General features: G+C 34.6%; 2 non-coding genes and 2 pseudogenes across 2 annotated transcripts; 2 read left to right on the top strand and 2 right to left on the bottom strand.

The window, feature by feature from the left end:
• Positions 1-57,926: 57,926 nt before the first annotated feature.
• On the bottom strand, positions 57,927-58,033 carry LOC124899766. The gene has a single exon (XR_007057330.1). It is a non-coding gene; the product is annotated as a small nucleolar RNA R71 (small nucleolar RNA).
• Positions 58,034-65,017: 6,984 nt separating this feature from the next.
• On the top strand, positions 65,018-123,178 carry LOC107874209 (annotated as a pseudogene).
• Positions 123,179-125,439: 2,261 nt separating this feature from the next.
• Positions 125,440-125,546, bottom strand: LOC124899774. The gene has a single exon (XR_007057338.1). It is a non-coding gene; the product is annotated as a small nucleolar RNA R71 (small nucleolar RNA).
• Positions 125,547-129,355: 3,809 nt separating this feature from the next.
• On the top strand, positions 129,356-130,233 carry LOC107874208 (annotated as a pseudogene).
• The last annotated feature ends 13,946 nt before the right edge of the window (positions 130,234-144,179 follow it).

Genomic DNA, 144,179 nt, shown 5'->3' with positions numbered 1-144,179 from the left:
AAATTCACATAAGCAACCCATCATATTAGGGATAATCAACCCATAAAAGAAGTACAACAAACACTATATATCACTTATGGATACCCAAATAACAAATCAAATCTTGGGAAAGTTTCTAATAGACTCTACATAAGCCACTAATGAACCACACTCTCAGAACTTAAAATTTCTAACTCAATTTCACAGCTAAATCCTTAATATAACAAAATTCCTTATATGCAAGTTCCTTATCTTTCCTTAAGTCCCTTCCCATTTAGTATTTCTTAACACAAAGATCATAGAATAATAACACATACCCAAGTCAAAACTCATGAGCAAGATCCATTAGGTCTCTTAGCTATAAAATTAACATATGCTACAAACTAGTTTATTTCCATTCAAACTCCTTCTATATCAAAGCAAGAACCCTCCCAGGTGAAATCTTATAAGTCTAATTGAGGAGTGTTTAATAACTAAAAGAGTTTCCATAAAAGCAAAGCTAATCACTAAGGAAGTAATAAATCACAAGGCAAGAATGCCTGAGAATTTTCTATTATCCAACAAAAATCCTTTACTTGCAATATTTCGAATTAGTCACACCACAAGTCTAATCCATTCTACAATCTAAATATACCAAAACTTATAATTGATCCACCACTATTCCACAACATAACCATCAAGAATATCATACCCCCAAATCACACCAAAATCCATAATAATCAAGGGAACTCTAGTCCAGTGATACACTCTAATTGAGTCACAACATAGGATTGGCATGCCCGATCCACCACTAAAGAATTATACATGGGCTTGTAATATCAATTGACCCAGCAAAATATACAGATTATATCATGGCTCAGTTCCAAATAAGTAAACACATAGTAAAAAGTAGAACCACATTCAAACACAACCAATACAAATCAAAAGTATAGTGAATCATACTTGTGGCTACTATACTAGAAGCTCCCACCTCGAGTCCATCTTATGGAACATAATACTGAGACCCGTTATGTCCTCAAGCAACTGATAAGTCATCTAACTATCTAAGATATGGGTAGTCCCTCCTCTAGTGCCTGAGATCTCTACATAAAAAGAAATATAACAAAGTAGGTGCCCTTTGTACTAGGCCTTAAGGACCCAACCTGTCACATTGATCTAACCCTTCATTAGCATAACTATAAGGATCTTAACCTCTGCCATACCAATATCTATCTCCATATAGTCTATAGGGCCTCTGGCTTTTAAGTCTCTTATGTCTCCACTCAAAGTCCTCTAGAAACTCTTGAGCAAACTGATCCCACATGAAGGAGATGACCCAGTTGGTCTATCTCTACCAAAGTCCTCCACTATCTAGATAAACCAAATAACTTAAAGGCAGCAAAATCTACTCTATTAGAATTCACCAAGCCCAACCTATGCAACCTCTTAGGGAAACTAAGGAAGAACATATAAGCATCAAACCTAGGATCTCTATTGAACCAAGGAGAATCTATCCTCATAAACTTTGCATACCTATTATAGCCTTTTATGGACATAAAGGGTAAGGTCACTAGAAATAGAGCAATCCCTGGTAATATCTCATTAATATAGGAGAACCAGTAGTAGCCACATATACATCTTGCATCTGGAGCCTCGAGTAGTATACTAGATCAAAATAAGAGACACCCTCTGAATGAAATCCAACACTCTAACCAAGCAATCCTCAAGTATATATATGGTCACGGGAGGTGTATTTGCATACCTTACCCCATCTAACTCAATAGACCCATCACTAGAAAAACTATAACCTAAAAAAATGATCGTAACCTGACCTCTAAACGGTCGAGATGGTCCAATCTAACCTCTACCTTGACTTCAACCTATGCCCCTCCTACATACAGAAGGCATGGCCTCTGAATCTTTTGTTTAGGAAGAAACGTGTGCTCACCAATTATGAGAAAGTGAATAAGAGATTTTGAATTATACCAAGTTAAGAAAGAATAAATAGAATGAAGAAATTGATTTCTCCTAAAGTCATGTTGCCTATCAAGGATAGATAATAGAATTCTCTGGACCAATCCCCAAGACTTTACTAAACTCGACTTGTAATAATAAGACCAATGAACCTAATGCTTTAATATCAATTTGTCATGAATAAAAATAGAGTATGTAATGGCACCTGTCACACCCTCTGATATAGGTAAGCCTATACCAACCCAAACTCAATGGTTAAATAGATCAAGGGCACAAGAAGAAGAAGAATCCCAAATAAAATTCAAAGATAACATGACATTTTGAAGATATCCCAGGTTTGGTCATCACTAATAAAGGCCTCAAATACAGAATGAAATCATTAAGATAAAGTATCTGAAATGTGATTAAACATAAGATAAATAGAGAAGTCATGTAAGCTTTGAATTCTGTCAGCCACTACCTTGATCTTTGAAACTTAAATACAAAAGGAATGCAATCTATGATCTACTACTCAAATCAATACTTGCATTGGGTACATAAAAATAAGAAAAGAAAAGGCAATGGTAAGTATAAAACACAAGTACCTATCAAGAATAATTGATGATCGATCCTAATTCAAAGTGATGGCAAGAATCACCACCCCAACTACCCAAGGTTTCCCAATACTACAATCATAGTATTATCAATATACAAGGTAGGCATATTAGTCTAGGTCAGTCAACACTAATCATTTTATGATCAATAATTAAAGAAAATTATTTATGAAGAAGACTCACTAACAAGTATAATCAGGCTTCATTATTCATGCTCAATAATATTCTAGGATAAAATAGTGAGAGTTATATAAACGTGTATATCATGCTACCAAAAAGTGTGATACAACAGCTATATCCCAGGTCTCATAATATCTCAACCTCCAGGTCAACAAAAGATGATATAAGATTATGTAATGAGATGAAATAAATGCTTTATACATAATATCACAAACAAAGTTTAATCATCGTAAATATAATACAAAGGTAAATACTCGAACATAATATCAAATCATACCAAGGAATATAATACAATGTAGTGATGATGGTGGACATTTCATATATACCTTCCAAGCCTCAGCACTTCTGACATTATCCATAGGGGGGTCATCTCAACACACTTTACTGGCAAATAACCTTGCCCAAGGTTTTCTAATATATATCAGAATTAACCTAGTTTTCAAGAATATCATTTTCTTTTAAAATCATAATATCTTAGTGGTATCAATATCATAAATACGTATAAATTATATGTGAATATAATGGTCACAATCAATCAGTATGAAGATATAGATAAATTTAACATAGGTATAAATGAGCTCAAAATCAACTCCATATGATAATAATTCATATTATAAGTAAACATAGGGCACCACAATTATAATTGGTCATGTATGACATCAATAATATCATTTTAAATCTCGGGTATATCAGTATAATTAGGTAATTTAATGCACAAATGTCATAGGCCAAGCCCCCACTTGGCAACACAATAATAAATAAGACAATTTAATGCACAATCAAGGTCAACAATATTAATTCAAGCCCCTGCTCGAACATTACAACAATATATTCTCTCAAATCAATAATAATATGCATATAAGCCCACACTGAGCAACACAAGAAAAAGTAATCAATTCAAACAACATTGTAAAACTTACCTAAACCTAGCTTGTTCAAACAACATTGCAAAACTTACCCAAACCTAGCTTGTTCCTTACTCAAACAACATCTTTTTCAAAGATGACATCGTTAGCCTAATTTACAAAGGAAAAGCTACGCTAGACAACAACATGCTCTAATAAGAGATACTAAACCCCAATAATTATAACATTTATTACAAGTCCACTATACTCTTAAGTATTTACTAAACCTCAATCATTCCATAAAGAGGTAAGATTAACATAATTACATCTAGAAGGTCACTAAGTCCGATACAAGCTCTTAAATAGGTACTCACTATTGATTCATCAAAGATCACTAAGTTATCTATATGCAATATACTCTAAGGATATTTACAAGTAGGAAGACTAACTAAGATAAGCAATTAACAAACTCTAATTCATCAAAAAACTTTGATATCCATGGAGATTCTTACCATTTCACCTAAGTGGGATCCTCAATCCTGAGTGATTCACAAAGATACAAACAAACAAGCATACAACACAAAAACACTTCAGAAAAAGTCAAGGTACATCTTGACTTGCCTTTAAAGAAGATTTGTAGGCCCAAAACTCTGCCCAAATCATCAACCAGAAGTTCTACTCCATCAAATCATCATCAAACACATCCAATTTAATCAAATATGACAAGATAAGTCTAAATCTGAAAACCCAAGAATATGTAAAAATCAAACTTGAAATTGAAAAAAATTCATTTTATAATTTTCAAGGTAAAATCCCCCAAAATTGTGTTTAAAACCAAGGATTTAAAGATGGATTTGTAAGAAAAAATGGAAATGATGAGCACAAGATTTAGAAACATACCAACAGAAGAAATTTCAGAAACACCTTTGAAATTGCACAATTCTGAGGTCCTAAGATTCAAAAATGGAGAAAACATATTTTGGGGCTGAAATAAGGATTAAATATGTCCTTATGTGCTTACTCATCACAATCACGGGCCACCAATTGCAATTACAACTGAACCAAACTGACCAAACATAAAGTGCATCGCAATTACGGTACCCACCATCGCAATCATATTGTTGAAGGAGTAATTTATCCTCTGCTAACACAAAGACAAGAATACCATAGCTACATAAATGCGATAGAAGAGTTCAAGATTGTGACACAGGGTACATCCACTGGAAAATAGGAGCATCATCAACTCTAAGTCTAAAAACTCTCTAAATAGACCCTTAGAATTCATTTGAAATCCTACAGAAATAAACCACTAATGCTACTAAGCTAAATTTGATGTTTCAGGCTCATAGAAATCACCAAATTTTGGAAAAAAGGTCGTTTATAATAAATTAGCCCCCAAACCCCCTATTAGACTATTACAACTAGATTCTCATCTAATAGGTCAAAATGCAAAACAAAGACATAAAGCCCGAGCGAACTATGCTACTTACCTAATATCGATATTTTGGATCTAATGAAACTATCAGAATCACCATCCGATGCTCGAATAAAAAATATAGATCAAAGTCAAACTAATCTATTTAAGGATATCCAAAATCACAAACTCATATAAATCACTCCTGAATACATCGAAGACCATGTCAACCTTTTTTGTAACTCAAAAATAAGATAAAGTGATAATGGAGAGTGAAAAAATGATCAAACATAAAAAAATTTAAAATTCACTAAAAGGATTATTACAGTGGCACTCTTTCCATGTCAATTTCTGGTATCGAAAATTAAATTATCTGGTTAAAATAAAATAATAGGGAGATAAAGCCCGAGTTAAATGACTTTATGTATAAACTATATGATAAGTTGTCATCACCCAAAAACCAAAGGTCATGATGGTACTTGTCGCGGTGTACCTTTACAAGTCGCGGTGTACCTTTACAAGTAAGCCTATCATCCAAGCTAATACACAAAGGGAAAAAGACATAAATACCCCTAAAGTAAGGCTTCTAGAATAAAGCCGAGCCACACAAGTATGATAAATGCGAAAGAAATATAATCAACAACACAGCCATAACTCATAAAACCAGGTGTCAACAGTATAAGAACTACTAATACAACTATGAGTCAAATATATCAAAAATACCCACACAGGGTCAACATTTGTCTCTAAATACAAATAAATACATAACTACTATAGAAAGATAGAGGTAAACATCGGACGCATGAATGTCCAACTGCTACCATGAGTAAATCTAAAGGCACTCAAAATCAACCAATCTGAGGTGCATGTAAGCTAGGACTTGTATCAAAAGGGCACAGTAGGTGTGAGCACAGTACACTTGTTCTCAGTAGGTATCAAGACTAACCAAGCAAAGTAGTAAATAAAGCATAAGAAATATACACTAAGGGCACATAACCTATAGTCAGAAAATGTCCTACCACAGTAGCCCACACCACTTGCACTAATAGTTCTACAATATCCACACATAATAATACAATAACATATAAGATAGGGATACAAATACAGACAATATCACATACAAGTATAAAAGAACAGGAGCATGTATAATCAAGATCATCGAGTATAAATAAAGGAAGATAGAACAATTAGACATTAAAAAGTCAAGATATAGAACAAATAGATAGATGATGAGTCAATATGGCAATACAAGCACAACATAAACACAATAAAGCAAGTGAGATGTATATAACGATGATAATGATAAGGAGGAGGAAGAGGGGGAGGATGATAAGGATGCATGAGGTTGGCACACAACATTGAGGTTGGCACACAGCCTTGAGGTTGGCACACAGCCTTGGAGTTGGTATACGGCCTCTGCATTTCCAGTATTTCTAGTGTTTCTAGTATTTCTAGTGTTTTAAGTATTTCAATATTTCTAGTATTTCCAAAGCACATACATAACATAATATACAAATCAAGTACACACATATGACAACAAGTAAATATAAAGCAACAAAAGAAAAAAGTGAAATAATTTCTATGATGACATGAGAATGATGATGCAATGTTCACAATCATACAAAATGAGTATTTTCACAACCAATATATGTGGTATGTTTTCCGCAACCAATTCATATGATGTATATCCACCACCAACCATAATGTTACTATTCCATAACCACGTGATCCAACATCCACTCACTATTTCCACTATCCATGAATTTTCCATGTGATTCATAAGACCACAAAGTATGAATATATATATATATAAATAGATTAATATATATATATATATATATATATCACAATATACAAAATGCACCACAATAGGAATTTATAACAATACAATACAATTGTTCACATGCATTTTAGGCTATCAACATTGCATAAGACGACGCACGATCACACATATCACAGGATACCTAAGATTCAGTAATTACATCACATTCAGGCCCCTACACGGGAACAACATATAGATAGCCACATTTTAATATTAGTTCCCACCCTTAACATATATTTTGTACCAATATTTATTACCGAGTCTAGTCTGAAAGAGTTAAGCCATAATCTATCTTGAATTTTTAAACTGATCTGCTACACTTTGAATCCATGACCTTTCATTCCACGAATGATCTCAAAATAAACTAAAATCAATAAATATAGAATCTACATACCAAAACAAATCCAACGATACCCATATTGACTATTTTTTATTCGGGGTCAAAATGGACCTCCAAAATAAATTTTCAAAAAAGAATGGCAAAATTATAACTTTACTTCTAAAATATGTTTTTCATATTTTTACAAATCTACATCTGAAAACCGAAGTTAAATCGAGTCAAAAATGAGGTTCAAATCAAATAAAAATCACTTTTGAATTTTACTGGATAAAATCTTTGAAATCCGTGTTTAAATACAGAATCAAAATTGTTTTGAAGGTTAAATTGATGAAAAACTAGTAATTATAAGATTAAAAAATTATTCAAGTAAAAGGGAGTGAAATCGGGGTTTAAAATCAAGCCCTAAGATTTTTGGGGTTTTGAGAAATTAATCAAGGAATTAGAGTAAGGATGAAATCTCTCCTTAAATCCATAATAGAATCAAGAAATAGATATTAATCTAGATTTCCAAGATCCCACAAGCTTCACTTTTAAGCTCTTACACTATTTTAGGATTTAACTCTCAAGAGGAACGGTGAAAGAATAGGTAAAATGGGCCAAAAAGAGCTATTTTTATACACTGCACTAGTTGCACCAACTTTTTCTGTAAAAAAAATTCTTATTAAGTCCAATCTAAACTTCTATGGGGTTCTCGGGATTCATTTGGAGTCCGATAAATGCAAACAAACTACTCAACCACACTAAATTCGATGCTCCAAACTCAATGGAGATAAATTTTTGAAAAAAACATCATTTTCATAGAGTTGACCCCCAAAACTTAAAATCACAATTTATCAAATCGAGGGTCGAAATGAGATTTAAAAGCCATAAAACCCAACCAAATAAGTTACTACCCTAAAATCAACATTTCAGATGAGTTGGCAAAGTCGGATTTTTTATCCGAGGTTATTTTGATCAAATGTGGCTCCTATACTCATATTTCTAATTTTTGTAACTTTTTGACCAACAGATCGAAATGAGATTGGGTGCATTGGGACTGAAACCAAAGCTCTACCTAGCCTAAAATTAAAATTTCGGAGTTACTAGTACAATTCATTCAGCGATCCATAACACGGATCATAAGATAACTACATATGTCAATCATAAGGCTCTCGAAGCCATCAAAAGCCATAAGATCACACAATAGTACCAAAATACATCGAGAACCATGCCAATCACCCACACACCCCAAAGTACATAATGAAACTAAAGGGAGGGTAAAATAGTCAAATCACATAAAATAACAAATCACACATATTTCAACAAAAGGTTGGTTATTACATCATCTACCATTAAAAATCTAGTTCGTCCTTAAACTAAGACAGAAATACCTAAATCAACAAAGAGCTAGGGATAAGAACCATGCATATCTGACTCGACCTCCCAGGTAGACTCATCTATAGGTTTACATTGCCATTGAACCTTAATCGTAGGGATAACTCTAGAGCGCAACCGTTTAACATCACTAACCAGAATGGAGACCAGCTCCTTAATAAATGCTAATTGCTCATCTAGCTAAACCGAATCCCAACGAATGACATAATACTCATTGGGAATATAGCGGAAAAGTATGGAAACATGAAAAATTTGATTAACGCCGATAGATCTGGAGGCAAAGCTAACTCATAGGCCACATCACCAATAGTTTAAAGAATCTCAAATGAACCAATATACCTTGGGCTAAACTTACCCATCTTCCCAAACCTCATTACATCCTTCATGAGAGAAACTCAAAGCAAAACATGATCACCAACACTAAATTTTAATCCTGGAAGTCTAAAGTTAGTATAGCACTTCTGCCTACTCTGAGCTACTCTAAGTTTATCCTAAAAGATCAGGACTTTGTCCAAAGACTCATAAAGCTAGTCTGTACCTCGAGGTCTCTCCTTTAAAATATCAAGACAACCCACTGGAGAGCGGCAAGGTCTACTATACAACGCCAAAAAAGGAGCCATATTAATACTGGAATGGTAGCTATTATTATATGTGAACTTTGCTAAAGCCAAATGATATTTCCACTAGCCACCAAATCCATCACACAAGCATGGAGCATATCCTCCAAAAGTGAGATGTGAACACATAACCTTAATGTGAAATAATGCACACCGGCACATCATGTAGATGTACAATCTTATGACTATAGATATGGACTAACCTCTCAGTACTAAATAAGACCTAAACTAGAATAAAATAAGTTGACTTTGTCAGTCAATCCACGATGACCCACATGCTGTCTGAACCATGAGATATATAAGGCAAACCAGTCATAAATTCTATGGTGATTTATTCCCACTTCCACTCAGGGATGGGTAATCTCTGAAGCACTACTAGGTTTTATATGCTCGACCTTTATCTGCTGACATGAAACACCCTGGTTTCTGGATATTAGAAAATTTTCCTTGATTTTTAGTTTCAGGGAAAGATACAACTTAGGGGAATGAGTCATACACTTAGGTATGGGTGGTATGGTACAGTCGTATACTGACCAGTATTGGATAGGGGGATTGATGTAGTTACTGGAATGGGTATGATTTGGGTGGTATGAGTCATATAGTTTGGTACAATTTGTATGGTTACTTTACTTAATCTTAGACTTGGTAATTTAAGTTGGATTCGAGTATAAGTAGTTCACCATGAGCTATAATCTATGGTATGAGTCATACCCAGGACTCGTATGGTAGCCAGTGTACAAATATCCTAGATTTTTTTCTACCAGGGGTACGATTTATGGGTAATAGTTGTACACTTGAATATGACTTGGGTTTAGGTGTATCATACCTTCTATAGTTTTAGGTCTAAGGGGAAAGCCTAAGGTGCGAAATATAGGTACCACTTGTATAGGTTGGGTATGACTTGTAAAGGTCAGTTGTACCTTATGATGGGAATTAAGTGCAGCTTAAGTGAGGGTAATCTCGATATTTCCCCACTTATCCTAATAAGGTCCCATGAATTATATTGCACTTCGGAGGTTAATTTCCCTATTACTCTATTCTAAAATACTGGAAAACACTATTTAATCCTTTCTAGAGTTCTTGGGCAAAGAAAGCTAGGGTTTCATCTTAAGAACTAAATTGGGGCTTGTATTTGTGATTTTTTCCATCATCATCTTATTTTAAGGCATGTCCTCTTCCCTCATTGTTAGTTCCAACTAAAGTCATAATTTTGTACAATGTGTTCATGATTTGAATATTGTATGATTTTGGGTTTTCAAAGATGATTTGGGGGGTTTGTTATAAATGCTTGATTGTGGTTTTTTCATGTTTTAATTATGATTTTATATGCATTAATGGTTCTTTTGATTAATTGTTTTCATGGGAATACTTTTTTGGTAATGGACTTTGGTTTTGGAAATATTATGCCCCCAATGTGTTTGATAAAATGCTTGTAACAATACTTTCACTAGAATATTGGTTTTTTAATGTTACTTATGCATGTTTTAAACTTGGTAATAGAACCCTAAATGTGAATGATGTAAATGGTTTTGAATGGATTGAAAAGGCCTTGGTGGCCATAGTTTTGGTTTAATTGGAAATCATATGGGGTACATGAGAATCCCCTAAGGATTCGCTAAAGATAATACTTTCAAGTTATAGTTGGTATGACAATACCACTACTAATAGCCTTGGTTAATAATAATAGAATAATGGTTTTGTTAGAAAATGGTTGTAATTGAGCTTAAAGGAGAAGGATGTAGCAAAGCCGTGGAAGGTGGAGGTCCCGAGAGGATCAAAACTGGAAACTCATATTTGCCGATGTGAGGTTTGGTCTGAGTAATCACGTGCATGATGTCACACTTTATATTTTGAGGGATGTACTGGTCATCCTAGGTTTTCTTTCCTATTCGTTCATCTTCACGCACAAGTCCCCTTCAGCAAGGGGAACTGAACCCATATAGCCTATGGGTGGTTTAGGAACACAGAGCTACACAGCTTAGGTAAAGGTTTTAAATAGAATGCTAAACTCGATTCCCTTTCCCAAAATTTTTATATATATGTATGTATGGTTTATGTGTATATGGATGGTTTTACTTGGTTTTATAATTGGCATTATTTTATCCTTACCCTGAGTTTATGCTATCATTCACTTGCTAACCCATCTTCAGGTGACTGTATCCCCAAGCGATGCAGGAACCGACCGTTCTACTCCTCCTACTTAGCATTCAAACATTTAGGGGCCAGCTTTAGATTAAAGTTGTGAGCTTTCAACTATTTGGAATGCTCAATTTCATGGATGTCATTTCATACATTATATTATTTATGGATATTAGTTTTGGCTATGGTTGGGGGTATATTCTAATCGGATATTTATATTCTTTGGGTGAAAGGCTTTTGTGGAACTTCTATGGGTTGGAATGAGCGGGATCGGTATTAGTGTCAAGCCTTAGCATTATTATTGGAATTGGGGATGATACCAGTTATGATATTGTCGGTTGTTTCATTCTCTTTTATTTTAGGATTATATATTTAATTATTAATGGAACTTATTTGGTTATAGTTGGATCTGTTTGGTTTGGCTTGGAATAGTTTGACGATTGGTAGGGGACGATCGTACTTGGTTGGGTCGGTCTCAATAATAGACCTATCCTAGAGTCTGTAATTTGGATAGTTATGCTATCTTGTTATATGTTTGAAATTTAGCCAACTCAGGGCAGGCGACTGGAGGTTGGGTTGGGCAACGGGGGTAGTCTCCAGTCTCGATTGGACTTGGGACACCCATTATGATAAGGATCGAGGTTAGGTTATGTCAAGTTTGTATTAGAGATTTAGGTTCATTTTTAATAGGGAGTCCACTAAGCCGTGTCTGGTAGAGTCTCTCTTAAGGGTGTGCAGCATGCCATACTCAAAAGAGAGAGGCTATAGGGCATTTAGGAATATTTCACTTTCTTGGTATTCTATTTTTAAGCTTGGAGTTTAAGTGCTAGAATTCTTCTCTAATCCTTGGTTTTTTACTTTTTAGATCATGCCTCGACTATTTAGAATGCAAGAAATCTCTTCAGTCCCATCTGAGGACAATGTTTATAAGGTAGGTTCACATCTGGAGTTCGTCTTCGATTTCAGGGTCTTATCCCTAATTGTTCTAGAGTCCCTCTGTTTGCTACTAGTCCTCCTCAAAGTGAGGTGACTAATGTGAAATTTTGCTAGTCTATTCATACTACTTCTCAGTAGGTTGCTGCTCAGGCTGAGCAGGATGCATCTGGTGGGTTTTCTATTAAGGCCATAAGGGTTGGACATATAAAGTATAATCCTCATGCTTTTACAAGTGTGAAGGTCGAGGAGGATCCTCAGCTTGGAAGAAATAGAGAAGATATTTAGGATGATGCAGGCCACAAATATGGAAGGTGTAAACTTTACAACTCATCACCTCAAGGATGTTTCGTACCAATGGTACGAAAGTGGGATAAGGATAGAGATGATGTGGAGGAGTTATCCTTATGAGATGCGTTGTTTGGTAATTTTCTAGATCGTTTCTTTACTCAAGAGTTGATGAAAAAAAAAAGGAGGAGTTCATGAATCTTATACAAGGGAGAATGTCTATCAAGGAATATGCCTTAAAATTTAATCAGCTCTTAAGGTATGCTCCTGATTTTATGGTTGGCATGAGCGAGGATGAGAAAGTTTGCTTTTAGTCTATCTTGAGATTTGATCTTAGAAAGCAAGACTGCTTTATTGATTAAGGATATGTATATTTTGAGGTTAGTTGTTCACATACAGCAGGTGGAGGATGAGAAAAGAAAATGGATAGAGTTCGGAGATAGAAAGGGTAAGAGAAGAAGATTTTCTAAACAAGGAGGTGCTCAGTCACAAGGTGGTCAGGATGAAGGTAAATGACCTAAAAAGTAGAGGAGTTATGGTTTCTTCTTTACTACTAGCACTCCTTACTCGAGGTAGTCGGGTGATAGGCATCTATAAGGTAATATTAATTTTTGGGCATAGGGTGACCAATCTCAAGAAGGTGATGGTTAGTCGGCTTTTTCATTACCTTCTTGTTGATTTTATGGTTGTCTTTTTCTAGGATATTGTGAGAAAGGAAGGGATAAGTGTTTTAAAAGTGTCCAGCCAGGCCATATGCTCAAGAATTATCTGATTGTTAATAAAGTTTTGAGAGCAATCAAAGATTTGGTTGCTTCATCTTCTTCACCTGCACACAATGGTGCGTCTTTAGTGTCTGCTCCTGGTTCTGGTACCGGCACAGGTCGAAATAGGTTGTATGCTCTTGCATCTCAAAATGAATTTGAGGCATCATTTGATATCATTACTAGTACATTACAACTCTTTTCTCATGATATGTATTGTCTGCTTGATCTAGGGTCCACTATTTCCTATGTGACTCGATATGTGGTTGTAGGTTTTGGTTTTGATTCAAAGGTTGTTTTGGATCCTTTTTTTATTTGTACCCTGATAGGTGACTCGGTTATTGCTGAGAGAGTCTATAGGAAGGTGTAGTATCTGTTGGTGGTAGACAGACTTTTATGGATTTTCTTGAACTTGATGTGATGGATTTTGATGTTATTCTGGGATGGATTGATTATACTTTTGTTACACGTCCTTAAATTGTTGAACCTGTAAAGTTATCTTTAGGTTTCCTAGTGAATCGATTATAGAGTGGGAAGGTGGTTCCCTAGATCCTAGGGGAAGGTTTATTTCTTATCTTAGAGCGCGAAGGTTAATCTCTAAAGGTTGTCTATATCACTTGGTTTGGGGTAAAGATTCTAACTCGAAAGGTCCTTCTTTATAGTTAGTTTCGGTATTAAATGAGTTCCCTAAGGTCTTTTTGGATGATCTTCCTGGTGTTTCTCCGGATAGAAAAATAAAGTTTGGTATTGATTTGGTTCTAGACACTCTTCCAATATCTATTACTCCTTATAGAATGGCTTTGGCTAAGTTGAGGGAAATCAAGGAGAAACTTAAGGATCTTCTGGATAAGAGGTTTATTCATCCTAGTGTATCCCCGTAGGGTGCATTGGTGTTGTTCGTACGCAAGAAGGATGATTCCCTTCAGATGTGCATTGACTATCGATAATTGAATAAGGTAACAGTCAAGAACAAGCATCCTCTTTGAAGGACAGATGACATATTTGATCAGTTACAAGGTGCCAAATTCTTTTATAAAATAGATCTTCGATCTGGGTATCATCAACTTAAGATTATGGTGGAAAATATCCCTAAAATGGCTTTTCATACACGGTAAGGGCACTTTGAATTCTTGGTGATGTTATTTGATTTGACTAATACCTCAGTGGCATTTATGGACTTAATGAAAAGGGATTTTAGGCAGTTCTTGGATTTCTTTGTTATTGTGTTTATTATTGACATTCTAGTTTATTCTAAAAGTGATGTGGATCATTCTAATCACCACTGTATGGTATTGCGGACCTTGAAGGAATAGTAGTTGTATGCCAATTTCTCCAAGTGTGAGTTTTGGTTGAATACTATGACTTTTCTTGGTCATATTATTTCTAGCGAGGAGATAATGGTGGATCCATAAAATATGGTTGTGGTTAAATGGTGGCCTAGACCCACGACTACAACCGACATTTAGAGCTTCTTGGGTTTAGCTGGGTATTATCGGCGGTTTGTAGAGAGCTCTTCGACGATAGCTGCTTCTTTGACTAAGTTGACTCAGAAAAAGGTGCAGTTTTCTTAGTCAGATGCTTGTAAGGGGAGTTTTGAGAATTTGAAAGATAAGCTAACTTCAGCTCTGATTTTGATATTACTTGAGAAAAGTGAGGGGTTTATGGTTTATTGTGATACATCTAGGGTGGGACTTAGTTGTGTCTTGATGTAGCATGGGAAGGTGATTACCTATGCTTTAAGGCAGTTAAAGGTGCATGAGAGGAATTATACTACTCATGATTTAGAGCTGTTGGCGGTGGTTTTTGCTTTGAAAATCTTGCAGCATTATTTGTATAGAGTGCACGTAGACACCTTTTATGATCATAAGAGTCTACAGTATATGTTCACTCAGAAGAAGCTAAATCTCAAGCAAAAGTGATGGTTGGAGCTTCTCAAAGACTATGAAACGAGTCTTCACTATCACCCAGGAAGTGCTAACTAGTTTGTTGATGCTCTTATCAGGTTATTCATGAGGAGTTTAGCTTATATAAAGAAAAGAAAGCGGGTATTGGTGAAAGATATTATGGATAATCTTAGAGTTTGTTTTTTGGACTTTGAGGATGGTGGGGTGATGGTACAGGAAGTTGTCCAATCGTCTCTTGGTGCAGAGATTAAGGAGAAGCTAGTGCTTGATCCTATCTTGATAAAAATCAAGAGTAACATGTGTATGCATAAGGTAATGGTGTTTGATATTAGTGGTGATGGTACTTTATGGTACCAAGGGAGGTTGTGTGTTCCTGATGTCGACGGGTTAAGACAAAAGATCTTGGATGAGGCACATGAATTGTGCTACATTGTATACCTCAGTTCGATGAAGTTGTATCATAATCTCAAGGAGATATATTGGTGGAATAGGATGAAAAGGGATGTGGCTGATTTTGTGGCCAACTGCTTGGTGTGTCAACAAGTTAAATTTGAGCACATGAGACCTGGTGGGGTATATTAAGAGAAAGTTTTTCCCAAATATAAATAGAAGGTAATCAATATGGGTTTTGTTATCGGTCTTTCTTGGTCTCGAAATTAATATGATTCAATTTGGGTCATCGTGGATTGAATGAAAAAGTCTGCTCACTTGTTGCCAGTGAGGACTACCTTTTTGATAAAAGATTATGTGAAGTTATATCTTTAGGAGATTGTAAAGCTACATAGGGTACCTATTTCGACTATCTCTGATCGTGGTACGTTGTTTTCATCTCATTTCTGGCGATCTTTTAAGAAGAGATTGGGTGCTAAGGTATGTTTGAGTAATGCTTTTCATCCTTAGATGGATGGGCAAGACGAAAGGACTATTCAAACATTAGAGGATATGCTTTGGGCATGTGTGGTTGATTATGGTGGCAGTTGAGTTGAGTTTCTACCTTTGGTAGAGTTTTCTTACAACAATAATTATCATTCTAGTATTGGTATAGACACTTTTGAGGTATTGGATGGTAGGAGGTGTAGATCTCTTATTGGTTGGTTCAAGATATGTGAGTTAAATATGTTCACTCCGAATTTGGTTTAACAGGGCTTAAGGCTGCCCAAAGTTGCCCAAAGTCCTATGCAGATGTAAGGATAGAGGCTTGGAGTTTGAGGTTAGGGATAAGGTGTTCCTTAAGGTATCAACCATGAAGGGATTAATGCGGTTTGGCAAAAGAGGGAAGCTCAGTCTCCGGTATATTGGTCCTTATGTGGATTTTAGGATAGTTGGAAATATTGCTTATGAATTGGAGTTGCCTTCTAGTTTGAATTACATTCATCCAGTATTTCATGTCTCCATGTTGAGAAAGTGTCTTGATAATACTTCTTTGATTATTTCTTTGGAGGGCTAAGGTATCTCAAACTCTCTATCTTATGAAGAGGTCCCAGTTGACATCTTATATAGGAATGTTTGTCGATTGTGAACCAAGGACGTAGCTTCATTTAAGGATCTATGGCGGAACCATAAGGTGGAAGAAGCTACATGAAAAGCAGAGGAGGACATGAAATCCAAGTATCCGCATCTGTTTTTGCCTCCTAGGATTCGTGCGAAAGGTATGAGTCTTTAATACATCTATATTTTCTGAGTTCGTTAAAAGAAAGATTAATGTCTTTGCCTCTTTTTTTCAAACATTATTAAAGATTTTAAATATATCTGATGATGCAAATAACTCATGCGTTTGGTTACCCCTACCATGTTTGTCATTTGGGGACGAATGTTCCTAGTGCGGGGGACTGAAACACCCTAGTTTCTGGACCTTAAATTTGCTTGATTTCTGGTTTTGGGTCAACATACGACTTAGGGGAATGAGTCATACACTTAGGTATAGGTGTTGTGGTCCAGCCATATGATGACCAATGTTAGCTAGTGGGATTAATTTAGTTACGGAAATGGGTACGATTTGGATGGTACGAGTTGTATAGTTGGGCATACATTGTTTGGTTACTTCACTTAATCTTAGACTTAGTAATTTAAGTTGGATTTGAATATGAGTGGCTCACCATGAGCCATAATCCAGGGTATGATTCGTACCCAAGACTCGTATGGTGGTCAGTATTCAAACCTCCTGGATACTCTTCTTCCAGGGGAACGATTTATGGGTACTAGTCGTACACTTGAATACGACTTTGGTTTAGGTGTGTCATACCTTGGACAATGTTGGGTCTAAGGGGGAAATCCTAGGGTATGAGAGGTGGGTGTAACTCATACAGGTTGAGTACGACTCATAAGAATCAGTTCTACCCTATGATGGGAATTAAATGCAGTTTAAGTGAGGGCAATCTAGACATTTCCCCATTTATCCTAATAAGGTCCCTTGACTTGTATTGCACTTGGGAGGTTATTTGCCCTATTATTCTATTCTAAAACACTCTTAAATACTCACTAGAGTTCTTGGGAAAAGAAATCTAGGGTTTTATCTTAAGGAGTAAATTGGGGCTTGTCTTGGTAATTTTTATCCATCATCTTGGTTTAAGGCATGTTCTCTTCCCTCATTGTTAGTTCCAACTAAATGTATGGTTTTATACAATGTTTTCATGATTTGAATGTTGTAGGATTTTGGGTTTTCAAATATGATTTGGGGGTTTTATTATAAATGCTTGGTTATGGTTTTCCCATGTCTTAATTATGGTTTTATATGCATTAATGGTGGTTTTGAGTAATTGGTTGCATGGGCATGGTTCTTTGGCAATGGACTTTGATTTTGGAAATACTATGTCCCCAATGTGTTTGATAAAATGCCTATAATAATGCTTTCACTAAAATATTGCTTTTTCAATGGAACTTATGAATGGTTTAAACTTGGTAATGGAACCCTAAATGATATGAATGGTGTAAATGGTTTTGAATGGATTGAAAATTCCTTGATGGCCATGGTTTTGGCATAATTAGAAATCATGTGGAGTACATGGGAATCCCCTAAGGATTGTCTAAGGAAAATAATTGAAAGTTATAGTTGGTATGACGATACCACTACTATAGTCTTGGTTAATAATAATGGAATAATGGTTTGGTAGGAAAATGGTTTTAATTGGGCTTAAAGGACAGGGTGTGTAGCAAATTCGTGGAAGGTGGAAGTCCCGAGGGGATCAAAACTGGAAACTTATATTTGTCGATGTGAGGTTTGGTCCTAGTAACTATCTGCATGATGTCACACTTTCTATTTTCGGGGTTGTACTAGTCATCCCAGATTTTCTTCCCTTGTTGTACGGCTTCACGCACTAGGGCCCTTTCAGTAGGGGGAGTTAAACTCATATTGCCCATGGGTGGTTTAGGATGGTAGAGCTACATATCCCAAGTAAAGGTTTTAAATGGCATGCTAAACTCGGTCCCCTTTCCTGGCATATATATATGTGTGTGTGTGTGTGTGTGTGTGTATGTATATATATATGTATGGTTTGTGTGTATATGGATGGTTTTACTTGGTTTTATAATTGGCATTATTTTATCTTTATCTTGAGTCCATGCCAGTGTTTACCTGCTAACCCATCTTTGGGTAGATGTATCCTCATGCGATGCAGGAACTAGATGTTCTACTTCTCATGCTTAGCATTCGGACATTCGGGGGTCAGCTTTGGATTAAAGTGGTGAGCTTTCATCTATTCGAAAGACTCCATTTCATGGATGCCATTTCATACTTTGGACTATTTATGGATATTGGATTTGGCTACGGTTGGGGGCATGTCCCAATCAGATATTTTTATTCTTTTGGTTAGAGGCTTTTATGGAACTACTATGGGTTGGAATGGTGGGATCGGTGTTGTTTTCAGCCTTAGCATTGGTATTGGTATTGGGGATGATACCGGTTGACCATATTGTTGGTTGTTCCATCCTTTTTAATTTTGAGATTATATATTTAATTATTAATGAAACTTATTTTGTTATGGTTGGATCTATGGTTTGGTTTTGCTTGGTATGGTTGGACGATTGGTAGGGGACGGTCGGACTCGGTTGGGTGGGTCTTGGTAATATACTTATCCCAGAGTCTGTTATCTGGATAGTTATGCTATCTTGTTATATATTCAACCAACTAAGGGCAGGCGGATGGAGGTTGGGTTGGGTAACGGGGGTAGTCTCCGGTCCTGGTCGGACTTAGGTCGCCTATTAGACAAGGCTCTAAGTTGGGTCAGGTCGTGACAACATAGGCAACGAGCCACAAAATCAGCTATATCTCACATCATACCACCCTAAGAGTAGTGTTATCTCAAATCATGATACATCTTAGTTATACCTGGATGGATGGAATATCCGGAACAATAGGCCTCCACTAAAATCAACCTAATCCATTCACCCACTCTCAGCACACAGAATCGGCCTCCAATCCATAAAACTCTATATGAATCAAGTGAGTTTTCCGCAACCTCCCTACTCAACACCTTATCTCAAATCAACATCAATCCAACATCACCAAACTGATGAGCTCAAATATTCCATCAAAGAAGATCTAGCCTGCACAATTGCCAAAACGCGCTCAGGTGTCGAAATATCAAGTCTAACCATCTGGTTAGCTAAAGACTAAACCACAAAGGCTAAATTCCTCTCCTGGGTCAAAAGATGTTCCAAGCTACCCATGCTAGTTGACTTCTGGCTCAAGGTATCCACAACCATATTAGCCTTGCCCGGATGATAGCGAATAGTCACGTCATAATCTTTAAACAACTCAAACCAACGGAGCTTCCTCATATTAAGATCTTGCTGGGTGAAGAAGTACTGAAGGCTACGATGATCTGAGAAGATCTTACAACGTACTCCATCAAGTAGTGCATCCACAGCTTTAAAAACAAAAGCAACCGTGCACAACTCTAAATCATGGGTATGATAATTCCTCTCATGGGGCTTCAGCTGATGAGACGCATAAGAAATTACCTTGCCCTCTTGTATCAACACAACACCCAATCCAACACCTGAAGCATCACAAAACACTATAAAACCCACACCCTGCTTGTGCAAAGCCAAAATAGGCGCTGAAGTTAACAAATCCTTGAGATTTTGAAAGCTCGACTCACAAGCATCGGACCAAAAGGAAATCTTCTTCTGAGTCAACTTAGTCAAAGGAGCAGCAATAGAAGAGAAACCCTCAAAATGCTAATAATAACCTGCCAAGCCAACTAAACTCCAAATATAGGTGGACGAAGTAGGTCTAGACCAATCACGAACCACTGCAACCTTGGCTAGATCAACCATAATACCCTTCTTAGTCCCCACATGACCCAAGAAAGAAACAAACTCCAACCAAAACAAGTAAATCTCTCAAACTTCTTCTGATTCTCAATAGACATCACTGTGATAGAAACAAAAGAAGGCATGGTGAATCTAGCAAGATGAGATTATGCCTGAGGAGGTAAAATAAGTGAAGGCTAAACTACTATTCTCGATGCAATATACTAAGATATCGACACTAATAGAGAAATAGTACTCTAGGTCTGAGGAGTACTCAAAATAAAAGCAGGTGCAATAGGATGATCCACACTCTAAACTGGAAGAACACCTGGCCTAACCAAAGGAGAACTCTCTAAACGGGTCAACAAATGCACCAACAATCCCTCCAACACTAGGATAGATAAAATATGAAGAGCTGGAGTGGAACCCATGCCTCCAACCTGCTCAATATGAGGCTCAAGGCAGAGTTCACTAGCACTCCACCTAGACGGGGCTGAACCATGGGCCCATTCTCTCTCTCGAGTTTATCCATGATGCGAGGCCTGCCCTCTGGGAGAAGGCTCTGCATCTCTACTCTCATGGGACCTAGTCAACACCATCTACATAAAAAGAGTAAAACATAACTCAAGACACAAGATATTAAAGAACTTCTCACGGTAAAGAATAAAATGACAAAAGTTTCCTAAAGACATACTATAGCCTCTAGGAGATAGATATGGATGTCTATGTACTGATCTATGAGACTCTATTAGACATCCCATTCTTACACAGTTTAGACCAATGAAGCATGTTTTCTCTAATACTAATTTATCATGACCCAAAAAACAAGGGTCATGATGGCATTTGTCAAGGCATACCTTGACTAGTAAGCCTATCACCCAAACTGATATACAAAGAGAAAAAGAAAAAAATACCCTCAAGGTAAGTCTTCTAAATGAAGCCGATCCACACAAGTATGATAAATGCAGAAGGACTATAATTAATAATACAGCCATAACTCCCAAAAGTTGGTATTAATAGTATAAGAACTACTATTACAACTATGAGTCAAATACCTCAAAAATACCCACCTAGGGTCAACATCTGTCTTCGTATATAAATAAAGATATAACTACTATATAAAGATAAATGTGAACTTTGAATGCATAAATGTCCTACTACTACCTTGAGTAAATCTAAATGCGCTCGAAATCAACCAATCTGAGGCGTACTCGAGTTAGGACCTGTATCAAAAGGGCACAGTAGGTGTGAGTATGGTACACTTATTCTCAGCAGGTACCATAGACCGACCAAGCAAAGTAGTAAATAAAGCATACAAAATATACACAAAAGGCACGTCACCTGCAATCATAAAATGTCCTACCATAGTAGCCCAAACCGCTTGCAGTAACAGTTCTATAATATCCATACATAATAATACAACAACACACCAGATAGGGATACAAATACACATAATATCACATACAAGTAGAATAAAAGAGGAGCATGTATAATCAAGAACACCAATTATAAATAAAGGAAAATAGAACAATTAGACATTAACAAGTCAAGATATAGAACAAATAGATAGATGATGAGTCAATATGGAAATACAAGCACAACATAAACATAATAAAGAAAGTACAATATATATTATGATGATAATAATGATGATGATAAGGATTCATAAGGTTGGCACACAGACTTGTGGTTGGCATATAGCCTTGGGTTTGGCACACAGCCTTAGGGTTGGCACACAGCCTTCGTATTTCCAGTATTTCTAGTGTTTCTACTGTTTTTAGTATTTCAATATTTCTAGTATTTTAAAAGCACATGCATAACATAAGACACAAATCAAGTACACATACATGACAATAAGTAAATATAAAGCAATAAAACAAACAAGTGAAATGATGTGTATGATAACATGAGTGCAATGTTCACAACCATACAAAATGAGTATTTCCACAACCAATCTAAATGGTGTATTTTTCATAACCAATTCATATGATGTATTTACACCACCAACCATATTGTTACTATTCCACAACCACATAAGCCAATATCCACTTATTATTTTCACTATCCATGAATTTTTTATATGATTCATATGTACAAAAAGAATGAATATATATATATATCACAATATTCCAAAGGCACCATAATAGGCATTTCTAACAACATAATATAATTATTCACTTGCATTCCATGCTATCAACATCATACAAGACTCTGCACGATCACATATATCACAAGATATCTTAGATTCAGCAATTATATCACATTCAGGCCCCCACACGGGGAAAGATATAGATAGTCATATTTCATGATTAGTTCCCACCCTTAACATGTATTTTTACCAATATTTACTAACTAGCGCAGTCTAAAAGAGTTAAGTCATAACCTACCTCGAATACTAGAACTGGTCCGTTACACTTCTAACGCACAATCTTACTTTACAAGAACAATCTCTAAATCAACTAAAATTAAGAAGTATAGAATCTACACATCAAAATAAAGCCAACGATACTTATATTAACTACTTTTGGCTCAAGGTCAAAATGGACCCTCAAAATGGATTTTCAAAAAAGGACAAAATTAGAAATCTACGTCAAAAATATATTTTTCATATTTTTAGGAATCCACATCTGAAAACCCAAGTCAAATTAGGTCAAAATGAGGTTCAAATTGAAGAAAATATATTTTTGAGTTTTATCAGCTAAAATCTTTGAAATTCAAGTTAAAATCAAGAATCAAAGTTGTTTTGAAGGTTAAATTGGTGAAAAACTAATAATTATGAGATTAAACTATTATTCAAGTGAACCCAACCCATAGTCATATTATGACATTCCCTCTCAAGACTTGTCATGTACTCTACGTTTGAGTTTTGGCTCGACAGAGTTTGTCGATGTGGCGGTTAGTATTGATAATTACTTCATTAATTTTTTATTTTTGTTATTGATTATTTACTTTTTTCTATAATAAATTATTCATCAGTCTTAGGATTTGCTTCGCACATCATCATCCATTTCGGTTTAGACCCTTAACATAGCTTCCCAGATAGTCACAGAGCATCCCGCTGACACACAGGTCAATAATTTGAAAAAATAATTTTTTTACAATTACTCATATTTATAATATGTTAACACATCATCTTTTTTTCTGAATTTTTTTTAGATTCTAGATTTAGCACTTTCTGTTGTTCAGGATGTATCTCGTGGACCAATGGATATTATAGAGGAGACACAGGTAATTATTATAATATATTCACTAAAATTTATAAATTATTTAATATAATTAGCTTAACATTATCTACTTAGGTGTAATTTTTTTTTGTAGGTTCCGACACATAAGAACAATCTTAAAACCAAGTATTGTACTGATCTGATTGTTGCTAAAATAAGGAAGGGCAATAGACATGGAGACAATGATACACATGGGGGGGCTTAGGCTGTGGGAGTTGATACGGTATGGGATTTGTGGAATGTAGTAATGGGACTTCAACGTAAAAATTATTGATTGTTGGCAGGTAAAAATTTCTAACGTTACGATGGCAATTGCATTACTATTTCGTTCTTAGTGGGTCCCACTTTATATGAAAAGACACTTTAAAAGTAAACTTTAATAGGGGCAATTTTGTAAAGTCCATTGATTCTGCCACTGGACTAGTCCTATATTTGTTTGTTGAAAGATATTTTTTTAAAGGTGCATAGCATGATAGGAAAAGTTTTTAGGAAGCCAAAGTGATTATTGTAGGGAATGAGTTGCTTAACATTGAAATGTATTAAATCTAAGAAACAACGTATTTTCCTGGTAAGAACTTTATGGACTGCAGTTGCCCATATTATTTCAGTTGTAATTGGAGCTGGTGTTTTATCTCTAGCCTAGGGCATAGAACAATTAGGATGTATTGCAGGGCTAATCACCATGATTTGTTTTGTAGTTGTTATATACATATATGCATTCCTCTTATGTGAATATTACAGGATAAATGATCCCATAATAGGAAATCCAAATCCGTCTTACAATAATGTTATTAGAGTTTACCCTTGTAGGTTGTTCCATCCCTATAACATAGAATCTCTCATATGAGGATTATACATTTATATTTTGGGATAGGGTATTAGAAGTGTATTTTATGTATATTCATTTATACTCATTCAAGGAAGAAATTGACAGTAACTTTAGTATGCTCATTTGGTCCGGTGTTTAGATAATATAGAGCTACTGCAGAGATGTGGTGCCTAACCTACAAAATATGGTGTATGTAATTCAAGCTGAAAGAGAAATGCTACTGTTATGTTATTTATCCCTCTAATAATTTTCGCAGAGAAATTCAAGGATCAAATTATTACCACAAAAGAGGATAAAAAGCGTATTGCCAGCATCTCACAAAAAGTTGGGGACTTAGTCATTTTTAAGTCCTCATAACTTTGAGAATTTTTAAATTGGTCTTACCAACCCCAAGATGTTGTTTTTTTAGTTGATTCATGTTCAGGGGTGTAATGATCATCCCTCAGAGAAGTTTTGGATTTTTTAAATGAGGATTGGGTCACGTTTGGATCATGAATCCAGGATCTCACAGAGATAGTGTCGCGTTGTAGTGCTATTCCTGATGGCACATTCACCGTATCATGATGAGTTAGATTGGGGGGGAGGAAAGACACAATTACCTTTCAAGCAATTAAATTCATATAAAGTAGGACCCACTAAGAAAGGTAATTGTGTCTTTCCTCCCCCCCCCCACCCCAATCTAACTCATCATATCATGACTTATATCACCAGTCAGGGCATTATTATCCCCTCATATACAATTCTCCTATCAAAGAAACCCTATTCATCTCCCAAGAACATCAATTCAATTACTTTCTCTCCAAAGAAACCACGAATGCAAGTTCCCAAATCCAAGAACCATTAAGAAAGCATCAAGATTGGTGTTTCTCTTTTAAGATTTAGGGTTTAAGGTCTGTGAGAGTTCATCTATGGGTCCCCTTTCACCCATGGAGCCAAAAAAACCTTTTTTGTTTTAAATTATGAGTTTTACATATTTCAGGTTGAAATATCTCTATGAATCTCTTGTTGATTTCAATTACGAGTTATGGTTTCATGTGATTTCAAGTAGAATGAGTCATATCATGTTTGAGTAATGAAATTTACATACTATGTTCAATTGATTTCAGGATAAATCCCCAAGTTATGAATTTAACTATGTTATCCTATTGTTTTTCCATTTTTAAGACATTCCCATGTTCAAGTTCATGATTCCCAAGTGTTTGAGGAAATGTCAATGCTTTTGAGTCTTTGAACCATGGTTCAATCCCAAAGTTTTAAGCTTTAACATTGTATTTTATACTCATTCAGTATTGGTTGGTTATGAACATTGGATACCTATGTGATTTACATAAATTCAACTTTTTAAGTATTCAGATAGTTAATCCATGAATCTTTTCAATATACTCAGATATCCATATTCATGATGAACATTATCAGTTTATGTGTTATTAATTACCCCAGAATTCGTATACATTGTTATTTTTAGAATACCATGACCTGACCTTATCAGTTATTAGTTAACAGTACATGCACCAGTTATTATTCTAGTGTCATTCAGCTAGGAGTAGGATTTAGCATCGAGCGAACCCAAGGATGGGGGCATTCTTGGAAGTTTAGGGTTTGACCCTTAGTTTCAATCCCTAAGTCATAGAACTAGGTAGCTAGCATAGGTTTGAGATATTTTCCTAACATTTTAGGGTTTACACATATTTCATAAGTACTCCTGCCAGTATAGGGTAGCTCTTTAGTCCTTCGGGATGCCAATTTAGTGGATCCACATAGCCAGTGTTAGTACTCGTGGCACGGTACTGACACCTTTCCAACAGAGGTTATAGGTTGGACCTCGATTATCTTAGATTAGGGAATGTCGATTAGATGATACCTCCCATAGTCTCAGTACAGTATTCAGTGTAGTTTCAGTTTAGGCTTGCTGAACCAAAGCATATAGATTTTCAATTATTTAATTATCAGATATTAGTTTTTAAGTTTATAGATTATTTTAGAAATATGATTATGCTTGGTCTTGCATTCTCAGATGTTATAGTTTTCATTCATTCATGCTTAACCATTTTATGTTGTATTCAGTTAATCATGTCAGTTTACTACATATATGTTTCCTTTCATATGCTTATGTATTAACGTTCTACCGTATCCCAGCTTTGGTTCTACTTATTCTACAAAAGTAAAGTTTTAAGAAACTAAGTGTAATGATTCACCAGCTTATCAGATAATGTTAGTTACTTATGATTTAAGCTACTTCAAATTTTAGTTGATTTCAATCTCATGGTGAGTCAACTTGCACTTAGCATGCATGTTCTAAGATTATATACCTCCTCAGTTTTACTTATTATATTCCAAAAGTACTAATCCATATATACGTATGTGTGGCTACATTTTTTTATAATGTAGATACCAGACAGTTGCAGCCCACACACCATGATCAGACAGTTGCAGTTTCCAGCCAGCAGGTGATGAGTTCCCTTATTTTGGGTACTCCAATCAGGTATTGTTCATGTACTTTATTTTTATTATTTATGTGTATTGATTAGTGGTGGTTGTAGGCATGTCCCATCTATCTATAGTCAATATAGTATATGCTTCATAGATATCAGACAAAGTTAGTCATGTAATTTGAGTTCTTTCCTCAGTTTTATCAGATTGTAAACTTTATCAGTATTGTATTTATCTAGATTATGCCATGATTATGTTTCCGCACAATAAACTCAGCTATTTCATACATATTAAATCATTTTCTCAATAGTATGCCAGTTCATGGGTTATCTTGGGATCACTTGTGGTTCTAAGCATTGTGTTATGACTAGGGGGTAGTCTCGGATCATGATAAACTTGGTATCAGATTTCAAGTGTCCAAGGGTATCTATGAAGTCGTGTCTAATAGAGTCTTGTGGAATGGTACAAAGAGAAATCTATACTTTTCTTTGAGAGGCTATAGGGTATTTAAGAAATGTTTTCCTTCTTTCATGTCTCAGATCGTGCAGTAGAAGTGTTCTATAAGGAAATTATGCAGATTCTCATGCTAATCTATTTATGCCAACGTTGCCTTATTCTTGAGTCAACAGAAATAGCCAAGCTTAAACCCTTATAGATAGGGTTTTCTCAGGCAGTCTTTATAGAAAGTTATGGGATTGCACGCAGGCTCAAAAGTATCCCATTAGTGCTTCTAAGTTTTGAAGTTTGAAATATTTTATTCATGTTTATGAGAAATCGTGCATTGAGCCAAAGTTAGATGTGCTTTCAGATACCCTCTCAGAGTCCCATGACAGCATGAGATCTAGAGTTAGAAGCATGAACCCAGAAGTTTAGCAGTAGTAAAGTGGGGATAGTGTTATATTAATTTAGTAGATTATGTATCCATGGGGTTAGTTGTATGATAGGTGAACTAGAAGGCTTAAAATAGTGTATGCAAGAATTTATGTTTATTGATTTAAAATTAAGTATGATTATGTGGCTGTGATTTAGAGATATGATATTAGTAGGCCATGAATGAAGTTAGTGTGATTCATTAAAGGTTTGAGGGTATCCAAATTAAGTGTTAGAATCTAAGTTTGAATCTTTGAAGATTGAGCTAATAGAAAGTAGTGTTGAAATTCTTGATAGTGTGAACTAAGTGTATGGTGATACTCATGAATATTCTAAGTTAGGCAGTGTTTAAAGTTATTGCTTGATGACTATTTGGTCTATAGAAAGTTAAAGAGTTGTATCTCAGAAGGAAGGGTTAGCAGTGGGTTTTGCACTTTCAAGTGTAGTCATTCAGGGTGAATTTGTTATTGATGAGTATTGTTATATTCTGAACTTTAGATTAAAGTGGTTGAAGTTTCGTTTTGAGTTTATCAAAAGGGACCCGCAGACTTAAAGTGATGGCTTAAAGCTAAGTGGGAGATGATAGGATAAGTAACTAAGTCAGGCTCTCAGATTCTAATAGTGATGACAGTATGTTGTAGAACACTAACAGGGGAGGAAGATGACTGACCCATTCTTATTTCAGTATTTGAACTTCAGTTATCATGATATCTACTCATTCCTTACATGTCAGTTCCATGGCCATAGCTCAAATTCATGCACTTTTCGTAGAATCGTATACACTTGTAGTTCCTAATATAAGGAGTTCTATTTTGCTCAGTTGTATGAATCATGTTCCAGGAATTTATGAAATCCAAACTCAGTTCATGCAGCTCATGACTCATGTACTCATGCTTTACAGTATGCTCAATTCCCATAACTCATAGTGCACTCTTAATGACTAGTGAAATTTAGATTATGTCATGTGTGTCCTCAGTTTTGATCTCTTTAATGAATTTATGCTTTTATGGGCATTTATTTAGATGTTCATATGTGGTTATGAAGATAGGCTTGAATACATGTTGGTGTATAAGTGGATGAATACATTGCGCGTTAGTGGATTCCTAGTAAGAGGTTGAATGTAGTTGTTGAAGTGGTACTAAGAATTATTCATGAGATGAAATTTATGAAAATTCATGGGGTATTGAATTCATGGTTCAAACTAGTGTTATGGTGTGATGTATTTCACCTTGTGATTTTGAGTTAAGCTTGATCATGGTGAGAAAATTTAGTTCAGTTCAGGTTATTCGTGCCCATGTGAATATTTTCAGTAGCCTCAAGTGAAGTATGGTATTGAAGTGGAATGTATAGTTGAGGGAGTATCTGAGGAGTATGTCAAAGCTTGTGAGTGTCAGTTGCATTGTCTAAGTTATAGCAATTCCAGTTTATGCTTCATAGGCCTATGTTCCATGTTACGGAGTTATAGCCATATTAAGAGTCCTTACTCATATATCTTATTCAGATCATGCCAAGGTTCTTGGCTCCCTGCTGTTATTATAACTTCTTAGAAAGAGTGTTGAAGAAATACTCCAATTGAGTATAAGCTTTCAGTATAATTCAGTCCGTATGGCTAGCAATTCAGTTTAGCAATCAAACAGACAAGTTCCTATGGTTTTTCCATATTTCGATCTAGTCTTACTATTTGAAGTTTTATGAGTATGGCCATTCCAAGAGGTAATTTGTTCGCATCCATGTAAATTATGAATTTATTTTAGTTCATTCATCATGTTTTAGATTCAGATATTCATTCATGATTCAGTTCATAAGTGCCTAGTGCAACATCTGAGTCTTTTCTTAATATTTCAGCCAAGTCATTATCATTCGGGGGACGAAGTATCCCAGGGGGGAGATATTGTAATACCACGAGTTTTCACGTCCCAAACCTCTCAACTTTTCTTCACGAAACCAGATCTAGCCTGAGGTAATGGTTACTCATAAGTTGACTCTCTCATTTCTATCTCAAACTTATAACCATTGTTATGTCATTGCATGAACTCAAGGAATCAGTTTATGATATTCAGTTCATGTATCATGTTTTAGACTCAGTTATGTAATCATGTTTCCAGTTATGCAAGTTCAGTATGTGATCTCAGTTGCCTTAGTTCAGAACTCTCAGCTTAATCAGTTTCATTCGAGGATGAATATTCTCAAAGAGGAGATATTACAATACCCCATATTATAATTATCTTAGTTCAACTTCTAGTTACATGCATAAGAGGCTTAAATCCTAAAAATTTCACTAAGTGTTAGGGACTTAGTTATTTTTAAGACCTCTTAACTTTGAGGATTTTTAAATTGGTCTTTTCAACCCCAAGATGTTAGCTTTTGAGTTGATTCATGTTCAGGGGTGTAAGGAGCATGTCTCGAAGAAGTTTTGGACTTTTTGGACGAGGATTGGGTGACGTTTGGAACATGAATCTAGCAGCTCACTGTGAAAGTTTTGCGTCGCGGTGCTATTCCTAATGGGACGTTCACCGTGTCGCGGTGAGCATGTAAACCGTAGTCCAGTTATGAATTTAATTGCTTAACGGGCAATTGTGTCTTTTCCCCTAATATAACTTGTTATATCATGAATTATATCACTAATTAGGGCATTATTTGCCCCTCTTCTTCAATTCTACTCTCAAAAAAACCCTATTCATCTCTCAAGAACATCAATTCAATTACTTTCTCTCCAAGAAAAAAAAGAATTCAAGTTCCCAAATCCAAGAACCTTCAAGAAAGCATCAATATTGATGTTTCTCTTTCAAGATAAAGGTTTTAAGGTATGTGGAAGTAAATCCATATGTCCCCTTTCACCCATGGATCCCAAGAACCCTTTTTGATTTTAAACTATGAGTTTAACATGTTTCAATTTGAACTATCTCCATAAATCTCTTGTTGATTTCAATTACGAGTTATGGTTTTATGTGTTTTCAAATAGAATAAGTCATATCATGTTTGAGTAATGAAATTTACATACCATGTTCAATTGATTTCAGGATGAATCCCCAAGTTATGAATTTAGCCATGTTATCCTATTTCTTCCCATGTTTAAGATATTCCCATGGTCAAGCTCATGATTCTTAAGTGTTTGATGAAATGTCTATGCTTTTGAGTCTTTGAACCATGATTCAATCCCAAAGTTTTAAGCTTTTATATTGTATTTTATACTCATTCAGTGCTGGTGGTTTATGAACACCTGATACCTATGTGATTTACGTAAATTCAGTTTTTCAAGTTTTCAGAAAGTTAATCCATGAATCTTATCAGTATACTCAGATATCTATATTCATGATGAGCATTATCAGTTTATGTGTTATTAATTACCCCAGAATCTGTATACATTGTTATTTTCAAACTTCCATGACCTAAGCTCATCAGTTATTAGTTAACAGTGCATACACCAGTTAGTATTCTAGTGTCATACAGTTAGGATTGGGATTTAGCACTGAGCAGACCCAGGGATGGGGGCATTCTTGCCAGTTTAGGGTTTGACACTTAGTAGCAATCCCTGAGTTACAGAACTACGTAGCCAGTGTAGGTTTGAGATATTTTTCTGCCAGTTTAGGGTGGAGATATATCTCATGAGTACTTCTTCCAATAAAGGGTGACTCTTTAGTCCTTTGGGATACCAGTTTAGTAGATCCACATATCAAGTGTTAGTACCTATATCACGGTACTGATACCCTTCCAACAGAGGTTACAGGTTGTACCCTGATTAGCTCAGATTGGGGAATATCGATTAGATAATACCTCTCACAGTCTCAATACAGTATTTAGTGTAGTTTCAGTTTAGGTTTACTTAACCAAAGCATACAGATTCTCAATTATTCAATTATCAAATATTAGTTTTTTAGTTTATAGATTATTTTAGAAATATGATTATTCTTGGTCTTGCATTCCCAAATGTTACAGTTTTCATGCATTTATGCTCAACTATTTCATGTTGTTCAGTCAGTCCTTATCTCATATACACAGTACCCCATAGTTTTAGTCCAGTTGTTATGAGCAAGTATAGTTCAGTTTTGTATAATCAGTATTTAGATGTCAGTCATTCAGTATGAAGTCATTAGCTATTTAGTTTTTAGATATCGATAGGTTGTGTTCTTATATCATATACTCAATATATACGCATTAGTTATCCTTTTTCTTAGATTTTAATCATTTTATAACCCATGCATCAGTTATTCAGTTAATTAGGTCAGCTCAGTATATATATGTTTCATTTCTTATGTTCATGTATTCATGTTCTACCGTATCCAAGCTTCAGTTCTACTTATTCTACAAAAATAAAGTTTTAAGAAACTAAGTGTAATGCGTCACCAGCTTATCATATTATGTTTGTTACTCATGATTTAAGCTACTTCAAATTATAGTTGATTTCAGTCTCTTAGTGAGTCTACTTGCACTTAGCATGCATGTCTTAAGATTATGTACCTTCTCAGTTTTACTTATTGCATTCAACCCCACTTAGTACATTCTAGAAGTACTGATCTACATATACGTTTGTGTGACTACATTGATTCATAATGTAGATACCACTTATAGCCCACACACCATGATTAGACAATTGCAGTTTCCAGCTAGTAGGTGATAAGTTCTCCTAATTTGGGGACTCTATCTAGATGTTGTTCATGTAATTTATTTTTATTATTCATGTGTAATTATTAGTGGTGGTTGGAGGCATGTCCCATCATCTATAGTTAGTATACTAGAGGCTTCATAGACGTCAGTCAGAGTCAGTCATGTAATTTGAGTTCTTTCCTCAGTTTTATCATATTGTAAACTTTATCAGTATTGTATTTATCTATATTATTCCATAATTATGTTTCCTCATAGAAAACTCAGCTATTTTATACATATTAAATTAGTTGTTCAACAGTATGCCAGTTTATGGGTTAGCTTAGGATTACTTGTTGTTCCAAGCATCGTGTTATGACTAAGGGGTAGTTTTGCATTGTGACATAATCCTAGTTTAGCCAACACAATAAAGTACTTTAAATTGGTGTTTAGATCCTAGCAACAAACACGAAGTTGATGTAGTTCCAAAAACTGACGAAAAAGATATGTAATTATTTATATTGTACATTATGTTGCACTGTGATATTATAAGAAATTTAAAATTTTATCTCACAATGAAACACATACACCGTTCATTAACATACAAATACATAATACAATAACATATAAGACATACTATTAAATTTATCTCCTAGAAGTACTAGCACAACTAGAGATATTTTCTGCTTGATTGCATTAGTAGTACGCTCTCTCAATGGGAAATTGCGCTTATCGTGTCCTAATTTTTTGCAAGTGGAGCATTTTCGGAAGAGACTACTTTGTGAAACATCCATTTCATGGGGAATACATGTGATGGACGTGACCTTTACTTTGTGTAAAAAACTTTTATTTGAAATCATGGAAAACAAACTTTCTGGCCAATAGTCCTCGTCACCAAATGGAATCAACTGGCTATAGTAAGCTCTTTTGTACCAGGCTACAAAGAATTCTGATGCAATATAATCCTATGTAGGATTTTCAACAAATTCAAACTCCCAAATGGCATGAGAACATGGATAGTGGTTTGATTGTCATTTACCACGCGTACATGTTCTTTGCATCTCATAACAATTTGCTTATTACCACCTTTTCCATGATGGGAGTTGAATGTCCTGATTTCAAATATGTAATCTGCCACAAGATAATTTTGAATCCTGTGCATCGATAGTTTTTTCCTGTATTCTTCAAATTATTTGAATGGATTTGACATCCATTTTTATTTGTCAGCCAATAGTTATTTTGCATTCTTTGATATTTAAAAAAACCAATCCACAACCATTCTCTAATACATTTTGACCATTACGGTCACTGGTATTCCTCTAGCAGACTTTATCAGTCCATTGAATGACTCGGAGCTATTCATTGTGAGTATGCCCCATCTTCTCCCATCATCCTTGTGCATGGTCCATTTTTCTAAGTCTATCTTCATCAACCACTTGTATGCTGGCAAGTGTGTCTCCATGATCAAATCTATTTGTAATAAGAATTTTTTCTCCTGCGTTGTAGTTGCAACAGCCCATAGTAGGTTATTCAGTCGGATAATTTTGAATGCCCTTTGATAATTGGCCTTCAAGTTCCTTAAGAAATAATGGTGATAGGCAAAAGGAGCTTCCAGTTATGCTCTGTAGAGAGACTTCCAAGTATGTCGTGGTTTCTGTCATAGATCAATGTAATACCTTGAGGACCTCACATGACATGCTGATCAAATTGCTCAAAAACTTGGTCCACGTATCAAGGCCTTCATTCGTTGCAATTGCAAAAGTCAATGGAAAATGGAGCCATTTTCATTTGTACCTACCGCAATTAACCACTTTATATTATACTTACCATATACATGTGTTCCATATATCGATATCACCGGCCGACAATAACAAAAACCATCGACACATGGCTTAAACATCCAAAACACATAGTTGAAAATGCATTCATCAACTCCCTCATGTTGTTCGAATCACCATTCATCGACAAAGACTGGATTAAAATATTTCATAGTAGCGATGAACCTTGGCAATTCATGAAATAAGCCCTCCCAATTTCCATAGACTTATTCAAAGTCATGCTTTCACCCAAGATACACCTTTCGCCTATAAATTATTTTATGGAACTTATTAAAATGGAAATTTGGCCTTTTTGATAGGATACCTTTAAAAAAATTACGCTTAATATTTATAATTGAAAATATATCTACTAATTTATATCGTCAAATGAACTCGGTATGAAATAGTACCTCAGTGTCTTTCCAATATACGGCACAAGAATAGTTGCAACCATGTCTATATCCAAATTAAAGTGACCTCTATGACAATCACTCATATTATAAGTGTGTTCTCCAATGTATTTTCCAATTTTTCACAAGTTATTACTACTATCCTTGGTAGCATAAAGTTTGAAAGAACAACCTTGATCTACATGCTTGCAACAAATTCTCAAGACTTTCTTTCTCGACTTAACAATAAAAAACTTCTTCCCTTATTTAATATGATAGAGTTTAAGTATTCGTTGCAGATTATTTTTTGACTTGAACAACATCAAGCTAGAAAGATAAAAATTATCATTTAGAAAATTAGTCAGTTCATGCCATACACCTATAGGGACAAAATCATTCTCCTACATATCCATAAATACATTGGGTCTTTCCTGAGTATGATCAAGAAATAAAATTTCATTAGAATTAAAATGGGGTCTATTGTTAGATTGTGACATTAGTGTCGGCCTTTGCATTGATGTCTGTGGAATTGTTTCTTGTTGAAGATATGGGATCATGGACATAGATCTTTGTTCAGAATTGAACCTCACACTATCATCACTCGATGATGAGTCATAGGGGCATTTACCTCCATCGGCATTATTAGGCTCACTATCAGTACTTTATGACAATTTACCATAATTTGCTTGATCGCTATTTTTATTATCTTTGGAAATGACATTCTCATCTCGCGGTACATTATCCCTGTATTTTATAAAATTAAATATTTTTAATATATTTTTAAAATATAAATAAATATAATAACGACTACATTTAACCTATTGATAATTGTCGGCAGCACCAAAATTCAATAACAGACGAACATTTGAAGATGTTTCAACATTGTCCACCTATCCAAGCTGTGATGATTGACCATAATTATAATCTTTCCCTAAAAATTCATCATTATTCCTCTCACACAAAGTTAATCCCCTGAAAAATTATAAAAACAATATGACATAATAAATGAACACAAAGCAGTCAAAATAAATACTACCAATAATAAAATAAATTCATGGACATTACCAATCACTTTGATTGAAAGTTTTGTTCGAATCAGGTATTGAAGATTGTGTTGATATATTACCCGATATGAAATATTAAGAAACATTCATGTTGAAAAAACTGTTATAGTGAGTTAACCGGGCATCACCAATACTGGTTGCATTCTCAAATTGTGTATGAATATCCGTCTATGTAGGAGAGTACGCATAGCGACTCGTCCACTCCTTCTTAATATAAATTTGAAGAATATTTAACTTTATTTGATTGGCATAATCATAAGGAGCCCTCAAAAATTCAGTCAATGACTCATCGTCACTACAATCCATTCTTCATTTACTAGTCCTTTTAATGAGAATAAATTTGGATATTGTCCGATTATAAACAAATCATAATCATCACTTTTAATTTTCATGCTTGTAAAAATTGAATCAACAAATTATTGATAAACAATAGAAATTGGATACTTGACATTGCATTTGGGAGAAATACTATAATATATTGTATTACCTTCATGGACAATTTCACCATCCCAAAAAGTGCAACTTTGATACGTTCACTATTCATTCTCTAAGATTCAAATGAATAAAAATTTAGCAAAATCATAAAAAGTTTTGAAGATGTTGAAGTAATGAAGAAGATGTATGCTCTTTATATAGAAATTTTAACGATCTGTTGAAGAAATTGAACATTTGATATAGTGCACATAAAATGTGCAACATATTCAAATTTCATATCAATATGAATGAGATGTGACAGATTAACCTTGACCTGTTAGAATTAGATGTGTCATAATGGATAGTGCACAAAACAAGTGCACTTTGCACTATTCACAAAAACTTAATTCATTGTATGCTTTTTTATGTACTATCCATTTTTTATGAATAGTGCACAAAAAAAAGTGCATAATGAATTATTTTTCTATGAATAGTGCAAAGTGTACTTTTTTAGTACACTATCCATTTTAGTGCACAGTGCACTTTTTTAGTGCACTATTCATTTTTTTATGGATAGTGCAAAAAAAAGTGCACAATGAATTAATTTTATGAGAAAAGTGCAAAGTGCACTGTTTTGTGCACTGTCTATTTTTTATTGGATAGTGCACAATGAATTAAATTTCTGTAAATAGTGCAAAGTGCATTTTTTGGGTGCACTATCCATAAAAATTGGATAGTGCGCAAAAAGAGTGCACTTTGCACTATTCACAGAAAATTAATCCATAGTGTACTACTCATAAAAAAAATAGATAATGCACTATCTAATTTACACGACATTTGTTCCACTCTGTTAAAAAAATAGTATGCACTTATTTTGTGCACAAAACCTATTTATGTAACTTTCCACAATTATGGCATAAATTGCACATCTTTTTAAAAAGTAGGCATATTTTGATTCTGGACTCTCTTGTATCAAAGTTCCTATGGACGACGCTAAATGTTGTAATTAAATGATAAACTGAAATTTAAATATTGCAAGCAAGTGAAAAAAAAAGGTGATATCAATTGCTTGTGTATAATCATAAACTGTAATGGTGATTGACGTAGAAAAGATAATATATAAGAATTATTTCTTTATCTCAAAATCAACTTTAACGAACCTAAAAATGAAGGATATAGATCCTTTCCACATTCAGTATTTATACTTATTTTGCATTGGATTTTAGTAATAAAAAGGTAAAATGGTCTCGTGGACCCTTGAACTTGTTCGAGTTTGTTAAGTGAACACCTGTGCTTAGAATTTTGTCATATGAACCCCTCAACTCAACAAAACTCAACATTTTAAATCCTATTTCGGTGTGTGTAACACAATTATTCCACGTCAACTTTCACGTCATTTTTAAATGTTGCATTAAATTTCACGTCATTTTTAAATGCCACATAAGAAATTAAATATTAAAATAAATTAAATAAATATTTTTTACAAATTGTAGAAAAATTTAAAATAATCATGTTCTTATGTTTATTCACAAATTGAGCATCAAATCCTTCCAAATAATTGAAATTATTCTCCAACTAATTTTCAACTATAAATTCATATATACAAACATAATGAATTTTCAATTTTAAAATTTGAATATCTTTAACAAATCCACAAAAACTTAAACTTTTTTAAGCTTATCCATGAATTTTACTAATTTTTTAATATCCACTATCACTCACTTTCAATTCAAATTTAAATTTTAATCCTAAAAAAATGAAAAGATTGAAGTAAGAGAGGGAATTAAAAAAAAGTAGAGTCTATAGGAGGTGCTTTGGGGGGGATGATGTGAAGAAAGGGGGTTGGGGAGGGCCATAGATGATGCTGGGGAAGGGGCTAGTGCGTTGGGGGTGGGGAGAGAGTTTGAAGGAGGTGTTGGGGAGGGGGCTTGGTGTGAAGGAATGGGGGTTGTAGGTGGTGCTGGGAGGGGGGCTTGGTGCTTTGGGGTGGCCTTTTTTTAAAAAAAATATTTTAATATTAAAATGACCCTCACTCGCACCCACACGCGTGTAGTCACACACTTTATCCAACTCAACCTCCTTCATGCTGTTGGGGTTAAAAGTATATGAAAAAGTGTGAATGAAAAAAATGGAGGAAAAATAATGGAGAACGGAGACACCAATTTAGAAAGTGTACTCCCAAATTGAAAAGTTCACTCTTTCTCCCACATTGATGGAAGAAGAAAACTTGTGAGTGTTTAAAATAAGGAACACTTACTCCACATGGTAAGTGAGTCAAGAAATAAGAGATGTCTCGCACCATCATCGTCGTCGCTCGCTCGGCTCGGCTTTGGATTTGGATTTCTTAAATGATTAATCGATGAAATCTATATTTTTGCACAAAATTTAGTCGACAGAAATTTAATCCAAAGAGAAAGTAAAAATGCAGTAAATTTTTTTGTGTTTTGATCCTCCAACTATATGCATGCATGGCACTGTGTCGAACTGATGCTTCTGGGAGATGCACTATTTTGAACTGATGCTTCAGAAGAATGCAATCTTTCAAAAAAATGACACACTGATTCATGAAATGGTCTGCCTGTTCAGAAAATATACAATCTTTGGACGAACAGACATGATTTTCAGGAAAGGTCACACCTTTTAAGTGAACCATTGCCACTTATTAAAAGAGGCATATGAAGGCTATATAAACCTGCTTTCATCCACAGGTGAAGAGATGAAATTTTTCTAAAATAAAAACTCTCTTCTTATCTTAAAAATATTCTGTGTGATCAATCAAACTGTTGAGCGAGTTCGTAGAATCTGACAATTTGAGGTACCGCTATTGTTCGTATTGTAGGTCATTTTATCCTGGACGAAAGATTCCACAACCTCGGGTACAGTGAGGGGAATTATTCCTTAAGGACACTCCATAAAGTTGGTCGACTTGGCCTTAAATTCTGTTTCATCTATTTTCTAAAATCTAACACACTTCTTGGATAGATTATTTAGTAATCTTATGTTGAAGGTGTTAAAGAACTTCAAAGGTGTTCTTGTTTATACATGAACTATTGTTGAAGTTGGTGTTGCAATTATACAGATTCTTGTACCCGAAACTACATAAAATAACAATCTTAAGGAATAATTTGCAGAATCTGTAGTGCTAGTATTTGGAGATTAAAGCTTTAAGCTTCTACTCCGTTTGAACTTAACTAGTGATTCGAAGACATGAAATCTTCATCATAACTTAAATATCACTCGGTTGATGATTGAAAGTCATAAAAACTTCATCATTAACTATAAACAAGAAGAAGAGTTTAAAGTTTGTTAACTTTATAAGTAGTATTCTGAAAATACTAAATTTTATTGTCTTGTGGTGACAGGAAAAATGACTAACAAAAGTCAAATGCAAGATGCAGCTACAACTGTGGGGGAAACTAGTATTGCCTCAACAAGTAGAGTAAATGCTCTGCAACCAATGGCACCTGCAAAGAAGCTCGGAAAATTTAAGGGCATTGACTTTAAGCGATGGCAGCAGAAGATGTTCTTCTACCTCACAACACTATGTCTTCAAAGGTTCACTAGTAAGGATGCTCCTGAGGTGCCCGGGGGAACCTCAGACAAAGAGTTTTTCATAATTGTAGAGGCTTGGAAACACTCAGACTTCCTTTGCAGGAATTATATCTTGAGTGGTCTCCAAGATGACCTCTATAATGTTTGCAGTAGAACAAAGACATCGAAGGAATTATGGGGGGCACTAGAAAAAAAATACAAGATAGAGGATGCGAGAATTAAGAAATTCTGTATTGCAAGGTTCCTGGACATTAAAATGATAGATAGCAAATCGTTTGTCTCTCAAGTGCAGGAATCGTAAGTAATCATCTATGATCTCCTAGCGGAAGGTATATCTATGAAAAATACCTTAGTTGAAAATTGAAAATGTTCTTAGTACTCACATAAACTATTTTATAGATTTGATTGTGAATGATGCATTTCAAGTAGCAGCGATCATTGAGAAGCTACCACCTATGTGGAAAGACTTCAAAAACTACTTAAAGCACAAATGCAAGGAAATGACTGTCGAAGATCTTATTGTCCGACTGCATTTTAAAGGGGATAATAAGACTACTGAGAGAAGGTCAAAAGGGAATTCTACAATTAATGGAACACATATTATAGAAGATAACATAAACAATTCTAAGAAAAGGAATAAAGTTGAAGAAGGAAGCAATCTACCCAAGAAGAAATTAAAGGGAAAGTTCTTCAACTGTGGAAAAATTATCCATAAGTCCACAAAATATCGTGCCCCTAAGAAAGGCAAGTAAAAGGACCAAGCTAATATGGTTGAGTCCAACAAAAAATGTGACGATCTGTGTGCTATGTTCTTAGAATGTAACTTGGTGGGGAATCCTTGCGAGTGGTGGATGGATTCTGGTGCCACCCGCCATGTTTGTTCCAACAAAGAGTTGTTTTCGCCATTCGCTCTGGCTCAAGTAAAAGAAATGATCTACATGGACAACTCCACTACGGCTAAGCTAGAAGGAACAGGAAAAGTGGGCTAGAAAATGACTTCAGGAAATGTCTTGACACTTAACAATATCTTGTATGTTCCGAAGTTACGTAGGAACTTAATTTCTATTTCACTTCTAGATAAGAACAGATTCAAATGTGTAACCGTTTCTGAAAAATTGTAATTAGCAAAGGAGAAGTGTATGTAGGAAAAGGCTATCTCACCAAGGGCTTTAATAAGATGAATGTAATGAATGTTGAAATTAATAAAAATTTAAATTCTTCTTACTTGGTTGAGTCTTATAATTTGTGACGTGAACATTTAGGCCATGTTAATTACAAAACATTATGAAAATTGATTAACTTAAAGGTTCTACCAAACTTTGAGTGCAATAAATCAAAGTGTCAAACATGTGTGGAATCAAAGTATGCAAAGCATCCTTATAAGTCCATTGAAAGGATTTCCAATCCCTTAGACTTAATACATACTGACATTTGTGATATGAAATCAACACCATCACGTGGTGGGAAAAAGTATTTCATAACTTTTATTGATGATTGCACTAGATACCGTTACATCTACTTGCTAAATAATAAGGATGAAGCAATAGATGCATTTAGGAAATACAAAACTGAAGTAGAAAATTAGTTAGAGAAAAAGATTAAAATGATTAAAAGTGATAAGGGCGAAGAATATGAATCTCCCTTTGCCGAAATATGTGTAGAGAATGAAATTGTCCATCAAACTACTATCCCGTATTCACCTCAATCTAATGGAATTGTAGAAAGGAAAAACCAAAATTTGAAGGAAATGATAAATGTCTTACTTATAAGTTTTGATTTACCGCAAAACTTGTGGGGGGGGAGGGCTATCCTTACATCCAATCATATACTCAATAGAGTTTCCCATAGTAAGACACAATCAATTACTTATGAACAATGGAAAGAAAGGAAACCCAACTTGAAATATTTCAAAGTGTAGGGGTGTCTAGCAAAGGTCCAAGTTCCTATGCCTAAAAGGGTTAAGATAGGACCTAAGATGGTGGACTGTGTGTTCATAGGATATGCTAAAAGTAGTAAAGCATGTCGGTTTTTGGTTCATAAATCTAAACATCTGGATATAAATAAGAATACGATAATTGAATTAGATAATGCTGAATTCTTTAAAAATATTTACCCGTATAAAACTAGACATGAACAATCTAGTGGAGGATCTAAATGACCCCTAGATGAACCAAGTGATAATGTACATAATGAAGAGAATCCAAGACGTAGTACACGTCAAAGAACCTCTATTATGTTTGGATCAGATTTTGTAATATTTCTCTTAGAAAATGAGCCTCTAACGTTTAAAGAAGTAAGTCATCGTCAGACTCATCCTTTTGGAAAGAGGCAGTCAATAGTGAGATTATTTCAATCTTAAGTAACCATACGTGGAAATTGGTTGATCTTCCTCTAGGAAATAAACCTTTAGGTTCTAAATGGATCTTCAAAACGAAAAATGAAAGCAGATGGTACTATTGACAAATACAAGGCAAGATTTGTAGTAAAAGGCTTTAAGCAAAAAGAAGGTCTTGATTACTTTGATGTATACCCGCCAGTAACAAGGATAACATCGATTCGAATGTTAATTGCCTTGGCTGCGATATATGGTCTTGAAATCCATCAAATGGATGTTAAAACGGCATTCTTAAATGGAGAATTGGAGGAAGAAATTTACATGAAACAACCTGAGAGTTTTGTGGTTCCAGGAAAGGAGAATAAGGTGTGTAAACTTATTAAGTCATTGTATAGACTAAAGCAAGCACCTAAACAATGGTATGTGAAGTTTGACCAAACCATGTTATCAAACGGATTCAAAATAAATGAATGTGATAAATGTGTTTATATTAAATACACTCCAAATCACCAAGTCATTGTCTGTTTATATGTCGATGATATGTTGATCATTAGTAGAGACATTTCTGACATAAATTTAATAAAATAAATGCTCGAGAGCAAGTTTGATATGAAAGGCCTTGGAGTTGCGAATATGATCTTAGGTATAAGAATCCATAGAACTTCATAAGGGTTGGCATTATCACAGTATCATTATATCGAAAAGGTACTTAACAAATTCAAGTATATGGAATTTGGTATTTCCAAGACTCCATTGGATGTAAGCTTTGAACTTCGAAAGAATGAAGGTGAAAGTAACTCACAATTGGAGTACGCAAGAGTGTTGGGATGTTTAATATATATAATAAACTGTACACGACCAAATACAGTATGTGCTATTAGTAAATTGAGTCGGTACACGAGTAATCTCAATAAAACTCATTGGATGGCAATGAAAAGAGTTTTGAGGTATCTTAAATACACTCAAGACTATGCTTTGTATTATAATAAATATCCTACAGTACTTGAAAGATATAGTGATGCAAATTAGATCACCGGATCAAACGAAGTAAAATCGACAAGTAGATATATATTTACTATTGGTGGAGGTGCAGTCTCTTGGAAATCATCCAAACAGATATGTATTGCTCGCTCTACAATGGAATCTGAATTTATTGTATTAGATAAAATCGGTGAAGAAGCAGAATGGCTCCGAAATTTCTTGGAAGATATTCCTTATTGGCCTAAACCAGTGGCACCAGTATGTATACACTGTGATAGCCAAGCGACAATAGGTAGGGCAGGGAGCATGATGTACAACGATAAATCTCGTCACATACGACGGAGACATAATACCGTTAAAGAACTTCTCTCTAGTGGAATTATCAATGTTGACTATGTTAAGTCAAAGGATAATGTGTCGAATCCACTTACAAAAGGCCTATCTAGAGAAGGAATGGAAAGGATATCCAAGGGAATGGGTTTAAGGCCTAGGACAAGTCAACATGGCGGTAACTCTACCTAGCAGACTGGAGATCCCAAGAGCTAGGTTCAAGAAGATCAAAAAAATTTGTGTCTGATAGGTTCAACATTGTCAATTACCCAACCCATTCTCATGATGTAGACAATATTTAGTAAACAAGAATAAGACTTAAGGTAAAAGTCTTTTAATGATTATCTAAATTTGGCAGATTTGACCAAATAGTTTAATCTATAGGATTGAACATATAGAAATTACTTATGTGAGGGCGAAGTGGAAGCCGCTTCAAGGAGAATGTTAGTAAAGGTCTATTCTCTAAGCTCTCATAAAACCGGAATGCGTTCATGGCTGAAAAGAACAAAACCGTGAGAACCATAAATGGTAAAAGGTTGGTTGTATGACATGTGCTGTCTAGGTGTACACTAAAGCTCGACGGTTCAAAGATATCAAATCTACCAATTGACCGAGTGCATCCGATGCATGTTCACTACGAAAAGTTCAAAGTGAAACCCACTTATCCAGATGCAATCAGTGTTTTCTTGATGATCATATACTTGTCCGTAAAAATTTTACAAAAAATAGTCATTTCCCATTCATGTGGGGGATTTTTGAGTTCAAAGTATATGAAAAAGTGTGAGTAAAAAATGGAGGAAAAATGGTGGAGAAGGGGGACGCCAATTTAAAAAGTGTACTCTCAAATTGGAAAGTTCACTCTTTCTCCCACATTGGTGGAAGAAGAGAACGTGTGAGTGTTTAAAATAAGGAACACTTACTCCACGTGGTAAGTGAGGCAAGATATAAGAGATGCCTCGTGCCGTCACCGTCGCCGTCGTTGCTCGCTCGGCTCGGCTTCGGATTTGGATTTGGAAAATGATCGATTGATGAGATCTATCTTTTTGGACAAAATTTATTCGACAAAAATTTAATTCGAAGGGAAAGCAAAAACGCAGTAAATTTTTTTGTGTTTTGATCCTATGCATGGATGGCATTGTTTCTAACTGATGCTTCTGAGAGATGCATTATTTTGAACTGATGCTTCAGAAGGATGCAATCCTTCAACGAAATGACACACTGATTCATGAAATTGTCTGCCTGTTCAGAAAAGATGCAATCTTTGGATGAACAGACATGATTTTTAAGGAAAGGTCACACCTTTTAAGTAAACCATTGCCACTTTTCAGAAGAAAAATATGAAGAATATATAAACCTGCTTTCATTCGCAGGTTTAGAGACGAAATTTTTCTGAAATAAAAACTCTCTTCTTGTCTTAAAAATATTTTGTGTGATTAATCAAACTGTTGAGTGAGTTTGTAGAATCCGACAATTTGAGGTACTGCTATTATTCGGATTGTAGGCCATTTTATCCTGAGAGAAAGATTCCATAACCTCGGGTACAGTGAGGGGAATTATTCCTTAAACACACTCCGGGAAGTCGGGGGACTTGGCCTTAAATTCTGTTTCATCTATTTTCTAAAATCTAACACACTTCTTGAATAGATTATTAAGTAATCTTGTGTTGAAGGTGTTAAAGAACTTCAAAGGTGTTCTTGTTTATACATGAACTATTGTTGAAGTTAGTGTTTCAATTATACAGATTCTTGTACCCAAAACTACATAAAATAATACATGCCACATAAGTTTGGTCAATGGTTAGAGGGACATAAAATATTATATTTTATTGAGTTGAGGGGTTAGATGACAAAAGTCTAAGTAGATAGATGTGTTCACTTTACAAACTTGGACAAGAAGGTCCACGAGACCATTTCACCTAATAGAAATGAATATCTTATATAAAAATTTTGAGTCCCTTTTTTATTGATAATACGGAGGTAAGATCTCGCTCCTAATTCTATATAACAAGGAGAATAAAACAGCATCACGCCTTAACTTGAACAAATAAGAAAAAGTCGGTATCAGCAACTTATATCATCATCAACAATACTTTGATACTTTTACTCTCTCATGCTAATTGACAACTTTGATTGGATCTAGAAGAACTCTAAAAATAATCAAACACGGTATCTCATAAGAGGATCCTTAAGAAGAAGACGTTCGTGATAAACTCGCCATGCATGGTTTTGAATTGTTATCGTCAAGACATTCATCTTCGTTGTTGGGCACCGCATCAAGTGGTGGAAATTTGAGGGGAAGCAACGGAGAGACGGTGTTGTCATAACCAAGTGTAAGTAACAATGTCATTAATACACAATGCCAGTTGCTACTACTGTTGTTGATTGCCACAGCATCATCACTAGTACCTGGTACTAATCTTCCTTTCACTTTTTTTACCTTTCCCTTACTCCATACCTGTTCCATTATCAATTTTTGTCATACCATCAAGTTAAGCGAGTTAGTCTCTTTAAAAAGTCATGAATTAGGTGAATTATCTATATAGCAAAGTTTTTGAATGTTGCTTTGTATCAATAAATCATCACTCAAATAAATTTGACATTACAAAATAAATTATGTTTTATGACATATAAACATGAACCCTACAAATAAACAAAATTTAAAAAAAAAAAAAAACATTATGCCTCTTCTCCTTTTTTTTATTTGTCTAAAGACTCTCACCAAAAAAAGTCTCTTAGAAAATTCTTTAAGTTTATTCAAGAGTTATTATAAGGGGATCTTTCAGAAATAACTATACGTTGTTGTAAAACTCACCTTCCATAGTCATATTTTATATAATTACCATTTATAATCATTGTATTCAGTTTACGCCCGCTGTCTTTGGTTTATCAATAGTATGTATTCATATAAAATATAAATACAGTACCTATTTAGCCATTGTATTCACTTTTACTCAGTGGTCAGTATTCATAAAAAACATAAATACACTACATATTTAGTTTCGCCAAAAACACTACCATTTTTTTTATATTTTTTCTTTTTCGTGTTTTCCTCTTTTTTTCTTCTTCTTTTTTCAATTTTTTTCTATTTTTATTTTTTTATTTTTGTTTTTTCTCTCTCTTCTATCTCTAACTTCTATTTCTCTTTCTTCTTTGGTTTTTTTTGTACTTATTTTCTTTATTATTTTTTATTCTATTTTATACTTTTTGTATTTTCAAAAAATATGACTACTAGAGCACAAGTCATGGATGATAACATAAATACCACAATTATTTCTCATATTTGTAGTCACACCGTCATTTGTATTTTTGTATTCATTGATACAACTGTATTTGTATTTTAAAATTTGCGCTTGTATTTGTATTTTGTAGTTGGCACTTATATTTGTATTTTATAGTTCGCACTTGTATTTATATGTGTTAGTTCACACCATCATTTATATTTTATATAATTCGTACTTGTATTTTAAAGAACTGTTTTGTGTTTGTATTTTATAATTGATTGTATATTATATTGGATTATATTTGTATTGTGATTTTATTGTGTTTGTATATTTAGATTATATTTGTATTTGTATTCTATTTTTGTAGATGCTTTTTTATTTGTAAAGAATTATTTTGTATTTGTATTTGTAAGTTGATTGTATATTGTATTTAGATGTGATTATGTACAATTTATTATTTGTATTTGTATACAAATAAGTAAATGCATTAATTATATTTTCTTGATTCTAAAATATATAAATATGTAATGTATCATTTGATACAAATGTACCTTTTTGCATTTGTATGTCAAAATTATCATTCGTATTTGTAAATAAACAAATATCACTTGATACAAATACAATTATAAAGAAAAGAAACAAATGATTTTACAATACAAATAAAATATGTACTTGTATATATTGTATTTGTATAAAAATTTAAATTGTATTTATTTGTATCAATAAATACAAACAAGTATTCATAGAAAGAAAATCAACCTTTTCTTTTCAATAATTAAAAAATACAAATGATAGTGCACACTTGTATCTGTATGTTATAGTTCACATTTGTATTTGTATTTTATAGTTCACACTTGTATTTGTATGTTATAGTTCGCATTTATATTTATATTTTATAGTTCGCACTTGTATTTATGTTTGTTAGTTTGCACAAATGAAAAAAAGGAGAAAAAATGAAAATAGAAAAAAAGAAGGAAAAAAAATGAGAAAAAAAGAAGGAGAAAGAAATAAAAAGAGAAAGGAGAGTAATAGAAAATAGAGAAAGAAAAAAGAAGAAAAAAGGAAAAGGAAAAAGAATAAAAATGAAAAAAAATAAAAGAAAAAAGAAAGAGAAAACAAAAAAAAAGAAAAAGAAAAAAAAAGAAGAAAAAGGAAAAAGGAAAAAAAAAAGTAATAGAAAATAGACAAAAAGAAAAAATACATGAGAGAGACTATGAATTGTAATTAGGGATAATTAATAGGCAAGAGGGGATTATGAAATATAATTAATTAAAATTTAGGCTAAATAGGATAATTATGTCACGACCCAAAAACGAGGGTCATGATGGCACTTGTCGCGTCATACCTTGACAAATAAGTCTATCACCCAAACTGATAAGAAAAAAGAAAAGACAAAAAAAATATCCCAAGGTAAGGCTTCTAGAACGAAGCCGAACCATATAAGTAATCACAACAATGCCGAAAGAACTTATCCAAAATACCAATCATGCCCAAAATCAGGTGTCAATAGTGTAAGAACTACTAATACAATCCAAGAGTCAAGTACATCGAAAAAATAACATAAAAGGAATAATATCTGTCTCCGAATACTAATAAAGACATAACTACTTTAGAAAGATAGAGGTGAACTTCGGATGCATGAATATCCAACCGCTACTTTGGAAGCTCCAACAATCGCCCGAGTCAAGAAATCTGAGGCCCACTCGAGCTAGGACCTGCACCGAAAGAGCGTAGTAGGCATGAGTATGGTCCACTTGTACTCAGTAGGTATCATATGCCGACCAAGCAAAGTAGTAAATAAAGCATACAAAATACACACTAAGGACACGTCACCTGCAATAAAAAAATATCCCACAACGGTATCCCACACCGCTTGCACTAATAATTCTACTCCCTCCGTCCCATTTTATGTGTCATCATTTTCTTTTGGATCCGTCCCAAAAAGAATGTCACCTTTCCTTATTTGATAACTATTTAAAGACACAATTACACTTTTACCCTTAGTGGTCCCACTTATAAGGGCCCACTCAATTAAAAATAATAGTAGTATATTATTTTAATAAAGGACAATTTGGTAAAAAGCATGTCTTCGCTTGTTTCTTAAACTCCGTCCCCGGTCAAATGGCAACATATAAAATGGGACGGATGGAGTAATATTTATCACATATATTACAACGACACACCAAGATATAGAACACAAGTATACATTATGTCACATATAAATAGAACAATAGAGAACATGTAGATACAAGATCATCAAATACAATTAAAGGAAGATAAGACAAATACATGGATGACAAGTCAATAAGGCAATACAACACAACATAAATACAATAAAGTAAGTGCAATGTATGTGATGATGATGATGATAATGATGCACGAGGTCGTCGGACAACCTCCGAAATCGTCGCACAATCCCTGTATACATCTACAGAGCTAAAGATTCTCGACGTAGGACCCATGAGGGTTCGTCAACCCATATTTAATCCATATATCTCATATCTTCTTTCTGGCACATCTCTTGAAAAAGGTTTTAAAAGATGTTACCATATCTTTTAAAAAGATGTTGCCAGTGTTTCTCAGATGTTGCCACGGTGGTACCAATGTTTCATGAATGAGTATTATATAAAGATATAATGCTCACAACCAATCACAATGACTATTTCCACAATCAACCACATGATATATTTCCACAACCAACCACAATGCTATATTTTCACATTTACTCATTATTTTCGTTTCATCCATGAATTTCCACGTCCCATATTCCAATAAAGTATGAATATAATCACAATACACAAATGGTACCACATTAAGAATTTTAACAACATAATACAATTATTCACATGTATTCAAGGCTATCAATATCACATAGGACCCCACACGGTCACCTATATCACATAATAACTCAATTTCGACAATTCCATCACATATAGGCCCCTACACCAGTACAACACATAAATTGCCATTTTCATGATTATATTTCACCCTTAACATGCATTTTGTATCATCATTTACTACCTAGCTCAGTCTGAAAGAGTTAAGTCATAACCTACCTCGAAAGCCGAAACCAGTCCGCTACACTTGAACCTGCAACCTTAATTTTCATGAACAATTCTGAACTTTACTAAAAACACCAAATATGAAATCTATGCATCAAAACAAAACCAATGACACCCATATTGACTACTTTTGATTCGAGGTCAAAACGGACCCCCAAAATGGGTTTCCGAAAAAGAAGGGTAAAAATTGAAAATTTACTTCAAAAATATGTTCCCAATATTTTTAGGAATGTATATTTGAAAACCCAAGTTAAATCGAGTCCAAAACGGGGTTCAAATCGAAGAAAAATCATTTTTGAGCTTTACTAGGTAAAATCTTTGAAATCCGAGTCAAAATCAAGAATCGGAGTTGTTTTGAAGGTTAAATTGATGAAAAACTAGTAATTATGAGATAAAAATATTATTCAAGCGAATAGAGTGAAATTATGGTTTAAAATCATGCCCTAAGATTTTTGGGGTTTTGAAGAATTTATCAAGAAATTATTAAGAAAAGGGTGAATTCTTACCTTACCTTAAATCCGTAATAAAACCAAGAAATAGATGTTAATCTATCTTCCCAAGCTCTCACAAGCTTCACTTTTAAGCTCCCAAACTATTTACAGTTTAACTCTCAAGAGGCAAGATGAAAAATGAGCAAAATGACCCAAAAACTATTTATAAATGCAGAAAATATGCACTAAAATGAACCAAAAAGCTGCAGTTTTTTTTTTTTGTTAAAGTTCACTCTAGACTTCGACAAGGTGCCCGAAATTCGTTCGGAGTCGATACATGTAAACAACCTATGCAACCACACTAAATTCGACGTTTCGGACGCGATGGCGATATCATATTTTCAAAAAAAATCATTTTCACAAGTTTACCCCCAAAACCCAAAATTATAATTTTCCAAATCGAGGGTCGAAATGAGATTTAAAAGCCATAAAATCATACCAAACATGCTAACACCCTAAAATCGACATTTCAAATCTATTAGAGAAGTCGAATTTTCCATCCAAGGTCGTTTCAATTAAATGTAGATCCCACACCCATATTTCCAATTTTTCAACTTTCCAACCAATAGGTCGAAATGAGCTCGGGTGCACCGGGACCCGAATCAAAGGTCTATCTAGCCTAAAATCGATATTCCGGAGCTACTGGCATAGTTCGTTTGGACATCCGTCATACGGATCAAAAGATATCCATATAAGTCAAAAATAAGGCTCCCGTAGCCATCAAAAACCACAATATTGCATAAATGATATCAAAATGCATCAAAAATTATGTCAATCACTCCCACACTCCAAAAATGTCATAATACAACTACGGAGAGGGGTAAAACAGTCAAATCACACAAAATCACAAATTTCACATACTTCATCAAATTTTTAGGTCGTTACATCATCCACCACTAAAAATCTAGTTCGTCCTCAAACTAAGGCAAGGAATTACCTGAATCAATGAAAAGCTGGGGATAGGAACTACACATATCAGACTCAACCTCCAAGTAGCCTCATCTACAGGTCGATGTTGCCACTGGACCTGAACCACAAGGATCACTCTAGAGCACAACTACCTAACATTCCTACCCAAAATGGAAATTAGTTCCTCAACAAAGGAAAACCGCTCATCTAACTGAACTGACTCCCAATGAATGACATGGGACTCTTCTGGAATATAACGATGAAGCATAAAAACATAAAAAACTGGAGAACAACTGATAGATCAAGGGGCAAATCCAACTTATAATCCACATCACCAACAGTCCGAAGAATCTAAAATAGACCAATATACCTGGGGCTAAGTTTGCCCCTCTTTTCAAACCTCACCACACCCTTCATGGGTGAAACTCGAAAGAAAACACGATCACCAACACCAAATCTTAAGGCATGAAATCTATGATTAGCATAATACTACTGCCTACTTTGAGCCGCTCTAAGTCTATCCTAAATGATCTGGACCCTATCCAAAGACTCACAAAGCAAGTCCGTACCTCAAGGTCTCACCTTTGAAACATCGAACCAACCTACTAGAGAGCCACAACACCTACCATATGATGCCTCAAAAGGATCCATATCAATACTAAGATGGCAGCTATTATTATATGCAAACTCTACTAAAGCCAAATGTTGCTCCTACTGGCCACCAAAATCCATCACGCATGAGCGAAGCATATTCTTCAAAACTTGTATAGCCCGCTCTGTCTGGCCATCAGTCTGAGGGTGAAACACTGTACTAAGATCCACTCGAGTACCCAACTCATCCTGAAAAGTCTTCCAAAAGTGAGATATCAACACAGGACCTCAATCTAAAATAATGGACACCAGCACACCATGCAGACGTACAATCTCATGCTTGTAGATACGGGCCAACTTCTCAGCACTGAATGAGACATGAACCAGAATAAAATGAGTTGACTTGGTCAATCAATCCATGATGACCCAAACACTATCAGAACCATGAGATGTACGAGGTAAATTAGTCACAAAGTCTATAGTGATGCGTTCCCACTTCCACTCAGGAATGGGTAACCTCTGAAGCAAACCACCAGGTCTCATATGCTCGGCCTTCACCAGCTGACAGCATATGCAACGAGCCACAAAATCTAATATATCTCACCTCATACCACCCCACCAATAGTGTTGTCTCAAATCACGATACATTTTAGTCACACCTGGATGGATGGAATATCTAAAACAATGGGCCTCCTCCAAGATCAACCTAATCTAGTCACCCACTTTCAGCACACAAACTCGGCCTCTAATCCACAAAACTCCACCTGAATTGAGTGAGGCTTCCTTAGCCTCTCCACCCAATACCTTGTCTCGAATTAACCTCAATCCAACATCATCAAACTGATAAGCTCGAATCTGCTCCATCAAAGAAGATTTAGCATCCACAAATATCAAAACACGCCCCGATGTCGAAATATCAAGTCTAACTATCTGGTTAGTGAAAGACTAAACCTCTAAGGCTAAAGGCCTTTCCTAGGTCAAAATATACGCCAAGCTACCCATGCTAGTCAACTTTTGGCTCAAGGCATCTACAACAACATTAGCCTTGCCCGGATGATAGATAATAGTCAAGTTATAATCCATAAGCAACTCAAGCCAATGGCACTGCCTTATATTAAGATCTCGCTGAGTAAAGAAGTACTGAAGGCTACGATGATCTGACAAGATCTTACAATGGACTCCATACAAGTAGTGTCTCCACAACTTCAAGGCAAACACAACTACGCACCGCTCCAAATCATGGGTAGGATAAATTCTCTCATGAGGCTCTAATCTTAATGAGATGCATACACAATTACCTTGCCCTCTTGCATCAACACAACACCTAACCCAACACCTAAAATATCACAAAAGATAATAAAGCCCATGCCCTCCTTAGGCAAATCTAGTATGGCAGCTGAAGTCAACAAATCCTTGAGCTTTTGAAAGCTCGCCTCTTAACATCATACCACTGAAAGGAATTCTTCTTCTGTGTCAACTTGGTTGACAGAGCTGCAATGGAAGAGAAACCTTCAACAAAACACCAATAATACCCGGCCAAGCCAATGAAACTCTGAATCTCAATGGACGAAGTAGGTCTATCCCAATCACAAACTGCTGCAACCTTAGTTGGATCAACCGTAATACCTCCTTAGTCATCCCATGATCCAAGAAAGAAACTGACTCCAACCAAAACTAGCACTTAGAGAACTTAGCACACAACTTCTCATCTCTCAATCTCTGAAGCATAATTCATAAATGCTCCTCAGGCTCAATCTCACTCTTGGAATAAACCAAGATGTCATCTATAAACACCATAACAAAGGAGTTAAGGTACGGTCAAAACACCCGATTCATCAACTCCATGAATGCGGCAGAGGAATTGGTCAACCCAAAAGACATGACTAAGAACTCATAATGACCATATTGAGTCTAAAAAGTTTTTTTTCAGAATATTCAAAGCTCTAATCCTCAACTGATGATACCGAACCTCAAATCAATCCACGAAAATGCTACAACACCCAAAGCTGATCAAATAAGTCATCAATGCTAAGAAAAGGACACTTATTCTTAATTGTCACCTTATTCAACTGCTGATAATCAATTCACATCCGCATAAACTCATCCTTTCTCTTCACAAACAAGACAGGCACACCGTAAGGTGAAATACTAGGTCGGATAAATCCCTTATCCAACTACTCTTGCAACTGATTCTTCAGTTCCTTCAACTCTATTGGGGCCATCCTGTAAGGAGGGATAGAAATGGCCTTAGTGCCCGACTCAACATCAATAATAAAATCAATAGCCCAATCCAAAGGCATACTAGGTAAGTCCGTAGGGAACACACCCATAAACTCTCGGATGACACAGACAGAATTAAAAAAAGAGGCAAAATAACACTGGTGTCACGAATATAGTACAAGTAATATAAACATCCCTTCTCAACCAATTAGGAGCCTGGACATAAGATATAATCCTCTTAGGACCCGAATGAAGTGTACCCTTCTAAGCTATCCTTGGCATATCCGACGAAGCTAAAGTCACAGTCTTGACTTAATAATTTAGAACGGCATAAGAAGGAGACAACCAATCCATACCTAAAATAACATCAAAATCGAACATATTTAATATAAGAAAATTTTACCAAAGTTTCATCACACCCGGCAAAAGTCACAACGCAAGATCGGTACACCCAATCCACTACTAAAGAATCACCTGTCGGGGTAGATACACAAATAGGCATGGTAGGAGGCTCACTAACAGAATCAAAACCCAAAGTAAAATATATAGATACATAGGAAAAAGTCGACTCAGGATCAAATAATACAGATGCAGGTCTGAAATAAACGATAAAGATACTTGTAATCACAATATCAGAAGCCTCTGCCTCAGGTCTGGCTGGTATAGCATAAGACTATCCACAACTACCAACTGGCCAAGTAGCCCAATGACCACCACCACGGGCTCTATCATATTTACCTCTTACACCTCTGGTAGAACCCCTATCCCTCATAGATAAAATAGAAGTAGCTTTAAATATACGACGAGAATAGCTTTTCACCACATAGCCAATCTCATCACACACATAGCAACCTCTACGATCAGTCTCAATAAGAAAAAGTGCAACTGAGCCCAAACGGCCACCCTGAACTGCTAAACTAGAAGATCCACCAGCTGAATCACCTGCACTAGCCTACCATGGTGTCCACGAGAACCTATAAAATCTCTACCTCGATAGGTTTAACTCTTGAACTCACCAAAATGATGCACCCTCTTGGCACCTCCCTGAGATGCACTAATAATACCCTTTATCATCTTACCAAGATCCACAATACTCTAAAGAGGAGCTCCAAGCATAATCATCTAAGATGTAGCCAACTAAAGAGAAATATCCAAACCCTTCACGAACTTTTGAATCTTCTCAAACTCAGTGGAAATGCCATCATAGGAATATCTGGACAGGGCATAAAAGCATACCTTATACTTAAAAAACCTGTCTTGGAGCCCTTCTCCAAATGATCTAACTCATTCCGCATACGATTTCTCAAACTGAAAGGCATAAATCTCTTCAAAAAGGCATAATGTTCTTTCCATAAAATCATGTATGCTCCAGTTTCTAGTATAAGGAGTGTTAGTTAACTCAGAAGTACGACTCCTATTCCATGAATTTATGAAATCCAAATTCAAGTCATGTAGCTCATGATTTATGTACTCATGTTTTACAGTATGCTCAGTTCCCAAACTTATGGTACACCCTTGATGGCCAGTGAAAATTTGCATTATGTCGCATATTGCCTTAGTTTAGATCTTTTTAATAAATCCATGCCTTTGATACTCTATTCCTCAGGCCTCAGATATGTGTTCAAGCTATGTATAGTATTCTTTCATGCTTCAGGACCTCATGTTCTAACCTTTCAGTGACATCTCCTTATAAAATAATATAGGTGATGAACAATTATTTAGATGGGAGAGAGTAAATATTCCTTATTAGGTAAAGATTGTTGTATGCTTGTTTTATATAAGGCTATAAGTTTGAAGGAATATTAAGGTAAATATTTTGGTAAATGTCATAGCTAGTTGAAAATTGTAGGTGTGTCTTCTTGGTCATAGTGCATGAAAGTTGTTATTGATAAAGGTATTATAGAATATGGAAAAATTCCTAGGTAGGTTGGTTGCCTAGAAGTTCTTATGCAGTTATAATAATTATTGTATTAAATGTCATCTTGGTATAAAAATGGATGAATGTATTGCGCGTTAGTGAATTCCTAGTAAGAGGTTGCAGTTAGTTATTGAAGTAGTAAGGAGTATTATTCTTGAGATGAGAGCTATGAAAACACATAGGATATTAAATCAATGGTTTAGACTAGTATTATGGTGTTATGTGTGGTACCTTATGATTTTGAGTAGGCTTGAACATGGTAAAAGATTTTAGTTCAGCTCAGACTTTAGCAGATAGAGTTATCAATGCCCATCTGAAGATTATAAGTGGCATCAAATGAAGGGTAGTATTTAAGAGGAAAACTATAGTTGAAGGAGTATTTCAAAAGTGGGCAAAGATTGAAAGTTAGCAGTTGCATTGTCTAAGGCATAGTAATTCTATCCTAGCTTATGTTTTATCGGCCTATAGTCCATGATATAGAGTTGTATCCATGTTGCGATTCCTTATTCAGATTATGCCCAAAATTCTTTGCTCCCTAATATTAATAGAACTTCTTATAAATAGTATTGAAAAGATACTCCAGTTGAGTATAAACTTTTAGTATGATTCAGTTTATATAGCCAGCAATTCCATTTAGCAATCAGACAAATAAGCTCCTATAGTTTTCCATCTTTACATCTAGTCTTACTATCCGAAGTTTCATGAATATGGCTATTCCATGTGGTATTTTATTCACATCCATGCAAATTATGAATTCATTTCAATCCATGCTCATGTCTTCGATTCAAATATATTGTCATAATTCAATTCATAAGTGTTGAGCTTGAGCATATTTATATGCTCAAAGCACCAATATGCACCCAGATTTAGACTTAGTTCAAGAACTTTTGTATTAATTTCAGCTTTTATTCTGTTTCGTGCCTAATGGATATGATTAGTAATTTCAGGATAAAAATCATGAAGAATTGTACACATTTGGATATAACGATGATATGGAAGGATTGAAGGAATGCAAGAGAGTGAAATAAAGCTAAAAAATGGAAGATGGAAAGTAGGAATACTAATTTGAAGACACTCCGCATCGTACTGACTAACAAAATAGCAATGGTCAAATTCTAGTGAAGGTCAGTAAAACCACCGCGTCGTGGAGCAGTTCAACTTATCAAATTTTAAGACCTGAAAGTTTAGCACGTCGCGGAGGATGAATATTTCACAATTGTCCCAATCCAGTGCCTCACCGCGATAGTGGTGCATCACGGTGAGAGTGTATTTTACAATTGTCAAGGAATACTTGGGCTCTGCGATTGCCCAGATTTTAATGGAAAATAGCAATTGAAGGCATGGTGTGATGCGCCATGTAGAAAAATTGGAAATATTTTAAGTGTTTTGTCCCAGCTATAAAGGAAAAAATCCAAGATAATTTTGGGGGACTTTTGGCAAGCATAGCAGCGGTGGAAAAGTAGCAATCTCTCTCTTTTAGGGTTCTTAGACATTCTTTTTAATTTCTTTACTTCAATATTTGTTTTGGGTATGATTTATTACTTATTGATCCTCGTGGGAACGATAGCTGACTATCTAAGTCATTATATTACTTGCACGATTGCATACACTTCCGTGTGCATAGAGACACAATAAGTTTTTGGCGCCGTTGCCAGGGATCAAATAGAATTAGTAAATTTCTTAATTTTTTTGATTTTTGATAATAAGTTTAAGTGTTAACAACTTGATCTTAGCAGCTGAATTTTTGCAGGTTTAGCTGAACATTGGACTAGCTAAGGATAAAGAGTTAGTAGAGACCTTTGCAGAACCAGAAGTAATTTTTCATCAGAGGCAAAGAGCTCAGTACTACATTCAACAGGGACAGATGGCTGAAATACGAGATCCAATTGTTGCTGATCAAAATGTTGAAAATATTCTAGCTGTTCTTGTACAACCAGCCATAATACCTGTTCGTGATGTGGCAATCCCACTTACGAACTATGTGACTAACAATATTCGAAAGCCTAAACAAGAAAGTCGGTGGGAATTGAAACAAAATATGGTGCAATTATTGAAATCTGTGGGGGAATTTCACAGACTTTCACACGAGGATCCGCAACAGCACTTACAGACCTTCCTGGAAAAAGTGATACATATATTCCTAAAGATGTAAATGCTGATTATGTCAGATTGACACACTTCCCCTTTTCTCTAATAGGGGAAACAAAGAGATGGTTACATGATGAACCAAATCATTCCATCACTTCATGGGAAGATTGTGCTTGAAAGTTCCTAATTTGATTCTTTCCATCCCAAAAGACTGTACGATTGAGGAGTGAGATATTTAGTTTCAGACAGAAAGATGGATAAAATCTTTACCAAGCTTGGGAGAGATTCAAAGGCATGCTCAGAAATTGTCCTCATCACCATCAATCGAATGATATTTTGGTGAACATATTATAGAAGTCCTTGATTCTAATATAAAGATTCTCTTGGATTCAGCAGCAAGGGGCCAAGCTTTGGACAAAACATATGAAGAACTGTATGCCTTGCTAAATCAAATCACACAAGGGAATTCTTATTGGCATGCAAACTCAAGGAATGCTCCCAAGAAGGTTGCAGCCTTGATTGGCCAAGTTATTGCGTGCAACACAACCAGCAGCCATAATAAATGCAGTTCAATAGGTATATTCGTGGTGTGAAGTTTGCGAAAGTGGTGATCATAAAACAGATGCATGTTCTATTAATCCATATTCTATCAACTACGTAGGGGATGCAAATCATCAGGGTCAATAGAATTTTGGAAGTACGTATAATCCAAATTGGAGGAACCACCCTAATTTTTTATGAGGTGGACATCAGGCACAAAATACAAATCAGTATAAGGGACCAGTGCAATCAAATCCACAACAGGTTCAGAATAATTAGGCGACTGCTCAGAATAGTAATATGGAGGAGTTGATTAAGCAGTTTATGGCTCAATAAGCATAGTTTGTGGTATACATAAAGGCTCAACAAGCACATTTTATATCTAAGTTGAATAGTCAATAACTTCTCACAAGAAATCTGGAGTTGCAGTTGGGTCAAATTGTAGGATCGTAGAATACAAGGCCACAAGGAGCATTGCCTAGTGACACTGAGGCTAATCCTAAATAGGTAAATATGGTTACAATAAGGAGTGGGATGCAAGTGAAGGAGATGGTTCAGGAGCAGGATAATCCCGCAATCATTGATGACAGTTTTCAAAAGAATGCAGAAGTGGAAGTTAAGGAAAAAGAGGCAAGTGAAGAGATTCGTGTGAAGAAGAAGACTATCCTTTTACCCTTTCCTCAAAGGGCAAGGAAGCATCAAGAGGAAGCCAATTTTAAGAAATTTCTAGATCTTTTGAAACAAGTTCAAGTAAAGCTTTCTTTTGTTGACATTCTGCAGAGCGTGCTGAAATATGCTATTACTTGAAAGTATTATTGCAAATAAGAACCGGTTGACTGAATATGCTATAGTTTCACTTACTCAAGAGTGTACATCTAAAATTCAAAATAAACTGCCCATGAAGTTGAAGGATTTGGGTAGATTCACCTTGTAAATTACCATTGGTCAGACTATTTATGCACGTGGATTGTCTGACTTGGGTGCTAGCATAAATCTCATTCCCACATCATGGTACCGCAAGATGGCCTTGGGAGTCCTAAACCCATGACTATTGTGTTGCAGTTGACAGATAGGTCACTTGCTAGACTAGATGGTATTATTGAAGATGTGTTGGTGCAAGTGGGATCTTTAATCTTTCCAGTGGATTTTGTGATTCTTCACTTTTAAGATGATCCAGTTGTTCCATTTATTTTGGGACGACCCTTCTTAGCAATAGGATAGTCACTCATTGATGTGGCAGTTGGAAAAATGACAATAAGAGTGCAGAATAAAGTAGAGGTTTTTGATGTGTACAGAGTATTGAAACTGCTAGCCATATATGAGGAGTTGTCTTCTATATTGGTTATTGATCTTGCTTTGAATTGGCAGTTGCTTTTGTCTAATGATCCATTAGAGCAAACTTTGATGGGTTATGATCTGTATGAAGATGTGGAAGCATTGGAATTGGTCTAGGTTATGAATTTGTCCGTAATTGAGACAAACAAAGTGTTGATTGATCCTTTGAATAGACCGACTGGTTCACCACCCAGGCCTTCAGTCAAAGAATCTCCTAACTTAGAGTTTAAGTTTTTTCCACCTTACTTACAATATGTTTTTCTTGGTGATCAAGATACCTTATCTTTTATTTTGTCTGCAAAACTATCAGATGTACAGGTAAAGGAACCTGTAGTGGTTCTCAAGAGGAGAAGAAAGGCATTTGGCTGGCAGATGTTTGATATTTTAAGAATCAATCCAGCATTTTGCATGCACAATATTTACATGGAAGAGGGGTATAGACCTAGAGTGTAGAAACAACAAAGATTGAATCCTATGATGAAGAAGGTGGTCAGGAAAGAAGTGATCAAGTGGTTAGATAGTGGTATTGTTTACCCAATTTCCAATAGTAAATGGGTGAGTCCGGTATACTATGTACCAAAGAAGGGACGAATGACAGTAATAACCAATGATGATAATGAGTTATTTCCCACAAGTACAGTGAACGGTTGGAGAATATGTATAGATTATCGGATGTTGAATGAAGCAACTCATAAAGATCACTATCCAATTCCCTTTATTGACTAAATGTTGGATAGATTAGTGGGGCAAGAATATTATTATTTTCTAGATAGGTACTCTGGCTATAATCAGATAAGCATAGCACCAAAAGACCAAGAAAAGGCCACGTTCACTAGTCTATACGGTACATATACGTTCAGACGCATGCCCTTTGACTTATTCAATGCACTTGCTACATTTTAGAGATGTATGATGGTGACATTTTAATACATGGTGGAAGAATTTGTGGAGGTATTCATGGATGATTTCTCTGTGTATGGTAATTTATTTGAAAAGTATTTGCAAAATCTCAACAAAGTTCTCGCTCGATACGAAGAAACAAACTTGGTGTTGAATTAGGAAAAGTGTCATTTTATGGTTAAGGAAATAATTGTCTTAGGCCATAAAGTGTCATGCAAAAGGATGGAAGTGGACAAAGCAAAGTTTGAAGTGATTGAAAAGTTGCCTCATCCAGTCATAGTCAAAGAAGTGCAAAGTTTTTTGGGACATACTGGGTTCTATAGACGATTTATTCAAGATTTCTCAAAGATTGCAAGTCCCATCTGCAAATTGTTAGAGAATGAAGCCAAGTTTGAGTTTGGGGTTGATTGCCATGAAGCTTTTGAAAAGATTAAGAAGAAGTTGACGAAATCACCTATTTTGATCGCACCAAATTGGGAGTTACCTTTTGAGATAATGTGTGATGCTAGTGACATTGCGGTGTGAGCAGTATTGGGTCATATAAAATAGAAGATATTTCGATTGATCTACTATGCTAGCAAGGTGTTGAATGATGCTCAAGTTAACTATATAGTTATAGAGAAAGAGATGTTGGCCATGGCATATGCATTTGACAAGTTTTGATCTTACTTAGTTGGTACCAAGGTCATTGTTCATACAGACCATGTTGCCATTAAGTATCTTGTGAAAAAAAAATGCAAAGCCAAGACTAGTTAGGTGGATTCTGCTACTTCAAGAGTTTGATCTTAAGGTGCGAGATAAAAAAGGAGCTGAAAATTAAGTTGCTGATCACTTGTCATGGCTAGAAATATGAGACCATATTGTGGATGACTTTCTGAGTATTAAGGAAGAGTTTCCTGATGAGAAGTTATCATTAGATGCAATTGAGTTCCCATTGTATGCTGACATTGTGAACTTAATAGCTTGTGAGGTGTACCCTTTTGAGTCCACCACACAACAAAGGAAGAAATTACTCCATGATTCTAGTGCTTATATTTGGCATGAACCGTACCTTTTCAAGCAAGGTCCAAATGGAGTTATTCGTAGGTGTATCCCAGAGGCTGAATTTTCAATGGTGTTACAAGATTGCCACTCATCTCCATATGGTGGACATTATGGGGGTGAGAGGACTGCAAGAAAAGTGTTGCAATCAGTTTTTTCTGGCCTACTCTACGTAGAGATGTAGTGGCTTTTGTAAAGAAATATGATCAATGTCAAAGGTTGGGTACTATATCTAGTAGTCATGAGATGCCCCTCAACAATATTTTAGAAGTAGAAGTCTTTGATGTTTGGGGGATAGATTTCATGGGCCCATTCCCACCATAAAAAGGTAATCTATACATTCTTGTAGCGGTTGACTATGTCTCTAAATGGGTGGAAGCTATGGTGAGTCCGACTAATGATGCAAGAGTGGTATTGAAGTTTGTGAAGAAAAACATATTTTCCAGATTTGGTACGCCAAGAGCAATAATTAGTGATGGAGGTACGCACTTTATCAACACATGGTTCAAAAATCTTCTTGCTAAGTATGATGTTAAGCATAAGGTTGCCACTGCATACTATCCTCAAACGAGTAGACAAGTAGAGGTATCAAATTGGGATATTAATCAAATACTTTAGAAGACCGTGAATGGGTAGAGAAAAGATTAGGCAAAGAAGCTAGATGATACACTTTGGGCATATTAAACAACGTACAAGATGCCTATTGGGACATCTCCATATCGCTTGGTGTATGGTAAGGCATTTCATCTCCCTATAGAGTTGGAACACCAAGCATATTGATCGGTGAAGAAGCTAAACTTTGAGATGACTGTCGTGGGGGAAAGAAGGTTATGGCAACTGAATGAGCTTGATGAGTTTAGACTCCACGCCTATGAAAATGCCAATCTCTACAAGGAGAAGACCAAAAGATGGCATGATAAGAAAATTCAAGCTAGGGAATTTGAACCCGGACAACTTGTGTTGTTGTTTAATTCATGGCTTAAGTTATTTCTGGGTAAATTACGATCAAAATGGTCTGGACATTTTGAGATGGTGCGTACGACACCCCATAGAGCTGTGGAGTTGTGGAATAAAAAGAAAACGGAGAAGTTCCTTGTGAATGGACAGCATGTAAAGTATTATTGGGTGGATTATACAGATAAACACAAGAAATCTATCACTTTTGAGGATGAGTGATGATGAGCTAAGTCGTGCCACAACGTAAAATAAAGCGCTATGTGGGAGGAAACCCACACATGTATTATAATATGTAGTTTAATTTTTAGCTTGTAAAATCAAAATGAAAAGAAAAATATAAAAAGATGAGTTATGCCACGACCAAAACTAAGGCACTGAGTGAGAGGCAACCTACTTTTACTTATGATATTTGTTGTTTTTGTTTGAGATACAGGGAATTACAAAGTGAAAATGAGGAGATTACCACAATTGAGGAAAGCAATCAGATTTGAAAAATGATATGCGTAAGTAGGGATTCTCTCAGGTCAGAAAAGAGTGGCGCGACGCGGAACTGGGTAGTTTGACAATTGTCAAATTCCAATAAGGATCCGCAATTTCTATCGCGATGTGGAGAAGTGTGATTTGACAATTGTCAAATTCTAGTAGCATGTCGTGATTTTTAGCACGACGCGTAACTTGGAAAATTGACAATTGTCAATTTATAGTGACTTAATGCAAAATTTAGCGCGTCGCGGTGGTTAGTTAAATTTCAATTGGCATTCTTCAATAGGTCTTCGCGATACTACCGCATTGCGTAGGGGGTTAAAATCAGGCATCAATACTAAATTAAAGAAACCGACCCACCCCTCTATAAATACCCCCTCAAAACCTTAAACCCTTTTATTTCCTCCGCAAGCGTTGTCCTCTCACCCTTCCCTCCTACTAATCATCTAAAATTCCCCCAAAACTTTTATTCTTCTCTCAACTTTTGAGGTATGTGCTTTAAATTTAAATTTAATGTTTCTTTTTCTTTTTTTTCGTATCCTGTGATGTTGGCTAGCATTTTAGGAAAATATCCCTATCATAGTAGTTGTAAATTTTAACATTGCCCGTGATATTTTGTCTTGACATCTTTGTGACATCTTAATCTAGTCTTTATAATTCTGAATTGATTCTATGATAATCGAATGGTTATATGCAGTTGGTATTTGGGGAAAGTGTTTTTCAAATATTAGTTGCGAGGTTAGGGAGTGTAGAGACATTGTAGCTAGATGTGTGAAGCAAGAAGGTTTAGGAAGTTGGGGGTAATTTTATTTCGGATGAAACCGTGTTGATTATGCTCCTACTATCTGCGGTGCACATACCCTTACTGTTTGATATTAGTTGATTTAGTCGAATTCTATGAAAATTCTACTTTGATGCGTGATGTTGTAGCAACATGATCTCGTTCATAGTCTCTTAGTGAGTAATTAGATAGGAATAGATGAGACAGTGTTATGTGCTGAGGAAATGATTAAGGCTAAAGTATCCCGAAGAGTAATATGATGTCTTTAAATATTATAATAAGACCAATAAAAGGGAATTCTGAGTACCTTGGATGTTGACGAATATGTTTAGCTAACAACTGAGTATGGGGTGGAAAGTCATCCGTAATGCACACTTAGTTTAGCTAGTCCCAAGTTTAACATACTTAAATGTTTGTTGCATCTTCTGTATTACAGGAATTATGGAACCACAACCAGTCAAAGGCAAGGCAAAGGCAGGACCTTCTGCCCCTGCTAGGAAGAGGAGTAAACCATCTGAGGGTCAACTGACTAGGGTGTCTAGGGCCCTACCACTTCAGCGGAGGCAGGTTTACAAATTTGGGTTCAAAGTTGTACGCAAGGATGGAAATTAGTGGTATTCCAAGCATATGGATGCTAAATATATCCCGGAGGTATACATTGATCGTTCTAGCCTCATGAGAGAATGTCCGTCCATAGTACGAAGAATTAAGGAAATTAACATGAATTTTATCTTCCATCAGCCGACTGAGTGTAATTTGCACTTAGTTAGAGAATTTTACGCCAATTGGGACCCTAGTCATTCTGATCATTTGCTGAAGGTTCGCAAAAAGTAATTTGTTTCACTGCTACTGATATTAATGACTTGTTAGGTATACCAAAAGTCAACCCAAATTTTTTGAGGCAATTTATTATTTCTCCTCCGTATGCGTATATTAGGCATCTATTGTGTGGTCAGCGATCCTTGGCTCATTGGACTAGGCATCGTATTACAGGTTTGGACTCTTCCTTTCCTTATGCTCAGATCAACAAGGAAGCAAGGATATAGGGTCATATTGTTTATTCATGCTTAATTCAAGGGAAGCATATGCCGGAGGTTACTTGATACAGGGTATGTTTGATCTATGCCCTGACGTTTCCTGATGTGGAGATAAATATGGGTAATATGATTTTTCTGCAATGAAGAAGGTGCGTACCTAGGCGGGGTGCAGTTTTGGGTTTGGAGGTTTGGTTACTAGATTTTTGCGAAGGCACAGGGTAGATGAAGAGGAGATGGATTATAAGCCCAAGTTTATTACTCGCCCTATGGATATAACTACTGCAAGGAGTACATCTGGGGAAGTTGGCCCAATTTTGACCATGCTGGAGCGACAAACGAGGACTGATGAGGTACTGGGCAGGCTGTATGTTTTTATGATTATGCTGTCAAAGACAGGAGGCAGACTAGCTACACCAGAGGAGCTCCATGTTGTAGAGCTTGATTATCCACTCGGGCACCATGCTAGGACTATGTCGAGGATTGGCCCAAATTTTGTTGAGCCAGTTGATGATGATATACCAACTGATGAAGAGCACAGGTATAGGGATTCAGACATGGAGTCATATGAAGAGGGACAGTCTGATGATGATGAAGCTGATGAAGATGGTGATGATGTGGATGGGACTCCTAAGGATATAATTGCTACAGTCCCGTTTGAGGAACCAGGAAGTATACTGCCACCCTACCATAGGCTTATTTGGAAGCACTGGGATAGTTCTTTATTTAAGTGTGGGGTGGTGGGTTCTTTTCGTATTTTGTTTCATTTTCGCTCTTTATTATGGTTGAACAATTTTATTTTTTGTTCATTTGATTTTGTGAGTTCTAGCTATTCGGAACACAGGTCTGTAATAGTTACTAACTTTGTGGATTGCAATTCTCCCTCTTTGGCATTTATCGCTTGTTGCTTCAGTTTAAAGTATTATTTTATTGTTATTCTTGCCCTCATTAGCAAGTTTCAATTTCAAGTAGTTATGTTTGCCTTTGCCCTCTTTGGTAATTAGGAACAAATAGTCATAGTTAGTTGTCATCCCCTATGATAGATGGATGATGACCGTCTTAAGGGGAGTAGTCGTAGGAAGTAAAGAAATATACGAGAACCTAATCACTTTCTTACAGGAGTGTGTGGAATGGGCAATCTTTGCAGTAATGGAAATTAATTTGAGTATGAATAAGCATAAAAGTGTTTTTATTTGAGTACTGATGATTTAATCTCGATAAATAAAATTTGATGTGTTGGCTTAATTTTGAATTCAATAAAGAACATGATTGGGAACCTTAGTTTGATTCTGTTCATACACTATGAGTGTGAGGATTTGTGTATATTCTAAATGAACAGAAATGACTAGAACTTGCCCGGGTGTGTCTATAAAGCGAAATAAAGGGTGTTGGGTTTAGGAAGTAATGTAGGCATTTTTTTGACAGCCTTGTTTCTAACTTAAATAGACCTACCTTGGTGCATAGTCTTAGTCATCCCCGTTGAGCCTTTAGCCTCTTTTTTTGGTAGCCTGTTATAAGCTCCTGAGCATTTTAACATAAAAATAAGAGGAGATTAAGAGCGTAAATAAGGAGGAGAAAAGGTAAAAATTTGATACCCCTAAAGTAGTTGTTATTGATGTTTGATGATTCTGGGTTAATTGGGAGTTAGTAGATAGAAATGCTACAATGAACCTATTTTGGCCCTGGTCCAGTTGGATAATGTGCACCTTAACGAAGGATTTGCTTAAGTTAAGGGTGGCTATAATAGGGGTGCGTAACATGAAATAGGTACAAAAAAAAAAGAGAAGCATATGGAAGGAATGACTATTACTCCCAACCCGGTTAGTAAATAAGCTAATTGAAAGAGAAGTTGAAAAATGAAAGAATGGGAAGAAAATAGAAGGATAAATTGGTGTTGGAGAACAGAGTTAATTGATAATTCTTGTACTAAAACACTTAGGAGCAATAGTTACTATTTCCCCAAATAGTACCTACCTGTCCCTAAGCTTTTATTACAACCTGAAAAAGACCTAGTTGATCCTTCACCTAAACATCCAACTATTAGTGGAATAGGACACTAAGGGCAAACTTATGGTTCGTTCACTAGCATGTATGAATTCTTTGTTGAGAGCGACTGATTAGATGTTGAAACTCCCTATTTTTGCATAGATATTTGTATGAGTTAATATGGGAAAATTTTCTTGAGTAAGGATGCAGGCAGATGAAAGCCAGATTACTTATTATGTTTCTTTGATTGAGTTTGCCGACAAGTTAGAAATTGATTATTGAGATAGAAAAATTTGTACTAAATTGTCTCATATTGGTAAAAATTATTTTTACAAGATGATGTAAGAATACTCTATTGCAAAGTGTAAGAGCCCATTGCAACATAACTTTGAGATTGTGATGTAAAGAGGAAGTAATTATGCTTTTGAATTCATGTGTTCAAGGAAGAACAAGGTTTTAAGTGTGGGGTGGTGATCTTGGGCATATTTATATGCTCAAAGCACCAATATGTACCTAGATTTAGACTTAGTTCAAGAACTTTTGTATTAATTCTTAAGTATAATTCAGCTTTTATTTCATTTCGTGCCTCATGGATATGATTAGTACTTTCAGGATAAAAATCATGAAGAAATGTGCGTATTTGGATACAACGATGATATGGAAGGATTGAAGGAATGCAAGGGAGTGAAATAAAGCTAAAAATGGAAGCTGGAAAGTAAGAATCCTCATTTGAAGACACTCCGCATCGAGCTGACCAACAAAATAGCAATGGTCAAATTCCAGTGAAGGTTCGTGAAACCACCGCGTCGCGGAGCAGTTCCACTTATCAGATTTTGCAACTTGAAAGTTTAGCACATCAGGGAGGATGAATATTTCACAATTTTCCCAATCCAGTGGCTCACCGCGATAGTGGTGCATCGCGGTGAGGGTGCATTTTACAATTGTCAAGGAATACTTGAGATCCACAATTGCCCAGATTTTAATGGAAAATAGCAATTGAAGGCATGGAGCGATGCGCTGTGTGGAAAAAAATCATAAATATTTTAAGTTTTTCGTCCTATCTGTAAAAGGGAAAATCCAAGATAATTTTGGGGGACTTTTGGCAAGCATAGAAGTAGTGGAAAAGCAGAAATCTCTCTCTTTTAGGGTTCTTAGATATTCTTTTAAATTTATTTACTTCAATATTTGTTTTGGGTATGATTTATTACTTATTTTGGATGATTAATTTAAACATGAGTAGCTAAACACCCTATTTCTGGGGTTGAGGCTAAGAGCATGATTAATCTTTTATATTCTTATTAATAGTTTCTTTTTTTATTATCATCTGGGTTGTTCTTAATTTCTTGTAATACCCCACATGTTTCTAAGCTAGGAAGTGAATAAGTATTCCTACGTATGAAATCTCCTATCCTGTGATTCATACTTGACTACATGACTTACAATGAATATCCTAGTGATAGGATAGCTTATGATGCATTAGGCATGTTCATATGAGTCACTTAAGGTAATACAAGCTAAGAGTTTTTGAATCCATCAAGTTTTAGTGTTTGATTTTGTAAGGGTCATATTTGAATGAGTATAACTTGATGTTAATGTGGTATTTTGGCTGATTTAGACCCACTAGATTGTAGAGAATCGAATTAGCTATCCAACGATACCAATTTCGCCTTAATCCACTACCCAAGCAAAAAGTTATGCCTATTTTTGTGAGAGACAGTAAGGATAGGCGATTGGTTAGGCGCCGCCCAACCCAAACATAGGCGATTGGTTAGGCGCCGCACAACCTAGCTTAGGCAATCACTTGGGCGCCCCCTAAGTTGGTTCCAGGTACCAAAAATAATCCGTTTTGAGTTATTTTAAGGGTAATTAAGTCTTTTAACACTCCTTACACGTCCCTAAACTTAACCCTACAAAATATATAGCTTCCACACATATTACAACCCTATTATAATCTCAAAGCTCATCATCCAAGAGCACTAAAAGAGAAAAACAACTAGGGTTGCGTAACTAAGCTTGAAGATCCAATTTCAAGGAAATTCCTCTATCAATCATCAAGAATCTTCCTTCTAAGGTATGCGTGAGTTGATTTATAGATCCCTTTCACCCAGAAAGATCAAAAACCCTCTTTTCATTATAAAGTATGATTTCTATATTGCTGGGTGTTGATGATCATGTTGTTGATATTGGGTGATTCCCAAGATGGAATCTTTATATTTTTTTTTTGAATTTCATGATATTATATGAGTTAGAAACATGTAAATTTGGTTGTTCATGATGTATAATTTGATGATTTCACCTATTCTTAAGATGTGCATGTAAGGTGTTTGATAAAATGCCTAAGAAACTAGAAATCATGCAATATAGCTAAATTATGACTAAGTAAAGGATTCATGATATGCCCTTACGTTCCAATGACTTCTAATATTGATAATGTGCCTTGTAAATGTTGTTGGAATACTCATGAACTATTCTTATGAGATTATGCTATATTTACTTGCAAATCCTACTTATGAACAAGATGTATGATAACCATGTAATCCACATGAACTTCCATGCTATTGGTATCTGTTGATATTATGATTATGCAATGAACATGATATTAAGGTAGTGCAAGTACTTCCATGTGATATGAAATCCTTTCCATGTAATACATTGTTGATAACCATGCTTAGTATGAGGTCCCTACTTATGATATTATAAATTATGGACTCTACTCTTATGATCAAGTCAGTCATGTGTGTCAGTTTCCTTCCATCGAGTCTTGGGGGTACTTGTACCCGAAAACTATAGCTGTGTGCCTAGATCCATGTCATGATTCACGATATCCGAACTTAAGCTATGATTCCATAGACTTCAGTCAGTCATGTGACCCAGGAAAACCTCATAATCTTAGTCAGTAGTCAGATATCAGTAACATTTCATCAGTCAACAGAATTCAGTAAGATTAAGTCATGCACAGTCAGTTATTCATGTCCAGTCCCTCCAGATGGGAGTAGAGGTTAGCACCGAGTGAACCCAAGGATGGGAACTCACCCGCCAGTTCAGGGTGTGATTCTTAGTAGTCATCCTTGTGTTTTAGAACTACGTAGACAGCGTAGGTTGAGACATCTTAACCCGTTAGATTAGGGTTGATGAGGTGGCTTAACCCATCAGTTTAGGGTTTCCACCGTTCTCATTGAGTACCCGCCAGATAAGGGTCACTCACAGGTTGTCCTTACCCATGGCACGGTATTGACACCCCTCTAGTCGGGGCAGAGATTGGACCCCAGCTTAGCCATAACGGTATACATGGGGCATGTCAGTTAAACACTACTTCCCACAGTTTTAGTATCAGTATCAGTAAAAGAACTCAGGACATTCTTCAAATTTCAGTATATACAGGACTGTCAGATACAGTCATCTATGTTATCAGTTTTAGTATCAGTCATGACAGTTATCAGTAAACCATGTATTAGCTTACAGGTCATGCTATCACGTATTCACGATCCCTATTTCTATATATGTGTGTTTGCACTCCCACGTTCATATTAGTCAGTCAGTGTTGTTCATGCATGAAACCCTTTATGTTCAGCCTAACTTCGTCCTATACTCAGTACTCCAATTATACTGACGCATTTGCGTTATGGTGCTTTCTTTTCATGTTACACCATAGATTCCTAGACACGAGCACCAGCCCAGCAGTAGTGGTAGCATTCTAGTCACAGAGACACAGTGAGTCCTCATTGATTCGAGGACAATATGATTTGATTCATTTATTTATTTCTTCAGTTCAGTTTTATAGAATTAGTTGGAGACATGTTTCTTCAACTCCTTATTCAGATAGTTTAGAGTCTTTCAGATTTATGTTCAGATTTACGTTCAGAATGAGTTGTTTTGGGTATTTTCACCCACATGATTGTATTCAGTTAAACCTTATGGCCTTACAGTTCTATGTATTCCACATTATTATATCATGATTTGCAGTATACAGGTACAGATATCAGTCATGGGTTAGCTTGTGGTCTTTTGGGGTTATGAACACCATGTAGCATTTTGATTCAGTGAATCAGGGTGTTACAAACTTGGTATCAGAGCCTAAGGTTCAATAGAGTCCTAGAAAGTCTGAAAGCCGCATCTAGTAGAGTCTTGTACATGGGTATGTTGTGCGCCACATTTATGTGCGGGAGGCTATAAGATGTTTTAGGAACAGTCCCCTTTCTTTATTATTCATGTCATGCTAGTGAGCATAATCACAAGTTAAACTCTTCAGTCTCGGCTGGATTAGGAAAATTCTCCTGATGTCATTACTGGTACGTTACAGATTATCCATGTTCATGTTTATGCTTTTCTAGAACCAGGTGCATCTTTGTCTTTTATTACTCCATACATAGCAGGCAATTTCTAAATTAGTCCTGAAGTCCTAGTAGAGCCCTTCTTAGTCTCTATCCCAGTGGGTAAAACTATCATAGCCCGGTGGGTATACAGGAACTGCTCGATTATGATATCTCAGAAATCCACATCAGCAGATTTAGTGGAGTTAGAGATGACTGATTTTGATGTTATTCTCAGCATTGATTGGATTTATTCCTGCTATGCCACAGTCGACTGCAGAAACATGATAGTTCAGTTTCAGTTCCCGAATGAGCCTGTCCTAGAGTGAAAGGGTAGCATTTCAGCGTTCAGGGATCAAATTGTTTCCTACCTTTGGGAAAGGAAAATGATTTCTAAGGGGTGTGTGTATCATCTCGTGCATGTTAAATATTCCTGTTCTGAATATCCCAGCCTCGACACAATCCCTGTTGTTAACGAATACTCAGATGTCTTTCCCGAAGATCTTCGAGGCATTCCTCCCAAAAGGGAAATAGACTTCGGTATAGACCTTCTTCCGGATACTCAACCTATTTCTATTCTGCCATACAGAATGGCACCAGCAGAACTCAAGAAACTGAAAGATTAGTTGAAAGATCTCTTAGATAAGGGATTTATTAGACCCAGTATTTCCCCATGGGGTGTGCAAGTGTTATTCATGCACAAGAAAGACGGTTCTCTCAGGATGTGTATTGATTACCGTCAACTCGACAAGGTCATGATCAAGAGCAGATATCCTGTTGCCAGGATTGATGATCTATTCAACCAACTTCAGGGTGCCAGTTACTTCTCCAAGATAGACCTCAGATCAGGTTATCATCAGCTCAGAGTTAGAGAATGTCACATTTTAAATATAGCTTTCCGTACTCGGTATGGTCACTTCAAATTTTTAGTCATGTCATTTGGTCTTACCAATGCCCCTGCAGCTTTTATGGACTTGATGAACCGTGTGTTCAAGCAGTACTTGGACATGTTTGTCATAGTCTTTATAGATGATATTCTGGTCTATTCTCGCACAGAGTGTGATCATGCAGACCATCTCAGGATTGTTCTTTTGACTCTCAGGGATCACCAATTATTCGCTAAGTTCAGTAAGTGCAAATTTTGGATAAGATCAGTAGCATTCCTTGGCCATATTGTTTCCAGTAATGGCATTAGAGTAGATCCTTAAAAAACTGAGGCAGTAAGAAACAGGCCCAAACCCGTATCTCCATCAAATATTAGGACTTTCTTAGGTTTGGTTGGCTATTACAGATGGTTTGTCGAGGAATTTTCTTCTATTGCATCTCCCATGTCCAGATTGACTCAAAAAAAGATTAAGTTTCAGTGGTCAGATTCATGCGAGAAAGCTTTCAAGAGTTGAAGACTCGACTCACCTCCACTCCAGTTCTAGCTATTCCAGATGGTTCAGACGATTTTGTAGTCGATTATGATGCATCCAGAGTGGGTTTAGGTTGTGTCCTCATGCAATATGGTAAGGTCATAGCCTACGCCTCCAGACAGTTAAAGCCACATAAGAAGAATTATCCTACTCATGATCTTGAGTTAGCAGCGGTAGTTTTTGCCTTGAAGATTTGGAGGCATTATCTCTATGAGTTCATGTAGATGTATTCATACACCATAAAAGCCTCCAATATGTCTTTTCCCAGAAAGATCTCAATCTTTGCCGGAGAAGGTGGTTAGAGCTCTTGAAGATTATGATATGAGTGTTCTTTATCATCCGGACAAGGCTAATGTTATGGTCGACGCTTTCAGTCAACTCTCCATGGGTAGTATTTCTCACGTTGAGGATATTAAGAAAAAGATGGCTCAAGAGATCCGTCAGATTACCAGACTAGGCATTTGCTTAGTCGATTCTTAAGAGGGTGGTGTATGTGTTCATAGTAGTTCAGAGTCATCTCTAGTTTTCGAGGTGAAAGAGAAACAAGACAGGGATCCTAGCCTTGTCAAGCTCAAAGAATCAGTTCAGAATCAGAAAGTCAAGATTTTCTCCCAAGGGGGTGATGGTGTTCTTCATTGTCAGGGTCTTCTATGTGTTCCAGGTGTAGATGAATTGAGGCAGTGAATTCTTGCAGAAGCGCATGGTGCACGATACTCTATTCATCTAGGTGACACTAAGATGTACCGCGACATGCGGGAGATCTATTGGTGGAGTGGAATAAAGAGAGATGTTGTAGAGTTTATGGCTAAGTGCTCTACATGTCAGCAGGTTAAGATAAAGCATCAAAAACCTAGTGGTTCTATGCAAGATTTCACCATTCTTAATTGGAAGTGGGAAGAAGTTAACCTGGACATTATGATGGGTTTGCCTAGAACTCGTCATCAGCATGATTCAGTCTGGGTTATTATAGATAGAATGACCAAGTCAGCTCATTTCCTTCATGTTCATACTCCTTATTTCGCCGAGGATTATGCCAAACTCTATATTAGGGAGTTAGTGAGGTTATACGGTGTTCCACTATCTATCATCTCAGACAAAGGTACCCAGTTCACTTCTCACTTTTAAAAAGCATTCCAAAAGGGTCTCGGTACCTAAGTCCATCTCAGCAAAACATTTTATCCTCAGACAGATGGTCAAGCAGAGAGGACCATTCAAACTCTTGATGATATGCTAAGGGCGTGTGCAATTGACTTCAAGGGAAGTTGGGATGACTACTTGCTTTTGATTGAGTTTGTATACAACAATAGCTATCACTCTAGTATTCAGATGGCTCCATTCGAAGCTCTCTATGGTAGGAGATTTAGATCTCTGATTGGTTGGTTCGAAGTTAGTGAGGCCTCAATCATAGGTCCTGACTTAGTATTCGATGCCTTAGAGAAAGGTCAGTTATCAGAGAGAGACTCTGGGCTGCTCAGAGCCGACAGAAGTCCTATGCAGATGTTCGTATAAAGGATCTCGAGTTTGAGGTTAATGACTATGTCTATCTTAAGATCTCTTCCATGAAGGGAGTGAAGAGGTTTGGCAAGAAAGGGAAACTCAGTCCCCGATATGTCGGTCCCTTCAGAATTCTTTGTCGCTTCGGCAAGGTAGCTTATGAGCTTGAGTTGCCTTCAGATCTAGCCTCAGTCCATCCATTCTTCCGTGTCTCTTTGCTAAAGAAGTGCATAGGTGACCCAGCAGTTGTTGTCCCTATTTAGAGCATCGACATTCAGAACAGCCACTCCTATGAAGAGATTCCAGTAGAAATTTTAGATTATCAGACTCGTAGATTGAGGAAAAAAGAAGTCCCTCTAGTCAAGGTTCTTTGGCGAAATTAATTTCATGAGGGAACTACTTAGGAAGCAGAAGCAGATATGCGTAGCAAGTATCCTCACCTCTTCCCCACCAATTTATATCAAGCTCACGGTAACAGTTCTCCTTAATCTTATTCAGTTTAACGTTCATGTTTCCAGTATAAACTTGGTACCTATTAATCATTTCATACTCAGTCATGCATTCATGTGTCAGTTGTCCGTGCATCAGATATGCACGAGTTCAGTATGTTTAGCATGTCAGTCATGAGATCAAGTTTCAGTTCTTCATGTTCAGTTCAAGTTCTATTGTCTTGTATCCCTTCTCAGTAAATTCTCATTCGAGGACGAATGTTCCCAAAGGGGAAATATTGTAATACCCTGCATGTTTCTAAGCTAGGAAGTGAATAAGTATTCCTACGTATGAAATCTCCTATTCGGTGATTCATACTTGAGTGCATGACTTACAATAAATATCCTAGTGATAGGATAGCTTATGATCCATTAAGCATATTCACATGAGTCACTTCAGGTAACACAAGCTAAGAGTTTTTGAATCCATCAAGTTTTAGTGTTTGATTTTTGAAGGGTCATCTTTGAACGAGTATAACTTGATGTTACTATTGTATTTTGGAGGATTTAGACCCACCAAATTGTGCATAATCAAATTAGCTATCCAACTATACCAATTTCTCCTTAATCTAATACCCGAGCGAAAAGTTATGCCCATTTTCGTGAGAGACAGTAAGGATAGGCGATTGGTTAGGCGCCGTCCAACCCAAACATAGGCGATTGGTTAGGCGCCGCCCAACCTAGCCTAGGAAATCACTTGGGCGCTGCCTTAGTCCGTTCCGGGTGCTAAAAAAACTCCGTTTTGTTTTATTTTAAGGGTAATTAAGTGTTTTAACACTCCTTACACGTCCCTAAACTTAACCCTACGAAATATATAGCTTCTAAACATATAACAACCCTATTATCATCTCAAAGATCATCATCCAAGAGCACTAAAAGAGAAAAACAACTAGGGTTGCATAACTAAGCTTGAAGATCCGATTTCAAGGAAATTCCTCCATCAATCATCAAGAATCTTCCTTCTAAGGTATGCGTTTTCATTATAAAGTATGATTTCTATATTGTTGGGTGTTGATGATCATGTTGTTGATATTGGGTGATTCCCAAGATAGAATCTTTATATTTTTTTTGGAATTTCATGATATCATATGAGTTGGAAACATGTAAATTTGGTTGTTCATGATGTATAATTTGATGATTTCACCTATTCTTAAGATGTGCATGTAAGGTGTTTGATAAAATGCCTAAGAAACTAGAAATCATGCAATATAGCTAAATTGTGACTAAGTGAAGGATTCATGATATGCCCTTACGTTCCAATGACTTTTATGTTGATAATGTGCCTTGTAAATGTTGTTGGAATACTCATGAAATATTCTTATGAGATTATGCTATGTTTACTTGCAAATCCTACTTATGAACAAGATGTATGATAACCATGTAATCCACATGAACTTCCATGCTATTGGTATGTGTTGCCAATATGATTATGCAATGAGCATGATATTAAGATTGTGCAAGTACTTCCATGTGATATGAAATCCTTTCCATGCAAAACATTATTGATAACCATGCTTAGTATGAGGTCCCTACTTATGAAATTATAAATTATGGACTCTACTCTTATGATCAAGTCAGTCATGTGTGTCAGTTTCCTTCCATCGAGTCCTAGGTGTACTTGTACCCGAAAACTATAGTTGTGTGCCTAGATCCATGTCATGTTTCATCATATCCGAACTCAAGCTATGATTCCATAGACTTCAGTCATTCATGTGACTCAGGAAAACCTCATGATCTTTGTCAGTTGTCAGATATAAGTAACATTCTGCCAGTCAACGGAATTCAGTAAGATTAAGTCATGCACAGTCAGTTATTCATGTCCATTCCCTCCATATAGGAGTAGAGATTAGCACCGAGTGAACCCAAGGATGGGAACTCACCCGCCAGTTCAGGGTGTGATTCTTAGTAGTCATCCTTGTGTTCCAGAACTATGTATCCAGCATAGGTTGAGACATCTTAACCCATCAGATTAGGGTTGATGAGGTGGATTAACTCGTCAGTTTAGGGTTCCCACCGTTCTCATTGAGTACCCGCCAGATAAGGGTCACTCACAGGTTGTCCTTACCTGTGGCACGGTATTGACACCCCTTCAGTCGGGGCAGAGATTGGACCCCAGCTTAGCCATAACGGCATACATGGGGTATGTCGGTTAAACACTACTTCCCACAGTTTTAGTATCAGTCTCAGTAAAAGAAATTAGGGTGTTCTTCATATTTTAGTATATACAGGACTGTCAGATACAGTCGTTCATGTTATCAGTTTTAGTATCAGTCATGACAGTTATCAGTAAACCATGTATTAGCTTACAGGTCATGCTATCACGTATTCACGGTCCTAATTTCTATATATGTATGTTTGTACTCCCACGTTCATATTAGTCAGCCAGTGTTGTTCATGCATGAAACCCTTTATGTTCAGCCTATATTTCTCATATACTCAGTACTCCAGTTGTACTGACATATTTGCGCTATGGTGCTTTCTTTTTATATTATATCATAGGTTCCGAGACACAAGCTTTAGCCCAGCAGTAGCGGTAGCATTCCAATCGCAGAGACATAGTGAGTCCTCATTGATTCGAGGACAATATGATTTGATTCATTTATTTATTTCTTCAGTTCAGTTTTATGAGTTAGTTTGAGACATGTTCCTTCAACTCCTTATTCAGATAGTTTAGAGGCTTTCAGATTTATGTTCAGATTTACGTTCAGATTGAGTTGTTTTGGGTATTTTCACCCACATGATTGTATTCAATTGAACCTTATGGCCTTACAGTTCTATGTATTCTGCATTATTATATCATGATTTGCAGTATACAGGTACAGATATCAGTCATGGATTAGCTTGTGGTCCCTAGGGGTCATGAGCACCGTGTAGCATTCTGGTTCAGCGAATTGGGGTTTTACATTTCTTGAGCTTACTATTTTAATGATTATCCACCATTAGAATAAATCCATATTTATATGTGCATCCGGGAAGAGAATCATAGGATATAATGAAGAAATAAGTGAGCAAGGTTCTTATTTTTTTATGAAATAAGGGATTTGAATTAGCATCTAGGATAGGTATATACCTAGAAGTCTTGGTTAGTTCACTTGCAAGAAGACAACTTTATGAATATAGAAGAATTATTGTATCTCTGTGGGAGTTGTAGCTTCAACATTCAATAGATAAAAGATTTGAGGTTGGGAGACCAAAATCGTTGCATAAACCTTGCGAATCATCATCCTGATAACCATTTAGACTGTGATAAGAATAGAGAATTGTATGATTGTTCGAAATATCTCAACCCTGGAATCATCCTCATTATTGATTACAACCGTTGCTTGCTTTGCTCGAGTTGTCACTAATTATTTCTTGTTTAGTAATTTATATTTTATTTATAAAATTAAAATCATCTTGATACCTTCAAGCACTTAATACCCAATTGTCTTAAACTAAAGATTGAATAAATTTCTAGTTTATTGATCCTCGTAGGAACGATATTTGACTGTCCAAATCATTATATTACTTGCACGATCACGTAAACTTCCGTGTGCGTAGAGACGCAACAAGAGCTCAATGTAGGATCTCAGTTTTCCAAGTATTTCAGCTTAGCCATTGTAATACCTCTTGTACAATCTTAGTCCCATTATCTCATGATTTGTGCATACATAATGTACTTTTTGATGCCATGAAAGCCTTTTGTTTTGACTCCTATATGCTTTTGTTTGAGGGAGAGTTCCTAATGTGAAGTTACATACTATATTCCGTACTTCTAAAGCTTCAACAAGTTTCTATCCATAATTAAAGGATGAATGATTACAAGGGGGAGATAACACCCCGTATTTTTTATCTAGAATTAGAACCGTCGTTCCTACATGTATTAAATCAAAACCAATGATTACCATGTGAATATAAGTGTCATGATCATTAGCCTAGAGTGAAGAGTGTTGTTGAGGTGCAAAATTTTCATAGGAAACACTTAGAGCAAAGTTTAGTGAAGAGCTTTTGATTCGATCAAATTTTTGACTCGATACCTAGATAGTCATGCATGTTTCATATTTTCAAGTTAAGTTTCATTGAGACCGTGTTTGTATCATGATATTTAAATTATAAATGCACTGTTACTTTCAACATACCCTATTTAAGCAAATCAGTTATCAGTGTATGTACTACTTTATGCTTTCGTATCAGTTCAGTTGGGAGTAGAACTTAGCTCTGAGAAAATTTAGGGATGAAGGCTTTCCTGCCAGTCGAGGGCGATACACTTAGTAATAATCCCTGAGTTCCAAAACTACGTAACCAGCATAGGTATGAGAGGTATTCCTTCTAGTAGAGGGTTAATACTCTTTTAAGGGCACCTTCCAGTTGAGGGTGACATCCTAATCCTTCGAGTCTCTAGTTTAGAGGATCCACACCGCCAGTATTAGTACCCGCAGTAAAGTATGACACCCTTCCAACTGGGGTTATAGGTTGGACCCCAATTAGCTTAGAGTGGGGCATGTCAGTTAAATATTAGCTCTCACAATCTTAGTTCAGTATTCAGACCATATCATCTTAGGTTTGCATGAACAAGATTTTTGTTTATCAGTTATGCAGTTTTACAGATTATTTCAGTACATGTTTATGCTTGGTCTTGCATTCGTTTTAGATGTTCGTTCATTCATGCTCAATATTCATACATGATCCTTAGTACGATTTTGTAACTTATTTATCTTTTACTTGAGATTACATATAGTATTCATGTTTCTACCACTTTCTAGCTTACAATAATATTTTTAGCTCATAATTTAGAAATTTCACTATGTCGTATAGTTTTTATGTACAACCATACTTTAAATGCATGTGTTAGCAGACAGCTTATGCCTTTAATTTTAAAGCATACCTTAAGTATTTTTCATTATTTAGTCATGTCTCACATACTCAGTACATTCCAAAGTACTGACCACATATATGTATTTATGGATACATTCCTTCATAATGTAGGTACCAGATGTATCCTACACACCAGGGTCAGACAGTTGTTAGCATTCAGCCAGCAGGTGATAAGTTCACTCATTTCAGGGACTCAAGTCAGTTGCAGCTCCTATATTTTATTTCCATTATTCTTATGTATAGATTAGGGATAGTTGGGGTCATGTCCTGACTACCTATAGTCAGTATAGTAGAGGCTTCATAGATTATCAGTCAAAGTCAAAATATGTAATTCAAGATCTTTCTTTAGATTTATCGTGTTATAAATGGACTGACTCCACCAATTGCCATTGTAGGCATTATTATAATTTAGATTTCCCTCAATGTATTGCCCACAAAATTGACCGACTCAGGATTTGCTCTACAGGAGTATGTAGAGTGACTACTAATTCTACAAATCTCACACCAAGACTAAGCCTACTGAAATGCATTCACTTGGGCCTAAGGTTTAGTTATATTCAACCTACTGAATTGTCATCATTTGATTCTAAAGGAATGCCAACTGGGCGGCCAATGTTGTGACACTGTCAACCTTAATCATACCTTTCGACTTTTTCACTGCACTTCTAGACATATCACATTGACATTTGGGATTAATTTGTGCAATTCTATTTAGAAGAGTGTATAACTCATCATATTTTACTCCAACACTTGACCACCTGCAGCTGAATCAATCAAAATTTTTGTGGTATGGTCAAGAGCTTCTATAAAAGTATGAGATAATACCTCATTGGTTTGTTAGTGATGCCGAAAATCTCTGAGAAGAGACTTGAATATCTCTCATGCATGATTTTGGTTCTCATCTGGCTTCTACTTGAAACTCGAGATCTCACATCGTAGCCTTATAGTTTTGCTAGACGGAAAGAATTAGATGAGGAACTTCTTTGCCAAGTCATCCCAAGTAGTGATGGAGTTCTAAGGTTCTGCCTTTAACCATTTCTTCACTTTCCCCAATAGTGAGAAAGGGAAGAGAGTGGGCCTCATGTAGTCAGTGGAGACTCTAGAGAGAATAAAGGTACTGATAATCTCAAAGAAGTTCTGTAAATGAACTTATGGATCCTCATGTGAAAGGCCTTTGAAATACCATTATTCTACAACAATTGCACCATATTCTGTTTTAGCTCAAATCTACCTTCAAGTTTTGGTCTACAGATATCAGAGGTAACATTCATTGCGAGTGGGATTGCCATTTTTTGTACTGTCCTGTGAGTGAGTTATCTTCAGCCATGATTGCAGGAATAACTTCATCCTTTTGAACTTTTAGGATGTGATAGAGAAGTACTACTTCTCCCATTAATTAATATAAGTGTCATTCAGGTTCAGGATACCAGTTAACCAATTCCCTTTCCTTTTTCATCCTACTTGAGATTTAGACATGTACTTGTAAGTTCAGAAGCTAAGACAAGATTGTCAGCACTTATAAAAAAATAGTAAGGCTAACAATTAGAATGTTTCCAATTTTCAAATACCCAACAACGGCGCCAAAAACTTGTTGCATTCCTATCGCACACATAAGTGTATATGGTTGTACAAGTAATAAAGTAGCCCTTTTGAGCTGGATGTCGAACCCATAGGGACTTATGCTTAACAATAATCCAATTCTAGCATTACTAAAAAGATTAAGCAAATACGAGTTATAACCAAGAGAATTTGAGTTTTAAGACTTAAAAGTAACAGTAAACAATAACGATAATATAAAGTGCTGGAGACAATGATTAAGGGATATCTAGGGTCAAAGCACTTTGAGAAATCCTCCTTAGCTATACAATTTTATTGGTTAAGTTAATTATCTTGGTTGTTGATTCATGGGGTTGATAACATGATTATGGTGTTTCAAGCCTCTAATCTTCTATCTAAATTAGCCCCACAACTACATCGTTGAGCGGGGATGTGAGGACGAACTTAAATACATATGTATTTCATCCCATATTTGAACCAAATGGAGCAAATTAGGTATATTTCTATTCTAAACATGAATCCTATCTTTAGTTCATTTAAATAATAAGAACCCACATCATATATTCCACGATCTAATCTATGGTTCCTCCTTCCGGGCTCACAATATAAATATAATCATAATATAAAAGTCACTAATCACTAGAATAGTAATAACAAGAATATACGTACAGTCAAATATGATAAAGAAAACAACCTAACTCAATTGCAAGATAAGTATTCATCTCATATCCTTAACTCTAGAACGGGGGTGTTTAGCCACTCATAGTTATTCAAAGAATCACAAGATTGGAATTCATAAGTAAAAACTAAAAGTAAACCAAAGTAAAAAACTAAGAACCTTGATTGGAGCCTCCTCATGTGTTTTCTCTCTTCAAAAGTCATCCCAGGTTAGGATAAGATTCAAGTGTCTTTTCTATAGAGTAGAAGAAATTGTCCGATTTTTACCCTCAGGTGTGGCATGCCCTAATTACGGATGTTCAAGAGAGTTACATGATATTAATGTGGATGCCTACTAGAATTTGTCATTCTTCTTTGTGTCTCAGGGCATGGCACGCCCGTATCTCAGAGCTATGAGGGCATGGCATGGCTTTGTCCTCTAAATGCCAAGTTTTTCTTTATAGCTAACTACTTCAACTTGACTTCAAGTTTTGCACTTTTTGGATGCCTTTCCAACTTTATTTATGCTTGTTATGATTCTTGGCATTGATCCTAACACCTTTAATGATCTCCTAAAATGTCAATTAACAAGAATTAGTGAACATAACACAACAGGGTTCATCAAAGTCTATAGGAAACGAAGCATAGCTCAAGCAGCATACTAGTTTTCTCGTCTAAAATCTATGTGAAAATTTTGATTCTTAACTTGTTTTGAATACACCTTAAACACTATAAACTTGTAATTTAACATAGAGGTACTTAAATACACCATTAATAACTAGTTAAGCATACAAATAAGTCCTCAAAACTAGGCTAAACATGCACAGATAATGACAGTTAGGAGAATAAATATGCCTAAGATCACATGCACTAAGAAATGACAAGATAATATGTTGAATAACTAGGGAAATTAATTGGTCTTAGCTATCATACATAAATTATCTAATAAAGACATATAATAGACAACAACATCCCCAACACCTGGTTGTCACAAGTCAAGCCACTAAAGAAGAAAAATACAAGAACAATGTCTGAAATATCTTTAAAAAGAGAAACTAAATTCAAAGAAAGTTACAAGCCATTATAGCTACCTTAGGATCTCAAAATCCAAAATTTTCCCATGAAAGGGGCTTAACTAATGCCCTAGAACAATCAGCTCAGCACCTGCACATAAAAATATAGAAAAAAATTAGCATAAGTATATAAAATATGTGAACTCAGCAGCATCGTTGGTCGATATGATTTCAAAGTGATGGCGAAAACTACACAACTATCAATCATACAATACAATCTATCACACCTAGAAAAAGAAAGGCCACACTGAGGCTAATAGATAATATTACAATAATAATAATATGATTTAATTACACATCACTAATATATCTAAACAATCTGAATAACTTAATGTAGTTAATCAACAATTATATCAAATGCTACTCAGGTACCATACAAAAGGTGTAAATAAATTAAATGCATATGCTCTGCTTAAACCCATTGATCTGTAAGTTAGTTCGGACCCATCAGGGACTCACAAGGTCCATGTGTTCGGTAGGCATGCCATTGTATTTCAAATAATATTGTACAGGCATGCACTTTAGTTTTTTTATATATGTGTGTGTGCGTTTGTGTTTGAGTGTGTATGTTATAAAATTTGATGTGCATGCATGTAAATCCAATCCCAATGACATGTAATGTATAATGTGTAGATCACCACTCTGATCCCCAAATAACAAGTATAATATCAAGAAAATCATTTCATATCATATATTAATTCAACTTCCATTTCAAGTTCATCTCTTTCAAATTTTCACAACTGATAGAGACTTATTTATAGTACTTAATAATTCTTCCACAATTATTATCATAGTCTGACTCAAATTCTCAAAGAGGGGTAAAATCATCAACTAGCATGTTTAATAATTCATTTTCAGATACAATAAATTAAATAACAACCATGCTAGCAAATAGGAGAAAAAAATTAACAACTTAATTAATTACTTTTAAACCTTCACATAATATCAGTACCCGCATATAGATGCTTGTCATTTCATCTATATTCCCACTCAAATACCCATTACTCCCATACACATAAATAGCACATAAAACTTTCAGAAGAGACAAAAGGACCTTAATTTGCCTTTAGAAGAAAACCAACAATAAGTATATGGAACCATAGATACCCATACTCCTATATTAAAAAAACTCGGTCCAAAAATTCAACCACAATCCCACAAGGGAAAAACTAAAATTTTACATAAAAATCATGTTACTCATAACCTATGGAATTTAAAATTGAAATTTCACTAATATAGAATTAAATTGACCTTGTACGCGTTAAAATATCATTTCTAAACTTTGCCATAAAAACTCCAAATTTCAAGTTGAAAAAACAAGATTTGAAGATGAATCATGAAATAATCATTGAGAATGGTAAAATATTGGTCTAAAAACTTATCAAAAGATGAAATCTTGAAATTCCCCTTTAGAATCTCCCAAAATTGTATTCCAAATCTTCATAGATGACTTATTTGGTTTTATTTTGAAAAAAATATTTAAAAATCTCTAACAATGTTTCTTGTTTACAAACACAGATACACCTTCACCTTTATGAAGTTGTCTGACCGGAACACATCACAAACATGATGGACGGGGCACATTCATGTAGACCAAAGATGATGTGAACCTTACATAACCTTTCTTTGCAATCGCGATCGTGATGCTAGAGAATCTTTCTCCTCCACTATCGTGATAAGGGCATTGCAAAAACAACGAAGACATGTCAAGAACCACTAAATATACAAGTACAAAAACTCCCCAATGAGCCCTCGAATTCATTTGAAACCCTATGAATACAATCCAACTATACTTTCAAACTAAAATTGATGCGTCAGACTCAATGGAATCGTTGGATTTTCCATCATAGGTTGTTATCAATGAATGTTAAGACCAATGTCAACTATAGGCCAAAAACTCCAACTTTCCAACCAACTACTTAAAATCTATCCAAAAACCTCGGGACCTAAAAAACAATGCTACTAACCCCTAGATGAAATTTTAGAGTTAATAAAATTGACAAAATTCTTATACGACATCTAAATCTCCAAATATTGACTGAAGTCAACCCTCCTAACTTCAAAACATTTAAAAATAAAAAATCTCACATAAAAAAATTAATTGCCTTAGGAACCATGCCACCCATTCTCGTAGACCATAAATGCTGAAATATAAATAAGGTAGGGGTAAAACAGTCAAAATATATTATTAAAATCTAAAATTTGATGTATGAGTTATAACATCATCCACAACTAAAACATACGTTCATTATCAAATATAAGAGTATGAAAGGTACCTGAACTGACGAAAATTTGAGGATATCTAATCCACATGACTAACTTTATATCTCATGTAGCCTTTTCAACATGAATGATGCTTCCATTGGACCTTCATTGAATCAATATTCTTAGACTGCAACTTCCTAGTTGTTTATCTAAAATGGTTATAGGCTCCCCCTTAAAAGTTAGATTTTGATTCAAATCCACCTGTCCCACTAAATTATATGAGAACCACTAGAATGATACTCTTACAACATCAAAATATGAAATTCAGGATGCACAACTGAAAGACTCGAGGGTCAAGTGAACTCACAGGCCACCTCCTAAACTTTCCAAAGAATCTTAAAATAGCCAATAAACCTCGTCCTAAGCTTGTCCGTCTTCCCAAGACTCATCATAACCTCCAAGAGAAATATTTTTAACCAGACCCTCCCCCCTCTATAAACTGCAAATATTGAACTCTTATATACCAGAACTCTTTTGTCTACTCTAGGCTGCCAAAAAATGATCCTAGATTAGTCTCACTCTATCCATTGAATCCCTATTAAATTTGTACCCTGGTTCTAACCTTAAAAGAGTCAAATCATTCAATCAGATATCTCTAAGTCCTCCTATATAAAGCCTCAAATGACACTATCCGAATGCTGAAATGGTAGATATTCTTATAGGAGAACTCTACCAAAATTAAAAACTGGTCCCAATGATCACCAAAACCAATCATTCAAGATCTAAGCATAGCCTTCAATACCTAATTAGTCTGTTCTAATTGACCATCTATCTAATGGTGAAATGTTTTACTCATCTTCAACTAAGTGCCAAACTCTTTGTAATACCATGCATTTTTTGAGCTAGAATTCAAACCGTTGTTCCTATGTGTATTAAATCAAAACCAATGATTCCTATGTAAATATAAGTGCAATGATCTTTATACTCGATTCAAGAGTGCTTTTAAGGTGAAAAATGTTCATAGAAAATACTTAGAGCAAAGTTGAGTGAAGAGATTTTGATTCGATCAAATTTTTTGTATTTGGTCCTATAAGGGTCAACTTTAAATGTGTATAACTTCTATAATATATGTATTTTAGATCTCTAGACCCACCAAATTATAGATAATTCAGTCCTCTTTCCAATGTATCTAATTTCGCCTTAATTTGATACCCGAGCAAAATGTTATGAATATTTTCATGATGAACCTGTGAGGGTTCGCGATTTCAGCATGGAACGAACCTTAATCTTTTCAATAAGTAGTGTTGCACATACCTTATGCTCTACGATAATTACCGTGGCACAAACCTTGTTCAACAATGTTAAAACCCGCATTTCTCTTAATCTTTTTTAGGGTAAATAAGTCATTTACGCCCTCAATCGTCCTATACCTGATATAAATATGAATTGATCATTCCATAACCCCAAAACTCATCAAATACACAATTCTCTTCTCTCAAATCCTTAAGAACACCAAATAAGTGTACTTTAAGAATTCAACATTCAACGATCCAAATTCATGCTTCCCTTCAAGAATTCAAGAAAATTTAGGTATGTGGGATATTCATCAATCGATTCCTTCCACCCATTAAGTCCCAAGAATCCCTTATTTTATAAGTATAAACCCTTTTCTCTCTTTTTATGAAATCTCTATGTCAAATATGAATTTACTCAATTTTCTCTTAATGGTTTTGAATACAAATCATGTGAATGTGTTTCCCCATGTGAATTATTTTCTTACATGTTTTATAATCAATCACCCATATCATGTTTAGTTTATACCATGTTAATTATCAATTTATGGATTATCCATCTCATGATTTATCCACCATCATTATGATAAGTTATGTTAAATTATATTGGCTGTTATGAACACCCGATACCTAGATAGTCATGCATGTTTTATATTTTCAAGTTACAAGTTATTCAAACCATCTTTGTATTATGATATTTAGATTATAAATGCACTGTTATTTTTTAGCATACCCTATTTGAGCAAATCATTTATCAGTTCATGTACTATTTTATGCTTCAATGTCAATTCAGTTAAGAGTAAAACTTAGCACTGAGTGAATTTAGGTATGAAGGCTTTCCTACCAATCGAGGGCAAGACCTTTAGTAGCAATCTCTAAGTTTCAGAACTACATTGCTAGCATAAGTATGAGAGGTCTTCCTACCAGTAGAGAGTTAATACTCTTTTAAGGGCACCTGCTAGGCGAGGGTGACAATTTATTCCTTTGGGACACTAGTTTAGTAGATCCACACCATTAGTGTTAGTACCCATGGAAAAGTATTGACACCCTTCCAACTCGAGTTACAAGGTATACCTCAATTAGCTCAGATTAGGATATGTTAGTTAAATAATAGCTCCCACAGTCTCAGTTCAGTGTTCAGACTACATCAGCTCAGGTTTGCATGACCATACATTTAGTTTATCAGTTATTTAGTTTTTTAGTTTTACAGATTATTTCAGTACATGTTTATGCTTGGTATTTCATTCATTTTACATGTTCATGCATTCATGCTCGGTATTCATACATGATTATTCATATATATATTCATTCATTTATTCATGCTCGGTTTTGAAACATATTCAACTTTAATTTGAGATTACATATAGTATTCATGTTTCTACCGCTTTGTAGCTTACAATAATATTTTTAGCTAATAATTAAGAAATTTCCTTGTCTTACAACTTTTATGTACAACCATGATTTAAATGAACGTTTCAACAGATTACTTATGTTTTCAGTTTTAAATCATACATTAAGTATTTTTCATGATTTTTTGCATGTCTCATATACTCAATACATTCATAAGTACTGACCAAATATATGCATTTGTGGCAACATTCCTTCAAAATATAGGTACCAGATATAGCCCACATACCAGGGTCAGATAGTTCTCACCATTCAATCAGCAAGTGATGAGTTCTCTTATTTTGGGGACTCAAGTCAGTTGCAGCTCCTATATTTCATTTCCATTATTCTTATATATTGATTAGGGATAGTTAGGGGTCATGTCCAAATTACCTATAATCAGTATAGTAGAGGCTTCATAGATAGTCAGTTAGAGTAAGTATATGTAATTCGAGTTCCTTCTTTAGATTTATTGTGTTTTAAACTTTTACAGTATCATATTTATTTTTGATTTTTCTCATGATTATGATTTTGCTCAGTTATTTAGCATTCATATATATATATATATATATATATATATATATATATATATATATATATATATATATAAAATTAGTTGCTCAAGTATCATGCCAGTACATGGGTTATATTAGGATCACTTATGGTTTTAAGTATCATGTTACGACTAGGGAGTAGTCTCGAGTCATGACAAACTTGGTATCAGAGCCAAAGTTTATGTGTCCTAGGGTATCTATAACATCGTGTCTAGTAGAGTCTTGCAGAATGGTATGGAGACATCTGTACTTTTCTTAGAGAGGCTATAGGGCATTTAAGAAATATTTCCCTTCTTTTATATCATAAATCGGGCTATAGAGATGTTCTCTAAGAAACCTATACAGATTCTTGTCGTGCTCTATTCATGTCAACTCTGCCTTAATTTTGAGGTAACAAAAATAGTCAAGCTTAAATTTCTATTGATAGAATTTCCTCAGACAGTCCCCACAGACGGTTATGAGATTGCATGCGATCATAAAAGGATCCCATCAGTGCCTTTATGTTCTAAAGTTTTAAAGATTTTATTCATGTTGATGAAAATTTTGCACTAAGACAAAGTGTGATGTGCCCTTATATCGCTTCTCAAAATCCTATGGCAGCATATGATCTAGAGTTGAACAGCATAAACCCAGAAGTTTAGCAGTAGTAAAGTGGGGGTAGTATTTATCTAAATTTAGTAGATTATGTACCCAGGGATCCAGAAAGTTGTTTTATAGTTTGTTTAATAGCATTTTGAGAGAGATTTATCAGTTAAGGAAGACTTAGAGTATGTGAATGCTTTAGTCAGGATAGGGATGAGGCAGCGACCAAAAAGATGGAGAAGTTTGTTAAGGATGAGTATGTTAATAAAATTTTGTGTGGATTGGTATTTCATGATTCCATTTTAGTAGTATTAAGTATTGTATAGCTTATAAAAAAAATTGTGGATATCCTTATTAAGTTTTAGAATCTAGGTTTGAATCTTGGAGGATTGAGCTAATAGAAAGAAGAATTTGAAGATTCTAAGTTAGTACGTGTTTGAGTTACTATATGATGAAAATTGGGGCTATAGAAAGTTTAGAGTTCTATCTCATAAGGAAGTACTAGCAGTGAGTTTTACACTTTAAGATATAGACTTTTAGGGTGAGTTTGTTATTTACATGTATTGTGATATCTTGAGCTCTATAGTAAAGATGTTGCAGTTTAGTTTAGAGTTTATTAAAGGGGTTTATAGACTTAGAATGATGTCTTAAATCTAAGGGGAGATGATAGAACAAGGAACCAAGTCAGATTTTTAGATTCTAGTAGTGATGCTAGAGAGTTCTAGAATAATAGTAGGGGAAGAATATACCCTACCCATTCTTTTCTCAGTATAATTTCTTTTGTACTTCAGTCATCACGACATCTATTCATTCCTTACAAGTCAGCGCTATGATCATAGCTCATATTCACGAAGTTTTCATAAAATCATGTATGTTCCCAGTTTCTAGTTTAAGGAGTGCCAATTCACTCAGAAGCATGATTGCTATTCCATGAATTTATGAACTCCAAACTCAAGTCATGTAGATCATGAATCAAGTACTCATGTTTTATAGTATGCTCATTTCCCAAACTCAAGTATGCTCATGTATGTCCTCAGTTTAGATCTCTTTAATGAATCCATGCCTTTGATACTGTATTCCTCAGGCCTCAGTTATGTGTCAAAGTTATGTGTAGTATTTTTTTCATGCTTTAAGACCTTATGTTCTAACCTTTTAGTGACCTATCCTTATGAAATAATAGTGGTGATGAACAATTATTTAGATGGGAGGCGTTACATTGTTTAAGGCATATTCATTCTATCCTAGCTTATATTTTATAGGCCTATAGTCCATGTTATAGAGTTGTAGCCGTGTTGTGATTCCTTATTAAGATATCTTATTCAGATCATGCCCAACATTCTTTGCTCCCTAATGTTATTAGAACTTCTTAGAAAAAATAATGAAGAAATACTCCAATTGAGTATAATTTTTCAGTATGAGTCAGTCTATTTAGCCTGCAATTCAATTTAACAATCAGATAGATAAGCACCTATAGTTTTCCATCTTTCCATCTAGTCTTACTATCCAAATTTCATGAATATGGCTATTCCATGAGGTAATTTATTCACATCCATGCAAATTATGAATTCAGTTCACTCCATGCTCATGTCTTTGATTTAGATATGTAGTCATGATTCAGTTCATAAGTGTTCAGTGCATGATCTTAGTTTTTCAAGTATTTCATCTCAGACATTATAATATCCCTTGTATGACCTTAGTCCATTATCTCATGATTCGTGTATGCATAATGTACTTGGTGATGCCATGAAGCCCTTTTCTTTTGATTCCTATACGTGTTTGGTTGAAGGAGAGTTCCTAATGTGAAGTACCATACTACATACCATACTTCTAAAGCTTCAACAAGTTTTTATCAATTATTTAAGGATGAATGATTCCAAGGGGGAGATAATGTAACACCCAGCATTTTCTGGCTAGAATTCGAATCGTCATTCTTATGTGTATTAACTCAAAACCAATGATTTCCATATTAATATAAGTGTCATGATCATTATCCTAGAGTGAAGAGTGCTTTTGAGGTTAATAATGTTCATAGAAAACACTTAGAGCAAAGTTGAATGAAGAGCTTTTGATTCGATCAAATTTTTGGTATTCGATCCTACAAGGATCAACTTTGAACATTTATAACTAATGGAATATATAGAAGTTTAGAACTCAAGACCCACCAACATATAGATAATTGATTCCTCTTTCTAACGCATCCAATTTTACCTTAATTCGATACCTGAGCAAAAAGTAATGAACATTTTCATAAGGAACCAATAAGGGTTTGTGATTTGAACGTGGAACAAACCTTATGCTCTATGATAAGTAGAGTGGCACAGACCTTGTTTAGAAACACTAAAACCGGTGTTTCTCTTTAGTTTTCAAGGTTCAACAAGTAATTATGCCCTAAATCATCCAATACTTGATATTAACGTGAATTGATCATTCCATAACCCCAAAACTTATAAAATACACAATCCCTCTTCTTCCAAATCCTCAGGAATACCAAATAAGGGTCCTTCTTCTAGAATTCAACATTCAATGACCCAAATTCTTGCTTTCTTTCAAGAATTTAAGAAAATTCAGGTATGTGGGACATCCATCAATGGGTTCCTTCCACCCATTGGGTCCCAAGAATCGCTTATTTTACAAGTATAAACTCATTTCTCTCTTTTTGTGAAATCTCAATGTCAAATACGAATTTACTCAATTTTATCTTAATGGTTTTGAATACAAATCATCATATGTTTCCTCATGTGAATTATGTTCTTACATGGTTTATATTCTCAGTCACCCATATCATGTTCAGTTGATACCATGTTGTTATCATTTTATGGTATATTCTCAGTCACCCATATCATGTTCAGTTGATACCATGTTGTTATCATTTTATGGATTGTCCATCTCATAATTTATCCACCATTATTTATGATTAGTTGTATTAACTTATACTGGCAGTTTATGAATACCCGATACATAGATAATCATGCATGTTTCATATTTTCAAGTTACAAGTCATTGAGACCATGTTTGTTTCATAATATTTAGATTGTAATGCATAGTTATTATCAGCATACCCTATTTGAGCAAATCAGTTATCAATGTACGTACTAGTTTATGCTTTCATGTCAGTTCAGTTGGGAGTAGAACTTAGCACCGAGCAAATTTAAGGATGAAGACTTTTCTGACAATCAAGGGTGAGAACTTTAGTAGAAATCCCTGAGTTCCAGAACTACGTAGTAGCATAGGTATGAGAGGTCTTCCTCCTAGTAGAGGGTTGATACTCTTTTAAGGAAAACTGTCAGTTGAAGGTGATACCCTAGTTCTTCGGTACACCAGTTTAGTGGATACACACCATCTGTGTCAGTACTCATGGAAAGGTATTGACACCCTTCCAACTGGGGTTACAGGTTGGACCTCAATTAGCTCAGATTGGGTCATGCTGGTTAAATGTTAGCTCCCATAATCTCAGTTCAGTATTCAGACCATATTAGCTCAGGTTTACATGACCAAGTGTTTAATTAATTAATTATTCAGTTATTCAGTTTTACAGGTTATTTCAATACATGTTTATGCTTGGTCTTGCATTCATTTTACATGTTCATGCATTCATGCTCAGTATTCATACATGATCCTTAGTACGGTTTTGCAACCTATTCAGCTTTAACTTGAGATTACATATAGTATTCATATTTCTACCGTTTTCTAGCTTATAGTAATGTTTTCAACTCATAATTTAGAAATTTCACTGTCTTACAGTTTTTACGAACAACCATGATTTAAATACAAGTTTCAGTATATAACTTATGTCTTTAGTTTTCAAGCATACACTAAGTATTTCAGTGATTTAGTGCATGTATCAAATACTTAGTACATTCCAAAGTACTGGCCAAATATATGCATTTGTGACTACATTCCTTTATAATGTAGGTACCAGATGTAGCCCACACACCAGGGTCATAGTTCTCTGCATTCAGCAAGTATGTAATGAGTTCTCTTATTTCGGGGACTCAAGTTAGTTGCAGCTCCTATATTTTATTTCCATTATTCTTGTATTGATTAGGGATAGTTGGGGGTCATATCCCGACTACCTATAGTCAGTATAGTTGAGGCTTCATATATAGTCAGTCGGAGTCAAAATATGTAATTTAAGTTCCTTTTTTAGATTTATTATGTTGTAAACTTTTATAGTATCATGTTTATTCAGATTTTTCACATGATTATGCTTCCGCTCAGTTATTTAGCATCCATATATATATATTAAATCAGTTGCTCAAGTATCATGCCAGTACATGGATTAGCTTGGGATCACTTGTGGTTCTAAACACCATGTTATGACTACAAGGTAATCTCGAGTTGTGACACTCTCGCTGCATGGAACTCCAAAAGAGTAATGTAAATTGAGTACCTCTTTATGTAATAATAGAAATAGGCACACCATATAACCAAACCATCTCTCAAGTGTAGATCTTAGCCAATCTATTTCGTTGTAGTTCACCTTCACTGGAATGGAATGAGTTGATTTGGTCAATCTCTTCACAATGACCCAAATGGAGTCAAACTTTCCCAATGTCTTGAGGCAAACCAACCACAAAATCCATAGTAATACACTCCCACTTTCACTTAGGTATAGGAATCTTTAAGTTAATCCATCTGGTTTATGGTGCTCATGCTTCACTTGCTGATTATTCAAACACTTAGCCACAAACTCAGTGTTATCTCTCTTTATTCAACACCATCAATAACTCTTTTTTAGGTCATGATACATCCTTACCGAACCCGGATACATAAAATACCTCAAACTGTGAGCCTCTTCCATGATCAATCTAGTTAAGTTACCTACTTTAGGAACACAAATCCAACCTATGACCCTCAAAACACCTTTCAAATCAAGAATCATTTCCTTAGCTTTACCACTCAACACTTTATCCAGAATGATGCATAACTTCACATCCTCAAACTATCTACCCTTAATCTGCTCCAACAATAAGGATTGTGCCTCAACACAAGTAAAACCTCTACCCATCTTACAAATATTAATTCATATAAAACTTTTAACCAATCGTTGAACATCCATGGCCAGAGGTCTCTTTTCCTCCTCCAGTAAAGAAACTCTACCATGATCATGACTTTTCTACTTAAGGCATTCGCCACTTTATTGACTTTTCCAGGATAATAAAAAAAAGACATGACATAGTCCTTCAACAACTCTAACCACCTACATTGTCTCAAATTTTGATCCTTCTGGTTAAAGATGCACTGAAGACTTAGATGATTGATGAACATCTTATAATGAACCACATACAAGTAACATCACCAAAACATCAAAACAAACACCACCGCTACTAACTCTAAATCATGAGTGATGTAGTTTTTCTAATGAGTCCTTAATAGACTTAAAGCATAAGTTATAACCTTCCCTTTTCAAATCAAAACACCGCTAAGGACAACTCATGAAGCATCACAATATACAGTAAAGATCTCACCTTCCATAGTTAAGTTTAGAATAGGTATTAAGTCAATAAAGTTTTAGTCTTTAAAAGCTCACCTCAAACTCATCAACCCACTATAAATAAATATTTTTCTATGTCTACCTGTTCAAAGGAGCTACAGTAGTAGAAAAACACCACACGAGCCATTTGTAGTAACGTAACGACCTAAGACCACTCCCTGGACGTCATAAGTGCTTAGGACTATGAGTAGTCCCAAAGCTAATACATGGTACTACTTTACATTAAATCATAGAGAACTTACTTAAAACATGAGAGGAATCTTTAACTTAATAGTGTGAATTTATTTAAATAAACAATCCCAATAACACAATGCGAATTAAACATCAATTAAAAGATATGAATATCTAAAAATAACTACCAAGTATAGACAAGCCTCTAAACATACTGGAGAGATATTGGGACAGACCCCAGCTGACTAGAGAAGAAAATATAAAGTCCAAAAATAACCATAACTGAACTACTAGAAGTAAACATAATCCAGGTCATCGGAACATGAGGACTCATTAATTGATGAGAGGTAGGAAGTGGTTATCGTGGCAAGTCATATTTTTAGAGCAAACACTAGAACCTACATCATAATAGGATGTAGAGAACAAAGAGTATATGGTCAGTACTTCTGGAATGTACTGAGTATATGCAAGAGCATGCAATGAGTAGAATTGATATGTTTTATAAGCTTACAACATGCATTCTAAGTGTATACAAACTCACCATATTCATGAATAAACTGAAAGGTAAAATGTCATAAAGCATAAGTAGTAAGCAAAATTTGGTAAAGTCGGTGAGTCACTACACTTAGTTTCTAAATTTAATATTTTTGTGGGAGATTCGTACGACCAACATGCCCCATTTGAGCAACATAGAGCCCAACTTGTAACCTTTGTTGGGAGGGTATTCAATATCTTTCTAGGATAAAGAACTATAATTGACGTGAATTAACTCCTAAGAATTAAGACATTCTCAAATAATGAGGACTTCCTCTGAAGGAGATACTCTCAACTAAAGAGGGCCCATTTAATCTATGGTGGCACGTAGTTTGAGAATTTGAGTGCTCTAAACTCGCATTCCCTTGGTGCTAAATAATAATCCCATAACCATACTGGTGCTCATAATATAAAAAATCTACCATAAAGTGAGCATATAGGTTTATAAGTCTGAAAACCAATCATGCTTCTGGTTTAATTCATATTCATAAGCAAATATGAAAATTTTATGTTAAACTTGAAATCAATAGTCGAATTTCTTGTAAACTGAGTGAATCATTCTAAAATAGTACACATCTACCAACTCGTGATATTTTATATCAAAAAGGGTAAAATTCAATTCATAAGATCAACCATACAAGTAAAATATGAGTAAACCATGAATTTTTGTACTAAAGGCAACAAAATTTATAAGGGAACATCATAGTTTCAAAATTATATAAAGTGGGTATAAACCATATTCAGAAAATCCATAAAATCATTTATTAAAATGAAATTTTTGGTCACAAGGATGAAATAAAACCCTTGTTAAAACCCCACATACCTGAACTTCTCGATTTCTTGAAGGAAACTTTGAGTTTAGAGCCCTTGAGCTAGAAATTTAGGAGAAATCCTAATTATGTTTCTCTTGAGAGTGGAAGGAGAAAGAGCAATGAAAACTTTCTAAATACTGAGTAAAAAATAATTATTGAGTGATTTAAGTCGTGGGGAAGAGTTTGAGGTAAGGAAAGGACCAAACTATCCCTAAAGAAACTAAAATAATTTGCAGAAATTTTTTGTCTGGTGACTTGGTTAACGGCCTATCAACTCGTTGACGGCTTGTCAACTCTGGTGGCTATTTTTAATATTTATTGGTTAAGGTTGATGACTTTAGTTGATGGTTCGTCAACTCAGGTCATCAATATCTGGCAGACAGACATCCTCAGGTAAAATGAGCATAACTTTCTATTCCGATATTGGATTAAGGTGAAATCAGATGCATTGGAAAGAAAACTCAAAGATATTTCATTTGGTGGGTCTTTTTCTACCAAAAGCTTCATATTGCAGTGGTTATGATCATTTGAATTTGACTTAAAAAAAATCTCACATAGAGCTTAGTCGAAAGGGGAGTTTTCAATTTAAGTACATGTTAGGGACATTTCATGACCCTAAAACACATAGTAACCCACTAAGAACATGCAAGAACTTTGGGAGTGTTGTAAGTAATTTCATCAAACCAACAAAACTCCAAATCTTTCTAGGTGAAGTAGATTTATCCCAAACTCAAATGTCCTCAACGTTGGTTGGATTGACCATAATACCACCCTTAGTCACCAAATGTCCCAAGAATGACATAGAACTTAACCAAAACTCACACATTGAGAATTTAGTGTACAAGTTCTCATCCCTCAATAAATAGATCATAATCTTCAAATGTTTTACATGAACAGCCTCACTTTTGGAATACATCTAGATGTCATCAATGAACATAATCATAAAAAAATCAAGATAAGGTTAAAACACTCTATTCATCAACTTCATAATGGTTGTCAGGGTGTTAGTCAACCCAAAGGACATAATCATAAATTCATAATGACCATATAGAGTCCTCAAAGTTGTAATAGGAATGTTCATAGCCCTAACCACAACTAATAGTACCCCAACTTTAAGTCAATCTTCAAAAAATACTAAAGCATACTTAAGCTAATCTAACAAGTCATCTATGCGTGGAAGATGATACTTATTCTTGATCGCCACCTTGTTCAATTATAAGTAATCAATACATATATGTATAGACCCATCATTTTTCTTCAAAAACAATACATCACTCCAAGGTGAAATGTTGGGATCTAATAAATCTATTACTCAACAAATCTTGTAGTTGGTCTTTTAACTATTTCAACTCTACCGGAGCCATCATATAAGGAGGAAAAGATATGGTCTTAGTGTCTATCTCTAAACTAATGCCAAAATTAGTATATATGTCTTGAAGAATGCCTAGAAGATCTGTAGGAAACATATGCATAAACTTCTGAACCACCTCACTAACTCCAAAGAATGCATGTTAACACTAGTATCAAGAACATAATCCAAATAAGAAAGACATCCCTTCTCAACTAACCATTAAGCCTCGAGAAAGAAAATCACCCACTTAGAATACCAACCCTGTATAACCCTTTCACTTTATCCTCAGGGCACCAAACATGGCCAAAGTAAATGTCTTGGCATGACAATCCAAGATGACAAGACATTGAGAAATTCAATCCATACCTAAAATCACAACAAAACCTACCATATCCAGACTAATTAAGTCTACCCAAGTGTTATACTCCAAAAGAGTCACAACACAGGATCGGTACACCTGTTACACCACTAAAGAATTATATACTGAGTATCAACATAAATAGTGATATAAGAAGACTCATACATTATATCAAGACTCGATACAAAATAAGCATACAAATAGAAGAATATAGAATCAGGATTAAATAAAACATAACCTAAATTATGGCAAATTGATACGATACTTGTGACAACTACATATAAATACTCCACTTTTATTTTACCCAGAAAAGCATAACACTGAGATCCTACATGCATGACCATTTTCCCCCAGATTCCCAAACTCCTCACAAAGCATGATCCTAAACTCATTAGCCTCCTAAAATATACTCTGAAAAGGAGCTCCAAACTAGGTTATAGAAAACACTACCTCTCGGATCCTAAATGTCAGACCTCTTAGGAACATGTGAATTTTCTCAATCTCATCAGGTAGTATCACTACATCTTGATGGGACAATACATAAAACTAAGTTTCATAGTTTGTCACGGATATCCTTCCTAAGTCATGTGCTCAAACTGATGTCGACACTCAGGTAGCAATCTATTCCAGAATTCTTCTTATTACCTCTTATAGGAAAAAGATACCATAAAGAAATGAATTGTATAATACAAAATAATATAAAACCTTATTTTTTAAAAGAAAAAATAAAAGATATGAATCCTCTATTCCAATTGTCCTTATCTATTAGAAGTTCGGTTCGGCGTCACAAAATTTTTTGTTTTCATACCATAGAGTTCTTAACAATATTTATGTTATGAAAAAGTATAAAAAGGGACTTTTTCCTCCCTAAAGATACGAGGAATGAATCAGTCAAGAAAAGTCTATGCAAATAATGTGTAAGTTATCAGAGGAGATCTCATAGGTTGGGAGTCAATATAAGAGAGCCACCACTACTTGGTGGGATCATGCATCTACAAAGAACGTAATTAATCCCTAGGGATTCCACTAAACTCGTGCCCCCAATAATCTTCTGGCAATTTACTAGCAGCTCATATGCATCCTCTATTTATCCACCCTAAAACTAAGGTGGATCCATCTTCTTAAACCTCTCAAACTTTTTTTTCTTCTCATCTAACAGGACTGCCCTAAACACCCTTAGCTTCTACTCCTATCAAGGTCATGCCATTATATCTTAGTTCTAGAATTGTTGGTTGACCTACTAGGCCCTTCAATGCTAGGAAGGGATACCAATTTGGGGTTTGAGACCCTACTCTAGTTTATGAACCCTGTGGAGTATCTATAAGCCTCCACCCTAATCCAAACTCTCTAAAACATCAAACACTCTAACCAAAGTATCCTTGATCATTAGAGTAGCACCAAAATATAGTGGAGCCTAAATTGGACCCACCTCCTCTACATGGACATAATAATCCTTAATCTCATATGCAATCTCAAGGGACTCCACCCTATCTAGAACATGAGTGTTTTTTTAAGCTCTACCTTTGCCTCGATCTTAGACTCAACCCCTACTATCTTCTCATGTCCTGGCATAATTAGAGGCATGGGTGCCGAAATAGGCTCCAGACCTCCATCCATAGATGTATAAGTCTTTACCATCTGTGAGAGAATAAGACAAAGAATCTCAATAAATAATGTAATCAGTTTCACATGATAAGAAATAAGAAAAAGATTTTTCCTAAAGTCCTGTAGCCTCTTAAAGAAAGATAACGAATGTCTCTACATCATTCTAACAAACTCTACTAGACTCAACTTTTACTTGTGATACTAATGAATTTGGATTAGATACTGATTTGTCACAGCTCAAAAATCAATTGTGATGGCACCTATCTTACCCACCATGATAGGTAAGTTAAACCCCACACATAGACCATAATTGAAAAGATAATAAGTGGAAGAAATAAGGACGATAAAAAATCTCAAATGGTATACGTAAAACATATAATAAAGATATATAATGGGCAATAACATCTCCAAAACCTGATAGTCACAAGCCAAGCCTCTAAAGAAGAAAAATACAATTGAAATGTGAAATATCTTTAATACAAAAAATGACAAAAAGAAAGATAGAAAATCTGGAAAAAATCTATAACATAAAGAAAGATAGAAAAATCCGAAGAAAGCCATGATCCACTCTAGCTACCTTCAAATCTCAAATTAGCAAAATCCTCAAAGAAAAGGGGTTGAATCAATGCTTGACCGGCTCAACACCTACCCATAAAAGTGTAGAAGAAATAAGGTGAGTATATAAACCACGTGTACTCAGAAGCATCATTGCATGACCCTAATTTAAAGTGATGGTAAGAATTACCCAACTCTTAATCATACAATATAATCTATATGCACCTACAAATAGGAAGGTCACAGTTAGGCTAGTAGATAATATTTCAACAAAAAGAATACTATTCACCTATGCATCACTAATATATCTAAACAATATTAATAGAGCAACTCATTTAAACCAATAATCATATCAAATACTGCTCATGTACCGTACAAAGGTATAATGAATGGAATGCATATGGTATGCATACACCCGCTACTTTGTATAGCTAGCTGGGACCTGTAGAGGACTCACAAGGTTCATGTACTGGGTAGGTATGTCACTTTGTTCTCAATAATATTATGCAGGTATATATATATATATATATATATATATATATATAAAATATTTGATGTGCCAGCATGCAACTCCAATCTCAATGGTATGTATTGAATGATTGTTGTCCTACCACTCTGATCTCCAAATAACAAGTAAAATATCAAGCAAAATAATTCATAATTCAACTTAACTTCTAGTTCATGTTCATATTTGTCAAATTTCAATAGACAGTATAGACTTACTCAGTAGCAAAATCTCAATTCATCCCTGTTTATCATAATAATCTGACTCACGTTCTTAAGAGGAGTAAAATCATCAATCAACATGCTCAATAATTCTATTTTAGATACAATATATAGCAACTATGCTGGAAAATGGGAAAAATAGTTCAATAAGTCAACTGATTACTTTTAGTCCTTCACATAACACTGGTACTGACATAATTGCTCATCATCTTATTTATACGGGACCTTCAAATCTCCATTACCTCCCATATACATAACTAGCATCTGAAACTTTAAAAAAGAGGCAAAGAAACCTCAATTTGCCTTAAAAGATGACCCGCAAAGTCAAACTAAAGTCTTTTGTTTTCAAATTTCCTCAAACAAGCCCTATCTAGTAAATATGGATTTTACATAACCATATAAAATCATAGACATTCATATTGCTATATTAAAAATACAGGTCTAAAAAGTCAACCCTAAGCCTACAATATAAAATTAAAATTTTATTTAAAAATTACGTTAGTTGTAATTTAAGGAGTTCAAATATGAAATTTTATTAAAATCATAATTGAAATCGACCTTGAAATCATTAAAATATCATCTCTTAACTTTACCAAGAAAATTCAAAATTTTCAAGTTGAAAAACCAAGATTTGAAGATAAAATCATGAAATAATCATTGAAAATGATAAAATATTAGTTTAGAAATATACCCAATCATGAAATCTTGAAAATCTCCTTTAAAATCTCTCGAAATCATGCTCCAAAGCATCAAACAGGGAAGTTATGAGTTTTTGTTTTGTAAAAGGCAATTAAAAATCACTAACAGTGTTTATTCTTCACGAACGTGAGTCCTCAATAGCATTTGTAAAGTTGTCCGATTATATTCATCGTGATTGCGGTGGACAGGTCACATTCATATAGACCAAAGATAATTTGAACCTGAACCTAACATCACTCTTTTTTGCGATTGTGACCACCCCGATGTGTTAATTTCTTGCTAGAGAACTTTCTCCTCTATGATTGTGAAGAAAGAATCGCGTACACGAAAAAGAGGTCCTACGCAGTACATGATATCAACCATCTATTGAATGCTCAAGTCCAATAATTCTCTGATGGATCTTCAGCACGCATTCAATCCCGTGATACAATCCAACTACACCAGTAGACCGAAATTGACATTTAAGAATCAATAGAATCATCGAACTCACCAACGGGAGTCATTATAAATAGATATTGATCGAAGTCAACTTTAAGCCAAAAAATTCAAATTTTCAATCAACTACTCAAAATCCATCCAAAAGGCTCGTGACCTAAACCAACAAAGCTACAAAAATGATATTTCAAAGCTAATGGAACTGACAATATTTCCCATATGATGTCTAAAGCTCTAAATGTTGATCAAAGTCAACCTTAACAAGTTCAAAGATTTCTAATGAATAATTCATATAAAACATAATTAATTACTTCGAGAATCATGTCCCCTGCTCTCACATATCATAAATACTAAGATACAACTACAGAGAAGGTTAAAATGATCGAAACACATGAAAATCCAAAATTTACTATTTAGATGATTACATTTCAATTATGTTTTTCATGAGTTGACTGTTGGACAAATGCATATATTCAATATAATTAGACACTTCACTAATCATTGTTCCGATGTTCATTAGCCACCATTATCATAAGCGTGGCTATTGTTTTCTCTTTATTGTAATTTAATCTTTTTCCTTAAATTTTGCTCTAAAGTTTTTCTTCTATCACTTTATTCGTACACGGTAAAAAATATAATATTAATACAAAATAAATGTAATCAATACTCTAAAGACAATTAAACTTATTATAATATGAGGTAAATAATTAATGACTAAATATGTACGTGTGGTACATCTCTATGGCCTCCATTTGATTTACTATTCTTTTATCTTTTCTTTTTTGACTTTTTCCTCTTTATTTATCTATTTATTTTTTTAAAATAGCCCAAAAATATTTAAATTCGATTAATCAACTTTTTACCTCCCATTTTAGTTATCCTCTTAATTATATGTATTCATGTATGATCTTTTGATATCCTTTCTATCACTTTATAATATGCACAAGATTTACTTATTTCTCACAATGTTATACAAAAAGAATATTCATCAGATTGTGCATGTCAAGAACTTCACTACCAAGCTTTATGTTGAGGCCATTCCATTTTCTCATGGAAGTCATTCAGGTGTTTCTTCTATTCTATCAAATATAACTCTTGTACATTTAATAATATTAAAATAATATTTTTTTCCTTTAAAAAGATGATTTTTTTTCATTCTCAGATTATGTACATGAAGACGGAGAAGCAAAAGGAAGATTGTTGATCTTAATTTTACGTAGTCACTATATTTGACTTTTTACTTTACATAATCCCATTTTTCTATATTCTATTTTGATTGAATTTATTTTTATGAATTATTTTTTCATTATATTTAGATGAATCGTTTAGATCTTTACGGTTAAAGGTATGTAAATATTTTGATTGAAAGCTTAATTTTGAATTTCGGCAATTAATTTTTTTCTTAATAGTTGCTGAATTTTAGCCATTTGTACTATGTAATTTACATCAAAAAACTTCATTCAAGCAATGACATCTCTCTCAAGGTCAGAAGTATTTCTTTTAAGGTGAATACTCTCTAAATGCATGAACTTTTTTTCCTACTTATTTGTTTATTGTCTTTAATAAAGCATATTTTTTTTTGTGGATTAGACATGTTTAGGAATGTGATTAGATCAATTTAAAATTGACAAAGTATAGTTCTAAAGGTATTTCTACTATATAGAAAGGAGTGTTGAGGACAATCAAGGGCAAATTTGTAATTATACTCATTGTCAAGAACAAAAGGTCTTTAATTTAAAAATATCACTTTCTTCACTCTTTTTTTTAAAGCTTATTGATATAAAATAAAAATACCTTACAAACATGCTATTGTATACCGCTATACATCTTAACGCATACATTATAACACATTATATTTTTACTTAGGTTATTATGTTCTATGATCTTCTCTATTAGTTAAATTTCTTATTTGTCTCTTGAAATATCAAGACATTAGTTTTTCCCCAAATTGATCCCAACTATTCCAAGAATATAAATATTCTTAATTTTTCATTTAAATAAATTCCTACTTTAAACATAGATATTATGGAAAGATGAGTTCAAGGACGACCAAGGGTAAAATCATCTTTTCAACATTCATTAAACTCACTTCAAAAATATCTTCTCTTTTCCAAAATATTTTTAGAAACATCCACCAATTTTCAAAATAAAAAAAAACTTTAACATTCTTTTAGTGCCACAATCATTGCTATATACAAGAGAGAATTTGACATTTTGGTAGTCGTCACATCATTTTTTGGTCAATTTTATCTGTAATTTAAATTTTAATTATTCTACAAATTTTTATCCACTCTGATAAATTTGGACAATTATTTGAACTTATTAAATGATACAAAAGTGATGAGTCATGAAAATTGATAGTGACACCATAAAAACTATTTATACAATCAAATTCAAAGTTGATCCAAGGGTTTATTGTCTTTCTATTTTGTAGAAATGTTTATTAATTTTACTTCAAAATTTTATTTTCCAAACAAATTTATCATTAATAAGTAATTAATGTATCTTGACATTCTCTTTCTAACTTAGTACATGCTTAATTATTAAATAAAAAATTATTTTTTATATATATCTAAAAATATTTAAAAAATTAATTTATTTTTAAAAATAGAATTTAACTGTTCAAATATTAATGATACTAAATAATGAAAAATGATAGTAATTCTTTTTCACATTTTTTGATGATGAATTTTTTAACAAAAACGGGATTATCAACATTTTATAGAATTTAGGACAAAATAAGTAACATGAAATATTAAAGCTTCATACATGTTTAAGAAATATCAACATAAATTTCTTAACATGTATTTTTAGGAGAAAGATACTACTAAAGTTAATAAAAATAATAGTAACTTTCAATTTATTTTGTATGGTTTAATATGAAGGAAAATAATTAAGCTAAATAATATGAAAGGGTATTATGCAAACAATCTATTTATTCTTAAGAAGAATGCAACGTATATTCTGCTTAGTACCATAAACCAAACAACCATTAAAAAATAATAAGAGGATAACTAATCCGAGGATAACTAATCCAAGTATAACTAATCCCAACATAACTAATTTCATCATAACTTGTTTTCCAACCAAACAACTCTTAAGTGTGTAAAAAAGATTTTGCCCGAATTTGTTTTCAGTTCTCTTTAGATTTTCTATTTTAATGGCTGAATTTCATTCCAGACCATTTTTAACTTGAATCAAAATTGATCAGAAACTAGCGGCGGGCCTAGGATTTAAGGATTGTGGATGCTTAAAATATTAAAAAACTAGAAAAAAAAAATAAAAAATCACCTCAGCAAGGTTCGAACCTGGGACGTCCCTTCAATGGAAAAGCTTAAGATCAACTTAAATGCCTGTACACCCAATCAACTTTTGTTTCAGTGGGTGCTTTTATATGTTTTATACCTATTTTTGTATATTTTTTTTATATAATTATACCTATTTCTCGTCGAGTTTACTGGGTGCCGGAGCACCCCAAAAATATATGTAGGTTCGCCCCTGTCGGAAACAACTCTATCTCACCTCCGAGATGGATATAGGGTCTTCGTACACTCTATACTCCCAGATCCTACTTTGTGGGACTATACTGGTAAAGATAAAAAAAAAATCTACTATAAAGAAATGTGATTAGGGGACAACCAAGGGTATTAATATAATTTTTTTTTACTATATAAAAATGTGAGTTAGGCATTAATGTAATTTCATAGCTAGGTAGTACAATCATAGTCATCTCAAATAAAGAATTTCATTGGTCATTTCTTTCTTTCTAGCTTATGTGTTCTCCACTTATGGACCGTTGTGTGGCTAATAACGATTTTTCTTATTTTAAATGTCAATTTATTCAACTATATTATGTACAAAGTACTACTTCAAATAAGTTTAAATTTATACAAAGATATTATCTCTTGCAATCATATGTATTTTCAATCAAGGATGGAGTTAAATAAGGCTATTGGGTTCATTCAAATTTCCTTCCACAAAATATTAGATTGTTTACATAGAACTAAAAGTATTTTTATTTTTATATGGTAGATGTTGAATATTTTTTATTGCTTCATATGTTTACTTTTTTATATCTCAAAAATTTTAAGTGAAAATAGTGACTCCGCCACTACTTTCAATGCTCAAACTTTCTAAGTATTATTAGTTTTTAGCCCAATAAATACTACCATACATGAAATTCTACAAGCAAATTTATTAAAACTATGAAAAATTAATTATGTAAATAATATATTAAAAATATATAATGCAGTAATTTAGTTTTTTACTTGCAATTTAGTGGGATAAAATTTATAATTGTTAACCTATTTTAAGATATTTATTTTGTTAATTATCAAATAATTATGTCAAAAAAGATGTCGTTAAATCAAGTAAATCTTTTAATATATTGACACTTATAATTTTAATTTATTTTCTTCTATAACTTCAAATAAAGTTAAAAGTACAAAAACATTAAAAAAATGGTTGTTTAATTCAAGAGAATATTTTAGGCCCAAAATAAAAATAAGCACTAGATCATATTGTATTTTAAGGTTAAATAGGTAAATAAGTTATAATTTATAGATTTTATAAAATAAAAAGTATAAATTGTGATCACTATTATTATTTTTCTATTATATTTAATTAAAATAATTCATTAAATATATTTAAAGTTGTAATATTGGGCCCATATATATATATATATATATATATATATAGAGAGAGAGAGAGAGAGAGAGAGAGAGAGAGATGAACATTAGGACAATCAAGGTAAAATATGTAATTATACTCACTATCAAGAGTAAAGTGTAATTATATCCAAAAAAAAATCTACTACTACCAACAAATTTCTACCTTCCCACCAACAAACTAAAGGTAAGTGTAGAAACATTTATTGTACTCCATCAAATCTTCTTTTTCTTTTTCTTGGCTTAGTAGCAATTGATGATGGGATTTGCCAATCTCTTTAGCAGTATTTGACCATTTGTTATTGTTGTCGTTGTTATTATTATTATAAAGCTAAAAAAATAAAGAGTGAATTATATATATATATATATTATTTTATATAGAAGAGTGAGTTATGCGACGACCAAGGGCGTTATAGTCATTTCACAATCCAAATTAATCATCCAAAGCCTAACTCTTTTTGTGCGCCCCATTTTTCATTCAATCTTTTCTCTCTTCTTTAAAATGCACTACTTCTCACTTCTCACCTTAGTGAATTAACCCAAAATAAAGTTCTCAAAATAATTTACAATTTAATGTTTATTATACTATTTCAAATTAATATCATTTTAACAAATTTTGAATTTCAATTATTGCATTTAGTTGACAATTGTTAAATCAAAAAGATTATAAAATTTTGTTTCAAGTTGTTTATTGGTAATAAAATGTTAAATGCTCTCAAATTGTGTATGAAAAGACATCCCTCTTTAATGCACTACCTCAAAATAATTTGAAGGAAAACTTTGAAAAATATATAATCATTTCATATATGTCAGCATGAGAAATATCATTATGTAGAGTATACTACTTTATCTACGATCAAACTTACTTTGATACTTTTTCTGATTCACTAAAAATTCAATATTACATAAATTCAAAATACATGAATATGTAATTAAGAATTCTTTCAATAAACAAAGAAACGAAACGAGAAAAAAGTACGAAAGATAAATAATTTCTATTACAAATAAACTAAAAAATTTAAAACAATTGAAAATACTAAAGGAGTATATCTATACATTTTAAATTTAATAAGAAATTATGTTAAAATAATATTTGTAGGATAATTTGATCAATTTTTAAATTTTAGTAATGTACAACCTTTTTATAAATAAAATAAAATGTTAAAATCTATATAATAATACTATAAATCGAGTTAAAATTTAAAAATTACTATATTGTAAATCTTCATGTAAAGTGTCAAATTTGATAAATATTATTATAAAGTGATTGAGAATTTTGAGATATTACTAAGATCTCAAAAAAATCAAAAATAAATTAACATAATGAAAAAGAAAAATAATATATAAAAATTTATCTCTTTTTTGTCATAACACAAAAAGTATATTTATATTTCTTTCATTTTAAAAGATTTATAAGATGTTTAATTGATAATAAATTATGAAATACTATTGCATAATAAAAATGAGAACAAAACTAATTTCTACTATATAGAAGAGTTGGTTTTGGACGACCAAGGCTATTTTTGAAAATCTTACATCATCTATGGGCAAAATAGTAATTATACATGACAAAACTCACTCCTTTTTACTCACTCCATAAGGTATGTAATTTGCTTACTTTCACCATACTTCTATGGAATAAACGCAATAAATACATTACTGATTTTAGCAATCAATTTCATTCCACATGAATGACATACTCTAGAAATATATCCTTTACTAATTGATCAGAAGAGTACCCATACAATTCTCAAGAAGACTTCTAATAATTTCTTCCAATTTAAGGTATGGTTTTGTTCAAATCTTCTTTCTTTTTCCTATATTCTTCTCGAATTTACTTATTTGGTGATGTACTATGGTAAAATTTCTTTGTCTATAAAGAGAATGAAAAGATTGAATTTTTGGGTTAAAGAAAAAACTGAAATTGAAATTTTGGGTTAAGAAAAGTCGTTTCTTGATTTGATAGGTTTTGGTTTTGATATTTAACTTCCCTTTTAGGAAAATTGAAATTTTCTTTTTTCGAATTCAATCGCGCATTTTCTTATTTATTAAGATGTATGTATCTTCGAAAATTCTCTGTTTCAGTACCATAACTGCTAGATATTGAAACAAAAATAATAGTAACAAGGGAATTGCCTTAAATCTTGATGCAATCAATGTGTTTGATGAAATTTTTAGTGAAAGAAAGATGGCACCATCAAGTTTGTTAACCTATTCTCTGCAATCACGTTAGCTCTTTACATAGTATTACTAAACTTCTATTAAGGATTATATCTTTGTACTCTTTGACAGATGTTTGCATTCATATAGGGAGAAGAAGTATGAAATAGATAGGAGTTTTTGGAGCAGAAGAACAAACACTGCTGCTAATCTAGAATGAAAATAATGCAATCCATGATTGATTCAAAAAATAAAAAGAACATAGAAGAAAGACATTCAAATAAGGAATTTGTTATCAAGGTAATGCAGACCTGATTTTAGAACATTAACCAGGTATAAACTCATATCGAATATCTACTGTGGAGTTTTATTTAGCTTATATTTAGTTTACAGTCTGTAAACATATTTATGTACCCCCATCAGTATGGCACGAGGTAGTGATTATATGTTTGTAAAATAGCTTTCTTAAGGATGTTAATTCTCAAGTCATTTTTCCAATCTGATTGAAGATATAATAAATGGAATGCAAGTATTTTGATGATCACAAACATTTAGAAACAATATTCACATGTCATAGGAGTATGCGTTGCAAAATAGGAGTTGAATGGAGATAATTTTTAAATTTTTTATGCCATTTCAGGACTTGATCTAGAAAGTATTTCAAAATATAATGAAAAAAAGATAATTTCAACAAGTGTCGAATATGATATAGAACATAGAAAATCTACGAAGCTGTCAACAACTAACAGAATTTTAGAGGTGATCATATAATATAAGCTCTATAAAGAATGTCAAAAAATTGTGAACTTTTTCAATTGTTCTTTGTATTTCAATCTCTTCATTCTTTGCTGATTCTTTCTAATATTTCTGTTAAGAATAAAACTATGATACTCTAATGAGAATCATAGACTTAAATTCCTTTTATCAAAACTAACTCTAATCGTGATTTTGACTCTATCATGATACCTCTTTCGATAACAATCTTATATTTCTATTTTACTATTATATAGAAGTGTGAAAGAATGATTAAGGGTAATTTAGTGATTTTACACTAACATAGCTACTCTAACGAAACTAATCTTTGCTAATCTATTTTCTTTTTAGCATTCCAAATAAACAACAGATGCAATATCTTTTCAATTTCATACCCCGTTTTTAATTCTCTTTGTGTTCTCAAGCTATCACCATATTAGGTATGTTTTTCTTATAAATTTTGGTCAAATCTTCTTCAAACTCTCTTGAGAATTTTGAATTTGATGGTTGATTTTATAATTATTATACTTACTACACTTCTTTCTTTCTTTTTAAAGTAATTTTTGCTCATCTTTCTTCCAGATCTCTTTCAGCTTCTCAATTCATGGTTGAAATTGATGATAATGTCATATTTCAATTCTAAATTTTTAATGAGTAGATAATTTTGTTGGACAACAATAGTTCTCTACACAATTGTCCTTTGCTAATCACTACTCCCTTCTTATTTTGATGTTCCGTCTATCTCTTCAGGTGAGTTTTAAAAATTTGTTCCTCTGCTTATCAAGGTCATACTTAGGACTCTCGTGCTAAGAAATTTGTAATACCTTTCAGTTCTCTTGCATCAATTAAGAGCTAAATTTCTTTAGAATGAATACATATTTATAGAGGAATTAACATCTATAATAGATAAAATGTCGAATACATTGTCGTGTTTCTTGAACTTGGGATGCATGTTTCAGCAGTAGATGACTTCTTTTTTCTATAGTCAATCAAAAATAAGAATGTGAATGGTGATATTTTGACTACGTATCCTTCAAATCATAAATAACTAAGCAACGAAGCAATGAATAAACTAAATGTTAGCCTATTTTTGTTTACTTTGCAGATTATGTGAAACCTAATATAAGATAAACATGCATTCTTCTTAATATCAATTGCAGTGTTCAATAATAAGAGAAGATTAATCTATAATGTGAAGTTTGAAAGTGAAATTTTGGCATAAAAGCCAATAACTAGCTAAAGACTTGTGTACTATGGCTTTTCAGATTCCGAATCTAGCACAGATCTACCTCACTGCTTCTATGAGGAGCGTGAATTTATGATATGTCTCTTCAATCTTAAATGAACTACGTATTGCTGTCGGGTTACATTACTATCCTGCTTATCCGTGCAGTGAATTTTCTGAACTTCTAAATATTGGAGCTCATTGATGTCTCTATTGAACGTATTGTTACTACATACCTGAAGGAGGACAAACCACATGGTTTAGCTGGAGGCCTTTACAACTTTAGGGATCTTCTTATGAAAGACAACCCGGTTGGGATCTTCCCTTTTTTTTATTATATATATATTCTTGTGATGATCATGTATAAATTGCTTGGACTAACTAGCTATAGAATTAGTTACTAGGAACATAAGAATTGATCAAATATGATCTAAAATATCTGAAAATACAAATGGGCCTACTGCCTCATCATATTTAGCTATCACCATTGACGTGGTTATTTAATCTCATCTGGCAGTCACATATATGTTTGTTGAACTGAGACGTTTGCTATAGTTTTCCGCTGCCTGATATGCTCGGCATTTGACTCTTTTTTTCCCTCTTTATACTTTGTTCACACTTCTTTACCTTCACTCATATCCTCTCTTGATCCACTTCTCTGCAATAAAGAGCACTGCAGTGGTTTAGAATTTTTGTTTTTTTTTCAAATTTCTCCTTCTGTTTGCTCCAAACTTGTAGAGGCTCATAGAAGATATGGTGGAATGGGAACCATTCTTGTCAGCAAGGTAGATGAAAGTACCCTCGAACTACTTATCTATGACATATTGTATTGGTTATTTTATAGCTTATTAATATCTATTATTGTGATTACTATCTGTTGAAAGTCTAATTTGAGTTTCTATGTGTAGGTATCAGCTGAGACAGCAAGTGAATTTAGAGAATCGGTCAATTACCCCATCACCAGTGAACTGTTGCATACACAGAAAAATCTAAAACTTTTGTACGTCCGTATCTAACATTAACTTACTCTTGGGTTTTACTTGAATAAACTAATGCTCATGGATTCTTGCCTAAATATGACTAGAATGCAGGTGAGTGACCGCATCAACTGTGGTGTGTGTGTATTTACATCGGATATCTTCACTGTTATTCAAGGAGTATCCACTCAGAGAAAAGATAGAGGTTGGTCTATGCATCATAACTACAGGTTTCTTTGATTATGTGTCCTCATGTTTGAAGAACTAAGACTTTTGGTCCATCTCGTTGTTTGATCTCATTGTTCTAATATCATTTTCATCTTATAAGCACATTGGGATGATTTGAACACTAATATAGAATAATTGCTGAAATTGAACACTGTTGTGATTGACTTGGCCCAATATTATGTCTTCCTAATCTAATGTGGATTTCAAATTTCTTAAAACTAATACAGTGATTGGTCCCAAACAATAGTTTTATATGGATTGATGTATGAAGTATTTTCTTATCTGTTGCAGCTAACCTAAGGAATGTATCCAGCATTGAAGCTCTTCAACCAGCAAACAGGTATTCCCTGCACAACTATATAATATAAACATTTTGGTGTTACCTTCATAAAATAGTTATCTCATCTGCAATTACCCTCAATTATAATATCACTGTTGCAGCTCAACATGGTATCTAGGTTCATAGTCTGATTTTTCATTCTTCTATTTAATTGCTTAAAAAACATGGTTGCTTCTTTCTCCTTATTGTCATGTTGCACACATTCAGATTTAACATTTGTATTACAAATGTATCTCAGTATTTTGGGTAAAATGAGGTGAATCCTTATAGCTGTAGTAGTGATAATCACTTTTCAGGACAAAGGTTCTAGGTGTTGGCATAATTTTTACCTTTAGTTTCTTAGGGAAATATTTTTTAAACATTTACCGGTCAAACAGTGAGCAGTAACCTCTTCCATTCCTTTAAAGCTCAAAATAACAAGTGACCTTGTGGGGACATATGATACTTAAGTAACATCATCCCCAATGAAATGAATAACCAAAAAAAAACTAGAATCATTATCCTTCTGAAGATTTAGAAACCAAAAATTTGCTCATTATGCATTCTTCTCAACAAAACAATGCCACAAACGTTTGAATAATTAAACTGTGTGGTTGTGCACCTCTAGCTTGAATCGTGTTACCTGGGCTTATAGGTAACCTCATGAAAGAAGCTTCATCTGAAAGGATCATATGAATAAATCACCCGCTCTAGGTGATACCTTGGCAAAAGTTGGTCAAGTAGGGGGCTACAGATGGCTGTTACTAGAGCTGAATTATGGGTCTCCCAGTCACAACCTTATTAATATTGAATAAATGAGTGAGGTTTATTATTCTTAAATAGGAGTAGTAAATTTAATCTTTCTACTAAATAATACTTGGAATTGAAAAAAAGAGAGTTTAAAGGTAACAGTGCACCTGAAAAAATGGCTATCTGGTTTCTTCTTTTCCTTTCTTGGTATGAGCTTATTTAGCAGGAGTCTTCCAACGGTACAGTTGGATCAAGATATTTTGACACCTCTTGCAGGGAAGAAGCAAATATATACCTATGAAGCCATGAATTTCAGGGAACAAATTAGAACACCAGGGTAAGCCAATCACATAAGTTGCTTATCCTCCCAGACTTTCCATTTCAAATGTCAAAATTTGATTTGACGGGTGAGTTTTTTTTGTTTTTTTTTAGAATTTATTTGAAATGCTCTGGTCTCTACCTATCTTAGTATAGATCTACCTCACCACATCTTTTGGCGAGTGGGTATGGCTCAATGACTCAACCATCAGCAGTGATGTTTATATCCATCCATCTACTAAAGTTCATCCAACTGCAAAGGTAGATATATTTAGATACACCTACAACTAAAATATTCTGATTATAATATTAATATATAGAACTCATGGTTAGTTAAGTAAGATTAATGGTTCATTATTTTGCTGCAAGACTTTTATAACAACATACCCAGTATACTCTCACAAAGTGGAGCCTGGGAAAGGTAAGTGTACACAGTTCATACCACTACATTAGAGGTGAGATAGAAAGTCTGTTTCTTATTTATTGATGAAAATATGCATTTGAAACAATTAACACTGTCTATATCGTACCCATGTAGGCTCATAGCAAGTCTATATTGAGTGGTACATATTTACCACACAATAGCTCTAGGTCATCTATTGCAATGAAAATGATTCTTGGTATGTGTAACGCTCCAAATTTGGTACCCGGAACGCTACATGGTGCTCATGACCCTAAAGGATCACAAGCTAGCTCATGACTAATATCTGTAACTGAGCACTAAATAGTATACTAAAAATATGCAGAATATAAGTAGTAAGGTCGTAAGGTTAAAAAATGTAACATAACTGATAAAATAATATCTGGACAAGGAATAGATATACCCAAAACTGAAATAATCTGTCTGAACATACTATAGTCTAAAAGCCTCTAAAATATCTGAAAACTGTAGAGTTGATGGGACATGTCCCTAACTAACTCCAAACTACTGAAAAAGAAAAAAATAAAGTAATGAAATAATCAAGTAATCCTCGAATGATGAGGACTCACTGTTAGTATGCCTACTGAATATCTGAACTGCTAGGAAGATCTGGAGCTCATGCTTCTGAACATATGGTATAAAACATCATAGCGCAAATGTGTTAGTACATTGAATGTACTGGTATTTAAGTGAGGTAGGCTGAATTCAAAGGGTTTATATGCATGAACAATACTAACTGACTGTATAACATGAACGTGAGAATATATGCATGAATACGTAACTGTAACTGTGGTCGCGATAGGATTGAATACTGAGTTCTAACTACTGAGTTTACTGATAATATGGATTTACTGATATCTGAGTTTACTAGTAACTGATAACTGAAAGAATGTTTCTGACAATCCTGATTATAAATAACTGATCCAAGTGTTATACAGAGATGGATGACTGTATCTGACAGTCCTGAAATCTGTATAACTATCCGAGTTCTTTACTAAATTGGGTGACTATATCTAATAGTCCTGAATTCTGATGGAACTAGCTAAGTTTCGTACTGAGCTGAGTGACTGTGCTGATAGTCCTGATTTTTTATAGAACTGGACTGAGTTCTATTTTGAAGACTGAATCTGAAACTAAAACTGTGGGAGGTAATTATGTAACTGACATGCCCCGAATCTGAACTGGTGGGGTCCAACCTGTAACCCCAGCTGGAAGGGTGGCAGTACCATGCCACGGGTAAAGATACGCTATAAGTAAACCCTTTCTGATAGGAGCTCTTCCGTCAACCCCTCCTGTAAGGAAAACTCAAATGAGATGTATAGTCCCTAGACTCGTAGGGGTACATCTCAATCTTCACTGGCTACGTAGTTTTAGAATGCAGGGACTGCTACTAAGGATCACACCCTCTACTGGCTAGCAGTGTCTGTCCTCATCCCTGGGTTCACTCAGTGCTGAATCCTACTCTCAACTGAAGAGAAATAGAACTAATTTCCTAGTTCATACTAGGCTGGACTGATCTGTTACTGATTTTACTGATTAACTAGATTGAACTGAGTTCACTGGATTTTCATTGACTGATGGAATACTACTGGATTATGTTAACTGACAGAATGCTACTGAGTTCTGCTAGCTGATTGAGTTTACTAAGGTATGAACTGAATACTACTGAGACATGATGACTGACTGAGATCACTGCGATTTCTAAGATTACTAAGATTACTGAATGGGACTGGACTGATACAGAGTTTACTGAGTTTCCCTGAGTCACTTGACTAACTGAATTCTACTGATCATGGCTTGACTGAGAGTATCGTGAAAACATGACACTAGCTTTAGACACACAACTAAATTATCGAGTATTTAATACCCCCAGGACCCGATAGCATAAAAGTAATTCATGGCACAAGCTTGAAAGCACAACAATGGCTATATATATCCATAATTCATTGACTAAGACATTTCATCGAACACTTTACATGCACTAAGTTGTACATGAATAGGGATTTCATAATAACATGCTATGAAGGCACTATTTTCTTCACATAGGCATTTTATCAAACACATGGGGAGTATACTTTGGTTATACCATCATCAATGCATCTAATTATCATGGTTGCATAAATCAATTTGAAATTTGAAGGGTTTATCATGAATATTATGCAAATCATCACATACTAGGATCAATCATTGGAACATATAATTTAAAACATGAATCAAAACCCAACAAAAATATGAACATGAATTTCAATTCAACCAAATCATGAATATTCACAAATACACAATCTTGGGATTTTGAAATGAGATTCTTGAGCTTCATGGGTGAAAGGGGCCCATGAATCAACACTTGACATACCTGGAAATCTAAACTCTTGAAGTTCTTGGGAAGATTCTTGGAATTGGCCTTGATTTCTTGAGCTAGGGTTTTTTCCTCTTGAGAGAGAATGATTTTTGTTCTTTAGAGAAAGTGAGGAAAAGTGATATAATAGTGTTTTAGGACATAATTTCGTGGTTAAAGGCGGATCTGGGTTATGGAAAAAGATCCAATTACCCTTAGAAGGTTTTTATTTTTTGTCACTGAAAACCCGATTTGGCACCTGGCGCGACGCGACTCTATCGCATCGTGCCACTGGAAATTACCAACTGGGAACTGGTCTGACGGCGCGACACATTGAAATTACGTTGCAATACTGGATGGGACCTGGAATCTCACCACGACGCGGTAGTATCGTGCTGAGACACTGGAAAGGGACAATTCTGAATTTGAGCCTTGGTGCGACGTGCCATAATTGCGGAGGCTCACTGGAATTTGACGATTGCTATTTTGGCTTGCTCCACGATACGTTGATGGCTCAGATGGCACACTGCCTTACTAAAATGGCTCTATCTCTTCGCTCGAGTGTCGAAATTGGGCGAATTTGGTATCGATGGAAAGCTTATTCAATTTTTCATACAACAAAAACTCAAAATCTTGAAAAATTCGTATGTATAAAAGTAGATTTATCTTTTAAATAAAGTCTTTTACATTTTTGGGATGATTTTAAGCTAGGTAAAAGTACAGGGTATTACAATATCTCCCCCTTGGGAATATTCGTCCTCGAATACGACTTACTGAAATGGGAGAAATGATAAGTTGTAGTACATATGGAATATGAGCAACTGAGAAATGAGTACATGACTGACATGACTGATGAACTAAATGTATCATACTGAACATGCATAACTGATACATGAATACATGACTGAACTGACACATGATTGTATGAATGAATATGCAATGGTAATTGATACTAGGTTTGTAATGGAAATTCCTGATACCAAGTTTCTGATGGAAATCTGAGCATGAAACTGAATAAGTTCAAGGAAGACTGTTTCTTAAATTGAAAATGCTAATGAGCCTAAGATGAATTACTAAATATGCATGAGCGAAAACATGAGAACGTAACTAAGTCTGGAATATGATACATGCACTGAATATCGTGATACAAACTAAGTACCTTGAATATGTGGCTTACGGCTGAGATAGGAGTCTGAGGGTCAACTCATGAGCACCCCTTACCCCAAACGGATTCATTACAACAAGAGAGAGGCATGCTTATGTCATGAAAGTTTTGGGGAATTATAGTATATCTCCCCCTTGGGACACTGTGCCCCCTTGAAGAATGCTAGGCTGACTTTACTGAGCTATGAGGAAAACTGAGGTGATGCACAAGGCACCTATGAACTAAATCGTGACTAAATATCAGAGATTTAAAATTAGGAGCATGATGCATGAAGTGGGATGAACACGCAACTACCTGGTTAGTCCATCTTAGAATGATCATATTCATGAGACTCCAGATAGTGCAACTGGATGGAAAGATGGAAACCACGCCGTTGAACTTGTTCGCCTAACCGCTAAACTGAACTACTGGCTCTACGGACTAACTCATGCTGAAAACTTATACTCGACTGGAGCGTTTCTATGACACTCTTTCTATAAAGTTCTAATAACTGTAGAAAGAAAACAAATCTTGGCTTGGTCTGAGTAGGACATCTAAATGGGAGATCACTACATAGCTGGGATTCTTGTATTAGGAGGCAAGGTCTATGAAACATCATCTAAGATAAAGTGACTAAACCTTATGCACTGCAACTGAGTCTGCTGAAAAGGTTCATATGGTGTTGAGCACGAATGCATAAATATACTAATTGATCTGATTAACTGAATAACGGATAGATGAACGCTGGGCATATAAGACTGAACTGTACTTAGTCTGTATAACTAGCCTGAGGCTGAAGAGTATGATGCATAAGAGGTAAGGACGACTTGAGTGACATGAGGTGACTGGGCATGGATTCATAAAAATTGTATTACTTGAAATTGCGAGACCAAACTTATGACATGATTCAGAAACATTCTGCAACTGAGGTACTGAAATACTAATAACTGAGTAACTGAAGGCCATATGCTATGGTAGGGTAATTCTGAAAGTGAACTGAGTTTCTGATCTGGCTGGACTAGGACTGGGACTGAGATTATAGCTAAGACGGTAATTGAGACTGTAACCGTAACTAAGACTATAACTGGGACTGAATGCTGGTTTTCTAATAACTAAGATTTAAACTGATACAGACGTACTGAATTCTGATAGTTACATAACTGATAGCTGAAAGCCATGGTTCTGTAGGACTATCTGAGTCCTTTACTGGATACTAACTACCGAATGATGTTGTAATTGAGAACTTAGGGATGGAACATCAATATCATGGATTCACCGAGGTATCTAAACTGAGAGTATACGTGACATAATCTGAGTTTGGCTGATCACTAGGAGTGGAACATGAGTCATGTGGGTTGAACATACTGTAAGACAGGACATGAGTGCATTAGTCATGATCTGCATAACTTGATTCTGATCTTTCTGTACTCATGGAACATGATTCGTAACACTGAGTAAGCTAAAACTCCTCATACTAGAAACTTAAAACACACACTATTTAATGGAAAATGCATGAATATAAGCTGGGTACATGGAATTATGACATGAAGCATGTGTAAGTATCGTGATAGTTGAAGTACAAAACTTTGCATTGAGGTAGGAATGGGCCGGGAATCATCTTCCCTTACTAATTTTATACACATACTGGTATTACTACTAGAACCTGAAGGCCTATCTTTTTTAGATATCATAACTGAACAATCCATATACCCATTGGGCTATGATTATTTTAACCACTGGGTAGAGACTGAGAAGGTCCCGTTAACATCTAATCTAACCTTAAAGTGGAGTGGTATGTAAAGAGTTACAAAATAAAAAGAAGTCCCTGAATCTGAAAAAGCGTGAACATGTAAATGAGGGATCTGTAACATACTAGTGGCTACTTCAGGAGGACTTTCCTGATCTTGTCTGGACTAAAGTGCGTAAAGCCTATTTGGGCGCTTCCCACTAGCGGCACTAGAAGTGGCACCCTGCTGATTTGGGCGACCAGACTGAGCTGAGGAATGGTTATGCTGACCCTGAAAGCCTGACTGAGGACAATCTCTGACTCTATGGCCTGGCTTACCATATCCGAAACATACATCACTTTCATCCTTGCAAATACCCTTGTGGTTCTTATCGTAAGTCTGACAAAGGGGATTAGTTCGGGCAGTGTTAGATTTAGAGCTTGGCGCCCCATCTTGGTTACCATTTTTGAACTTAGTAACTGGAGCACTAGATGGGGAACGAGCTGGAATGGATGACTCTGGGCGAAACTGAGAACGATTTCTACCCACTGACTTAGTACGACTAAAATTGAAGCTACCTATTTTAGCTCTCTTATTATGCTTTTCCCTCTTCTTAACCTTCTGCTCCTCTATCTATTGAGCATGGATCATAAGCCTAGCTATGTCCATCTCACTAATCAAAATCGTGGTCTTGCACTCCTTAATCGCACTATCATTCACCCCTGAAACAAACTTACTCATCTTAGCTCTGCTATCTGCCACTACATGAGGAGCATATCTAGCTAGTTGAGTAAACTTAAGAGAATACTCTTTCACTATCATGTGGTTGATATACTCTTAACACTTTAGCTTCTCTTATCTCTAGGGGAAAGAATCTATCTAAGAAGGCAGTGACAAACTCCTCCCATTCTATGGGCCTTGCATCTTCACCCCTCTCTTCTTTCCACTGCTTAAATAATGTGTGAGCCACATCCTGCAACTGATATGTAGCTAGCTCAACACTCTCACTAACGATAAACCCCATGATATATGTAACCTTCTAAACCTAATCAAGGAATTCCTAAGGGTCCTCGTCTGACTTAGACCCGAAAAGGGATAGAGGATTCATTCGGATGAAGTCCTAAATCCTGGCTTCAGTAGTATTGGCCACTGGGTTGGTCGGAACAACAGTTAGCTGTTCATTCTGAGTAGCAACTGAATTAGCAAGAGTAGTGAATGCAGCTCTTAACTCCGCATGAGAAACGTGTTTGTATAGGGGATCTGCCTGAACGGATGAGGGGCTGAATAATTTCTCTTTTCTCTTCCCTGAGTCCTCTTTGGAGGCATATTTTGTATTGGAAGAAAAAGGAGGGTTTAGATTGAGAGTTTAAATGGAGCTCATGCTTACTCGCACGACCTGAATACTGACAGAAGGGAAACTGTTCCTAAAATATCTCATAGCCTCCTGCACATAAGTGTGGTGCACAACACACCCATGCACAAGACTCTACTAGATGCGGCTTTCAGATTTTCTAGGACACTATTGAACCTTAGGCTCTGATACCATGTTTGTAACGCCCTGAATCTGGTACCCAAAATACTACACGGTGCTTATGACCTCGAAGGACCACAAGCTAACCCATGACTGATATCTGTAACTGAGCACTGAATAGTATACTGAAAATATGTAGAATATAAGTTGTAAGACCGTAAGGTTCAAAATGTAACACAGATGATAAAATAATATCTGGACGAGGTATAGAAATACCTAAAATTGAAATTATCTGTCTGAACATACTATAGTCTGAAAGCCTCTAAACTATCTGAAAACTGTGGAGTTGATGGGACATATCCCTAACTAACTCCGAACTACTAAAAAAGAAAAAAATTAAGGTAATGAAATAATCATGCAATCCTCGAATGATGAGAACTCACTACTAATCTGCCTGCTGAACGTCTGAACTGCTAGGAAGATTTGGAGCTCGTGCTTCTGAACCTATGGTATAAAATACCATAACGCAAATGCGTCAGTACGTTAAATATACTGGTATGCAAGTGAGGTGGTTGAATGCAAAGGTTTCATACGCATGAACAATACTAACTGACTGTATAACATGAATGTGAACATACATGCATGAATACATAACTATAACTGAGGTCGTGATAGGACTAAATACTGAGTTCTGACTACTGAGTCTAGTGACAACATGGATTTATTGATATCAGTGTTTACTAGTAACTAACAACTGAAAGACTATTTCTGACAAACCTGATTATAAATAACTGATCTAAGTGTTATACGGAGCTGGATGACTGTATCTGATAGTCCTAAAATTTGTATAACTATTCGAGTTCTTTACTAAAGTGGGTGACAGTCCTGAATTCTGATGGAACTAGCTGAGTTCCGTACTGAGCTGAGTGACTGTGTCTGATAGTCCTGATTTGTATAGAACTGGACTGAGTTCTATTCTGAAGACTGAATTTGAAATTGAAACTGTGGGAGGTAATCATCTAATCGACATACCCCAAATCTGAAATGGTGGGGTCCAACCTGTAACCCCAGCTGGAAGGGTGGCAGTACCGTACCACAGGTAAAGACAAGCTATGAGTAAACCCTCTCTAACAAGGAGCTCTTCCGTCAACTCCTATAAGAAAAACTCAAATGAGATGTATAATCCCTAGACTCGTAGGGGTACATCTCAACCTACGTTAGCTACGTAGTTTTGGAATGTAGGGATTGCTACTAAAGATCACACCCTCTACTGACTGACAGTGTGTATCCTCATCCCTGGGTTCACTCGGTGCTGAATCCTACTCCCAACTGAATAGACACAGAACTTATTTCCTCGTTCATACTAGGCTGGACTAATCTGTTACTGATTTTACTGATTAACTAGATTGAACTAAGTTCACTGGATTTCCGTTGACTGATGGAATACTACTAGATTCTGTTAACTAACAGAATGTTACTATGTTCTGCTAGCTGACTGAGTTACTAAGGTCTGAACTGAATACTACTGAGAAATGATGACTGACTGAGATCACTGAGATTTCTGAGATTACTGGATAGGACTGGACTGATACTGACTTTACTGAGTTTTCCTGAGTCACATGACTAACTGAATTCTACTGATCATGGCTTGACTGAGAGTATCATGAAAACATGACACTGGCTCTAGGCACACAGCTAAATTGTTGGGTATTTAATACCCCCAGGACCGGATAGCATAAAAGTAATTCATGGCACAAGCTTGAAAGCACAACAATGGTCCATAATTCATTGACTAAGACATTTCATCGAACACTTTACATGCACTAAGTTGTACATGAATGGGGATTTCATAATAACATGCTATGAAGGCACTATTTTCTTCACATAGGCATTTTATCAAACACATGGCGAGCATACTTTGGTTATACCATCATCAATGCATCTAATTATCATGGTTGCATAAATTAATTTGAAATTTGAAGGGTTTACCATGAATATTATGCATATCATCACATACTAGGATCAATCATTGAAACATGTAATTGAAAACATAAATCAAAACCCAAAAACAACATGAACATGAATTTCAATTCAACCAAATCATGAATATTCACAAATACACAATCTTGGGATTTTGAAATGAGATTCTTGAGCTTTATGGGTGAAAGGGGCCCATGAATCAACACTTGACATACCTGGAAATCTAAATTCTTGAAGTTCTTGGGAAGATTCTTGGAATTGGCCTTGATTTCTTGAGCTAGGGTTTTTGCCTCTAGAGAGAGAATGATTTTTGTTCTTTAGAGAAAGTGAGGAAAAGTGATATAATAGGGTTTTTAAGACATAATTTTGTGGTTAAAAGCAGATCTGGGTCATGGAAAAAGACCCAATTGCCCTTAGAAGGTTTTTATTTTTTGTCACTGAAAATTCGATTTGGGCACCTGGCGCGACGCGGCGCTATCGCATCGTGCCACTGGAAATTACCAACTGGGAACTAGACTGATGGTGCAACGTCGTGAAATCATGTTGTAATACTGGATAGGACCTAGAATCTCACCACGACGCGGTGGTATCACACTGAGACATTGGAAACGGACAATTCTAAATTTGAGCCTTGGCGCGATGCGCCATAATCGCAGAGGCTCATTGGATTTTGACGATTTCCATTTTGGCTTGCTCCACGATGCGTTGATGGCTCAGGTGGCACACTGCCTTACTAAAATGGCTCTAACTCTTCAGTCGGGTGTCAGAATTGGGTGAATTTGGTATCGATGGAAAGGTTATTCAATTTCCCATCCAAGAAAAAGTTAAAATCTTGAAAATTCCACATGTATAAAAGTGGATTCATCTTTTAAAGCCAATATTTAACATTTTTGGGATGGTTTTAAGCTAGGTAGAAGTACGGGATATCACAGTATGAATTGTGTTACTTTTATTTTAGTTAAAAGTAATGAGATCAAGCCTGATTTCTGCTTGGCATATATGGATCTGAAGAGCTAGCTCCTGAGATAGCTCTTGCTTACTTTCATTTGTTTCCTTAAAAAGTTTCTTCATATTGTTTAGTCTATTAATTGCCAGACACTTAAAAAGTTTCTTCATATTGTTTCGTCTATTAATTGCAAAACACTTCTGACTACAATTGCCCTGATTTTGTACTCACTTATGTCTTTTTTTCTTCACCAATAGAATTGACTTGTCTATTAAAATGCTAAACAAATTAGTCCAAATGTTTCAATGTCTGCTAATGCTGATATTGGAGCTGGTGCTTGGCTCATCAGTTGTATTATCCTTGACGATGTTGAAATCTAGGTGATCTTGGGCGTATTTATACGTCCAAAACACCACTATCTACCCATATTTGTATTTATATTGAGAATAAAAATTGTGTTAATTATATTTCATTTGATACAAAATTGTGTTTCGTGGCTAACCAATGTGATTAGTGATACAGGGTAAATTTTCACGGGATTCGGACTAAAATTGGATTCATATCATGAAGCAATTATTTATTAATGGTGGAAATTAAACATGTTGATATGAAAGACCATTTTTATCGAGTCCAAGAACATGTGTAGATGAACAAGAGCAAGAATTAAAGGAAGCAGCTGAAAAAAAGTGATTTATAAGTTTTAATCGAACATTTGTGGGCAATTCCAGTGAGGTGATGCTAACTCGATGCGTCGCATCAGTCTGTAAATCTTGTACCTTAGCCAAAATTTCAGAAGGAACTTCCTGAACATCGACGCAAAGTCGACGCATCGTGTCGCCCAGAGAGTTTGGTAACTTAGCCAAAATTTCAGATGGTAATTCCAGTGACATGACGTGATATCAACGCGTCGTGTGGTGTGAATTTAAACTTATTCAGATTCCTGAAGTGAAGTTCCAGTGCATCAATGCGAAGTTGACGCGATGCGTTGGCCTGAGCAATACGGTCGCATCAGTAGTGCAGAATTAGTAAAATTTTCCCAAATATAACAGGAACACGTGAGCACAATTCCAAAGACTTTTTGCAAGCATAGCAGCGGCGGAAAAGCAGAAAATTCTCTCTTTTAGGGTTCCTATGATTTCTTTTGAACTTCTTTACTTCAAGATTAATTTTAGGTATGATTAATTACTTATTTTTTATGTTGAATTCAAACATGAGTGGCTAAATACCCTTGTCCTGGGGTTGAGGCTAAGAACATGATTACTCTTTGATATTCTTTATAGTAGTTTTTTTTTAGATTATCATCTGGGTTCTTAATTTTTTGAGCTTACTATTTTGATGAGTAGCCATCATTAGAATAAATCTATATTTCTATGTGAATCCGAGAGGAGAATCATAGGATAGAACAAAGAAATTAAGGAGCAAGGTTCTTATTAGGATAGGGATATACCTAGAAGCCTTGCTTGGTTCAATTGCAAGAAGATAATTTTATGAATCAAAAAGAATTATTGTATCTCTACGAGAGTTGTAGCTACAATATTCAATAGATAGATGATTTGAGGTTGGAAGACCAAAATTGTAGCATAAACCTTGCGAATCAACAACTCGATAACCAATTAGACTGCTATAAAAATAGAGATTTGTAGGATTGTTCAAAGTGCCTCAACCTTGGAATTCTTATTATTACTGTTTACAACTGTTGCTTGCTTTGCTCTAGTTATTAACTTTTATTTATTATTTATTAATTTACACTCTTATTCTTAAATTCACAATCATCTTGATCATTTACAACACTTAATACCTCATTGTCTAAAACTAAAAGTTCGGTAAATTTCTAGTTGCTTAGTCCTCGTGGGAATGATATTTGACTGTTTAAGTCACTATATTACTTGTACGATCACGTGTACTTACATATGCGTTTGAATCGCAACAAGTTTTTGGCGCCGTTGCCGGGGACTAATATAATTAGTAAATTGCTAAAATTTTTGATAATAAGTAATTAGTAAATTGCTAAAATTTTTGATAATAAGTTTAAGTGTCAACGACTTGATCTTAGAAACTAAATTTTTGCAGTATTAGTTGACTACAAGACTGGCGAGAGATAAAGAGTTGGTAGAGCCTTTCGCAGAACTAGAACTGATATTTTAATAGAGGCGAAGAGCTTAATATCCCAATCAACAGGCTCAAATGGCTCATCCATTTGATCCAAATAACCCTATCGATCAAATACCGGAAATGTCCTAGCTCCAATTATCCTAGTTGTTCTTGCTCAACTAGCTACTAGACCTGTTCGTGAGGTGGCAATCCCACTAACAAACTAGTAACGAATGATATTCGCAAGCCCGAACCAGTTGGTCGATTTGAGTTGAAGCAGAATATAGTGCAATTGTTGAATTCAGCGGGGCAGTTCCATGGCCTTTCACATGAAGATCCACAGTAGCACATACAGACCTTTCTGGAAATAAGCGATACTTATATTTTAGAAGGGGTGAATTTTGATTATGTCAGATTAACACTCTTCCCTTTTTCTCTGATCGGGGAAGCAAAAATGTGGTTACATGCGTAACCACCACTCTTTATCACTTCATGGGAAGATCTATCTTAGAAGTTCCTTATTCGATTCTTTCCATTAGGGAAGACTTCACGTTTGAGAAGTGAGATTCTGAGTTTCAGATATAAAAAAAGAGAGAATCTCTACCAAGCTTGGGAGAGATTTAAGGGTATGCTCAGAAATTGCCCTCATCATCATCAGCTCAATGATATTCTTGTTCATACTTTCATTGAGGGATTGGAGCCAAATACAAAGATTCTTTTGGATTCAGCGGCAGGTAGGCAGGCTCTTAAAAAGACGTATGAAGAATTTTACACATTGCTGAATTGGATTTCACAAGGGAATCCTGATTGGCATGCTGATTCGAGGAGTGCTCTTAGGAAGGTTGCAGGGGTATAGGAGGTAGAACAATTTACTGCATGAAAAGCACAGATCGTAGCAATACAAAATCATATGATGACTCAGCTTAATAACATAAAGTTGTGGGTTCCACAAGCAGCAGCTATAGCTAACGTCGTCCAACAGGCAAATTCTTACTGTGAGGTTTGTGAAAGTAGTGAGCATACAGCAGATGCATGTACGTCTAATCCAGAGTCTATCAACTATATGGGGAAAGCGAATCGTCAGGGATAACAAAATTTTGGTAATACTTACAATGCCAACTGGAGGAACCATCCCAATTTCTCATGGGGGAAATCAGGCACAGAATACTAACCAGTTTAAGGGGCCAGTGCAACCAAATCAATAGCAAGTTCAGAATAATCAGGCTACTGCTCAAGCTAGTAATATGGAGGAGATGATGAAGCAGCTTTTAGCTCAACACGCACAGTTTGCAGCAAAAGTAAAGACTCAAAAAGCGCAGTTTACAGCAGAGTTGAAGAGTCAACAATTGGTTATGAAAAATCTAGAGTTGCAACTTGGTCAAATTGTAGGAGCGCAAAATAAAAAGCCTCAAGAAGGCCTACCTAGTAATACCAAGGCAAATCTAAAGCGGGTGAATGCAGTTACAACAAGAAGTGGCTTGCAAACTAAGAAGACGGTTCAGGAGCAGGTTATTCCCCCACAGTCACTGATGATAGTTCTAAAGATAATAAGGAGAAAAAGTCAAGGAAAAAGCTGCAAATAGTGAAATTCACATGGTAAAGAAAACTTTACCTTTATTCTTTCCCAAAAAGCAAGGAAGCATCAGGAGGAGGTGAGTTACAAGAAGTTCTTGGATCTTCTAAAGCAGGTTTGCGTAAACCTTTCTCTTGTTGATATTCTATAAAGTGTTCCAAAATATGCAAAATACCTGAAGGATATAGTGGTAAATAAAAACCGATTGACCAAATATGCTACAGTTACACTTACTGAGGAGTGCACATCCAAGATTCAAAACAAACTGCCCACGAAGCTAAAAGATCCAGGTAGTTTCACTTTGAAGATCACTATAGGGCAGACCATTAGTGCTCGCGGATTGTGTGACTTGGGTCTAGCATCAATCTTATGCCCACATCGTGGTACCAGAATATGGGTCATGGAAGTCCCAAACCCACTACTATTTTTATGCAGTTCGCAGATAGGTCTCTTGCTTTGCTTGATGGTATTATCAAAGATGTCTTGGTGCAAGTGGGATCCTTAATCTTTTCGGTGGATTTTGTAATTTTTGACTTTGAAGTTGATCTTGTTATTCCATTTATTTTGGAACGACCTTTCCTAGCAACAGGACAGGCATTAATTGATGTAGCAGCAGGGAAAATGACAATAAGAGCGCATGATAAAGTGGAAGTTTATAATGTGTATAAGGCGCTAAAATTACCAACTATATATGAGGAGTTGTCTTCTATATCTATTATTGATTTTAAGTCTGATTAGAGGTTGTTATTGTCAGATAATCCATTAGAGTGAGCTTTGGTGGGTCGTGATCTTTATGGAGATGTAGAAGCATTGGCATTAGTTCAAGTCATGAATTTGGTGGTCATTGAACTAAGAAAATTGCCTTTTGAGTCATTGAATAGGCCAATTGGCCCATGCCCTAAGGCTTCAATTAATGAAGCTCCTAAATTGGAGCTTAAGGTTCTTCCTCCTTATTTGAAATATGTTTACCTTGGTGATAATGATACCTTGCCTATTAGTTTGCCTGTAGGATTATCTGATATGCAGGTACAGGAAGCAATGACAGTGTTGAAAAGGAGGAAGAAGGCGATCGGGTGGTAGATGTCTGATATTACAGGGATAAATCCAGCTTTTTGCATGCACAGGATACATATGGAAGAAGGTTTCAAACCAAGGGTGCAACAACAATGTAGGTTGAATCCAGTGATGAAAGACGTGTGGAAAAAGGTTATTAAGGGGCTCAATAATGGGATTGTTTATCCGATTTCAGACAGTAAGTGGGTAAGCCCAGTACATTATGTCCCAAAGAAATGTGGGATGACCGTGGTTACTAATGAAGCAAATGAGCTAATTCCCACTCGTATGGTGACTGGATGGAGAATTTTTATTGACTACCAGATGCTGAATGAAGCCATAAGTAAGGACCACTATCCCATCCCGTTCATTGATCAGATGTTGAATAGGTTGGCAGGGCACGAGTATTACTATTTTCTTGATGGTTACTCAGGTTATAACCAGATCACCATTGCACCCGAGGACCAAGTAAGACGACTTTTACTTGTCCATATGGTACATATATGTTCAGACGCATACCTTTTAGCCTCTGTAATGCACCTGCGATGTTTCAGAGATGCATGATGGAAATATTCTACAACATGGTTGAAGAATTTGTCGAGGTATTTATGGAAGACTCTGTTTAGGGTGATTCTTTTGATAAATTTTTGAAGAATCTAGATCGAGTCCTAGTTCAATATGAAAAGACAAATTTGGTGTTGAACCGGGAGAAGTGCCACTTATTGGTGAAAGAAGGAATAGTCCTTGGCCATAAAGTATCATGTAGAGGACTTGAAGTAGATCGAGCCAAAAATAAAGTAATTGAAAAGCTGCCACATCCAGTCACAGTGAAGGGAGTGCGAAATTTCTTGGGGCATACTGGTTTCTACAGGCAATTTATTTAGGACTTTTCAAAGATTGCAAGCCCGATGTGCAAATTGTTAGAAAAAGAGGCCAAGTTTGATTTTGGGGCAGATTGTCAAGAAGCCTTCGGGAATTTGAAAAAGAAGATGATAGAACTACCTATTTTGATTTCTTCGGATAGGGTGTTGCCATTTGAATTGATGTGTGATGCTAGTGACGTGGCTGTAGGAGTTGTTTTGGGGAAAAGAAAAGACAAGGTATTTTGCTCTATTTACTATGCTAGTAAAGTCTTGAAGATGTCCAAATGAATTATACAGTCACTAAAAAGGAGATGTTACCGGTGGTTTATGCATTTGATAAATTTAGAGCATACTTGGTGGGCACAAAGGTTATTGTTCACACAGACTATGTGGCCATCAAGTATCTCTTCAATAAAAAGGATGCAAAGCCTCGATTGATCCAGTGGATTTTGCTACTGCAAGAGTATGACTTAGAGGTTCGTGATCGTAAAGGAGCAGAAAATCAAGTTGCAGACCATTTGTCAAGGTTAGAGACTTATGATCATGTTGTTGATAAATTTCTCTGCATTTAGGAAGAGTTTCTGGATAAAAAATTATTGTCTATAAAGGAGTGTGAAGTTCTTTGGTATGCAGACATTGTGAATTTGTTGGCAAGTAACTTTTACCCTCCTGAAAGTATAATTCAACAGAGGAAGAAACTGCTTCATGATTCTCGTGCTTATATATGGGATGAGCCATATCTTTTCAAGCAGGGTCCAGATGAAATTATTCGCAAATGTGTTCCGGAAGTTGAATTCACATAAGTGCTACAAAAATGTCATTCATCCCCTTATGATGGCCATCATGGGGGTAAAAGAATAGCAAGAAAAGTGTTGTAATCTGGTTTCTTTTGGCCAACATTGCTTAGAGATGTCGTGGCTTTTGTGAAGAGTTGGGATCAATGTCAGAGGTTGGGAACAATTTAAAGGCGTCATGAGATGCCCTTAAATAATATTCTTAAAGTTGAAGTATTTAATGTTTGGGGAATTGATTTCATGGGACCATTCCCACTGTCCAATGGCAATTTATACATTCTAGTGGCAGTTGATTATGTATCCAAATGGGTGAAAGCTGCAGCTTGTCCCACTAATGATGCAAGAGTAGTGTTGAAGTTTGTGAAGAAGCAAATATTTTTTAGGTTTGGCACTTCAAGAGCAATAATCAGTGACGGAGGTACACACTTTATTAACACTAGGTTTAATAATCTTTTAGCGAAATATGGTGTTAGGCACAAGGTGGCCACTGCATATCATCCACAAACAAGTGGACAAGTTGAGGTCTCCAATCGGGAAATAAAGCAAATATTACAGAAGACTGTTAATGAGAAACAAAAGGATTGGGCTAAGAAGCTAGATGGTGCATTGTGGGTGTATCGGACCACTTATAAGATGCCTAAAGGGACCTTTCCACATCGGTTAGTTTACGGAAAAGCCTGTCATTTACCTGTAGAGCTGGAACATCAAGCTTATTGGGCCATTAAAAAGTTGAATCTTGAGATGAAGGCCATAGGGGAGAAAAATTATTGCAGCTTATTGAATTACATGAATTTTGTCTCCATGCTTATGAGAACACAAAAGTTTACAAAGAGAAAACCAAGAGATGGCATGATAGGAAAATTCAGGATAGAGTGTTTGAACCCGAACAACTTGTGTTGCTATTCAATTCAAGATTAAAGTTATTTTTGGGTAAATTGCGGTCTAAGTGGTCTGGGCTTTTTGAGGTAGTACAAATGACGCCCCATGGAGCAGTTGAACTATGGAACAAAGAGAAGACTGAGAAATTTCCCGTGAATGGACAACGTGTGAAGCATTATTAGGCTGATCATGGAGACAAACACAATGGGTCCATCACTTTTACTGATTTGTAAGACTGAGCTAAGTCTTGCCACAGCGTAAAATAAGGCGCTGCGTGGGAGGCAACCTACGAATATAATGTAATAGTATAGCTTCTTTCTGTTTTTAATTTTTAGAAAAGAAAAAAATGAAAACAAAAAAAAATGAGTCTACCACGATCAAAAATAAGGCGCTTGGTGGGAGGCAATCCACTTTTTCTTACATAATTTTGTTATTTATGGTTGATGTACAGGAGTGGGAAATTTGGTGGAGATAGAGAAGATGAAAAGTGGGTGAACAATGATCTTTGAGTAAGTTAAATATGTGCTAAAAGGTGAAAAAGGTAAGGGGGAAAAAAAATTCCCCAAAATGTGGAGAAATTTACCTTAGAAAAATTTTGGGATACAAATTCTAGTGACACAATGCTAACTCGACGCGTCGCGTCACTTTACCTATGCTCACACTTAGAAAAATTTTTCCAGGCAAATTCCAGTGGAGCGACACTACGTCGACATATCGCATGGATTTGCATCACTCCCACATTAGAAAAATTTTCGAAGGCAAGTACCAGTGAACCAACACTGTTTCAATGCGTCACATCGGCATTCAATGCGTTATCCATCGTGTTGCGTCGGTTGTCACCAGGTTACACTTAGAATAATTATTTAATGTAATTTCCAGTGTTACGACGCTAACTCGACGTCGCATCACTTCTCCGATGTGATTGACGACGCATCGCATCGACAGCACCTGTAGGTTATAAATTAATCGTAATCAGATCCCGCCTCTCTCTCTCCTATACAAACACATTTCCCTCCATTTCTCTCCTTAACCTAAAACCCTAGCAGCCGTTGCCGCCCCCTAATTCCCTAAACCCATAAATTGTTTTTAAAGGGTGTCCCTTCTTGTCACTAACAACAAAACTCATTATTTCTTTTCTTAATCAAGTTCAAGGTAAGTTTTCCCACTTTTCATTTGATCAAGTTTCGATTATATGATAGCATGATTTGATTTCTTAGTAATTGATGATAGATGTAGTGGCCTAGTTCTTGATTCGTGGAAATTAGATGATAAATGGCATATTAACTTGAATTAGTGACAGTGATAGGTTTGATTGGGGGTTTAAACTCAACTCAACTATTAGAATCTCTGTGGGTAGCATATAGTGGGTAGAATATAGAGGTTGGTGATTTGTGCACATTAGGGTCCAAAATGGTGAATGTTAAAAATTATTTGGATGTACTATTAAGTTCTTGTGTAGTATTTGTGTGGGTGATGTCAATCTGTGATGGAATTTGATTGCTTGTGTTGAAATAATAAATTGCAATTTAATTTGATCTAGTTTCTACATGCTATATTTTGCTAGATAGACAAGTTATTTCACTGCACCATGAGATGAATTTAAATTATATTGTAGTGTTAAAATTCACTACATGATAGCAACTAAGTGTGGGGTGAATTCCAATCCACACCACCTTAGTGATAGTTATAAATCACTGAATTGAGCATGTGTTTGACATAGTAAATGTACACTTGTGGAATTGTTTAAGAAAGGTAATGTGATAGTAAATGTAAAAGTTGTTAGACCGTTAAGCTATTGACATGAGACTGTGAATTGTGAATTCTCTTAAATGCCTTTTTGTGTGTGATGTTGGATGCTTGAGGATAGTAATTGTATGTTGAACAAGGGAAGTCTGTGTCCCTTGGGTCCCTTATTTATGAACCTGTACTAGCAACTAAGTATGGGGTGAATTCCATACTTAGTGGTTGCTAGTTCCTAAGGTTCTTGCTTGATGTATTTGTGGGCTGTTATGCTTAATAGGTACAATGTCTAGCCATCAACAGAGGAGCAAGGGAAAGAACGTGGCTAGTTCATCTGAATCCATACACAAAAGGAGTCGACATGCTGATCGTGTGCCCCCAGCCCCATATATTCCACGAGGTCAATCAAGGAGATATGGGACAAACGTAGTTGTGAAGTCGGGGAGAAAATGGTATTCTCAACATAAGGAGTCTAAGTATTCAGCCGATCAATTTATTGATAGGGCAAACCTAATGAAAAAGTATCCGAGTATGGTGTGCAGAATTGAGGTGTTGCACATGAATTTCTTATTCAAACAACCATTCGAGTGCAACTTAAACCTTGTAAGGGAGTTTTATGCTAATTGGGACTCATAAAATAAGGATGCAGAGGTTGAGGTAAGGGGTCTATGGTTACTTTTACTGCTAATACTGTGAATGACCTGCTAGGTACACCAGTGGTGGATGCTGAACCACTAAAAGACTGAATGTTGAGCCACCGTACCAGCACATTCGCCATCTCTTATATGGGACTTGTTCAACAACCCAGTGGATTCGCCATAAGGAGGGTAGCACTCATGTGTCACTCCTCTTTGCTCATATGAATAGAAAAGCTCGACTTTGGGCAAAAATTATTTATGCCTGCCTTATCCATAGGACACATATAACTAAGGTGACGTGTGACAGGGTGTGTATCGTGTATGCTCTTATGCGCGAAGATATGGAGTTGAATGCTGATGCAATTATTTTCTCTGCCATGAGGAAAGCCAAATTTTTGGGGGGTCGTTGATATGGTTGTGGTGGGATGTTGACTAATTTTCAGAGGCAGCAGGGTGTGCCTGAGTAGGATGTTGATTACAAACCACTTGTTAATCTCAGACCATTAGATTTCTCACATACTAAGGTTCCTACCTTTTATGGTGTTACTTTCACTATGCCTGAGCGTCAAGCTCGAAATGATGAGATCACAACCCAGATGTATGGGCTTACTATGCTGCAGTTGAAAATTGAGGGGCGTCCAACTACCCAACAGGAGGTTCGTACTGTAGAGTTGGACTACCCACTAAGGCCTCATGCTCGGACTATGCTGCGAATAGGCCTCGACTTTGATGAACCACTAGATGATGATGTCCCTACGGATGAGGAGAGACGGATGAGCTATTCTAATGATGAGTTCGAAGAGGAAGAGTAGTCAGATGATGATGATTCAGGTGAAGATTATGGTGATGATGAGGATGTCGATGATGACATAACGGCACTAGTCCCATTTGACTGAGCAGGGAGTATGAGACCACCTTGTTGTATGCTTATTTGAAAGCACTGGGACAACGCTTCATTTTAAGTGTGGGGTAGGGTGGAATTTCTCATTTCATCTTCTTTCTTATATTTTATGTGGTGGTTGAACAATTTTAATTTTATGTTTTGTTTGGAAGATTTTCTAGCTATTCAGAACATTATGTCTGTAATAGTTAGTAAGTTTACAGTTTGGATTATTGCCTTTTTGGCAAATTCAGTTTAAAGTATGTATGTTTTGCCCTCCTTGGCCAATTTTAGTTTATAGTATTATTTTTGGCCTTTTTTGGCAATTCGAAATAACTCGTCATAGCTAGTACCCTCCCTTATGATAGATGGATGAAGACCGTCTTAAGGGGAGTTTGTCTTTAGAAGCTAAGAAAGTGATAAGATCTCGATTGCGACCTTTGAAAAAAATACTTTGTGTTGGGCCAATTTTTTTTAGTGACTATAAATTCAATTGTTCTGAAACAAAAGAATGAGTGTTTTTAGATGAGAAATCTTAACAGGTGTAGTGCGATTTGATTGGCTTAATGTTGAATTTAATAAAGAACAAGATCGGGAACCTTAAGGATCCGACTTGACTCTTAGCATTGTTTGTATTCTACATGTATAGGAATGACTAGAACTTGCCTGGTGTGTTTACAAAGTGAAATAAAGGGTGTTGGGTATAGGAAGTGATTTAGGAATTTCTTTGTTAACCAAAGACTTTATTTACCGACCCTTATGCATGTCCCTAGTTAGCCCCGTTGATCCTAAAGCTTGATTTCTTTGGTATCCTCATATGTAGTCTAATCCTTTCTTTGATAGACCTTCATTCGATCCATAGCTCCTAAGCGCTTTAATAAAGATAACTGAATAAGAAAGGAGTAAGAATTTGAAAAAGGTGAAGGCTGAAAGTGAAGCTCTAAAGAAGTGTTCATTGTGTGTTTAATTGTAATGGTCAGGAGTTAGAGAAAATATGAAAGAAAATTCAGTTTTGGTTGCCTAGTTTTTGTTACAATGAACCTGTTTTGGCCCTGGTCCATTTAGGACAATGTGCATCTCAACCAACGTGAATAGCTTTAGTTGAGGGTGGCTACTATAGAGGTGCATAACAAGAACTGGGGTGAAAAAGAGCTGAGAATTAAATTGTGATGTAAAAATATAAATACTCCTACCGTAGTTTTATTGATGTGCTTTAAAAGATTGAGGTGAAACAATTGATGTGTGAAGGTAGTGAAGTGAAAATTGGGTTGAAAAAATGTAAGTTTGATTAAAGAAGGTTATGTATTAAAGTGCTTAGGGAGATTAGTCACTATTTCCTCAATAGTTCCTACTCATCCCTTAGCCTACATTACAACCATGAAAGACTTACTTGATCCTACATTTCAACATCCGACTATTAGTGGAGTACTACACTAAGGGCAAGCTTATGGTTCATTATCTATTATGTATGAATTCTTTGTTGAGAGTGAGTGATTAAATTTTGATATTCCCCTCATGATAAATATTGAAAATTATGAGTGATATGGGGAAACTTTCTTGTTGTGAGAGTGCATGCGGATGAAAGTCTGGATTACTTATTGTGTTGTTTGATTGTGTGCTTTGATTAAGTTTTCCAACGAATTGAATGTCATTGTTGAGATGATGAGGTTTGAAACAAATTGTTCGTATGCAAAAGTGTATTCTTGACACATTTGTGTAAATGACCAACGCTATCATGACTCTTAGGCTGTGATTAGAAGATTTAGTGATTGTGCTGCTTAAAGTTGTTCGATGACGAACAAGGTTTTAAGTGTGGGGTGGTGATCTTGGGCATATTTATACGTCCAAATACCACTATCTACCCATATTTGGACTTGTTTTGAGAACAAAAATTATGTTAATTATATTTCATTTGATGCAAATTGTGTTTTGTGGCTAACCAATGTGATTTGTGATACAACATAAATTTCTAAGGGATTAAGACTAAAATTGGACACATATCATGAAGCAATTGTTTATTAATGGTGTAAAATTAATCATGTTGATGTGAAAGACCATTTTTATCGAGTCCAAGAACATGTGTAGATGAACAAGAGCAAGAATAAAAGAAAGCAGTTGAAAAGAGTAATTTACGAGTTTTAATCGAACATTTGGGGGTCAATTCCAGTGACGCGATGCAAACTTGATGCGTCGCGTCGGTCCGTAAATCTTGTGCCTTAGACAAAATTTTAGAAGGAACTTCCAGAACATCGATGCGTCACGTCGCCTAGAAAGTTTGGTGACTTAGCCAAAATTTCAGATGGTAATTCCAGTGACACGATGAGATGTCGCCGCATCGCATCTTGTGGTGTGAATTTAGACTTACTCAAATTTCTAAAGTGAATTTCCAATGCATCAATGCAAAGTTAACGTGATGTGTTAGCCAGAGCAACGCGATTAGTGACGCATCGCGTCAGTAGTACAGATCTGGTGAAATTTTTCAAGTGTATAAAAAGCACGTAAGAACAATTCCAAAGACTTTTTGCAAGCATAGCAGCGATGAAAAAGTAGAAAATTCTCTCTTTTAGGGTTCCTATTATTTCTTTTGAACTTCTTTACTTCAAGATTAATTTTGGGTATGATTAATTACTTATTTTTTATGTTGAATTCAAACATGAGTGGTTAAATACCCTTGTTTTGGAGTTGAGGCCAAGAACATGATTACTCTTTGATATTCTTTATAGTAGTTTCTTTTTGGATTATCATCTGGGTTGTTCTTAATTTCTTGAGCTTACTATTTTGATGAGTGGCCACCATTAGAATAAATCTATATTTCTATATGAATCCAAGAGGAGAATCATAGGATAGAACGAAGAAATTAAGGAGCAAGTTTCTTATCCTTTTATGAAAGAAGGGATTTGAATTAGCATCTAGGATAGGGATATACCTAGAAGCCTTGCTTGGTTCATGTAACACCCCAAATTTGGTACCCGGAATGCTACATGGTGCTCATGATCCCAAAGGTTTCACAAGCTAACCCATGACTGATATTTGTACCTGAACACTACATAATATACTGTATAGATGCGGAAATAAAGGTTGTAAGGTCGTAAGGTTCAAAACTAAAACATAATATCTCTTAAAATATAACATCTGGGTGGGGTATGAAATACCCACAACAACTGAAATAACTGTCTGAACATGCTAGTTTGAAAAGCCTCTAACTGTCTGAATAAGAAGTTGATGGGACATGTCCCCAACTAACTCCATCTACTGAAAGCTAAAACTGAATTAATGAAATAACTCATAATATCGTCCTTAAATGATGAGGACTCACTGCTAAACCTGGCTGCTACTGATGTTCTGAAGTTCGTGCTTCTGAACCTATGGTATAAAAACACCATAGTACAAATACGTCAGTACCATTGAATATACTGGTATGCATGTGAGGTAGAGTTCACATGCATGAACTATACTAACTGGATGGATAACATAAACGTGAGAATGCATGCATGAATACATAATAATTGTAACTGAGATCGTGATGACATGATTACTGAGCCTAAGTGCTAATAACATGAGATACTGATAGCTGTATAATTGAAATAACTGATATTGAGCGACTGTATCTGGCAGACTAGTTTCTGATGGAACTAGCAGAGTTTCGTACTGTTTTGAGTTGACTGTATCTGACAGTCCTAAATTTTGAAAAACTATCTGAGTTCTTTTACTAAAACTTTATGGTTGTATCTGACAGTCCTGATCGTGTAACTGAAACTGTGGAAAGTAGTTATCTTACTGACATGCCCCAAGTAATTATAATATAGCTGAGTTGGGGTGCAATCTATCACCCCAATTGGAAGGGTGTCAATACCGCGTCACTAGTAAGGATTATCTATGAGTAACCCCCATATAACAGGTAATTCTAGTGAGAACGGTGGGAACCCTCATATAACAGGTTAAGCCACCTTAAATACCCACATATAACAGGCTATAATGTCTCAACCTACGCTGGCTACGTAGTTCAAGAACACAAGGATTGCTTCTAAGAATCAATCCTTCATATAACAGGTGAGTTCCCATACTTGGGTTCGCTCAAGGCTAATTCCTACTCCCATTTGAATAGACACTGAACATAATCAATTGAACTGGACTAGAATAACTTCATGGAGTTCCGTTGACTGGCGGAATACTACTGAGATTTCTGAATTTACTGAGACTGACTGAGTTCTATGGATCATGGCTTGACTGAGGATATCATGAAACATGACACTGGCTCTAGGTACACAACTATATTTTTCGGGTACAAGTACCCCCAGGACTCGATAGAAGAAAACTGACAAAGCATGACTTTCTTGAATATATGGCCAACATCAACAATTCATACTACGATAGTAGGGGATATTTCATGAAGCACATGGTTATCATAATCTTGTATATAGCTTAGAATGCACATGATCATGTCTTAACTTCATCATTTTAATATCATAATTATATCATCACACAATTGTATTACACAACAATCCTTATGGAAATCATTTTAAACATAGGGGAACACGTACATTCATAACTTGGGTCACAGTTTAACTATCAAGCATAATTTCTATTCTCCTAGGCATTTTATCAAACACTTAGATTGCATGATTTAAGGCTTAGGCATGAGCATGAATTTAATACAACCTTACTTCACAATTCCACCTAATTTCATAATTTCAGTCCACATATTAGCGTAATTTCATAAAGACATAATAAAGGTTCCATCTTGGAATTCATACAACAACACATGAACATAATTCAGTTCATAGAATGAATATCATAATTCGTAATTTAAAACTTGATTCTTGGGCTTCATGGACGAAAGGAGTCCATGAATGAACACTATGCATACCTTAGATGGAAGATTCTTGATGATTCATAGAGAAATTTGCTTGGACTTGGATCCCCAACTGAAAACCCTAATGTGTTCTTGAGAGGATCTTGAGGGAAGTGGATATATTTTGGTGTAAATGGGGCTTAATCTAATGTTTTTGACTTATATAGGGGTGGGAGAATTACCCCTTTTTCCTTAAAAATGTGGACATTTAATGACTAAATAACTGGGCACCGACGCTATGGGCAACGCCGCGCGTCGAGGGTTTCGATGCTATACCAGACGCGGTGCGTCGTAAATGCGTCAAACCTCAGTTGTTTTGGCTCTGGCAATCTGCACAACTAGTGACCAACACGATTGGCAACGACATTATATGTATATACATATATATATAATTTAACTTTTTATACATAAAATATTAATTATAATCTACTTTTATAATTAGTTTTATTAATTTTCAATTTCAATATATATATATATATATATATATATATTTGTCCATTAATTGCTAATAAAATAATTCAAAACTCAATATCAACTTAAAACCTAAACTTTTCACTCTTCATCTTACTTTTTAGTTTCAAGAGAGTTTTTCGCTCCTCGATTTTTCATAATTGGATTTTTTCATTAGCACATGAGTGAAAACATACTTGATCTAGTTTTCAATCACAATATAATTGTAAAAAATAAAGATTATAAAAAAAATTGAGAAAACTCAAAAAAAAATTAAAAAAAAATGAAAGAACCGACTAAAATCTAAACCGAAAAAACTAATTTTATGTTGGTTTGATTTGGTTTATAGTTTTAATAAACCGACATAATTGGTTTGATTTTTATTCAATAAAAAATCAAACCAACCCGACTTATGTAAATTTCTACCCGTTACAATTTATTTTCTCTAAAGATACTAACTATTTCATATGTTTTGTAATTAAATATATTTTCTCTAATCATATACATTGTAGAAAATGATTAAACTGTATAATTTGTAGAAGATTAAAGATGCATTATTTTTTAAAAAAAAAAAAAATCTCTTCATTATTTTCATATTTCACTATATAATAATAACACAATAATTTACTTTAAAGTAACTTAATTTTTTCATTTAGAAAGTCATCTTCATAACTCACACCTCTTTATTTTCGTAACTTCTATTCTAACAATATCCATTAATCTTGTACATTTAAACCCACAATTATCATATTACTTTTAATAATCTTCATTACTCCTATGTCTTTCCAAGTCCATTACCCCCAGAATAATATGTTACTTATAAATTTTGGTACCTTACATGAATTGAAGATCATGCTCTCTCTACAGAAATATAGGAATATTAGAGAAACTATGATTGTGATGGAAATTCATCATCAAATAAAAATATGGACAATATAAAGATCATATGCCCGATGCACTAATCTTTGTCTATTTCCCCTTTTTTTCTTCCTCTAGATGTTTTTGAATTGGTAAGTGGTAATTTCGTACTTGCTTGGTTATTAGATTTTCATAAGCACAATATAAATGCTTTGCATAATTTTGAAATGAATGGTTCCTATTTTTCTTTTAAGGTTTAATAACTGTGAGTAATTTTTAATTCATGTGATTGTTCAAGTGGTATTGAGAATATCAAAGTTGTTTACTAATTATAAATTTAACTACTCTTAAAAATATATGACCCACATTTCTTTACAATTTGTATCTTCATGTGAATAGAGCAAGAATGCATACAGTGGCCGCCACAATTGACATAATTGACCATGTTCAGATTTGTCTTCTACTTCATCAATTTGACTTTTCTTTTCTATATATTAGAAGAGAAGGTTTCAACATGTCAAGTTTATATCTTAGTCTTTTTTTTTCTTTAATTATCAATAATATTATGTAAGACCTTGCATATATTTCTACATATGTGGATCCTTTATCTTTCATTTATTTTAATTTTTTTATGTATAAAATTGTATCAAATATATTATATTTAAGTAAATTGATTAGTAACATGCTAATTTATTTGAAAATTAATTATTGATACAATTAAATAAATTTTATTCTTTATTTAATTTCATATGAAACATATAATTTACTTTATTTCTTATTTGTTACTGTAATTTCACTAGATTTTTTTTTCTTAATATATAGAAGAGAAAATTTCGATATGCCTGTTTATATTATCTGTTTCAACTACTTCAATCGTGATTTTATTATACTGTCCCTAATTAATTAATATAAGTCATTTATATATTAAAAATAATAATATTTAATTTTAAAAAATAGACATTTATGACATATCTATTTCAGTTGCTTCAATCGTAATTTTATTTTTTATTATATCACTAGTGTACCTATTCGCGCTCCGCGCGAAATTTTATATTTTCGAGTAATTGATTACGTTAGTTGACAATTATTTAAATAAGCAATATATAAAAATAAAAAATACAAATTAAGTCACGGTCTTATAAGTTTCATTGATTATAATTACTTGGTTTTTTTTATGTATAAACGACTCAATCCATAATATAAATAAATAAAAATATATTTGGACACATTAGAGTAAGAAAAATACTTGAATTCTGTTTCTAACTTAGTTATGCACGCAATGCAGAAGTTAGTAAAATCTTCTTCCTCTCGTTTAGTTTTCTTTGATATTGATTTTTCATATTAAGGTTTATCTAATGTGTATTTCCATTGCATATAGTTCATTAATATTAGATATCTTATATCTCGATCAACTTCATTTTTATATGGTATTTATTGAGAAAGCATCTCAAGGAAAAAGAAAATAAACTGTGATAGTATAATTATATTTGAGGTTATAATACAAAATGAAATGTATCTATTTAAAATAAGTCATGATATTATTTACTGACTTGATGTGATACTTATCTACTCTATTCTATAGAGATTATTACAGAGAAAAAAAATATTGAATTTTCACAAGTACATAAATGGTCAAGTTGTAGAAATGATACCAATGAATTGGATCAATAATTATCTCTAACAGATATAGAGCAGCGGAAGAATTTAAGAACATTAATACGATTATTGTTACATATTAATTATTATTATTATTATTATATTCATTACTAAAAATAATATATAATAATAACTCTTTAAACGATAACTCCTCCTTTAATAGAAAAACTAAGAGTAAATATTTTTTACTTTAAATAATCATAAGTAAAATACATATTTATCGCATATACACATTTATTATAGTAGAACTATAACACGACTCTTTCTAATCCTTAATCACATCTCATTTACAATGTAAGCAAGAAAAATAGTTTATATATTCGATCATACTACATAGATACGTTATTAAGAGAATTAAATGAGGAATTTATTTATTTTTAATAAGAATTAAGAAAAGTTGAAGAAATAATTTTTTTTTTTAGTTTTCACATAATGTATTTAATGTGATTAACAGAGTTAGAGTGAATTTTGAACTTTTCTAACATGGCACATAAATGATTCATTTTATAAAAAAAAAAAAAAAAAAAAAGAGAGAGAAGAAGAAGAATTGTGTTTTTTTTAAACAAAGAGAGGTGATTCATTATCTTTTTTCTTATTCAGATACATGAATATATATATATATATATATATATATATATAAATTCTTTCTTTGATTTTTTGTATATCGTTTATAGCACATTTATTCTAAAAATTAAATAACCATAAAAAAAATAAAGGAGATAAATTATTTGAGTAAAAATAAATTTATAAGGAGATAACTAATATATTATACATGCTTGATAAGTTTTGCAATCAATTATATGAAAAACATTCTCTTATGATTACATTACAACTGTACATTGTCATATGCTATTCATTTACATTGAAAAATATCAATATTATGTGCTTAATTAAAATAACAATATTTGATGTATTCCCACAAAGTGAGATTTGGAATATGCTCAATTAAAATGTATCATAAAAATTATAAAAGATTAAAAAGATGATTTGTTCATTTATTGTTGGACTAATTTCTAATATAGTAATGTCATATATTTTTAGGGGCGTTAATATCCAATTACTATGAAAAATATATCATTGGTAATATATCTTCCAACCGTGATAAAATATTAGAAAATTATAATTAGGAAAAATCATGTATTATAACATTAAGATAATTATAAAAGAATATCTATTCAATTAACATAGTTAAATTAATTAGAAACTGGCAAAACAATATACACAAAAACAAAAACATGCACTAATAATAATAAGAAGAAGATCAAAGTTAATTGAGTCAAATTTGCTAATTGAACTTTCTAATATGTTGGTTAGGAGAGTTTTATAAATTAGTATTGTCTAAATAAAAGCGAATTATATACGTGATCAAGCATATTTGTTCAAAATGAAGAAATAAAATAAAAAAGAAGAAAATAATATTAATTGAAATCAAAATAATATACTAATAAATCTTCAAAATATTTGTAAATCATTCAAACTTCTACATTAAGCCAAACTACCATGGCCATTTTCTTAACGAATCTTCCAAGACAATTGAACTTCCTTCTTCATTTTGATGAAATCGTACAAAACTAATGTGAACATCTCTTTAATGAACCTTTGAAGAATGTTGAAAACATCATCTTTTTTTATGTCATCTCTTTTGATTATTAATACATGATTGATGAAAAAAATGAATAAGAAAATCAAGAAAGGAGAAAAATAACTAAATAACCATATAAAAATTGAGATAATGAAAATTTAAATTCAACAAGTCCATAGATGATTGTTATTTATAGATTGAATAATCTAAAAGAATTAGGTAAAGGGGAGTTGGGGAGACACATTATTTAAGTAGAGAATACATATGGATGGAGTTTTTTTTTATAACTCATTGGATTTAATTAGAATAGTAAATATGATTGATTTTTATGATTTAATAAATAAATTAATTAATGAAAAGAATGAAGAAAAAAGCTCCCAAAGAAAGAGAAAAAAGAAAATTTGGATATGAATATTTAGACTTTTAAAGTGTACAATAAAGAATATGAATAAATGAAATAGTAAATTTTGATACAATTAAGTTTTAACAATAAAGCATAGAAATAAATGGACGAGTAATAATTAACATATTTTTTTTCATAATATATATATACATATATACATATACATATATACATATATACATATACATATATATATATATATATATATATATATATATATGTAGGTATGTACGTACGTACGTATATATGTATGTATATGTGTGTGTGTATGTATGTATGTATGCATATGTATGGATGTATTATTGATTTTTGAGCTTTAAAAAATAATTTTTAATTTTTTCTTGCATATTCAACATGATTAAAAGAGTTTTAAGGAGTGATTTTAAATTATATGTATGTATGTATGTATGTATGTATGTATGTATGTATGTATGTATATATATATATATATATATATATATATAACAAATATTTTTTAATTTTTTCTTGCATATTTAACATGATTAAGAGAGTTTTAAGGAGTGATTTTTTTCACATAAAACATAGATGAGAAAAGTTTAACAACATTAATGATAAAAGTTATTTAATATGACTCTCTTTAATGTTATGTACAATGTTAAGGTGAATTTTTAATCTTTTAAAATAAAAAAATAACCAAAAAAAACTCACAAAAAAGATAAATGACAATGAAGGCTTCTGAGGCATGCCACATAGGATGAACTAAAATTTTTCTTTATATATATATATATATATATATATATATATTAATTTTTAATTAATTACTATAAATTATTTATATATTAAAAAATTAATAATATTTAATAAAAAAATAAAATAGACATTTATGACATGTCTGCTTCAGCTTCTTTAATCATAATTTTACTAAATATCACCCCTAATTAATTATTATAAGTCGTCTAAGTATTTAAAGCAACTCTCCGTCGACCTGTCCGGCTTCAACTAGTTGCTCCATGATTTTACTATATCATTCCTAATTAATTATTATAAATTATTTACATATTACAAAATTAATAATATCTAGTAAAATAATAGAATAGACATTTATAAC

The sequence above is a fragment of the Capsicum annuum genome, chromosome 6 (assembly GCF_002878395.1).
Source record: "Capsicum annuum cultivar UCD-10X-F1 chromosome 6, UCD10Xv1.1, whole genome shotgun sequence".
Taxonomy (NCBI): Eukaryota; Viridiplantae; Streptophyta; class Magnoliopsida; order Solanales; family Solanaceae; genus Capsicum; species Capsicum annuum.
Note: the sequence above shows the minus strand (reverse complement) of the source record. Positions and strands in the feature narration are given on the sequence as shown.